Source organism: Labeo rohita, chromosome 20, assembly GCF_022985175.1.
Source record: "Labeo rohita strain BAU-BD-2019 chromosome 20, IGBB_LRoh.1.0, whole genome shotgun sequence".
NCBI lineage: Eukaryota > Metazoa > Chordata > Actinopteri > Cypriniformes > Cyprinidae > Labeo > Labeo rohita.
The window spans coordinates 17,143,508-17,247,143 of NC_066888.1; the positions used below are offsets into that span (position 1 = coordinate 17,143,508).

General features: G+C 35.7%; 3 protein-coding genes across 5 annotated transcripts in view; 2 read left to right on the top strand and 1 right to left on the bottom strand.

Annotated features, from left to right (window-relative positions):
• Positions 1–4,148, top strand: part of foxf2b (forkhead box F2b) — a 24,271-nt gene extending 20,123 nt beyond the window's left edge. For both annotated transcript variants that reach the window (XM_051139269.1, XM_051139270.1), the window contains 2 exons: positions 1,512–2,513; positions 3,338–4,148. In XM_051139269.1, the coding sequence (XP_050995226.1) occupies positions 1,559–2,513; positions 3,338–3,516 (1,134 nt within the window). In that variant the 5' untranslated portion in view covers positions 1,512–1,558 and the 3' untranslated portion in view covers positions 3,517–4,148. The remainder of the gene's footprint in view (positions 1–1,511; positions 2,514–3,337) is intronic.
• A 5,271-nt stretch (positions 4,149–9,419) lies between these two features.
• foxc1b (forkhead box C1b) lies at positions 9,420–11,485 on the top strand. The gene has a single exon (XM_051139268.1). It carries the CDS (start codon positions 9,710–9,712, stop codon positions 11,009–11,011), a length of 1,302 nt encoding a protein of 433 aa, XP_050995225.1. The 5' UTR covers positions 9,420–9,709; the 3' UTR covers positions 11,012–11,485.
• A 5,169-nt stretch (positions 11,486–16,654) lies between these two features.
• gmds (GDP-mannose 4,6-dehydratase) lies at positions 16,655–102,931 on the bottom strand. Of its 2 annotated transcripts, XM_051138858.1 has the most exons (12): positions 102,690–102,931; positions 98,152–98,196; positions 96,671–96,758; positions 96,555–96,575; positions 92,493–92,602; positions 72,723–72,915; positions 72,071–72,175; positions 64,909–65,036; positions 32,045–32,163; positions 31,733–31,829; positions 17,300–17,368; positions 16,655–17,205 (listed from the first exon to the last, which is right to left on the bottom strand). In XM_051138858.1, the coding sequence occupies exons 1-12, from the start codon at positions 102,783–102,785 to the stop codon at positions 17,143–17,145; spliced, it is 1,134 nt and encodes a 377-aa protein (XP_050994815.1). In that variant the 5' UTR covers positions 102,786–102,931; the 3' UTR covers positions 16,655–17,142. The 2 variants fall into 2 exon arrangements, with proteins under 2 accessions (XP_050994815.1, XP_050994816.1); XM_051138859.1 differs by lacking the exon at positions 96,555–96,575 and having other exon boundaries at positions 102,690–102,930.
• Positions 102,932–103,636: the final 705 nt, after the last annotated feature.

The window sequence follows — 103,636 nt, forward strand, 5'->3', positions numbered from 1 at the left end:
ATTAAATAATAATGCGAATTAATAATATGTAAACTAATAAAATGCTAGGAGGATCTCAAAATTCGATTAAAATATTCTTCTAATCGATTATAAGTCGGTCCGTAAAAAGAACAGACAAACCACCATATATATATATATATATATATATATATATATATATGCAATGTAATTTTATTTTGCTCTGTTTGAATAAATGTTCCTTTAACAAAAGCAATAATCCGCATTTCCGCATAACAATAATTAGAATTATGTTAAAAGTAGGCTTACCTTAATCTGTAAATACGTATCAAATGTAAGTAAAATGCATTAGACGTGTTTAAGTTTATATAAATAAATACATATTTATACTGGTCTACGAAGACTGCTGTGACCCTGCTGTGGCGGAAGCTGTCGACGTCCAAATGGCTAATTGGCTTTTTCTTTTGTTAATGAACGCCGGACTCAAGGGATGTGCTGTAGCCCCGGGCCCGTAAGCTGATACGGGAGCGCTGTGTGTGGTATCCAAACCCCTCGACAGAGACAGCCTGCTTCCACTCGAGCCAAAGTCATTCCTCTCTTTCTCTCTCCCTTGTCCATGTCTGCCTCCCGCTGATCACTGTGTCCCTCATTTGATGGTATGGTTTATTTAATTTAGTCCTTCTAGCTTTATTAAGGCCTCTCACGCTCATTACTGACAGCCCTCCAAGTCCATTAGATGAACCCACTCAATTAGAATTCAAGTTGCAAAAGCTAATTTCATAAAGTAAACACTAAGATTAGCCTTCAGCTTACTCGATAAGCTAAGACAACCTATATTAAAAAAAACATAATTCTATTATACCCAACTTTATTCTCATAAAGCGTGCAACACTGACTGACTCATTCGGGCGAAATAGCCAAAGCATATTTTATAAACAAGCCAAAAGAATAAGCAAGCTAAAGCCAAAAAGATGATGATAATGATGAGAGACGCGATGTTTGTGGTCGCACAGTGATAGATTGAGGGTCAGTTGATTTTGGTGGACAGTGCGTGAGGCTCTAGAGAGAGAGAGAGAGAGAAAGAGTTGAGTTTGTAAGGGTCTAGGGGTTCGAGGGGGTGGGTGAGGTGGGAAAGGAGGAGCAATTAGAGGAGAGAAAGCCGGAGAGAGTTATTGAGTGATTGGCTGTCGAGTTTTGTTTAGATGAGGCGCTGCACGGACTCAGTCTTTCCATTTCTTCCTCAAAAAGGGACTACAGCCGCCAGGATCAGAACGGAGCTCGTGGCAGAAAAAGAACCGTTTCAAAACGTTAATAACGACCACGAATACGCACAATACTTGGATATTTTCCGTCACAAAAACCTGGATTTTGATCACAGCGTTAAAGCCATAAAAAGGAAGACCGTTAAGTTCACATAGGATGCTTGGTTAAATTAGCTTAAGTTTTCGTCTGAAGCGTCGTGTTAATTCTCGGTTGTTTTATTGAACCTCGTTATTGGTGATCGAATATCTCAATCTTTGGGTTTTTTTGCTTAAACTTGTTGCTTCTGTCAGCGTCAACGCCTGTCAACCAGTTGTGTTCGTACGTCAGCGCGGGACAGATGACGACTGAGGGCTCCCACGGACCACTGCGGTCGACGCCCCCGATGAGGACCAGTCCAGCGTCCACCGCGCTGCATCCAGGACTGATGAACTCCACAGGTAGTTTGGAGGACCATGGCGCAGTGTCCAAGACTAAAAAGACCAACTCAGGACTGCGACGCCCGGAAAAGCCGCCCTACTCTTACATTGCGCTCATTGTGATGGCAATTCAGAGCGCACCGACGAAGCGACTCACGCTTAGTGAGATTTACCAGTTCTTACAAACACGCTTCCCTTTTTTCCGAGGCTCTTATCAGGGCTGGAAAAACTCTGTTCGGCACAACTTGTCTCTGAATGAATGCTTCATCAAACTACCAAAAGGACTTGGGCGGCCGGGTAAGGGACATTACTGGACCATAGACCCCACCAGTGAGTTTATGTTCGAGGAAGGGTCATTTCGTAGAAGACCACGGGGATTTAGGAGAAAGTGTCAGGCCATGAAACCGATGTACAGAATGATGAACGGTCTGGGATTCGGTTCCGCCATTTTACCTCAGAGCTTCGATTACCAGCCTCCCACCGGCGCACTTGCATGCCATGGCAGTGGCTATAACCTGGACCTGTCTGGTAATGGTTATGAGTCGATAAGCAGCGGGCACCATGGTCACATTTCCCCCAGCTCGAGACATGGCTATATGGCTAGCTGTCCAGTACCCGGGAACGGAGACTATGGCGCGGAGAGTAACACCAGCCCAGTTCCGTCTTCTCCTGCAATAGCGGGCGCGCTTGAGGGTCACTCGCCGTATTCAGAGGGAACAGCACTATGGGCTTCTTCTTCAAATTCGCCATACCTTAAACAGCCGACTACAGTCTCAAGCAGTTCGCCGTCCACAGGGCAGCATCCCGGCATATTCACCTACTCTCTGGAACAGGGTTACATACAGCAAAGTGCGAGAGACAACACAGACATGTCAGGTAAAAGCAAATAACGTACATATAATCTATGAAACATTTAGATGACATTATATTTACTTGGAAACATGTTATATTACGTTGGAAAATCTAAACTAGGCTAGGCCTACATTATTTATAGCTAACATCACGCAGTGTCAAAACTAATATGAAACTCTGAAGCATGATAAAAAACAGAAAGCTCTCAGAATCCGACATTTTGGAAAGTTCAGCGTATTAGGTTTAAGACGACTGTAAACGGTACAAAATGTTTTGAAATGATAGCTGTTTAAATGTATCTTATGCTTTGCAAGCATGGCTCAAACGCGTTGACATCTTTTGCAAATGAAAGATTTATGTAGGCCTACGTTCATCCATGTTTTTGTTTTGTTCGAACAGTTACAAAACAACAAAACGCGCTTATAATACGGTATTATAATACCAGTAAAAATAACAATAATAAGAAGCATTATTATGGTCATCATGATTTGGCTTAAGAACCGTTATATTTTCATCTAAACGTAAATAATTATTTCTAAGAACAAAAATATGTAAAGCTCATAAGCAATTTAAAAAGGCCTAATACATCGAAAAACGTGTTTGTTGAAAAACAATTCGTATGCCAAAAAATAAAATGGTAATAGAAATGTGTTTTGTTACAAAACATTTAAAGACAGCTACTGGAACATTTTACTCTCAAGCGTGGGGTAAAAGCTTGTATATGGGGGTAAAAAAAAATGAATACCCATGTATGAGCTGAAAATTAAATTAAAATAAAACAAAAAAGATTTTTTATGTACTGGTCATTATGTGTATGTATATCTCACTGTGCATATATTTGTCCCCAGTTGGTATATCGCGCTATCCAACACATTCTTCCCCAGTCGGAGAACGGAAAGACTTCATGTTGAATTTTAATGGAATTACTTCTTTCCATCCGTCTGCTGGTGGATATTATCATCACCATCATCATCACCATCACCACCATCAGAGTATGCATCAAGATGTCAAACCTTGCGTGATGTAGTCCGCTTATTGCGGAGCAAGTTGCACAAAGATAAGCACTTGGATAACTGTGAGGTAAAGACAATTAATGAAGGATTAATAATTGTACACTCACAAAATGCTTGGAAATGTATTTCTGAAAACCAGCGAAAAAGCCAATGGCGACCTGAATGGCGAAACAGTTAAACTCATGAAGTCATGGACTTGCCACTTTTCAATAGTTTGAATTAAGCACATATAAGTATATTTCATTTAATCTGTACAGTGCAATGTGATGTGGAAGTTAGCAATAAAACATTTCAATGAAAGCAGTGTGTTTTTGCCTGACCGACAGGCCAAGGCCCTCTATCTATCTATCTATCTATCTATCTATCTATCTATCTATCTATCTATCTATCTATTTATCTATCTAGGCTTATCTTATGTGTGTTTTTATGTTGAATACAAACATCTAGTTTAAAACCCTCCAACATCGTAATAATTGTTGTGAACTGTTGCTGCCTTCCAAAATTTCTGTATCATATTTTCGTAATAGCGTTTATGTAAACAAGCGAACAATATACAATAAGTCAATGACGGTTTTTAACCGAGGTTTGAATATATTTTTTTCACACCGCAGGTTGCGGCAAATTGTCACAGTTTTAATCACATTATTATTATTATTATTATTATTAAAACTTTCAGACCTACATTTTTGGAGTTTCATTAACTGTTTTGTTTCATAATTTCATAAAAACCATATAATAGCCCAGTCTTTTTAATGGCAGATTTCATAGTGACAACATGCTCTCGGTCAAAAAGTCAACTTATCTGTTGGAAGTGTTCAATCCCAATTTTGTTGCCGAAACTGTATACATTTATAGAAATTTACATTTAAAATAATAATAACTATCTTGCCCTGTGAAATATTTACTGGAGTAAAAGGTGTTAAAACCTAGCCTCGGTATTATTCGTGTAAATCGTCAAGAAATGTTCAAATGCGTCAGGAAAAAGATAAAATAAAATATAGCAACATTCTGTAGCAATTATGAGGAAATAAATTTTCATCTTCTGTACTCTACAAATAAAAAAAAATTGTTTACATAATTCAACATGGTTTAATTTAGCCTACCCAGCATTTAAAAAAAATCGCTGGTTTGGCCAACATGATGAATTACAGGTTGTTATTTGAAAACTTTAGGATGTTTTTGGTAAACATTGTAATAACTCTTACATAGCTTTTAAATCAGTTTTTTTCCGTCGCAACGCATCGAACATATTTTATATTTCTAACTTCATTTAAGCTACTTGCAGCACTGCCCTAAAGGGATTTGTCCCGTACTAATAGATAACGAAAGATAAAACCGAAAAAAATGTAGTCTTTTCCCTTGATCTTAAAAAGCAAAAGGACACATATGTCACGGTAAGAATATAAAAAACAAATTCAGCTAATTTCAGAAACTATTCGTGTGATTGTTGGTGGCGCAGGCAGTCGAAGCTTTTAGACGGTCATCTACCGCCATCTATCGGTGACTTAATGTACCTTCACTCGACATCTGTGAAATGGACTCGATGACTGCCAATATTCCTTCTGATTTTATAAACAAAGTGGCATACCTGAGAGAACATTTGGAAAGGGTAACAATGAGACATTTATAGTTACTAATAAACAAGGGTTACACTCACAGCTACATTCATCTACATCAATCGCACCCGTCTTCAAAACACGGTTATCGTCCAAAAAAACACAAAGCCTCATTATTAAAGCATGCCGGAGGTATTTATACAGACTAGTCAAATCACCTGGAAGTGACCATATAAACAATAAAAGAAATAAAAGCAATAATAGAAAGAGGTTCTCAATGCATAATGCACAATATTAAAACCTGGGATAACTATTGTCTGGGCATGACAGCTGATCTAGAGTGCACAATGCAAAAAATTATGAAAAATATGCAGATCTCATTTCAACAATCAAGACATTTCCTTTACAAAACAGAATCAATATTGTATATTAAGCCTATAATTAAAAATAAATAATAATAATGGGATCTAGACTTCGGATGTGAAACATCAGTGGTCACTCACAGAAACCTTTTGGCCTCAGGTGAACTTAAAAGATACTGAAGCATCAACTGGGAAAAAAAATCCAAAACCAGATGCTGAATTCATTTCGTCTGTAGAGTTTCAATCATTCAGTCTCTTTCCTACATCTCATGAAAACTGTGCACCAGATGTGTTTCTGTATATAGTTCACTGCTGATTGACTGTAAAACAAAGACACGTTTAAAGTATTGTAAATGACGTCTTCAATTCTTGCACTGTTCTTGCACTAAAATCCTACGAATCAGCTTTAAGTGTTTTTTCTTGGCGTACCAGTGCATTTCTAGCTGCAGATTTGCATTTCCAAAATTAAAAACAATTAAATACAAATTAAATATTTTATGGAGGTTTTCACTAAGATGTGTTTTATGAACTACTAACAATGTATGCAGAACATTTAATCTGATTTACAAGATAAAATGAGGAAAAGAAACCATAATCTGGGACGTCTTTTACTGGAACAACTAAAACGGTTGATTCAAGAGCAGAATGACTTTCATTAAGGAGATGACTTGCAGCATTATGACTCAAGGCATGTGTTTTAGCTCTAAGAATTGCATATTTTGTTCACTGACTTCACACAAGGCAGAACCTTGTATTGTGGTGATGAACAGAAAAAAAGCTATTTACTACCATAAGCAGTTACTAAAACAGAAATGTATTTACTACTATCACATGGCACCATGCCTCGAATGTTATGAGGCTAAGAAATCGGCATTGTAATACTGTTATATACGATTAAAAGTAGTAAATGTCATAATAATGCTAAAGTAATAATGTGAGCAAAGAAAATCCCTTTATTAAGAGTGTGATTTTTACACTTACAGGTTGCCTTCAGTAATAAAAAAGTGGTGCAAGGGGTCCCCCCAGCGGCCAAACCTAAAAACGTAATAAATAATAATAAATTATTTACATTTATATTTAATTACCATCTTAAATCTCTGGCAAGCAAATGTGCCGTAGCTCAGCAATGAACTCTACTCCAGTCTGTATCACACAACCCGGCAAGTGAAGAAGCAAAAACGCACAATATTTACCTCACACAGCAGCCTATCAAGTCTTAAAGTGACACAACCTATTAAAAGTGGGATGTTCACCGTTCCAGAACTTCCGCCAAACTTAGCCAACAAAAGAAACACGCCCCTTTTTTTAACCATGGTATCTTTACCTGTCAAACAAAAGCAAAGTCAGCTCAGCAACCACCCCTAAGTGATGCATAGCTTTACCAATTTTCATCCTCGCTCTTGGTTCACACTCATTGCTCTCTAGGTCCTGTCGTAGCTTCCGGCTTCCCATATATGGACTGCCCGCTGTGACGGTGAACGCGCAAAATGATTGACAGACAGCGAACGCATCAAAGGCTTTCTGATTGGCTAAAACATAAACTGACTGTCATAGATAGGCGTCATATCTCAAGGCAGTTTTTTTCCAATGATATTCAGGGAATAGGATCGTGTTCCACAACAAAATCGGTTACAGCACCTTTCATAGAAGTTCTCTCTAAGAACTCTAGTTTATACAAAGTTAAGCAGACGTTCCAAAGAACGCGGACGACATCATCTCATGAGGGGCTTCATACACCTCATGCTCATGAATAATGCTACTTCTATGCAGCTGGCGATGGAACATTCCTTTTAGTGCATTAGCTGATTGCATCCCCAGCCCATTCGCTGTAGTTAACCGCATTGTTTGAAGAAGTTAGTGTGTGGTCTTTCCTGTTCGCGTGCAGTCTGACATCTGTGCACCAGTGCAGCGTCCCATGCTACTATTCTTCAAACGCAAAAGGAACACCAGAAATTCATTTCTTAGTGAGAGCTTCATTTGACACCATTAAGCAAACTGCTGGCCTTATCAATTGACCACCAAATTAATATTCACGATATATACACACCATTTGTATCCCACCGTTTATGGATTAAAGCTGTAGGCATGTGACAGTATGTAATGCACATGTTTAACTGCAAGTTATGTAGCCTATATATAGACAGCTGATATGAAATACAACATGAAATATGGGTATAATAAGGTTGCACCGCAAGACTATTTAAAATGAACACGTATGTATAGACTAATGGCCAAATGCCTGTTATTAGAAAACGAATTGCCTAAAATGGGTGCTTGTACAAAATAGCCACAAGGGGGCGATCAAACACCAAAACACACATTTAGCAGGTGAATTTGGCCAGCCAACAACAAACGCGCTCCTCACTTCGCTTATTGCTCCTCACGGCACCATGAATTGGTCTAATTCTTTAGGGTTTAAATTGGCATGAATAAAGCAAGTAAAGGAAAAATACGTCCAAGTAAAAAATATGAGCCAGGACATTGTGAGCATTTTTTTTATTGTAATCGAGTAACAATAAAATTAAGCACAATTATTTTAATTCAAAACAAATAATTAACAGTTTTCCAACTTGAATTTACAGTTACGTTTATTCATTTAATAGTAAGTATCATAAAACGTTTAGTCAATGCAGTTATCTTATTTAGCCTTTTTTGTAAAGATATACAAGTGAATGATGCTTTCTCCGTTTTATCTAATTTGCTACAGTGATATTAATATATATGATGCTAGTATATTTTTTAATTAACTACAATGAACGCAGTCTGTCATAAAAAGTCAAACAACAACAGGAAAAAATAAAATGCCAGTGAATACAAACCGCTTCTTGTTTGTATATTACAATTGTTGTTGTTGATTAAACACGGCATATTAATTATTTATCATGGTGTTTCATTTCTGTATATTGATGTTATTGTTGTCATTGATAACTATGTTTTAGTTAATTTAATGATCGATTTGTTTCTTATATTTTGATTTCATTTAATTTCCTCTTTTTTGCCAAAGAGAGAAACGATTTTACTTTGTTTTCCTATTTTCCTTTATGACTTTTAATTTTTTTTTTTTTTTAATGTGTAAATGCACAAACAAATAAATAGCCTGTTAAATACTTAACAACCCAAAAGCATGTTAAACAGTCATGATCAACAAATATTTTGCCCGTTTCCTTGTCATTAATGTTATCTAACAAAACGCCAATTTTTCTATCAATAGTAGCTCCCTTCATTGTCGTGATGAATAAAAATGTCACAAGCGGTGCGAACTCTCAACGGAAACCTAAAGCTGGGACGATTATTAACCTGTTTTAACACTTCTTAAAAAAAACACTTTTGAAAATTAAAGCAGCACCTAAGTGTAAACGCACTGACACGCACCAACAAAGAGTAAGTGTAAAGCTCAATCTGGTTGGCTTTTAGCACCAAAAAGGACACATTGGTTCATTTACACCGTTTGGTCGGCTCAGATTTTTCTTTGCTCCCAAGCAGTACATTTGTTTCTGCAAAACAAACACCGCTTTACTTTACCCCTCCAGCGCATCTATTAGTGCCAAATGATTGAAATGAATCCTGACACGTGAACGAAAACAGGGAGCTATTCTTGTTCGACTGGCTGGCTGCAAGTCTGTGAAAACACGAGACATCTTTACAGATATTGTAAATGTGTTTTACCTCCTGTTCTTAATATTGGCCATGTACTTTTAAACAAAACATGTCATTTTACACCCTACAGCAGATGTCATCGCTTCTATTTATTTCACGTTTTCTAAGTACCCCGAGGGTGTGTGAATTTTCTCGTTTTCTGTCAACATTTCTACTCTTTCCGTATGTTTGCGTCTCCCTTATCCTTAACTCAAGGGTAGACTATGCTTATACCCACAGGGAAAAAGGTCTTCGGGTACAGTCTTTCCACAAACAGCACTCGAGCGCTTATTGGTCGTGAGATGAGTTTAGGGAGGAGCGCTGAGCTCAGCCAAAAGGCAGAATTGGTAATTCGGTGAAAAAGTCCCTGTGAAGTGACGGGTGCGGGAAGTTCACAGGTTTTCCCTATTCACTGACTTCTCCACGTAAGACATTTGCTTCTCATTCGCCTGCACAGCGAAGCCCTGAAAATCCGCCTGGGAAGAAACTTTGGATGAAAGTTTTGAGACAAGGCACTGAAGAAAAAGATAGAAGAGACGAACCCTGGAATGATTTTTCTTCTCGAACTGAATTAAGACGTCTGCCTAGTTTTTAACCTTTTTTTTTTTGTCTCTGTTCGCCCGCAGCAGGAGAGCGTTGGAGAGAGGGGTACGATGCAGGCGCGCTACCCCGTGTCTAGCCAAAGCCCTCTAGGCGTAGTGCCTTATATCACCGGAGAACAAGGCTTTTATCGAGCCGCGGCCGGAGGTGGATATACCGGTATGCCTGCGCCTATGAGCATGTACTCTCACGCAGCCCACGAGCAGTATCCCGGCGGCATGGCCCGCGCGTATGGGCCGTACGCCCCTGCACAGCAGCCCAAGGACATGGTGAAACCGCCGTACAGCTACATCGCGCTCATCACCATGGCCATCCAGAACTCATCCGACAAAAAGATCACGCTGAATGGGATCTACCAGTTTATCATGGAGCGCTTTCCGTTTTACCGGGACAATAAGCAAGGCTGGCAGAACAGTATACGGCATAACTTGTCGCTCAACGAGTGCTTCGTCAAGGTGCCAAGAGATGATAAGAAGCCAGGTAAGGGCAGCTACTGGACTCTAGACCCGGACTCATATAACATGTTTGAAAACGGCAGCTTCTTGCGACGTAGGCGCCGCTTCAAGAAGAAGGACGTGCTGAGGGAGAGAGAGGAGCGGGACCGGCAGGGCAAAGACAGCCAGGGACAAGCATGCGAGCAAGACGCCCAGCAGCCAGTGAAGCTCCGGGATATAAAGACCGAGAACGGGGCCTGCACGCCCCCGCATGACAGCACTCCACCCCTCAGCACCGTGCCTAAAACCGAGAGTCCAGACAGGAGCGGTGGGAGTGCGTGTAGCGGGAGTCCTCAGTCGCAAACGCCGCAGCAGGCCTTCAGTATGGATACAATCATGACAGGACTTCGGGGGTCCCCGCAGCACGCGGCAGAGCTGCCGGCCTCCCGTGCCGCTCTGCCAGGCTCGGTGTCTCTGACCTACTCGCCATCCCCGCAGCCCGCCCATTACAGTCCACCCTGCGGCCAGCCCGCCACTTATCACTGCAACATGCAAGCGACGAGCCTGTACACAGGGGACCGCGGCCACGGCGATGACACTTTACCGGAATACACAAACACAACAAGCGCCTCCTCTATCTCACACCCCCACCAGAGCTCGAGCCAGGAGAGCCAGCACTTGCAGCAGAACCGACTCGCACCCTGGTACCTCAGTCAGTCCGGAGAGCTGGGACACCTGAGCGCGAGCTATCCAAGCCAGCAGCAGAACTTTCACGCGGTGCGGGAAATGTTCGAGACGCAGCGGATAGCTCTGAACAGCTCTCCGGTGACCGGAAGCAATAGCTGTCAAATGGCTTTCCCGTCCAGTCAGCCACTCTACCGGGCTTCCGGAGCCTTTGTATACGACTGCAGCAAGTTCTGACCAAACGTTTTATGAGTTTCAAAATTGTCTAATATATATTTGTATTATTTGCCATGTGTTTGTAATTTAAGGAAGCTTTTAGGTCAGTGAACTCGGGCTGATATGCGAGTTTGTGTTGGTAAGTAGGATAATTCCGCTGCACATAAACATTTTCTCCCTGCTCGTCCATCAAGATAGATTCAGAGAAAATGTGTTAATTTATTTCATGTAAGAGCAGGTGGACCAACGTTGCAAGGAAATGTCTTAAGTATTTATAATCAATTCAGTATAGAAAGGTAACGAGTGTACAACTGAGTTTCAGTTTTTTCTTATACTTTTTGAAAATATCTAAAGTTACTATTTGTTTAATAAATTGTCGTCTTGTTGGAGTTAAACTCTCGAGTGATTTATCGCTTTCTAATGCCTGTTGAATCCATTATTTACCTAAATGACTGTCAGAGCTTGCTATTGATTAGCGGCCACAAAAAGCAGGGAATTATTCTTGAAAAGTTGCTTAAACATAGCTCGTTGCAAAATATTTGCCAATGATCTTATTTTTCTCTTAAAAATATTTGGCTCTTAATATGGCATTCCATGGACAGGGGGTGGGGGTGGGGGTCAAAGGTTTCAAAACATCTGGAAATTATTATTTTTTCACTTACGCGTGCAAAGAATCCTTAAATTATTCCTAACCTAAAATGCTTTTACTAAGGATAAAAACATCAGCGCAGCAAAACAATGTTTAATAATAACTATTATAAATACATGAAATTTTTTTCAAAAACCAATGTCCGAGTAAATAATAAAAAAAAATAATAATCGAGCACATTATTTGACAGAGCTTTGTCACCGTTTACCTAAATCTAGTAAGCGAGTAATTTTCGTAATTTGTATTACTCAATATAAACATCCTATGTGTTTCTATATGATTTGTTTCTCAACTAATACTTTTAGGAAATAGTTATGTATGTGCTAGAAATATGTTTGTAGTTTTAGTATGATATTTACTGAGGTAAATTTGCAGCCTTGTTTTATTTATGCCATGCTGTTTAGTTGAGCGTTTTTTCTCCGTTCTCTTTTTATACTCTTACAACCGATTGTTGGCACACTGGAGTGAACTAAACTTTTGCAATCTTGCGGAATGTAGACAACAATTGTCTCTGATAGAAGTTTTTTTTATTTATAAACACGTAATAGATTAAAATGCAGATAAACAGCAGATGAAAGAATTGCTGTAGGCCAGACACGTTGAGCCAGCCTGGTAAAATATGGGCTTGATAAATCAAATGAATAATTCTGCCAGAGACTCCAAACAAAAGCATTCTATTCGGTATGTCAGTGCTTTGTTCATTTCTGCGTTGCTTTTTAACATACAGTAAATGTAAAACAACTAGGCCTATGCACGACAATATGTTTTAACTCAGGCTAAAATTTACTTTTCTCAACTCAACATACGGACACAAACCAAATAACGAATTTCCCTGTTTAGTGTAACTCAAATAAGATTGATAATTGTCTAATTTTGATTTGTCTAATACACATTCAGCGATATTTAAATATGCAACTGCGCACAGCGATGTGCCAAACTTCTTGCAATCATCGGCAGCAGAAACTATGGGCCTTGCAGTGCAGCCCTTGTATTTATTTGCTATATAATTGGCCCCATAACTGATGTGGTGTTTTGTGATTATATAAACGATGTGATTAAATACGATTTGTGCATGATTCACGGATACGGCTTGAATAGGCCTCAAGTGTAAATCAAGATAAACAAACGAGAAAGATGGAAAAAGACACAGCAAGAAAGAGAAAGAAAAATGTAAAAAGCCTTACAGCGTTAAGTATCTTTAAGTATCGTAAGGTCAGCTCCAGGCGATTCGACTTTGTATGAAGGGCTTAAGTGGCAAATGCATTACAGGTGCGCGCGGGCAGTGTTAAGGGCTCGTGCCAGTGAAAAGGTGTCTTTGTTGTGATCAGCTGCGTGTTTCAGGGTTGAGTTGCGCGCTGGGGAATATGATACAGCAGAGAGAGCCTTCTGGTATTAACGTGGCACGTTTTAACCAGATGCAGATCTCATAGCTTGCCTGAGAAGTGTGTGTGTTTGTTTGTTTATTTTAAATCGATGTATATCATGCGTGATATCCTGTGTGATAGATTTTACAATTTCCTGATACTTTTTGCGGTCTCTTTAAATTAGATAAATGTGGACAATCTGTCCAGTTCATTTTCAGTACTGTTTTAAGTGCGTTTTTGTGAGGTGCTGCTAATTTATTCTACGCTAATTCAACAGCTTTTTGTTTTGTTAATTCAACAGTTTGTTTATTATAAAAATGATGGTATGTACAAATGTAGATGCATTATTATAACAACAATTTATAACAACAATAATAAAAACAAATCAGTGTATATAAATTAAAAACAATAAAATACAAGCTACACAATTTTAAAATCTATTTATATTCAACACTAATGTAAAAGTGACAAAGCAACAAACTGAACAGAACTTAGGCCTGCTTTACTTCGGCCTAAATCGCATATCATGTGAAAAATTCAGTTAATGAGAACCATATTTGGTAAATGTTAGTAATTAAGTTACAGTATATGAATTAACATCTTATATGTTTTAATCCTCTTTTTTTCTCATAATATGAGCTAAATAAAAGTAGCAATTAACAAGTCCATCAACCGCTTGAAGAAGCGCTCTGCGCCCAATTAAAAAAAAATAAAAAATCTTTTTAGTGTTATACCACATATTAGCTACTTTAAGTGCTACATTAAATATTTTCTTAATACTTTATACATATATCGATAAAAGTTAAATATTTAACAAAAAATAATAAAATAAAGATAAAACCTGGTTAACACATATACATACATCTACTCCTAATTTGTTGCAGCGCATCTGACCAATTGTCTTTAAATATTAAATGTTTAAATCTTAGAAATTAAAAAGCTCATAATTATATATATATATATATATAAATTCTCACGGAGAAAAACGGAATTGCAAATAAAACCTGAGTAAACAATGCCGTGGACTGTGAGAAAGGTCTAGAGGATTATCACGGATTATCTGATTGACTCTGAAAAATAAACAAGAAAAATAGACCAGATTTTACCTTGACAGAGTGGATTTAAGCGAAATTATTTTCTTCTGCGTTGCAAAAATGTCAAAGGGTGAAACCGTAAGACGGATGTGAGTGAAAGTTACTTATCAGTTAAATCCAAATGCCTGAAACTGACAAAGCAAATAATTCCTGCTGATCCCAAAATAATACAGAAACAAATAAACTATACCTATTGTCTTTCTATAGAAAGAAGATAGGATAAATTAACTACATGAAATTCTCCATATTGCTATCATTTTTTAAAAATGTTTAATTATTAAAACCCGTTAATACAGTTCTTTTTACGACTTTTAGAAGCTTTCAAAAGCTGAGAGCGAACCAGTTATAGCAGAAAGGACAATCTGAGATCCGTGCATTTTTAATTAAGAATCGTTTAATATGTTGAGATTACTGACAGTTCCCAGAAAATATAAATAAAGCACTATATTAAATTGTGCGACTTAACAATGTTAGGGCTTTTCATCTCCTTTAAATTTTTATGATACTTTAATTCATTGGTCCAATTGAATTTCACGTTTCCTACTGCTTTTACGGGAACATCAGCAGGGCAGTCAAACAAAATAGCAGAAATTTCCCCGCTCAAGCGTAAAAAATAAATTCGTCGGGATATATAACGTAGTTAGTGGCTGCTCGCGGCCTGTGCACCTGTATGTGGTAGAGCTCAAGACTCAGGCCAGGGGAAAAGTGCTTTTTACGCTTGCGGACCGGCGAGGCACCGTCTGTTTCCAATAAGGCCCGGCTCACACTGGTGCGCTGTTTAAAGCGCTTAAATGGCACTCTACTGGCCGTCTCAAAAACACAAATACACATGCATCAACCGCCCCCGCTATCGCTTGTCTTGTGAGGGTCTCAAATACCCCACTTTCTTTGAATGTCGGTGTCGAATGACCTTCATTTGGCACTTCGGATAGACTAGAATATCCGTGGCTTCTTGAGTCGTTTAAAAGAAACTGATTTTACCGTGTCTCTCTCTCCTCGCTTGAGGACACGTACGCTGACAGAGGTCTCTCGAATCTGTTGTTACTCTGATGAGGACAACCGTGTCACCATTACAAATAAACACGGCGGAGGATTTTCGCACACGGCGAAATGTCTTCACTGTCAGGGTTCAGTGGCCCAGCTGCGCCCGACGTCAGAGGTGATTAAACATGAGCTGCTTTACAAGGCCGAGTTACTGCTCCCTAAGCTGCGCGCGGTGGGCCGTGCTCGAGCATCTGGAATGAAGGACCGCGAGGCCTCGTGGACGCGTTTCTCTCTGAATACAAGAGAGCGGTTGTGCTCGACGCGAGGGGCTCGATGACCGCCAGGCAACCCGCGAAAGCTGGCACGAACCGCTTTCTGACGCATTTCACTGTATATTTAAGTTCTGGGGCAAGAGAGAATGAAACTTAAAGGTTGACAGTTATTTTCAAAATGATGTTTACTGACTCCAACCAAGCAATCTCTAACTTTTACTTACTGAGTCAGCAATATTAGCTAATATTCTAAATTATTTCTGTACCGTGCGTTTTTCTTACCGTAAGAGCGGGAGCGGCCATTTGTAAATTTTATGGCTTTGGCTTCTGGTCTCATCCGCGTCCAGCTATTTTTAGCTGTACAAAACATCTTGTTTTGCTGCTTGATTTTACAAATTGATGTGTCTTATCGTATAATTTTAATGTATTGTCTTAATTATGAGCACACTGGTTTGTAGTACAAAGAGTTTTACCATTTACTGCACGCCGTTTTCTTCTCCTTATTTCCCTTCAACGGCTAATGAACCGGAAGTCTCAACCATCTCAACTAACGCGGATTACTCCCGCGTTACAGAAGAAGGTGGACAGTATGCTTAATTATGGGAAACAAAGTTAAAAAAAACAGTCTAAATAATTTTAGTGTAAAATTACAAATCTACTCAGAGGACCGAATCTTTTATCAACCAGGAGGCGTGCAGTAATAAATACGCGATCCTAAAAACCATAATAAACAACATATAAATCTATACATACTTGTTAAGCTGTACTCCCTCAACAAACATTTTATTGAATATATATATATAAAAGGAATAACATACAGTTTTTGAAACTTATGACATCACAATATTATTTGCAGTTAATCATTTTCATCTATTCTTTCATATTTTAACAGTAACACTTTACAATAAGGTGTCATTTGTTAACATTAGTTAATGTATTAACAAACATGAGCGAACAATGTACAAAAGGTTTATTAATCTTTGTTAATGTTAGTTAATAAAAATACAGTCATTCATTGTTTGTTCATGTTAGTTCACAGTGCATTACCTAAACAACTTGTGATTTTAATAATGCATTCAGTAATGCTGAAATAGCAGTACCTAAATATTGTTCATGTTAACTAATGTAATTAACAAATGTTAACTAATGAACCTTATTGTAAAGTGTTACCATTTTAACAAATGTTCTATAATATTTACCAGTACCAAAGAAATTATATTGTCTAGGACAATGGAGTCAAAACGGTTGAGAACCACAAACAAACACACTTAAATAACTCTTTAAGAATTTAAGCACATTACTGAATTTTACTGAATTTTACTGAATTTTAAAATTCACATTTTGTATTTGCATTTTAAATATCAGGAAACCATTTTTAATGTTCCAACCAATAAATGTCATTAGTCAATTTAAGGAATCACACAATGAAATGAATGAAACTGCAAATAGCTTTAAAAAGCTCTACAAACACTTTAATCCCTTATTTAAACATTTTTTCATGATTATGAATAAAAAATGCATTATAAAAATGGATAAAAATCATTTGGACAGAAAACAAACTAAAAATCCATACACATGAGCTTAAATATTACAATATTAAGGAATGGAGAAAGGCAACACCCGCTACCCTCGTAACTCAGTGAAACCGAGATCAGAAAGCTGAAGCAAGACAGAAAACAACAGACGCAGGAAGACAAAAGCAGCTGAATGCTTCTTCCAGTGATTTCACACACACACAAACACATGACAACCGCCTCTTTGGCATGCGTGGAGATGAAGGCGTGTGGGCTCAGGCATTCGGGTTGTTCCGCATGAGCTCGACGTCCGCGTCCACCATTTCTTTAACAAGCTCCTGTTGGAATACACGCAAACACACACACACCGATTATTTCTCAATCTCCAGTGCACTGGAAGTGAACCGCTTTGATTTTTACAGGAACGCTCACCTCGAATGTCACACGTGGTTTCCAGCCCAGGATCTTAAAGGCTTTGGAACTGTCTCCCTGTAAGAAGTCCTAGAAAAAGACAGAAAGAGAGTGAGACGGAGGGAAAACAATGACGAAGAAAACGCAAAGGGGTGGTTTAGTCCTTCTTTATTAACTGGACCTCCCAACCTGTGCACAGACACACTCTTCTTCACTCTCACACACCCACATATAATCGCCGGCACCACACACACAGGTGTCAAGCGCCGTGTCTCTGGGGGAAGGTGAGGGCCGAGGCAGGCCATCCATCCAGCACCCCCTCTTTTCCAGCCCTCTCTCAGTGCCAGAGTATGATGGATTATGTGACTCTTGTGGCCTAACCCCTTCTGTTCTCCTGCCGGGACGGCAACACTCACACAAACACACGCTCGCGCACACATTTCAAGGTGCTTCTCAGGGTGGCAGTAAAGGGTTTGAGAGTGTCCTCGCTGCTGATCTGATTACACAAAGAGCCAGAACACACAAACACACACACACACACACATTCACAACAGCACTTCTGTGCCTTGACAAATGAGAGCTCTTGTTCCAAAAGCCCATATTTTAATGCTGAACCCTGAGAAGTTACAGTCACTAACTCATGGTTCCATTTTAGCTCCAATTAAATCATTTAAATGACATAACCATATTTTAAAGACTAATTAGTGAAATAGCATTCATTCATCAACATATGAAACAGCATGCAACCATCATAATCAAGATACGTATTAATGCGGCATATTAATCATAATTAGTCTTCACTTTTCTGAAGGCTAAATTAACATCAGCTGCTTTTGTCGCCCATCCAAGTCTTCACATGCAAACAACTGCGGTACTGTGTCCTGACAATGTAAGTATTTGCGAGGAAGGAAAACTAGAAAGGCATTAATTCGATGAAACTGAAGGATTGCGTGTGCATGTGAATCATGCGTTGTGTGCAATAGCTCTTGCTATTAAATAGAAAGTCAGCAAGTCAAGACAAATCAAAGGCACAGTGCAAGTTCACAAGCAGATTTTAGTTTCAAACGCTGGGTGTTTTTGCTTGTTTAAAGAAGGTATCTTTACACGTCAGGGTTTAAGACAGAAGCCGCACCTGCATATATGGTAAATAAAATGGAAATAAATCATAAATAAAAGCGATAGTCATCAACTGGGTGCATTTTTATTGCGTGTAACCGAGCACTTAACGTAAAGGAATTCAGGACTATTAAGGAGACAGACTTTCACAAATATCAAGCAACCTTTGTTAACTTACAGCATGGCTACACATGACATGAAAGACTCGAAAATTACTATATGCACGCGTGCATGTTTCCGTGAGCTTTAATATTTCTTAAGACATGAAGCAGGAAAAAACAGCACGCTCAAGCAATCTGTTGTAAACATGCACGCACAGACAGAGGAATGGTCTTGTTGTAGGACAGCCGAGTCAGAGGTCAAATCCACAAAAGCAATATGAGCAGATCAACAAAAGTGGGGGTCAAACTTTCTTTGATGAACAAATCCCTGGATATTTGTGACCGTATTGTTGGTAAACATGTCCAAATCAGTCTTTACCACATCTGCAATGTATTGTTTTACTTAAATCTAGATTAGTTTTGCGTTTTTTAAAAAATAAATTAAATATATTGTTATACATACACAGGCACACGCAGATATAGAACCAGTCAAAAGTTTTTGAACAGTAAGATTTTTAATGTTTTTTAAGGAAGTCTCTTCTGCTCACCAAGCCTGCATTTATTTGATCCAAAGTACAGCAAAACAGAAATATTTTTACTATTTAACATATATATTTTTTAACATTATAAATGCCTTTATCATCACTTTTTTATTCAATTTAAAGCATCCTTGCTGAATAAAAGTTTTTAAATATTGATAATAATAAAAATATTTGTAATAATAATATCAATAATAATAAATGTTTTTTAATCAGCAAATCAGCATATTAGAATGATTTCTGAAGGATCATGTGACACTAAAGACAGGAGTAATAATGCTAAAAATGTAGCTTTGATCACAAAAAAATGTAACTGTATTAAAATAGAAAACAGTTATATTAAATAGTAAAAATATTTAAAAATTGTACTGTCTTTGCTATACTTTGGATCAATTAAATGCAGGCCTGGTGAGCAGAAGAGACTTTAAAAAAACATTATAGATTCAAAAACGTCAAAAACTTTTGACTGGTAGCGTGTATATATAAGATGCATTAAATTGATCAAAAGTGGCAGCAAATACTTTTTCTATTTCAAATAAATGCAGTTCTTTTGAACTTTCTTATAATCAAAGAATTCTGAAAAAAATTGGCTGCAAAACCTTTCAGCTTCAACACTGATGATAAACAACATTTCCTGAGAACCAGATCAGCATATTAGAATGATTTCTGAAGGGTCATGTGACACAGTAACGACGTTGAAAATTCAGCTTTGCCATCACAAAAATAAACTAGATTTTAAAATATATTCAGAAAGAAAACAGAAATTGTTGTGATATATTACAATCTTACTATTTTAACTATACTGTACTGTATACTTAATCCAATAAATATTGCTTTGGTGATCATAAAGGTCTAAAAACATTTTTAATTTACAATTACGGATGCTAACATTCTTGAATTCTACTGTATATAAAACAGAGATTTTAAGAACAAAAATGAATGTAATCATTTCCATGTGTAAAAGAGACAGAGTACAATGCAGAAAAATCTGAATCATCCCAAGGGAGAACATCTCTATCTCAGATTCTTGTTTCAAGTGTTTAATAAATATTTATAAAATCATGTAAACCCTCTCTAGCTAAGAGACACTGACCCTAAGTGTCTGACACTTTAAATGCATGCGTAGTGAGAGACACAAGAGCAACATCCAACTGCACCCTTGAAAGTACATGGCGAACCAGAACGAGAAATCCACGGCTGTTCGACAGACTTCGCTATGTGCCGTGCAGTTTTGTGTGTGTGAGAGTTGTGTTATTTGGTGCAGGATGTTTAGGAGGGATCAAAGACTCTAATGATTTCCCTTTTCAAACAACAGCCAATCACAGAGCAGAAAAACTACAGAGCGAATCGAAAAGACTAAAAGAGTGCAAAAGTACATCTGAATCTATACAACCTAAAGTGTCAATGTGTTAAAACCAGTCTTGAACGACAAGATCACAGCATGCAAGAATCTGTACGAGTTTCACATACTCAACGGTGTGTTTATTACTGAGGATCCGTGTGTGCTTACATGTGGTATTGGCAGTGTGTTTGTGTGTTTACAAGCCTCAGAGAGCTGTATCTTCTCAAGCAATACAAGAGCAAGCAAAAGTCCTGCCTGCCAGCGTGAACATGATTCACCTCATTCAAACTATCCAGATATCTTTCTATTTTCATCTCCCCTCCTTTTATTGTGCTTTCACTGTGGCTAAGGGAAGATAGAGAACTACACTGTAAAAATGAGAATAATTTTAATGATAAAAACTAAATGCTATGGTAAAAAAAGTGTTAACTGGTTACGGTAAATTCCCTTACTATGTATAGTAAAAGGCTAATAAATCTCACAGGACACTAAAATATTCCCAGACATTCCTAAAATTCCTTGTTTGACAGACACATTTGATGTATTATTGAAATAAGTTATTACATAAGTTTTTCTTATCACCGATGTACATATTTATAAAATATGTTTATTTTGTTACATCTTAAATTGGCACACAGAGCTGGGTAGTGACCAGTTACAGTCAGATTACAGTTACTTTTTTATGGATTACATGATTACATATATATTTATTAAACGACAGGAAATTGTTAATAATTGATTTACTCTAATTTTCCCCCCTCACACACAGAGCTGGGAAGTAACTGATTACATGTAATCTAGATTACATAATCAGATTCCAAAAATTGGGTACTTGTAATTGGATTATATTACTTTTTAAAACACTCAATCAGATTACAGTTACTTTTTTATGGATTACATGATTACTTATTATTTATTAAACGGCAGGAAATTGTTAATAATTAATTGATTTACCCTAATTCTTTTATTTATTTACTTTTCACACAGAGCTGGAAAGTAACTGATTACATGTAATCTAGATTACATAATTAGATTCCAAAAATTGAGCACTCGTAATTGTCTTATATTACATTTTAAGATACTCATAATCAGATATATTATTTTTTATGGATTACATGATTACATATTATTCATAAAATGGCAGTAAATTGTTAATAATTCATTGATTTACCCTAATTCTTTTATTTATTATTATTATTATTATTTTATTATTATTATTATTTTTTTTTTTTCACATAGAGCTGGGAAGTAACTAATTACATGTAATCCAGATTACACAATCAGATTCCAAAAATTGAGTACTTGAAAATTAATTACATTACATTTTAAAATACTCATAATCACATCACAGTTACTTTTTTATAGATTACATGATTACATATTATTTAAAAAACAGCAGTAAATTATTCATAATTTATTGATTCTCTCAAATTTTTTTTTTTTTAATACACAGAGCTGGGAAGTAACTGATTACATGTAAACTAGATTACGTTCTCAGATTCCAAAAATGGAGTACCTTGTAATTAGATTATATTACATTTTAAAATACTCATAATCAGATTACAGTTACTGTTTTAAGGATTACATGATTACACATTATTTATAAAATGGCAGTCAATTAAATTATTCATTCAACAGCAGTAAATTATTCATAATTTATTGATTCTCCCTAATTATTATTCTTTTTTTCTTTTAAGGTTTCCTTTCCAAAAATCCTACTGTGCATCATACCATTTATCTTTAACATATATGTATATTCACAATATAGAATGGCCATGTAAATGTAATAATTTTTGTGATCCATGCTTCTAAATTAGGGATTAGGCAAAAAGTAATCTAAACGTTATCTAAAAAGTAGTCAGTATAAATTACCTAAAATAAGCAACCTACATTATGTTACTAAAATGTACTATTTTTCATTTTTTTAATAAAATTTTTTTATTCTTTTTTATTACAATGAATATTTATTTATTTGATTGATTTTACATATTGGTGGTTGTAGATACAAAACAGATTTTAATACTTCAACAGGTTGGTACTGTAACATTACATCTGTTAATGAAATCATAAATTTCAGGGTTTTTTTTTTTTTAAACAACTAAAGTCAATGGGGTCCAAAACAATACTGGACTGCACTGACTTTCATTGTATGCCATATTCTTTTGCCTTCTTTTGTGTTTCACAGAAGAAAGTCACACGTTTTTAAAACAACATGAGTACATGATGACAGAATTTTCATTTTTGAGTGAACTATCACTTTAACACTACTAGAATTATTACAATGATCTCCTTCACATTTCTAACTGTAATAAAAATAAAACGGCCTTGTCTGGAGTGATCGAGAGTGAGAGAAGAGGAGGAAAAAGAGGACTGAGACAGGAATGACATGGAGAGAAAGGAAAATGATGATAAATTGAAAGCTTGGAGAGACGAGCTGTGTGAAAGTTAAAGAGCGAGAGAGGTGAAAGCGCGAGGGAGAGGGAGCGAGGAATGCGAGGTGTCAGGAGTTCAGCAGTCTGACAGTGTGAGTAAGAGTGCCGAGAGCCAGAGTTAATTACTCAATCAAGATAACGAGCCTGGGACATGCCATTTACAGAGGGCAGCCCACAATTAACCTCCCCTCTCCCACTACACACAGCCGTGAAAGTGCGAACGCGCACACACCCATGAGGTAATTATGACACATGGCACAAACAAACCCAGCACTAGTACACAAGTTAACACTCATTTTAACATTTACACACTGTCAAAAACACCTGCTGGGAAGAAAAAAAAATGATCTACTACAGCACATGATTGTTTTGATCACTCCAAATAAACAGGCTTGTTTACTTAACGCTAAATAGTAAATTGCAAATTTAACTTTTATCGCATCTGATTTCGACCTAGTCTAAAAGGAATATTGCAGGTTTGATGCAAGTTAATAAAAGTCGACAGCACTTGGTAAAATGTTGATTATCACAAAAATAAAATTTGACTTCTTTAAAAAAAAAAAAAAAAAAAAAAAAGGAAAAGTTCAGTGAAGCACTTAAAATGGAAGCGAATGGAGCCAATCTGTAAATGTTAAAATACTAGTACAAGCCAAAAACAAGTGTGTTGACAATTTTAGTATTAAAAATCACTTATTAAAAAGTTTGAAGATTACCATGAAAATGCAATACCTAAAACTCTACAATGGTAAACATTATTTAAACAGATATACAGTTCAAATAATATATGAGCATTAAAATAAAAATTAATTTTACTGCTTTTATAAAATTATAATCATCACATTTCTGGTTTTAAGTCCTTCAAAATTAGCCTTGTTCCTCTTTATTGTAAATGTCTGACTGAATATTGATGTTTTTTAAATTGAGAAATTGAGGAACAAACAGAAATAGTTTTTTGAGGTTTTTCAGAAATTGTTTTTAACCAGAAGCCAGTTGCATAAACTTAGCCTCTATGTTAAGACAGTATCTTAAGAACCAGTCTGACCAACTAATAGTTAGCCAAGAGGTAATCAGTCTTACTTTTTGGATTCAACTTAGACTAATCTACATTTTTATGTAACGGAATTTTAAAAATGATGAACAGTCTTAAAGAAAAAACTAGCTGACTAACTTTTAAGACTAGTCTTAACCTTATATGCAACCGTCCCCTGTCAACTGAGCTTAACTTTTACTGAACCATTTAACTTTTTAGTTTCATAATCAACATCTAGAGATGTAATATCTTCACATTAAGTTACAAAAAAATCCACCTGTTTACTGGGGTTCTTTACACTTGGCTTGGTTTTTAAGTGTTATATTCTCAACTCACTTTCTTTTTTAAAAGCTCTTTCTCTCTCTTTCCCCGCCGTGGGGCCCAGGGTGGTTCCGCTCAGTCAAAGTCCTTCAGGAAATACCAGAGAGTAGGCCAGGGGAGAACGTACACCCCTCTCTCCCTCTTTATTTTTTTAGTTCTGTTCTCTCTCCCCGATGCCTCGACAAAAATGGAACGCGAGACAGAGTAGCACTGTTAAAAAAAAAAAAAAAAAAGTCCCGGGGCACGAGGTAAAAAGTGCCATGTAACGTTATGAAAGTGAGTTAAGCTCTACTGTAAAGTGTGATGGAAATAAGCGTGGATGTATATACGGTCATCATGAGGAAAAGCTGAACGGTAAGAGCGTGGCTTTATTGCAGGTTTGAGTTCAACTTGGCGCCCGGCCAGACTCTTTACAACATCATTCACACTCAACTTTAACAACTCTGACCTATTACACTGCATATCACCGTAAAGCTGTCACAAAGAGCCAGCCTCTCAACCACAGCAACTATAATACCCAGAAAACCCTAAAGACTGCACTACCCATAAAGCATCACGACAGACAACAGAGGCTTAAACTCCGCTTAAGGTGGGGGACCTGCCTTCAACGAGCACATAAATCTAAAAACAGCCAAAAGCATGCAGGTCGCTTGGCCACTGAGCTTAAGGCTGAAATAAAATGGATCTTGCATTCAAATTAAAAGCAAAGCTGCAGGTAAGTGATGATGCAGCTGTGTTTTGCATGCTGGTACTATGACGCTCAACATGGGTCAGATAAGACAGACTCCTGCATTCACAGAGTGAGGGCCTCCATGTGTGTGTGTGAGTGTGTGTGCTGCTCACTACAGGATGCTTTTTATCTCGCTCCTGACCTCTGCCACAGAACAGATAAGATCAGCCCATCCTGATCCTTGGAGTGAAAGGTCAAAGCCATTTTTCATTTCAACAGAAACCAAAAAAAATGCATGCGCTTACATGTTACGTAAACACAGCATTCAGATCTATACATCATAATAGTACACAGGTGTCAATTATACTGTCTGCCTATATCATGTAGTTCAGCTAAACGCTAAAACAACATCACAGTCATAGGTTTCGATTTGCAGGGAAGACACATACTGATCTACCCTAAATGCATTGTAATTTGCTTTGGATAAATGCACTGATGTAAATGTCTGAAGCTGTTTTATAATAGGGCTTCTAATTTGATCAAAAGAAAACACTGGTTGTCTATTCTCTAACACTGAACAATCATAAATTAAATAGTGAAAATCATTATTTTAATTAATACTATAGAAAACAGGAGGAAAGAAAATGAACTGACCATAAATTTGTGATATTATCCTACATAAAACATCTGAATTAAACAAAAACAGCAAACTGGCTGAATGAGAACGCAAATTCACTCTTTGACAGCAGGTGGCGCTTATGGAACAGCGGCAATACAGCGCTTTCTTGGTTACTGCTGTAAACAAAGCAGCTGCTGCACTTTTAAATACTACATTATAACGGAGGTAAGATGAAAAGAAAATATCTAAACTTTTCTAAATCCAGTCAGTTTTCCTCAAAGATATATTCATATACAGTTGAAGTCAAAAGTTTACATATACCTTGCAGAATCTGCTAAATGTCAATTATTTTACCAAAATAAGAGGGATCATACAAAATGCATGTTATTTTTTATTTAGTACTAACCTGAATAAGATATTTCACATAAAAGACGCTTTCATATAGTCCACAAGAGAAAATGGCTGAAAAGAGATTCTGTAGCTTCTGAAGGGAAAATATATGATGTTTAGGCAAAATAAGAAAAGTGTACACATCTTCATTCTGTTCAAAAGTTTTCACCCCGGCTCTTAATGCATCATTTTCTCTTTTGGCGCATCAGTGAGTATTTGAACTACCTGTAATAGTTGCATATGAGTCCCTCAGTTGTCCTCAGTATGAAAAGATGGATCTCAAAATTATACAGTCATTGTTGGAAAGGGTTCAAATACATAAAAATGCTGAAAAACCAAAGAATTTGTGGGACCTGAAGGATTTTATTGAAAAACAGTGGGCAGTTTAACTGTTCAGGGCAAGGGACTCATGAACAACTACCACTAAAAAAAAAAAAAAAAAAAAAAAAAAAAAAAAAACCAGCTGTGGATCATTCAGATAAAAACACAGTATTAAGAATCTGTAAACTTTTGAATGGGTCATTTTTAAAAATGCAACTATTATTTTCTCTTGTGGACTATGTGTAAAAGTCTTTTATGTGGAATATCTTCTTCAAGTCAGTACTAAATAAAAAAAAATAACATGCAGTTTGTATGATCCCTGTAATTTTTGTAAAATAATTAACATTCTGCAGATTCTAAATTCTAGATGTAAACTTTTTACTTCAGCTGAAAACCCCCAGTTCAGTATATTCAGTATATATGTTGTGCAATGTAAACAGTGAGCTTAATCTGTCCTCTTTGGGTCTGTTTTCAGCGTCTCTGGCTTGTGTTAACAGCCGTTTACAGTTAGTTCATTTGTCGAGTTAAAAAATCAGTTGCGTTATTAATAATTCTAAAAGTTTTCCAACCATTAGTCAGAAGTGTACGCAGTTAACAGGGATTCCTCTCAATTGACGATGCTGCGTATGTTGCCTTAGGCACTTGTGTTTTTTTTAAAAAAAAATCCATATCGTTTGCAAACCGCTTTACCGTTTGAAACCGTATATCACCCAGCATTACCACTGTTTTCTTTCATAGTATTATTATTAATTATAACAGCAACAATAATAAAATAACAAAAATAAACAATTTCTAGAGGATTTTCTATTACAGTATTATTTATTAAGAAGAAACAAGAGAAAACCAAGAAAATCAAAAAGTATGTTCTATAATTTCTTATTATTACTATTTTTAATTTCAAAGTACGTATATTATTGCAATTACTGATATTTTTATAATGTCAATGAAGTACTTACAAAAAAGATATCGACTAAGAGTAAGGATGCTGATGTGCATTTTAAGAGCCATTTTCCACTTCAAAAATACACAACATTACCACAAAAGAACACCAGTCTCAAATTTAAGTCTGTGAGAGAGACGTGTGTAATACGTCTTTGAGATTCTGGAGGAAACATGCTGACATATGTACCATATAGTCCTAATCTCTGATAATCCACATAATTCCATCATTATGTTGTGGCAATTCCTCAGGGTCGCCAAGTCTGAGAGTTGATTTGATGAAGCACATACTTGGTGAACTGCAGCCAGTGCAGCTTGTGTGTTTTGTCCATCATCAGCATGCATGCTCACACTTATACTTACTTACTGTACATTACATTTATATTCCTGGCAGACACATCCTCAAAGCATTCATACACATTATGCTACTTATTTTCAATAATCCTTGCTGCATATGCCACCACAGAATACAACGAGACATTCTCAAATCTTGTAAAAATGCAATTTAGTCATCTGAAATTACACCATGTAACAAAATAACCACAGCACGGTTTACCAAAAACAAAAAAACATCTTATTCTGTCACTTTGAGATGTGCACGCAAGTTCACAAGGGCAAGAGATTCATAAAAGGCCAGAGTTACTAAACCATGCGAGTGCTGCAAACTGGCCGTTTGTGGAATTTGTTGCATAAATCAAAGCTTTTTGCTTTCATTATGCCCTCTCTCGTGCTCCTTTCTTTCTCTCTTTCAAAATGAAAAACGAAAAGAAAAAACCATGAGGGTTTCCTGGGGACTGTCTGGAAAATAAAAAGTGAAAAAGAAAAAAAAAAAAAAAAAAAAAAAAAAAAAAAAGCCTTTGGCTAACTTTGGTCCTCCTTCCCCAAAGTGCCTCATAAAAATTGTTTAAATCAGCATCCGAAAAAATGAAATGGATGTGCAAAATCATATTCGCTGAAAGGCAGAGCGGGGACCGCAGGGTTCACGCAGCGGTCTTCAGCGGCGTCTGGGGGCCACATTCATCAGTTCGAGCCTTCACTATTAAACCCCCTCAATCAGCTAAAAGACAGACCGCTCGGTTTTGATGTGTTCATTATTGCACCCAATTCGCTGCGTCCTTGTCTAAGTGCAAATTGGAGAATAAAAGTAAGCGAGAGAGAGAGAAATAAAATAAAGGCCACTATTTACTTAACGGTGCTCTCCTGCTGGAAATCGTAAAAAAGTTACCGAAATTCGCTCTAATATTTCAAGCTTCATTTAAATGGGGGTATTTCAGGCCTTAAAAGGAAGTTAGCGTATTATTTCAATGCTCACACACGGTTTCTTTGTCTGCGAGTAGATGGCGTGTGATGGACAGACAAGGCCAAGCGCATTACCTGCTTTTCTCATTGTGAAGCTAAAGCTACGCATACCTCCTGAAGGAATGTGAGCGAGTGTGTGTCGACTGAAAGAACGCATCCAGGTTGTATTTGCAGCGAAGCCACGGATGAAATCCTCCCCTACGCACACGCATACGCTCGTTATGAGATCTCTAAAGGTTATGCAAATAAAGATGGCCGATTTGAGTTTCATCATTCACTCGCAATTTACGCACATCTAACCACAAGTTACGTGTGGCATGATAGCCATCACTCAGAGGCTTCACATGTTGATTTTGGGAATGATAATAATGCATAGAGCCATTCATCTAACAGCAGTTTTTTTGGGTGTGACAGTTATTTTTAGCGTTAACGTGGGATCTTTCAGCCAGAAGATTTTTATCTGTCAGTAATTATGCTTTCATAAATCATGCAGGTGTAGTACGAATGAAAATAGATTAGCATTGCTCAAAAACACAGCAGTCCGTGTGACGATTGACGATGGTCTCTTTGGATAAACAGGTAGTGTATTCAACCCACTGCTTTCCTATTAATAGGTGTGTGTTTCATCCAGTTACTCCCTGCAGGCGAACAAAGTATGTGTGCTAGTAAACATAATTATGTTTTTGAAACTGAAGTAAGATCATTTTTCTATTCTGTTTCTGCCAGAATAAGTGATTTGATTAATTACAGGCTTCATCCAACAGATTTGAAACAAGTTCACATGTAGCCTGTGGACAATGCATTTGTAAATCCATCGCAAATACACACACTCGCTCATTCATCCTTGCAAGTGACCTGCGTCCCGTACTGACACTCTTACCAACTGAGGAAATGCAGTGATTTACTTTCTATCACAGAGGTTAAAGGTCAAATTCCCATTTCACCTCTGTGTTGATGGATGGCCTGTTCAGTTTAGGCCTTTTAGAGTGTCTTTAAGTATCTTGTGCTCATATTATGTAACAGCATTGTGAGGTCATCAAAACCTGATGCCAAAAATATTTATTAGGTTTATACCCAAGGAACAAATTTCCATCTTTCTGCACTGGTTCTTCTTAATCCTCTGATGTCACTCATCTTCAAACACACACTCGCACATGTTTCTGTCTTACCTTCATGTTATTTTTACTTCTAGCTTCTTGGACACAGCCCTCTGAACCATACACAGCAAACATGTGTCTTAGAGAAAACCTCTGATCTGTCAACAATCCTTTCACGTGTATGTTTTCTTTACAGATTTAGTGTCCTTTCTCATTCCTGAATGACCACCCACCACACACACAGACACAAACTGACATCTACTTTTCAGGTAAAGACGGACATTTTGATCATCTTGCCTAACTGAGAATTTCATAGAAAAAAAAAAATTTTTTTTTTTAAATGGTTGCATTACGCAAATACACTGCTGTCTAAAAGTTTGGGGTGAGCAGGGCTGGGTTTCAGTTTTCAATTTTGATTCACAAGCTTGCAATTCAGTATCAATTATGTTGATATACATCAGGTACAGTACATGGCAAGTTTTCTTAAGAAAAAAAAAACCCTCTCAACTAATGCTGTAAACAGTTTGTACTACATTACTAAAATATTGAACGTTAAAAATAACTAATTTGTATACAAACACTTAAATTACACTCAATGAAGTTACTACTCCAATTTGTTTATTTAATATAAACATTTAAATGATGGCTGTCATAAAAACTTTATTTAAACATATTTATTCAAATATAAACTAAATATTGAAAAACAATAAAAATTATAATGAATGTGTTATAGTGCATATGTGACCCTGGACCACAAAACCAGTCATAAGTAGCATGTGTATATTTGTAGCAATAGCCAACAATACATTGCATGGGTCAAAAATCATTAGGATATTAAGTAAAGATCATGTTCCATGAAGATATTTGTAAATTTCCTACTGTAAATATATCTAAACTTAATTTTTGATTAGTAATATGCATTGCTAAGAACTTCATTTGGACAACCTCAAAGGTGATATTTTCAATATTTAGATTTTCTCGCACCCTCAGATGGCAGATTTTCAACTAGATGTATCTCAGCCAAATATTGTCCTATATATTATTGCTTTTGGATGATGTATAAATCTCAATTTCGAAAAATTGACCCTTATGACTGGTTTTGTGGTCCAGGGCCACATATTTAGCAAAATGTTCATAGAGTTTTTCTAGCTGATTAATATTTTTATTGTCACCAAATGTTTTTTCTAAGGTAAACATGACATGTTGTTTGCAAACGGTTATACTAACATCTTTCCACGGTCAAAACACTGATTAAGCGACTACATGAGACAGGATATTGATTTCATTTGTACTCTTTCTTTTAACATACTTCGGATGTTCATTCATTTTTATTTTGTGCTTAAACTGGTATTAAAGCAGAGGACACGATCAGTTTAGACACTACAGAGATCCGTCACTCTACATTAAACAGCGCCAAGATGGCATTTAATATAAAAATACTGAAATAAAATGAACAGAATTTAAAATCTGTGACTTTGTTGCATATCAAAAGTAACAAAATCAGAAATCTTCTTGCTATTTATTGGATGGGAGGCACGCTATAATGTTCTCTTTATTAATTGAAAGTTAAGTTTTTTTTTGTCTCATGCTCATCAAGGTTGCATTTATTTGATCAAAAACAGTTAAAACAGTAATGTTGTAAAATATTACTACAATTTAAATGAACTTACCTACTTTAATACTTTAAAGTCACATGATCCTTTAGAAATCATTGCTGATTTGGTGCTCAAGTAACATTTCTCATTGTTATTAGTGTTATCACCAATGTTGTTTTGCTTTTTAGCTTTTTAATAGCAGTGTATAAACAAAATAGCATAATTGGCCAACACATTGGATCTGGCTTATCTAGGGACATGTATGTTAAGCGACACATTTTAAGATGCTGTGCCAAGTTAAAAACAAGTTCTTCCAAAAAGTCCCAAGATCCCTTCAATTGAGTTGCGCAACGTCTAGCTGCTTTTGGACAAAAAAAAAAACAAAAAACTATCCTATGTGAACGCCCTCTAATCCTCTCCAAAGACTTGAATGCTGCTGATTTAATGGATTAAAAGTCACAATGAACAAACAGCTGCCAAACAACAAATATTGAAACAAATAGCTGTCTGATAATGCCACTACATAAGCAAGCATATTCTCACCACACACTGTACAGTAGTGTATGATACTACTGGGTAATCTCTCGCCACCTAAGGGCACCTTGGATGATCTGATTTATACTACAAACTTGCAATGACTTACCACTTCAGTTGGCCGGTAGTACTTCGGATCCACCTTAACATGAATCTCTCCCGTCTCCTGACATCGGCCCACCTCCTTCTCATTCTTCCCCTCCCACCTAAATGCGAGAACAAGGGCTTTGAACGCATTCCTTCATCTTATTTGTTTTCCAATTCAGCTGTCAGCATATGAGTTACATATTTACAATATTTATGGTGTGTTTGCGTGTTGTTTTGTGGTCTTGTACAGCATGTTGGCGAATCAACACCAGATGTGCCAGATTAACCAGATGGGCTTAATCTGAGATAGAAGTGTGTGTATGCGTGCTCTCACACAATGGTTTTGCCCACGTGTTTGAAGGCCATCTCCACGAACTCCCGTACGCTGTGTACTTCCCCCGTCGCTATAACAAAATCGATAGGCTCCTCCTGCTGCAACATCAGCCACATCGCCTAAAACAAACAGAAACAACAACAACATCAATATCGTTAATATGAAGCATGTTCCATTTGAGATGTGATTGATGACATCATATCAAGATGCAAATGATTTAATGACCTCATGTAGTATCAAAACAGCTTTATTTTCTCAGGTTCACATCTGAGATCAAGTATCAAGACTCCCCCGCATACACACGACATAGATTCAACGCAGACACATCTGCTCCCAGTAGGATGTGCTTTTATGTGGTTACGATCTTACACACACCCCAACACACAAACACACACGGCCGTCCCCGTCTTGACGTCAAAACTAGGTCTCATGGGATGCCAATTGTGGGAATAAAGCACAGAGTTCCCAAGTCCATACAACCACCACACAACGACACAAATGCACAGACTAAATCTAAACAGTGATCTAGATGAAAGAGACAGTGCTTTTGGAGAAATAAATGGTGAGATACTTAAAACAAGAACGCTTGCCAAGAGGTCAACGGGTGATACTCTTTTGTCTTTTTTCTTTGGCTTTAGCTCCCTCTCTCATACACATTTTCTGACTCTAGGGCTTCAGCGTTTAGCCAGTTGGCCGAAGAATCGCCCCGTTCCCTTGACAGGACTGTGCTCTTTTCTTCCCCTCAGCTTGATGGAGGGATAAAGACCCCATCAGCACGTTTTATACGCTGCAGTGGGAGCGCCGCACTTGGCCGCCCAACTCATTCATATTTCACTCCTGCTGCACTCGCTTAAAAAAACCATCTCAAACGAGATAACAGACAGACAGACAGACAGAAAGAAAGAGAAAACCATAAAATGAAACACTGAGGGAACTCACACAGCACTGTGATGGATACAGTTTTGGATTTTATCACGGCACCAAGTCGAAACAATCAAAACGTATTTTAAACATCTGTAGGTTAATTAAAAATGACTGTTCTACATCACAAACCACTAAACACCCACTGTGAAGGATAAAGATCGTGTTCAGAGCTGTTCTGTTTGATTTAGTCTAGTCTGAAATGTAGAAATTCCCACAACACACACACGCAGACATCCAAAATTAATGTTGAGAACATGTGAGAACATTTAGATATATATATTTTTTTACAAACCAATAAACTGATTTTTGCATTATTTTATTAAGAACAATACATAAACTATTAAACCAGGGGTGTTTTCTACGAGGAGGCAAGTGAGGCTGCGTCTCCTCAAAAAACTGGATGAGTTCATGAATCAGCCTGTGATTTCAAAGCTGAAGTTTTAGCATCATTACTCCAGTCACATGATCCTTCAGAAATCATTCTAGTATTCTGATTTGCTGCTCAAAACATTTATTATTGTTATTATTATTTTGAAGATGTTCGAGCAGAATTTTATCAGGTTTCTTTGATGAATAAAAAATTTGGCAAAACAGCATTTATCTGAATTAGAAATCTTTTGTAACATTATAAATGTCTTCATCATCACTTTCGATCAATTTAAAGCACCCTTGCAAAATAAAAGTAATAATTTCTATAATTTCTTTTCCAAAAAAATAAAATAAAAAAATTATACTGACTCCAAGCAATTGAACGGTATAAATGTATAATATTACAAAAGCTTTTTATTTTAGATAAATGCTGATCTTTGAATCTTTCTATCCAAAGAATCCTAACAAACATACACTTATAAACTGTTTTAAATATTGATAATAATAATAAAAACTGTTTCTCGAACAGCAAATCAGCATATTAGAATGATTTCTAAAGGATTATGTAACCAGAGTGAAGACCAGAGTAATAATGCTCAAATTTGGCCTTGAACACAGGAATAAATTACATTTTAAAATCATTTAAAATGGAAAGCAGTTAATTTAAATAGCAAAAACATTTCAAAATATTACTGCTTTCACTGTATTTTGGATCAAATAAACACAGGCTTGGTGAGCAGACGAGAATTAAAAAAAAAAAAAAAAAAAAAAAAAAAAAACATCTAAAAATCTTACTGCTACAAATCAAAAACTTTTGACTGGTAGTGTATAATTGTTTAAATAAAATACATTGTTTAAATTTAAAGACCTGAATGGTTGCAGGCAAGTGCATCGGACACCTTAAAAAGTAATGTAGAAATGCTCCGGATTTAATCCATACTGCAAGAAGGATTCTGTCTTTGCTTCTTCGTTTTTGTTTTTTTTAATAATTATAAACATATATTTATTTTTGTCCCAATGACAGTTGATTTATTGAACATACTTGTGACAAACAGCTAACAAGTCACGTGTCATTTACAGCTTTCAGAGTCTGTCACAAAAACATGTAAACAACGCACTGCGGTGTTGTTCCTCATATTTTTGTTGAGGAATATTCCGCATATGTGTTGTCACAGAGCTCTGGAGAAGATGAATGTCTGACAGTTCATTTTCCCCTGAGGTAAAAGTTGTTAGTCGCGTCAGATGTTTTCTTTAGAAGACGCAAGTCACTGACATCAAGCTGGGGTCAGACTGCTTACAGTTTGACATAAACCATGCAATGTTGCAATTCCTAATAAAATTACCAGCTAATTCACAAGTCACTTTATTTATACAAAGATTTTACAGGCACTTGGTGTTCTGTCAATGCTAATTCGGGAGTACACACACACACACATATACATATAAAATATCTAATAATGACCATGATTAGGCTAGTAAGAGGACTGTCACAATCAAGAAAGGTCAAAGGTCAAGACAAAGCTTTCTATCTTTGCCAATACAGCTTCGAAATGGTGAAAGAGGTGACAGTGTGTCTATGTGTGAGAGAGAAAGGCTGAAGAGAAAACAAGAAGGACAGACATATGAAACAGAGGTCAAGTGAAGGGAGGAAATGGTCTGCAACATTCTCTGATCTTATTTTAGTCACAGCATTCTTGGATTTTTCAGTCTTTTATTTCTCTCTTTCTCACGAATATACACACTAATGGCAAAGTGAAGCACTGTAACAGATTCATTCCTGAATTCTTCACCATTGTGTCTGGTTTGCCTTAACAGCCATGCTTCTTCAGCAACTTTTTGGATTTGTCAGCAAGGACTTTTGTGAAATGTGAGGTAGCAAATGTATTCAACAGGAAAAATATTCTGAACTGAAACCCGGCTCGTACTGTATCGGTCTTAACATCCCTTGCTTTCCGTCCGTTTCTCTCCATTCCTCCCTCACGCCTCTCTCCAAGGATCATTAGCACTGTGAGAGACAGCTGAGAGGCCTGCAGCACAACTCCCTTCCCCTTCCTTCCTGTTCACACACACTCTCTCCTGGCGTTATGGGAGGGGTCTGAACGCTCTGAGGCTCTCTGGGTATTTCAGCAGCAAATGTACAAGCTTTGTGTATAAAAAAAAGAACAAGCAAGATGCTTTCATTATTTGTGGATACGGTTCGGTACCTCATTACATGTACTTCTGTCCACAATATCATACTCCTAGGCCTCTAAGTCTAGAGCCTAAATAACTTGCTTCCTAGACGATCGTGCCTCTGTTGCGGCCCACGCCTTGTAGCTTGCCACGGAATAGCTTGCCGCCCCATATTAGATCCTTTCTTTCTACAGATGTTTTTAAATCCCATCTTAAAGGAACAGTTTACACAATTGAAATATTTTCAGTAGTTACTTATATTACCAATAAAAACAAAAACTGATCTGCTTAATAAGTTAGGTCAATAATATTAATAGCTTTATTAATAAATGTGATTTTACCTGACTAGCAAAAGTAAAAAATTCAGGTAATTTATTAATACAGTGGCACGCAAAAAGTTCAGGAACCCCTTGCAGAATCTGTGAAAATGTGAATAATTTTAACAAAATAAGAGAGATCATACAAAATGCATGTTATTTTTTTTTTTTTTATTTAGTACTGTCCTGAGTAAGATATTTTTAATAAAAGATATTTACATATAGCCCACAAGACAAAAAAAGCTGAAATTATTAGAACAATCCCCTTCAAAAGTTTTGGAACCCTTGGTTCTTAATACTGTGTGTGGTTACCTGGATGATTATGACTTTTTTTTTTTTGATAGTTGTTTATAAGTCCATTGTTTGTTCTAAACAGTTAAACTGAGCACTGTTCTTCATAAAAAATCCTTCAGGTCCTGCAGATTCTTCAATTTTCCAGCATCTTTTGCATATTTGAACCCTTTCCAGCAGTGACTGTATGATTTTGAGATCCATCTTTTCACACTGAGGACAATTGAGGGACTCAAACACAACTATTAAAAAAAAGGTTCAAACATACACTGATGGTCCAGAAGAAAACACTGTGTATTAAGAGCTGGGGGGTGAAAACTTTTTGAATTTGAAGATCAAGGTGAATTGTACTTAATTTGTCTTTCGGGAAACATGCAAGTATCTTCTGCTGCTTCCAGGGCAGTACTAAATGGAAAAAATAATATTTCAACAAAAGAAAAATTTGGACATCTTCATCCTTTCAAAAGTTTTCACCCCCGGCTTTTAATGCACCGTGTTTCCTTCTGGAGCATCAGTGTGAATGTTTGAACCTTATTTAATAGTTGTGTTTGAGTGCCTCAGTTGTCCTCAGTGTGAAAAGATGGATCTCAAAATCATACAGTCACTGCTGGAAAAGGTTCAAATATGCAAAAGATGCTGGAAAACTGACGAATCTGCAGGACCTGGAGGATTTTTCTGAAAAACAGTGCTCTGCTAACTGTTCAGAGAAACAAAAGACTCATGAACAACCATCACAAAACAAAAAAAACTATCATAGATCATCCACCATCATGATCGTGTATTGTGGACTATATCTTTTATGTAAAATATCTTATCAGGACAGTACTAAATAAAAAAACTACAACATGCATTTTGTATGATCCCTCTTATTTTGTTAAAACTATTCACATTTTCTCAAATTCTGCAAGGGGTTCCCACACTTTTGCATGCATTTTTTAAATTATAAGTCTGCTTTAAAGGAACAGTTCACCCTAAATGTCTTTTTTTGTCGGCATGTCATTCCAAACCTGTGGAACGTAAAAAAGATATTTTAAAGAAGCTTGAAGCTTTTGCCCATACAATGAAAGTCAATGAGGTCCAAAACAACTCAACTGACTTTTACAGAGAGACTCCCCCCCAAAAAATATCTGTTTTTTGTGTTCCACAGAAGAAAGAAGGTCATGCACGCTTGTTCAGTCCACCGCCAGGGCTTAGGTCACTTCCCTTCAACGCTGGTCTAACACATAAATTACCATCTGATCCAAGACCTGCGCGTAGATCGGTAAACACATGAATACATCTGTCTAACTCATCACTTTAAAGCTCAGTGGAAGGGTCACAGAGGTAGAGCAAAATGTGAGGTTCAAGGGCAGTTTCGTTCTCTAGTGGATCAAGGTGTCTCTGAGCCTTCCAAAAATGACATGTACGCCAGTTTGTTTTGAATCTGTGTCAGTGTTCCTCCAGCCATCCGTCCATGCAAGCAAACATAAACTTGGATGAGAGAGAAGGTGAAAAGAGAAAACAAAGGATTAATTGTGATGACATCCTCGTCTCGGCTTCAATGGCTCTTTTGTTTTTATGCATCTGGGCGTGTGGGACTATATTTCCCCGCAGGCGCTTTTGAATGAAGTATCTTGAAATATTCAAATCATCTTAAGTTTTGGAATGGTAAATTATGACAAATGCAATCACTGGTCATGTGACTGTACGCGTCCAATCACAATTATCTAACAAATTTACATTACCTGGGTGGCTGATTTTTCCAAGAGGAAATGTGATGAACGTTTATATAATTACACTAACAGTCAAAAGTCTGCACACGCCTACACAGTCTTCATTATTAGCGTTTTTTCATACTTCAGAACAAAAAAAAAAAAAAAAAGATGGAAACTATGATACAGCACTAACTGAAGTATGGCAATTATGTAGTAAAACCAATTATAATTTTCATCTTCTTCAAAGTAGCTATCCTGTCTGTAAATGTCATGCATTTAAAAAATGTGTTTTGTACAGGAAATCAACATAGGCAATTGTTAAAATGAAAACTAAGCCTTTAGACTGCTTAGAAGTGTGTACATTGGACTGTTAGTGTATAAAAATGTATACATGCTTTTAATAGTCATAATTAAGCTGAAAAAAAAGGTAAAACTACTTTACTAATGCATTATTAAAATCACAAGTTGTGTTTGTTAACATCAGTAAATACACTGTGAACTAACATTAACAATGATGACTGTATTTTTAGTAACTAATATATGAATAGTGTAATAAATGTATTGTTCATTGTTCATGTTAGTTAATACATTAATTTTAACAAATGACGCCTTTTTGTAAAGTGTTACAAAAAATGTACAATACGAGGTTAAGTGAAAGGTAAACTAATACGTTAAATACAAAGTAGAGCTGTAAAGTAAAATAATGAACTAAAAACATTAAACAACATTTAATACAAAGTTCATAAAACTTTAGTTTTATTAACCTTGTTATATTATTCACAGGAAAAAATTTTAATGTATCTTAAAAAACAAACAAACAAAAAACACAAATTTCCTTCATATATGACGTAACCTTTTGGCTATTTACATTTGTTTTAAGTTTGTTACTCTGCGATAAACAAACCTGCAGTTCTCCCTGCAACACTGAATCCAATTCAACCAAACACGCATTTACGATTACAACACAAAAAAGTACAAAAAAAAAAAGTGCCCACACACTCTAGTTCACTTCATGCCATGCAAAGAATTCCTCACATTAGAACTGTACAAGTCTTTCAGGTAGATCTTGCCCTGTAATAATACAACTATTCATAACTATTCACCGGGAAGGATACACACACACACACACACACATAGCCTGGAACTGACTCTATAGCTCCAGGAGTCATTGGTTTAGAAGGGTGCCTGTTTTTAAAAGCCTATTTTTATTTTTGGAGCTGCTGAAAGTTTAAATACTCCCCTCTACCCACCACAACACACACAGACACAGTCTTTTTTTTGTATGGAGCACAGAAGTACTCTGTTTAAGGCAGGTGGTTTGAATTAGGCAGAGACAGGCTGTCATATGGTGACACTTGCTCACACACACACACATACATACACTGAAGGAGAAAGAGAGTGAGAGTGTGAAAGAGCAGACAAAGAGAGTGAGTTAGCACTGACCACTAAATGACTGAGTGAGAGAGACAACGAGAGTGTGTTTTTGACCGCGGATCACCTGGTTACTTCATTAATGCTATTTTAAATGGACTTTTCCACACAGCTCACATTACTAGTGCCGGCCAATACAAATGCACAACACTGATGCACTGAGTTCACCATTACACATGTCAAAAAACATGGCATGGTTCGAGTCAGACCATCTGAGCTGATGCACGGTTTGATGGTCCGTATTAGAACGTCTCCTAAAATGGCATTTCCCAAATATCTGCTTACTTTTTAATTATTAATAATTATTATAACATTTTTTCATTGTTGAAAACGGTCTATTTTATATTAAACATTTTTTTTTAATTATTTAAAATATTATTTTTTTCTATTTTAATTAACATTATTATTATATTTTATAATAAACATTTTAGATCTTTTTATTTTTCTATTGGACATCTTTTCAAATAAATGCTTACTATTTAATTAAAAATGAACCTTTTTATAGTAAAAATCATTTCTATAAATTCTACTTTATATTTGTCATCCTTCCAAGTACGTGCTTAAGTATGTCTTGAGATGCATGTTGGGAATCCCTGTTCTATAGTAGATTTGAGTGGTACTCTTTTCATTACCATTGAAGCTGAAGAGCCAGACTGTAGATCGTCATATCGATCATGAAAATGACTGACCAGTAGAGACAGGAAGAAACTATAATTTAATCTGATCGAAGATAAAAAACGGTTACAGATGCAGTTTATTGACTGGAACTCATATGCATCCAGACAGAGAAACGTGTGTGCGTGTGTGCGCGTGTGTTTGTGTGAGAGAGAAAGAGAAAGAGAGAGCAGTCAAGATGGTTATCAGGGCCGTTTAGCCCCTCGTTGAGAGCAGATTGGTTACAAATTGGAAAATGAGGAACAGGTGTGTGAGCGGGGACACACACTCCCATACACATCTATTAGCAGTGCACACAACTTCTGTGACCACAGAAATTCTGCAAGCGGGAAAGCAGAGGAGTTCAACATTGCCTTCTATAAATGTTCGCAATAAACACAGATGCGACGTCACGCACACACACACACACACACACACACACACACACACTCACTCACTCACACACACACACACCTCTCTCTGTTCTTCTGCTGTCTGTTTCACAGGTGGCTTCATTTTGTGTGGTCATATAAAAGTGAAAGGTCAAGCTGTAACACTGTCGGGAATTTTCTCACACATTAAGACTCTTTTAATTGTAGTTGTGTGTGTGCGAGACAGATAGAATGAACATTTATGTGGCCAAGACTTCTGCCCAATGAACGCTGCGTGTGTGAGAATGTGTGTGAGACAGAGTGATGACAGTTGTATTTGTGGAGGCATGCCGTGTTGGCGAATCTTACTGCTGATGCTTTCCCCAGGTGAGTTTTTACTGCCTGGAGTACAATGAACAAAGAGAGGTGTGTGTGTGTGCATCAGTTCTTTTCTTGCCTGTCTTAGCACCGTCACAAAGACAGACAGAAGGATTTGCCTTCACTCGGTCAGAGGTGCAGAAGGTCTCTGTAAATGTGGATTAAAAAAAGCAGTAAAGCAAAAGATGTAAAATCTAATATGAACAAAAAAACAAATTTCACATCAGAGAGGAAAAGAACAAAAAGTCAGAATAACAGGTAGGTTAGGATCAACTAGATTAACTAGCTGTCCATTAAGTAACTAGTCAATTAATCAAAGATTTCTAAAATGTAAAATTTCTTTAAACTGCTTAAAATGGGAATTTAGAGATGCATCTCATAGAAAATGTTATCGTACTGAAACCGTTCAAAAATTACTAATTTACCACCTTCAACATCAAATTTCATGATAATTATTGTCAGATTAAATTTTTATTTTGCTCATCTGGTCAGAATGCTATAGAAGCCCGTTTCCGCCACTGAATAAAAAAGAAAAAGGTCATTTTCTCACAATTCTGACTTTTTTTCTTGGAACTGCGTGATACAAACTCACAATTCTAAAAAATGAAGTCAGATTTGCAAGATATAAACTTGCAGTTCTGACTTTTTTCTCAAAAATGCACGATACAAACTTGCAGTTTCAAGTTATAAAGTCAGTATTGCGTGATGTAAACCCGTAATTGCGAAAAACCTTAGAATTGCGAGATTCGCAATTCTGAGAAAGTTAGAATTGTTAGATATAAACTCACATTTGCAAGAAAAAAAGTCAGAATTGTGAGATACAAATTCGCACTTGCGAGAAAAATGTCTGAATTGCAAGTTTATAATCTTGCAATTCTGACTTTATAATTTGCAATTGCGTGTCAGAATATAAAATTGAAATTGACTTTTTTTTTCCTCAGAATTGAGTGATATAAATTTCAAATAAGTCAGTATGGTGTAATATAAACTTGCAATAGCGAGAAACAAACTCAGAAAAAGTCAGAATTGTGAGACACGAAAAGTCAGAATTGCAAGTTTATATCTGATTTTATAACGTGCAATTGCGTGTTTATATCATAATTTTGAGAAATTAAGTCAGAATGGCAAGATATAAAATTGAAATTCAGATATTTTTCTCAGAATTGCATAATATAAATTTGCAGGTACAAGTCAGTATGGCATGATATAAACTCACAATAGCGAGAAATACATTCGTAATTCTGAGAAATAAATTTGCAAGAAAAATGAAACAATTGCGAGTAAAAATCAGAATTGCTAGTTTACATCTCACACTTCTGACTTTATAACTTGTTTATACCATTTAATTATGAGAAATTAAGTCAGAATTGCAAGATATAAAATTGAAATTCACAATAGCGAGAAATAAACTCGCAATTCTGAGAAATAAATTTGAATAATAAAATTGCGAGAAGAAAGTCAGAATTGTGAGATACAAACTCGCATTTGCAAGAAAAAGTCGCAATTGTGAGTAAACATCTCAATTCTGAAAAAAAAAAAAATCAGAGTTACCTTTTTTAATTCTTTTATGCCGTGACAGAAAAAGACTTAGACTCTTTGTGGGGGTTTTTTTCTATAAAGGCTATATTATGGATTTCTTAAATTTTTGTGACCAGTTTTAATACACTATAATATTTTCTCATTCATGGTTACACCTTACATTGATTAAACAGTATAGTGTATTTTAACATGTCACAAAACATGCCACAAACCTGACCACGGTCATGTATTATAATACATAAACCTAATAGAAAAAGTATAACCAGGAATATATAAGTACTATAATACATTATATTGTTGGGTAGTTATTTACAAGCATATACCAAGAATATCTTTATCTTCATCATAGAAAGAGTTACCAAATGTTGATATTATGAATCATTAAGCTTTCTTTTAGACGTAACATTCACTAAGGGAAAAAAGTAAACAATAACAAAGATAAAAAAGATCGTAATGCATCATCTATTTGCACATTTTCCTTACATTTTTGTAATTTTTGCCTTACAAGATAAAACGTCCTCCTATCTAGTGCTATCAGTGAAGCTAGATTCAATCCAACTGATCTGATGATTATTATAACGTGGGAGTTTGTATAATGAATCGGTGAATTTGCAAGCTGACGCGTGTCTTTACCAGGTTAAATGAATGTGCGGCAATGAGTGTGTGGCCATTAAACTCTGTAATCTTTTTAAAAGGCACAATTAAACTGTTCACCTAAACATACACGTACAGACAGTATAATCATCTTACTTCGCCAACAATCAGGCTTAAACAAACATCGGCACACATCCACAAGTCCGAACCTCTAATCTGCAGATTAGCAGCGATATTCACAACACAAAGGAAGCCCTCTAAGGGAAACAAGAGGAGGAGAGAATGAAAGGTGTTGGTTTCAGGTGTTTATGCAGGTAGAGAGGAAGCCAGTTCCTGACGAATGTTTGAAACCGACTCGTAAGAGAGGCCAAAACACGTCACCAACCAATAAACTGTCAAATTCCTTGTCTGAAGAATAAGGAAGAGAGGACAAAAGCCTCGTCAGTGGTTTGCGCTTGGCCCGAGGTGCTGGCAGCGGTGGAGGTATGTACAGAATGTGCTGTTTTGATAACTGTTAAAGATCAGTGCTGCCTGAACCCTCGGAAACCTGTTTGTTTAATTCGGCTTTAATATCTTCAGCGGTTCTATACTAGATCTGATTTCATTTGAGCAGGATGGGTGGAGTTAGACACCTGATCTGGGATGGTTTAACCTCTTGTCAGTCTTTTTCAAATATACAGCTTAAAACCTAATTAAAACCTTATTAGTCTGGGAAAAAACGGTGCAACTAAAATAAGGTGTGCGCGCATAAGTACGGCTGCTCCTCTGGACTCCTGCAGACTCCAATGAAATTGGAGAACTAAAAAGAAACAAAACAAACCGTAAGAAAGAGCTCTTCTCTGGAGGTGTTTTCGTAAAATATGCTGACAATTCCCAGGGTCACCCAGACCACCTCTGAGATCGTCATGTGTGTATTAAAAAGTGTTTAAGAGCGACAGTGAAATTCGTGGTGTGTTTATGTGAATGTAGCGGCTTAGTGCATGTGTGTTTGGGCACCACAAAAACATAGTTCACTCTAATTTATAATTGTGTCAGATTCAGCATTTTTAAAAAGTCTTAAATTTTGACAGACATTAATGAAACGTGTGCATTTGTGTGGGTTTGATGGCATCTAACCATTTAGACAAAATGGACATCATCAAAGAGAATCGCCTGTTAACCATTACCACGGATGATAATCAGTGTCAAACACACAGTTTTACAAAACACCTCAAGGTTATTCCTCAAAATGTGTGTGTGTGTAGAGAATAAACTAGAAATATGAAAAAGTGTTTAGTGATACAGAATTTTTTTTAAATGCAGTAGATGATTTGCTTTTTGTATTATGGTCAAAAACTAAAAGGATATTAATTTTGCCAGTCGGACCGTGTAAAATCATGCTTTAAAATGAAATCAGGCATCAAAACCTTATAATTTTAAAATAAGGTAAATATAAAACTTTTACTGTTTCGGACGTAATAATAATAGTAAAACTGTGATGCTAATAATAATAATGATTGAAACTAGATACGGATATAGTGTGGACCCTTAATGAACACCCGTTTGTGAGAATGTGAATGTATGTGAACTATGAGCTTGTGTTTCAGGAATGCTGGGTAAAATTTGACTCTCCACTTTTATATTGCTGTTGGTCATGGAAAGCTGGGATTCAGTTATTCTATATTCCCTGTGCGTGCATATGTGGATGTGTATCTCAGAAGCTCATGTATAGCTAATAAAACTCAATATTCATTCGCAATGTAAAAGAAATGATTTTATCTTCGCTTTTGTTGAAAACATTTCTAAAGTCAACAGGTAATACCACAAGACACATGTTTATTTAAAAAGGCTGCCAGAAAAGTACAAACTACAAGAAATGTTCAGCTTTGGTTTGAAAAACTGATTCGAAAATAGTTGCTAATGCCAAATAACCATTAAAATTCCTAAAGAGAGGAAGTTTGGTCAGGGCTGAAAGTTTGTTGCCGAAATGTTCTGACATTGTGAAGTCATTTAAAACTCACATTCCTGCCTAGGCAAACCTCCATCCCAACAATCTGAACACACAGAAAGGAAATACCATATCTACCAACACAAACACACACCACTCTCTAGTCACCTAGTGAGACGTCAACAAGCACATTCAATGAAACATCCAACCTCGTGAACGTACGGCGACATACGTGCGCGCAAAAGCACACAGGCTTCAGTTAGAAATATATGAAGTTATAATGAAATACATTTTTTTCATATTGGATTTGAAGGCCCTGAAATCAGAATCATATGTTGCAATTTCAGCGAGACAGACCGTGATATGTTCAACCTGTAGGGAGGTGTGTGTGAGTCAGTAGTCAGACAGTGTGTGTGTGTGAGTGTGTGTGTGTGTGTGGAGGGTAGGAGGAGAAATACCAGACGGTACGCATAGTAGAAGCTATAGATCACAAGCGTGATGGTGTGTGTGATTCTTCAACACCTGTACTGCATAAATTCTAAGCTACGGCAGCAGTACAACACAATTCTAATAACATGGAGCGAGAGTCAGCTACTGTAAAGATTATAACAAGACCCAGCTGTGTGTGTGTGTGTATGTGTGTATATAGCGTGTTCAGGCTTCCTGCACACCCCACATGGTTTGTGTGATCAGGATTTGATTGTGTTTGGCTGTGTGAGCCTGAAATGAGGCAAATGACTTTTTGATTAAACACTGAAAAAAAAAAAAAGGCCATAGAACATAATGAACAGAGCCGTTATAGAGAAACTTATGATGATAATGATAACAAACATGAAGTTGGGATGCAATAAATCCACAAAACATGTGGATTTTCTGCAATAAAAAGTCCAAATTGTATATTTGCAAACAATGTTGACAATTAAATAACAAATAAAATATTTGCAAATTTTCTCAAAGATCACAAGACAAAAATGGATAGTAGGGGAGAGTGGGGAAAAATCGGGGGGTTATCGCCCTCTTCATCTAGAAAACTATGCATATTTTGTGTCATATGATACATATTTAAAAAGTGGCCATCATATACAGCTGCCTGTGCCTGTTGCACAATAAATATTCTACATGGCAGGTAAAAATAATTTTCTCTCAATACAAATGTAATCAGGTCTAAAAATGTATACCATATACATCATATAAATGTTTTAACTAAAGATTAGCCATGACTTTTTTCCCCCAAAATGGGAGCTGTGGGGTAAAGTGTGTCAGATGCAGTGGCTCAAGTAATATTTCTACTGAGCTTTGACTCCAAACGCAGGAAATACTATTAAAAATACTATTACTAATAATAAACATTATTACAAACTGTTAAAAGGTTTCAATATATCAAAAACATGTTATAAGCTTTCTTCAAATTTAAGTCGAGAGCAGACATCCTGAACTATGATTAGGTATGCAAGTTTTGCCTCTTCCTTCTTCTTGTCGAGAGAACAACTTAAGTGAAATGTGGCTTACCTTACCCCACTCCCCCATAGCTCATATACACACACACACACACACACACACAGCATAGATATCTAGATAACACATTCACACAAACACTCACACTCTTGTTCTAAATTACCTCTCCTCCTTTTAAAAGCCAGCACTTCCTGTAGAGACAGGAAGCACTCACTCAGTCAAGCAGCCAGTCTCTACTGATTTCCTGAGATTTAAACAGAGGAACCATTCAGGCCATTTACACAAATGTTAGCATTCTCTCACTCCCTCGGTCCTTCTCTCTATCACACACAATTTTATACAATAATGAAGTGTATTGGCGTGACAAAACTCCTGTCAAATAGTGATTCAATAACAACTTTATCTTCATCCTGAAGAGGGACACATTAGTCAACATCCCAACAAACCCACAAAAAAACAACATTCTATTTCCCTCATGTCATATCTGATAATGTCCAGATTACGTATGTGTATGAGAGCATTCATATCGCATGAACCTATTTTTTTGGCAGTTCAAATATAATATGATATGACGTTAAATCAATGTGGCAAAGATTATGAGAAAGAAATACAGAGTGTGGTTGACTGTAAAGCTACAAACTATCAAAATGTTTAATTGTGAAATAAAACAGGGGTTCTTTAACCTGCTCTGTGGGTGAATTTACAAGTAATTGAGGATCCTGCCACCCACCGAAATGCACACCCACGCCCCCACACCCACCGGTCAGGTTTAATGGGCAGAGCAGTGTTTGACCTTTCACCCCTAAACCCTAAAGCAGAAACTTTGACCATTAAACAGTCCCTCCAAGCCTATTATCCAATCAAACGCATCAGCGCGCACATCTGGATACTGCATGAGTGTGTGTGTGTGTGTGTGTGTGCGCGAGTGTGTAACATAAGAGTGTAGAGATGATTAATGCAGGGGGTGCATGGCAGACTGCAGTGTCATTAAGATGTTTAAACGTGACATAAAAAAGTGCTTTAGTTTCACTAGCTCGACCAGACCCCTCAAACCACTGTGCATCACAGCCAGTGTGTGGTTCAACTGTTTTTCCATTCAGTGTCTGCGTGCGCACGCTTGCACTGGTGAATATAAAAAAAAAAAGAGAAAAATATATGAAATTATCCAATTATACAAGGGAAAAAAAAAAAAAAAACTGACAAAAAGACAGACGGTCAGACAGGCAGAAAGATAAAACGACAGACTGATATAGACAGATAGCTAGATAGATGATAGATGAAAGAATAGCAATAGTTATACAGACAGATAGAACAATGACAAATGGACAGACAGACAATAGAGTCAGGCACATAGACAGAAAGATAAAAGGAGAGTTATATAGACAGACGGATAGAAAGATAAGATGAATGGATAGACAGACAGACAGACAGACAGACAGACAGATGGATGACAGATAAACAGGAAGGTTTATAGACAAACAGACAGATCTATAAACAAACAGACAGATCTATAGACAGACAGACAAAAAGATAGAGACAAAAGGATAGTTATATAGACAGACAGACAGACAGACAGACAAAAAGATAGAGACAAAAGGATAGTTATACAGACAGACAGATAAAAAGACAGATAAATGGACAGACAAACAGACAAACAGAAAGATCTATAGACAGAGATCTACAGATAGACAGACAGATAGATAGATTGATAGATACACAGACAGACAAATAGATAGAGACAAAAGGATAGTTATACAGACAGGCAGATAGCAAGATAAACGCATGGACAGAGACAGACATGCAGACAGAAAGATCTATAGACAGACATGTCTATAGACAGACAGACTGACAGATCTATAGACAGACAGACAGACAGACAAAAAGATAGAGAAAAGGATAGTTATACAGACAGACAGATAGCAAGATAAACACATGGACAAACAGACAGATAAACAGACAAACAGACAGATAGATACAAAAAGACAGAGACAAAAGGATAGTTATACAGACAGACAGACAGACAGACAGACAGACAGATAGATCGACAAAAAGATAGAGACAAAAGGATAGTTATACAGACAGACAGACAGATAAAAAGACAGATGAATAGACAGATAGACAGACAGACAAACAGAAAGATCTATAGACAGAGATCTACAGACAGACAGACAGACAGACAGATACACAGACAGACAAATAGATAGAGACAAAAGGATGGTTATGCAGATAGCAAGATAAACGCATGGACAGAGACAGACATGCAGACAGACACAGATCTATAGACAGACAGACAGATAGACAGATCGATAGATAGATAGGCAGACAGACAGACAGATAGACACAGATCTGTAGACAGACAGACAGACAGACAGACAGACCGATAGATAGATAGACAGACAGACAGACAGATAGACAGACAGACAGACAGACACAGATCTATAGACACAGACAGACAGACAGACAGACAAAAAGATAGAGACAAAAGGATAGTTATACAGACAGACAGATAGCAAGATAAACACATGGACAGACAGACAGACAGACACAGATCTATAGACACAGACAGACAGACAGACAGACAGACAGATAGATAGGCAGACAGACAGACAGACAGACAGACAAAAAGATAGAGACAAAAGGATAGTTATACAGACAGACAGATAGCAAGATAAACATATGGACAGACAGACAGACAGACAGATCTATAGACACAGACAGACAGACAGACAGACAGACAGATAGATAGATAGGCAGACAGACAGACAGACAAAAAGATAGAGACAAAAGGATAGTTATACAGACAGACAGACAGACAGACAGCAAGATAAACACATGGACAGCTGGACAGACAGACAGACACAGATCTATAGACACAGACAGACAGACAGACAGACAGACAGACAGACAGATAGATAGATAGATAGATAGATAGATAGATAGATAGATAGGCAGACAGACAGAAAGACAAAAAGATAGAGACAAAAGGCTAGTTATACAGACAGACAGATAGCAAGATAAACACATGGCCAGACAGACAGACAGACAGAGATCTATAGACAGACAGATAGATAGATAGACAGACAGATAGATAGGCAGAAAGACATACATATAGATACACAGATAGATAGATAAAAAGATAGAGATACAAGGATATTTATACAGACAGATAGAAAGATAGACAAATAGACAGACAGACTGATAGACAAACAGAAAGATCTATAGACAGACATATAGATAGAGAGACAGACAGACAGACGGACGGAAAGACAGACAGATAGATAGATAGAGAGACAGACAGACAGACAAAAGTATAGACAACCTGATAGAAAAACAGACAAATGAACAAAGAGGAATTCATAGAGAAATAGACAGTTCATCCACTCGTCCATTGTCCATTCGTCTATCTTTCAAACAGCTAGGGTAGAGCGATAGACAGACAGACAGACAGACAGACAGACAGACAGACAGACAGATGTTTAGAGTGTGGAGGTTCAGGAGTCTGTGTGGAGCTCAGAGTGGGTCGTGTTTCTCCGGGTAGGGCCGTATTTGTTATTTCTATTATTTAAGACAAATGTAAAAGGCAAGAGACAAACAGTGGTGCACCTGTGAAATGTGGCCCCAGGGAAACACATGGCTCTTCAACTATTTCCTGGCCCTAAGGGAGGGGCAAAGCAGAACCAGATGAGGAGGTGACTGGATCGGCCAGGTCAGATCGGGTTGGATAAGGACGTATGTGTGTGAATGTGTGTTTGTGTGTATGCACATATAGTCAGACTATCGTGTTCACTTCCCAAGCAACTCCACAAGGACTATTGAACCCAGACGTGCAACAAACTCCCAACAATCTACACGCACACACAAAGGTGACGAAAGATGACAGGGTCCTGAAAGCATCATTTAAAACATGTCAGTTGAGTGTGTGAGATGCTCCATTAGATACAGAAGGTGAGAAGGTAAGAAAACTCATTAAGTCACTTATCACCTCCTTACATACACACACGGGCACTCAAACGATGGCCAGTTACATTAGCCTGTGATCACCGAAAGGATGCTTTTGAATTCTCGAGGCGGGCACACTGACAGACATATAGCAGAGCATGATATTACCCACATGTCTAAATACATTTGCGCACAAACACGTTTACACGCACACACAAACGCAAATACACACGGCACAGCATGCCGAGACTCCACAAGTCTCCCTCCTCCTACATGACACTATAGTTTGATGGCCGCCTGTGTCCGTCACACCATCAGATTTTTGGATAAATAGCTACCGTGGTCACGTATTGCTATGGAAACTCTATTCTTCGCTAAAACCGGCGCCTGTCATCACACAGATTACCACAGCTGACTGATGACCCAACAGCAGACTGTGTAAATGTGGACAGCACACACATACTCTCAACGGAGAAAGTTGAGCTCTCCTGTTTCGGTGAGTGTGGGCTGATCGGCGGGAGCTACTACAGGATTTATTACATTCTACATTTGTTCACCAGATTATAGAAATCACACACATACACACATGCACACAGCTCTGGCGAACACACATACATGCTTGTTTTGGTATTTCCTTTCTTATTATATATATATATGTGTATGTGTATATATATATATATATATATATATATACACATATACAACATTATATACAGTGTATAATAATAATACAATAAATACATATTTTATATATAAATTTTTATATATATGATATTATATACAGTATATAATAATTTAACACGTGTGTGTGTATATATATAATTATAATTATATTACATAATTATATTTATTTATTTATTATATTATTATATACTGTATATAATGTCATATAATATATATTTTATATATAATATGTAATGTATTATATATTGTATTATGTAAATGATTTTATTTATATAATATAATATATTTATTTTATTACAATAGTCAATTATATAATATATAATATGTAATAATGTAATATATTTTATATACAATATATTGTTATATTATATACACATGATTATTGTATTATTATATACTGTAAATAATGTCATAATAAATATTTCTTATATATAATTTGTAATATATAATTTTATATCTTATATTGTATTATGTATTATGATTATATATATATATATATATATATATATATATATATATATATACACATATATACATATATATACACACACACACACAGATACACACATATATATGAAATTATAATATAATATAATATAATATAATATATAAAAGATATAAATGAATAAAGACATGAAAAATACAATGTAATAATAACGTAATAATACAACTAATATATATACTGGCAAAACTGCATTAGATTTAAGTAAACATAATAAGTAACTTTGTGAAGTATTTTTACAATTTAAAACAATGGTTTAATATTTTCATATATGATAAAATGTAATTTATTGATGTGATGACAAAGCTGAATTTTTAGCAGCCATTACAGTCTTCAGTGCCACATGATCTTTTATCATTCTAATATTATTGATATTAATATCTTTATGAAAACCATAATGCATTTTTTTCAGGATACTTTGATAATTAGACAGTTCAATAGAAGAGGATTTATCTGAAAGAGAAAACATTTTGAATATTTAAAAACAGTATAAATGTTATTACTATCACTTTTGAACAATTTAATGCATCCTTGCAGACTTAAAATATTAAGACTTCACCTACTAATTTCACATACTATTTTCAAAATGTAGTATGTAGTATACAGTACATATAAACTCACGAGCCTATATATTCTCAACAGACAGAGAAGTCAAGAGCTCAGGACACACACAGTGTGTTTTTTCAGTGTTTCCGAAATGATGTGTTACAGTGCTACACTGTTCTCTGCATACAGATGCCAAACAGTCTCTTTCTCTTGACCACAGACACACACAGAATCTCTCTCCTGTGTCACTTGTTCCCCCAGTCTTTTTAAAGCAAAATTCAGCAAGAGTGACTGTGTGTATGTGTGTCCATGTGACATATGCTGCCCTAACAACCGTTGTTTTTACTGGCAAACCCCAACATTACAAAAGAAAAGGGCCTGTGCGTAGTTATAATTTTCCACCCAATAATGTACGGCATAAATGGTCTTTCCTGCTTATTAATAATTCATGACAGATATAAAAAAGAGTGTGTGTGCATGTGTGACAGTGGATAAATAAATCATGAAACAGGTGTGACAGATACAGAAACAACTGTCAGCTTTACAGGACAAAACCAAAGACAGAAGCAAAAAAAAAAAAGAGAGAGAAAGAGTCAGAAAGCGAGAGAGAGAGAGAGAGAGAGAGAGAGAGAGAGAGAGAGAAAGCAAATATGAATTATTTATGAGTGGAATAACGTGACAGATGTGGGATATTTTCATTTCCAGTAAGTAAATGCAACTCGCAAACACACACACATTTACACACCAGAACTTTGCATCACTTCAAACGGTGCGGTCTGGACTTCCTCTCACGCTCTAATGGACAAACAAGGTCTGTCTTGAGTCTCGAGTCTCGAATCTCGAGAGTCACACACAAACACACACTCACACCTGCACTGCTGTGGGACTCGATTTATTTAAACATGTTTTGTCATTTTAAAATCTAATTTCCTTGACAATGATAGAGGAACATAGTATGAACATGATGGTAGGCTCTGATTTCCGTGATGCAGAAAACGCAGACGGAATCGTGGAATCCAGTCATAAAAATGGAATTTACTGTATAACGCAGAATGTCAAGGAATTTGCCAAATTTTGGATGAATAAATCAAAAGCAGGTCAGTACAATCAATCAAAACACGATATGGACTAGTGTAGTTGAAAATTAAGCTGCAAAAAATTATTTAAATATGAATCCTGCATGTTCTGCATGTTTCTGTGTAAATGAATAGTGCAGATGCGTGGTTTCGTTTACTACACACATACTAAAGCGCACATGCCGTCTCAAAATATGAGTAAATGAACACATGAACAATCTCTAGAATTGCTGTTTGGTTTAACTTGAAGAAAATATGACAAATATATTACTTAATGTAGGCCTAATAATTGTACTACTATCAATAATAAAATTGTTATTAAAACACATTTTTTAGGGTGTATTTACCAGAATTTATTTACCCGAAAAATACAACACAACACAGCATTTCTAAAAAAAAAAAAGAAAGAAAGAAAGAAAGAAAAGAATAAATTAATTTATCATAAAACCAGTTAATTAGAGAAAATTTCATGAAAACATTAAAATGAAAAACACAGAAGTTACTAATAAATAAAATAAAACTACATTACAGAAAAAAATAATAAATTCATAGGGCCTTAATGTAATTTTTGTTAAACTTTTAATAAATTGTTGTTCAATTGTGTACATTTCATGATTTCAATTAATCAGATGTTTGATTAAAAATGTTTTGATTTAACCATTAAAACAAAGTCTAGAAAAATTTAAATTGAATCCAGAGAAATTAAAAAAAAAAAAAGAAGAAGAAAAGAAAAGAAAAAGAATTTCTGGAAATTAATGCATTTAAGGGCCTTAAAAATTTATTTTTTGCTAAACTCTTAATAAAATGCTGTTAAATTGTGTAAGTTTCATGATTTCAATTAATCACTCATGCTTTTTGATTACCTTTTTTTAAATTTAACCATTAAAACAGAGTCTAGAAAAATTTCAATGGAATCCAGAAAAAAAAAGAAAAAAAAAAACCCCTGCATTTCAGGGGGGAGAAAATACATTTCAAAGGGCCTTAAAAATATTTTTTGATATACTTTTAATAAATTGGTGTTAAATTGAGTAAGTTTTATGATTTCAATTCATTAGTCATGCTTTTTGATTAACATTTTTTTTTATTTAAAAAATTTAAGAATTTCAGGGAAAAAAAATAAAACGTATTTCACAGGGCCTTAAAAATGTAATTTTTGTTACATTTTAAATAACTTGCTGTTAAATTGTGTTAGTTGTGTAAGAATCCAGAAAAATTAAAAAACAAAAAAAACAAAATGAAATTACCCTAACCAGAAAACCACAATTGCTTACTTTATAAATATGAAGAAATAATTTTTTTTAAAAGGATAGTTCACACACATAAAAAAAAAAATAAATAAAAAAATGTCATTTACTCACCATCTTTCATGCCAAACCACTATGACTTTGTGTTTCTGTTCATACAGTGAAAGTCTAAAGCAACAACATTAGGCGCCACTGAAATTCACTGCACGGACAAAAAAAAAAAAACACCATGGCATTTTTAAAAATATCTTCTTCTGTGTTCCACAGAAGAGAGAGGGTCATACAGGTCTGAAATGACGACAATGTTAATTTTTGGATAAAGCAGCCCTGTAGTCACAGTAGTGTGTATTATTATTAAAATCTGTCTTTATACCGACAACTGTGTAACTTTGTTTAACAGTGAACAGAAAGCAAACACACAGAAACTTTAACACAGCTTTTTTGTGAAGATTAACGTTGCGGTAACGTTGTGTTACGGTTAGACCCGGCTGTGTGGAAAACTGGTGTACTAACATGGAGGAAAGTGGGAAAATGTGGGCTGTCGCAAACCATGGCACACAGTCATGAATGGCACAACACGCACACACCCCTCGTTACTTTCTGTGGTGAGTCAACAGAGGGTTAGATTTACTTATTTGGTCTCGATGTTGCAAAAGACAAAAACTCGGGCGCTTAATATAGAAGCTGTCAGGGGAAATATGTGACTCCACTGAATGATGGAGTGTGAATAAATATGCATGTGTATGTGTGTACGTTTGTGAGTGTCTCCACTGTAATGACAGACTTTGGCTGCTGACTACGCAAGAGAAGAATGAAATGGACACAAAATGGAGCGACATAGGAGGTCTGTAACTCAGTGAGAAAAGACAAGGTGAGAGGTGACCGAGGGGTCAGCCAGGTCTGGGATCGAGAGCGTGTGGGTGTGACTCCACGCTAAGAGAAAACAGACGTTAGCTGAGGGAGCCTGATATTACAGCGGCATTACGGACGTGGTGAGTCTTCATATCTATTCCAGAGAATGAACAGACCGCAGACCATTAGGCTGGATTCATCCCTGGAGCCATTAATTCAAACAGAAACGGTGCGTGTGTGCAAAAGAAGAAAGAGAGACGCGAGTTTTGTTCCAAAACCTAGTGAGCTGTCTCTCTGCCCGCTGCCTACGTAGGCAGCATTCTAACTGTAATGGAACCTCAGAAATGACCGATTTGGAACGCTCTGCACAGGCAGAAGGGTAGTACACAAATAGCACTCCATATGGGACACTACACTATAATTAAGAGTTTACTGTTAGCATGTTGCTAAGCTAATTGTGAAATAGATAAGCATAATGATAAACAACATACAAATATTGCATTTGAAATTTCACTTAGATTTGACCCTTTTTTATTGTATACACACTAATATTCACCAGTCTGGGGTCATTAAGATTTCATTTTTTTAAAGAAATTTTATTTAGCTAATCAAAAAGTGTGAGTAAACACATTTATAATTGTTACAAGAGATTTTTATTTCAAATAAATTCTGTTCTGATAACCTTCTATTAAAATAATACTGACAAATAATGCATTATGGTCTCCACAAACATCCATAGTGAAACATAAATATACCAAAATGTATTACAAAAAAAAAAAAAAAAATGAATCCCAAGTATACTACAAATACATTTACATGTTATGTACTTAATAAAAACACCCTGCAATTGTGGTATACTTAAAGTCTGCTAAATTGGAACAACTAATTTTGTACTTCATACACTTTAACAGAAGTAGTGCTGAATTCCAACTAAAGCTATACTTAAGTATATTTGATTGTGCTAAAGTGGAACTATTGCAAGTAGGTTTTAGGTACAGTTTAAATAATATCTGTCTTAAAATGCAAAATATTTAATGAGCATATAATCCTTATCAATAGTGACATTAAAACATATTTTAGACTTAAAATTAAGAAATGTGCATTGCGCACAAGTAGTACTCCAAATAAAGTTTAAAGAATTTTTATATCTGTAAGTCTGGAGTGATATGTCAGTAAATATGTTAATAGACTTCAACTATACTTAGTATAAAATAAATGCATTTTAAATCTATTACTTTTTTATTAGGGATATTAAGCAGCACAACAGTTTTCATCTGTGCATAAGAAACATTTCTTAAGCACTAAATCAGCATATTAGAATGATTTCTGAAGGATCATATGACATTGAAGACTGGAGTAATGGCTGCTGAATTTTCAGCAAATTCAGCTTTGCCATCACAGCAATAAATTACCCTAGTAAAATGTGATAGATTACAGAATAGAAAATGCATTTATTTTATACCAAGTATTTATTTTTCATTAAGGTACATTTTAAAATAAATTAAAATGTATTTTTGATCAAAGAAATGCAGTATTGGTGAACATTAAAAAAAAAAAAAAAAAAAAAAAAAAAAAAAAAACTTACCCCAAAGTTTAATTTATTTTTTAACTGAACTAGTCGCAATTAAAAAAAAAAAAATACTGACATGCTCATGCCAAAAAAAAGTTAATTTAGTTATGTTTTTCACATTAATGTTTAAAGGAAAAAGCACTAAAGTCTAATACAGATGAAAGCCACCCTAGTGAAAAATAAATATACTAAAATGTATTTTAAATACATTTATTTTATGCTAAGCATTCTACAAATACATTTACATATTTGTACTGAAGAAAAATATCCTGCAAGTGTACTTTTAGTAAACTAAACTGGTATATTTAAAATTTTGTAATTAATTAACTTCAATTTCAAAAAAGTATTCTCATAGCTTCATAACATTACGGTTGAACCACTGATGTCACATGGACTATTTTAACGATGTCCTTACTACTTTTCTGACATAGTAGTTGTGTTGCTGTTTATGCAGGGTCAGAAATCTGTTGAATTTCATTAAAAAACCCTTTATTTGTGTTCCGAAGATAAACAAACGTCTTAAGGGTTTGGCACCAGCTTAGAATTTGAGCAAAATGAATTATCTTAGGAGGAATCAGGTTTAAGAATCCGACCTTTTGTAACAGGCTTCGAGTCAGGAACATGCCTAAAATGCCTTAAAATGCTGCTTCCGTAGTCAGCTCACCAGGGTTTGGAACAAAGCCACAAAAAGATAAAAACACCCTGATAGTCTGAATGCATATGAGCAGCAGAAAGCCAGAGAGAAAAGCTTCTTAACTCGCTGTATTGGCATGTTCGTTTTCTGTACTGCACTGCCAAAGCGCAGGCATGATAACAGAACAATGTGATAAAATTCATCTCTTTCATCCACTTTCTAAGATTCTCCTCCACTCAATAATTCTTTTCCTCCCTTTCTTATCTCCCCTCTCCCTCTCTCTCTCCTTCATATCTTCAGCTCGGCGAGAGGCTGAAAGTTGAGGATTCTGGTTACAGAGGGCATGTGAAGAGAGGGGAGAAAAAAGGGAGAGAATGAAATGAGAGCATCTGCTTTCATCCTCAACACAGCGGGGAAGAGCTCAGCCATGTCAATCACACAGACAGCCAGCTGCCACACACACACACAAGCACAGATGCACAAACACACACATGCACGTCTCACAGTGGAATAAACCCACATTTATCATCACAAACCCACTGTCTCACACACATCGAGGAGTCTAATAGTCGCTCGCAAACACGTATGTCCTCGTCTCAGCGCAGAGAGCTTTACACAAGTTCAGGAATGCCCTGTGTTAAATGCTCTGCTAAATCAACCTTAAAATCAGCCCTTTCCCTAGATCACCTTACATATTGTGGGTGTGTGTGCGTGTGTGTATCTGTGTGTTAGCAGGTTTTAAAGCTTGTAGTCCAAGTTCTCCCACATGAAATGAGGGAATGAACGCGCACGCACACATACACACACAAACACACATTAAGGTGGTCTCAGCTTGCAGCTGTGTTTATTTATTCTGCTGGATGCTGGCCACTGGAGTTTAAGGCCCCCACCTCCTACCCCCACCCCCCAAAAAAAAAAAAAAAAAAAAAAAAAAAAACCTCACAAAACCAGCCACTTCTTACCAAACACCCCTCAGAGCACCAAATCCTACTGACCCCTACAATACCCGCCACCTATCACGAAACCTACCCAACTATAGACAGCATTTGCTATTGGATTTTGGTTTTACTACTTTTTAATAATTAAACTAAACTATGTTTATTCTGATAATAATACAAATAATATGAAAAAACTATTATTAATTGTACTGTATACATATTTTCAACATTTATTATTACAGTAAAACTGATATGTATAACTACACATTTTTATAGTAACTGGACAGTTTTAATTTGACTTATATTACTAAGTTATTTAACAACATAGTAATGGTTGATTCAGACATTACAACTTATGAGAATAACAGTTCTTTAGTCAAAAAGCCAGTGAATAATTGATCTGGTTCAGTGAGGAAACAAAGCGATCAATTCAAACAAGACTGACGCCTGTGTTGAATTTTTTTCTGACTCATATGAGTAGTAACTACATATACTAATTATAGATTATGCATAAGAACTGCCATTCACAAGTTTAGGATAAGTACGTTTTTTAATGTTTTTAAAAGAAGACCCTTATGCTCAAAGTTTCATTTATTTAATCAAAAATACAGAAAAAAGTAATATAAAATATTATTGTGATTTAAAATAAGTTTTATATTTTAGTATACGTTAAAATTTTCATCAGCTATTACTCCAGTCTTCAGTGTCACACAATCCTTCAGAAATCATTTTAATATGCTGATTTATTATGAATGTTGGACACAGTTGTGCTGCTTAATATTTTTTTTGGAACCTGTAAAACTTTTTTTCAGGATTCTTTGATGAATAAAAAGTTCAAAAGAACAGCATTTATTGAAAACAGACATCTTCTCTAACAACGTAAGTCTTTATTATCAATCACTTTTTAATCAAGTTAGCATATTCTTACTGAATAAAAGTATTAATTTCTTTCAAACAAACAAAAAATTAAAAAAAAGAAAGAAAAAATTTACTGACTCCAAACTTTAAAAGGCAGTCGATATTGTTAGAAAAGATTTCTATTTTAAATAAATGTTATTTTTTTTAACATATTATTCAATGAATCCTGAAAAATGTTTCACAGGTTCCAGAAAAATAATTACAATATTAAGCAGCACAACTGTTTCCAACACTGATTATAAATCAGCATATTAGAATGATTTCTGAAGGATCATGTGACATTGAAGACAAGTAATGCTGCTGAAAATTCAGCTTTGCATCACAGAAATAAATGCTAATTTAAAGTATATTACAATAGAAAACCACTATTATAAACTGCAATAATATTTCACAATATTACAGTTTTTTTCTGTATTTTTAATCAAATAAATGCAGCCTTGATGAGCCGAAAAGCCTTCTTTAAAAAACATTACAAATCTTACTGATCTGATCTGATAACAAAAAGTTTAAAGTTTGAAGTTAGTAAGTGCCTTATGCTCAAAAAACTGCATTTATTTGAATAAAAAATACAGTAAAATGGTATTACTGTGAAATAGTACTACAATTTACAAAAACCTGTTTTCACTGTCACTTTTGTCAATGTAAGCCTTATATTTGCATGTGTATACGGTGTTGTCTAGGTAAACCCTACATTGTGAGCACCAAATGTTCACATTTTTTGGGTTCCCATGAGGAAGACAGCTTATAAAATCACACTAAATAATTTTTTGAAAATGTAAAAAATCATGTTTTCCTCAGCTTTCAGGGTAGGTATAGGGGATAGAATTTACTGTTGGAAAATCCCCATAAAACAAGAAAACCCGAAGAGTGTGTGTATTGCAAAATGAGAATATCCTATTGGTCAAAAGGTTCCAGCTGGTTTCCCAGTCTCTTCTGAAAACAATCTTTTTGGAAAATCCTATGTAGCCTTCACACAAAACATTATAGCCATGAAATAAGAGTCTCTCTGAGTGATGGGTCATTGCAGGTACAGTTGGTCACGAGCTAATGAGTGATTTAATTGGCCGGCGGGTTCTCATAAAGACCAACATGAGTCTCTCCAAGCTCTCTTTAGTACACGATTGGTCGGCGGTGCGGATGGATGCGTGAGGTGAGAACGAGGACAAAATCATTTTGTTGCTGGAGAAACAAAGCGATCTGAGGTGAAATCATCTAAAAAATAACAAAAACACCAGCAACCTCTAAGACCCCGCCGAGAGTTTCGCGCTATCAGCTCAGCCTGTGTGTTTTGACAGGAATCTTTGAACTTCACTTCATTTGCGCCCTGATTTTATGTATGTTTTTAGTGGAGGCCTGAAAGTCTGAATTCCATAAAACTATAAAGCTTCAAGTTTCAAACAGCTTATTAAGTCATACAAACAGCGAACCAATTAAAACTGTGCACGGGTTCAAGAGTTTACACAAACATACAGTGTAGATCTCCCACTGCTTCGACATGGAGTCATATCTGTACGCTTACACTAAAAAGCACAGACATGCATAGAAAAGTCTTTGATCTCAGATTAACTACTGTTCAAAATGAGTTATTAATGTTTTTGAAAGAAGTCTTTTATGCTCAGCAAACATTTATTTGATCAAAAATACAGCTAAAATAGTAATACAAAGAAATAATATTACAATTTAAAATAACTGTATTCTCTTTTAGATAGCAAACCTGAATTTTTAGTACCCATTACTCCTGTCTTCAATGTCACATGATCCTTCAGAAAGCATTCTAACATTGATTGGTGCCTTTACTGTCACTTTTGTTCAATTTAATGCATTATTGCTAAATAAAGCCATTTATTAATTTAAAAAAAATCATACTGAACCCAAATTTTTGAGCAGTACTGCACACACAAGTTAAAACTATACACAAGTTAAAACAGTTATAGTGACTGATGGCGCTTGACATGTTCAACAAACGTGTATTGCAACAAACTGTTGCTTTCAAACACGTCTCTCACTAAGGATTTCACACAGACTCGAATAGCGTGTGGAGGAATTGCCGACTTGAGGCCTTCAAGAGGTGCAGGACTGAGATCAACAGTGCGAACAAAAGATGACTGACATATTGTCTGTCTAGAAAAATGTAAACCTATGAATCTGACAAAGGGATTTTTACATTTTTGTACTTTGCCTGGAGGTAAAATACATGGAGTAGAATTCACAGACTGTTTCTGTAGCGAACCGCACTGATCTACTCCATCGCCACACACACGCACGACTCTCACAAATATACACACGCTCACAGCTTTGGTCCCATTTCCCGAAATCTGCCCCAGTCCTGAGCCACATAAACCTGGCTGCATGATTCAGCCGCCTGGAATACCAGCGTTCCCACAGGAAACCTGGAGCAGCTCACACATGCAGCAACACACACACACAAACCTAAAGCTCCCACTCTGGCAAAAACCTAAAGGAACACAGGTCTCTCTAATCCAGGATAAACACGACAGCACGGCTGTGCACTCAGAGGGCAATTACAAGCAAATTGAAAAGAAAGTGCAAGGTCAAAATACACATTACATATGGCAGACCAAACTGAACGTATAGCTATAAATAGTTGCTGTATTAGTTGTAAATGAGAACAGAACTTCATACTCAGGCAAACTGATGAACAAATGTATTTAAACAGCAGGAAGTCTTTGCCAGCCGTGCATACTAAATATATATTTAAATGTAATTTATTACTGTGATAGCTACAATGAATTTTCAGCAGCCATTACTCAAGTCTTCAGTGTCGTGTCATCCTTCAGAAATCATTCTGATATGATTGAGAAACATTTATTTCCACGATGGAGTTGCTTTGGGATCCTTGGTGGGCTTGATTTATTATGCAAACTTAATTTTAGATGACAACGGCATAAACAGACCGCAATAGCGGAAGTGCAGTTGCAAACTGCTACTCCACTAGAGAGAAATAATCATTTGTCACTAGGTTGTTGATGATTTCATGCACTGTCACTCTCATTCTGGATTTCAGTTCATCAGGAACTTTGGGATCTTCATCAGAGCCAGCTGACTGACACATTTGATGAGCATGACATTTATGGAGCTATAACATGTGACCAATGCATCCCTTACTTAAAGAATAGCAACAGAAGACACCAGAATTGATGTACACTTTGTATCTGTCCTTACCACAAATAGTAACGCTTGTAAAAACTAATAACTAAGAATGCAGACACACTATTAAACAGGAATGCATATTGCATAAACAGTAACAACAAAATAAACGGAGACCAAGAAAGGAATTATGCAATCCAGCAGCCTCAATGCAATGAATTCTCACAAGCAAGCCTTGTCTAAACTATGCTTTTTTAAGTAGGGCAAGTCAACAAAACAAAACACTACCTCATATTCTGAATCATCGCTGTGTTGCACTATTGCAGTGAATACAAAATATGCACACTGTCTGGAGAATTTTATGGATATTTTAAGGATTTAGCATATATTTAAACCAATATTTAAATATATGTACTAAGATGTTTTATTCATCTACATAAAGATGTGAAAATGTATATATATAAAATATGTTTGTGTGGGTTTTTTTTAAGGAGAAGTTCACTTCCAGAACAAAAAAGTACAGATATTTTACTCACCCTGTTGTCATCCAAGATGTTCATGTCTTTCTTTCTTCAGTCTTAAGAAATTATGTGTTTTGAGGAAAACATTTCAGGAGTTTTCTAATGTGGACTTCAATGGTGCCCACAAGTTTGAACATCCAAAATGCAGTTTAAATGCAGCTTCAAAGGGCTCGAAACAATGCCAACCTTATCTAGTGAAACGATTGGTTATTTTTTTAAATAAAAAAAATATTTCTACTTTTTAACCTCAAACGCTTGTCTAGTCTAGGTCTGCCTGAACTCTGTTTTTTCCGGATCAAGACAGTTAGGGTATGTTGAAACCATCTCATTTTCTCCTCCAGCTTCAAAATCGTCCTACATTGCTGTTTTACCTTTTTTTGTAAAGGGTGTTTGATCTTCTTTGCATGTTCACTTTGCAAACACTGGGTTGGTACTTCTGCAGCGATGTAGGATGATTTTGAAGTTGGAGGAGAAAATGAGATGGGAGTTTTTCGACATGCCCTAACTGTCTTGAACTGGAAAAAACAGAGTTTAGGCAGACCTAGACTAGACGAGCAGGTTAAAAAGTATATAAATTGTAATTTTCTTCTTTTTTTTTTTTTTTTTTTTTTTTTAGAAAATAACCAATCGTTTCGCTAGATAAGACCCTTCTTCCTCGGCTGGGCTCGTTTAGAGCCCTTTAAAGTGGCATTTAAACTGCATTTTGGAAGTTCAAACTCAGGGGCACCATTGAAATCCATATTATGGAGAAAAATCCTGAAATGTTTTCCTCAAATCATTACTTTTTTACGACTGAAGAAAGAAAGACATAAACATCTTGGATGACAAGGGGGTGAATACATTATCTGTAAAGTGTGTTCTGGAAATGAACTTGATTTAAATGATGGCCTCATCTGCAACTAATTTTGAATTAGTATGTTGATCATTAATATTAAGTAAAAATAATTAATTACATTAAACTAAAAGATGGATGACAGATGTTGGGGGCCTGACATTTCAAAAACAAAATACAAATTTCAATGTAGCGCATACACAAGCCACTTTCCCATTACCCTTCAAACTGCACAAACTGAATTGGAAATATGGCCAATGGAAACTTTTTAAAACTAAATAACTAATAAAAACTCCTATATATTGCAACACAGTTTTTACACTTGCATGAGGTGTTTTTTTGCAAAAAAGGAAGTTTTTGCAAAACTGAAAATGAAACCAGCAGGAAACTATTTTTTCGCATTTACAGGTCAAATAGTGTACATAAAAGTCCATGATCATTCTTTAATGTACTTTAACCTCCAAGAAACTCCTTACATGTGGCTGCTCTCAAGTATAAAGGGCTTTTCCTTGCCTTTAATGTTGGATAAAAAATTTCAGTCGCACAACATTGTTTAATAGAAACACTGTCATTTCATAATCCTTTTTTTTAATCAACATTCATAAAATAACCGCAAGCGCTTTGTGCAAATCTGTAATGGTAACCCGGCTACTCATACAGACAATAGCTGCATTTCCATTACCCTTCAAACTGCACAAATTGAAATGGCGAATTGAAAATACGCCCAATGGAAACACGTAAATTTCACTTAAGCTTGCATGAGGTAATTTTTCAGCCAATTTGAAAAAGCAGTATTTCACAAAACTGCAATGAAAATCATTCTTTAATGTACTATAACCTCCAAGAAACACCTACATAAACGCTCTCAATTACAAGGGGCTTTCCTTATCATTAATGCTTGGACAACCCCTTATTTACACTGCACACGTTTGCGGCACACTACGGCTCTGACACATCCACTGGAGCTGATCGTGGACGGCTACTCTAGTCAGTGCTTGTGTTTATACCAGCCACGCCGCAGCATGTTTCAAAAACGTCCCAGAAGCGGCTCTCCAAACCTGCCTCTCCTTCTAAAAATAATGGCTAGTGTGGTGGTTGAAATACGCGTAAATCTACCAACATTCGTCGCCATGACTTATAGCGAGTACAAACAATTAAGCTATAGTCTCATAGCATCATTTAATGGAAACAGTCATTTTGCAATAGTTTTTCGACATTTATAAAATACTACAAAAGTTTTGCACAAATCTGTAATGGAAACCAGGCTACTCATATAGACAATGTGGCAATGGTTTGGTACACAACATACCATGGAAGAAAATAATGTGAAATATGTATGTCGTCAACACAACTGAAGACCGAATGTGTGAGTGCGTTCAAGTACCTCCACATAATCTTTGGCATGGCCCCAGTCTCGCTTGGAGTCCAGATTGCCCAGGCTGAAGCACTTCAACTGCCCAAGATGGATCTTCGCCACAGAGCGACTGATCTTCCTAGTGACAAAATTCGAACCTGAAAAAACATGTATACACAGATTAGTACGAAGCATTCATTCTGCCCTGTCAGTCTTTTTTTCACTCTCATTTTTTGTCTTTTATTCTTTTCTTGTACCTGTCCATTTCATTCATTTTTGATCCCACCCCCCCAATACACATGTCAGTGCAAATTTGCACGTTTCGGCCAAAGCGAATTGAGAACTATGGCCGTCAATCTGTCCTTCGCATACACACAGGCAGAAACACACACTGACAGTTACACACAGGGATAAAATCAGACTCTTGTCTAGTCACTGGACCACCCCAGAGAATGTGTAAGCCCGTCCAAAGTCCTACTGAGCTGCCAGACACACACGCACACACACACATGCTTCATCTGTGGGAAACCTTGGACGCTCTCATGTCCTGCTGGGTTGCGCTATAGCTTGAATCAGACAGAGGTGGGAGTTCTAGACGAAAACCTCCACCGCCTATAATATCAGGCCCGGGTCAGAGCAGGAACACACTTAATTTAAGTGTATAAGTGAACGACGACTATTACGCTCTTGACTTGGGCTGAAGCCTGCATGTGTGTGTGATTTTGGCCGTAAAAGCTTTCTGGAGAGAATCAGCAATGCCGGGAAGATCATGCCCTGTAATTGCAAAACAAAAGCCAACTACAAAATTGGGACGGTCTTAAACCTTTCTAAAAAAGTTTTTTTTTTGCTTGCACAGTTAGGCTAAATTTCTACTTATTCTTCTGCTATTGTTTTCCACATCTTTAATGAATTTATAATTTCATGCTTAGATTTATCATAGTAAATGTATCGAATATACAATTGCTGTAAGGTTTAATATTTAGTTCCCATAGCTAAAACAGATGGTCAAGGGTTCGATTCGCAAGAAATACATGAACTGATGACTTGTCTGTAAGTCACTTTGAATAAAACCGTCTGCCAAATGTATAACAGTAAATTTATTTGAAAATTATTTAAACACATTTATAAGCATTCCCATAACTCAAACAGTAGATCATGCCCAAAACACACATTTGCAAATGATTCCAGGAAATGCATGAACTGATAAAATGTATACTTGAAATGCAGTACAAGCCATTTTTGGAATAAAAGCACCTGTCAAATGCACAAATGTTTTTTAAAAACATTCAAACAGTAGACCAAAGGTTGGATTCTCAGAGAATGCATTAACTGATTAAATAAAACTACACTGAACGCAATACAAGTCGCTTTGGATAAAATATAAGTCGTGTTGGATTTGCCAAATGCATAAAAGTGTACATTTTAAAAATATTATTAGTTATTAATGCTCTTTCACACATACGCATTCCATTTTAATCAAATGTTAAGATGTCTTTACCAAAATCAGCAATGAAGATGTCGAAACATAAAAAAAGAAAGATATACTGTAGCTGATCCAAAACAATGGCCCTGGGCCAGCAGGTCATCTTTATTGCTGAGACCTGATCTGCAATGTAACCTGAAATTTAAAAAAATCATAAGTGGACAGACTCATTCCACTTACAGGATGTCCGTCACGGGCCCCCCGTGCGCAGGCTTGCTGCTATCACAAAGGGCTCTTTCTAATCCGTGCTAAACGCAGCTCATGACCAGGTGCGTGAGCTTGGCACGAGAAGAACGGTTTAAAATACCACACTGTAAACAGCCGGGTCAATCCGTCGTCACAGACAAACCACAGGGGGGGACCCGAGGATCTGATTTCTGTTCAGTCTTTTGAAAAAAAAAGAGGGGGAAAACAGTAAATCGAAGCCGATTGACCAAACCGTGGTCAACAATAATGGGCCGGCTATGCGTCTGTGCGCAAGTGTGTTTAAAAGTCCAAGACAGGCCATTTCCGCACACCGGCTCCTGTTTCCAGTCGGAGTGTAATTAGGCCGTCTCTTAGCACACGGTGGGAAGCCATGACGAGGAGCAGAGTCGCAGGGAGTCAACCGCAGCTCGCTCTCATCAAGTCTAAAACAACCCAGTTTAGGGCTGGTTTAGACCGTGATTATGCGGACGGGATCGCGGCAAAGCCTTGAAACAGACGGCAGACCTGCAGGTGTGCGTGTTGGCAGAGGAAGGTGCCCGGGCGCTGTCAATGCACATTTTGAGAGTAATGAGCGAGGGTAACGCTGAGTATCTAGGCAAAATTTCTAATGGATGGAAAGACGCCCTGCCAAACCAGGTGGAAATAAAGTGCAGTCAAGATGTCTGGTCTATCAGTCACTGACACTCAGATATTTCCAGCACGTGAAAAAAAAAAACGAATGTCGGTACAAGGCCCCGTTCCTGTTTCTTGACACATGTCTGAACACACATTCATGCAGATGTACACGCAACTTTCGGATTGCCACGTCCATTTAAACGAATGACAAAAACACACAGCAGCACCCTGCTCTCTTTCAGAACTGGCAAAGCTGCGGTGTCAAACCAAAAAACAGTAAAAACGCTCAATAATATGGTTGGCCCGCTGACCCGGAGGCCGTTGTGAGTTTAGGACCAGCTGACTAAACTGTCACTGTCCTGTTGGGTCAGTGCTATCTTACTTTTTATTTGTAAGCACGTATATGCATTATTATGCCTTGGAAGCTTAAACTTTGTTTATCTTACCGTTATTATTGCAAATTTTCTTTGGAAAGACTCAAATGTCATAGAAAAATAAATAAAGCTTAAAAAATGTACGCTTGATTAAAAAAAAAAAAAAAAAAAAAAAAAAAAATTAAGAAAAGTAAAAAACTATGAATTTAAAATATATAATTTTATTCTAACATATAATATAATATATAATTATATTATATTCTAATACAGTTATTTTCTATAATATATTATACACATTTTTTATAATAAAAAAAACTACCTATAATTTGTCAGGTGTGTAAGGTTTAGTTACATAAGACAAAAATTATAAAACAAATGTTAAAACTATTAAAAAAGAATAAAGTTTAAACAATTACTACTGATGAAAAAATACTTCTATTTTTGAAAAATGCATATTTAAAAAATAATAACATTTAGAAATGTCAAAAATTATATATATAAAATACATAATAATATATAATATACTATTCTATAATATTCTTATTTTCTATAACATACCGTACATTTTTATTTATACATTTAAAAAAAAAAAAAAAAAAAAAAAAAAAACTTAAACCTCACATACCTGACAAATCATCAGTAGTTACATGACAAAAAAAATTACAATAAATGTTAAAAGTATTCAAAAAGAAATTTAATTTTGAAAAATTTATATTTAAAAAAAAAAAAAAATATATATATATATATATATATATATATATATATATATATATATATATATATATAAACTTTATTAAAAAATAATAAAGTTTAAACAATTACTACTAATGAAAAAATAATTCTATTTTTTAAAAAAATATATATAAAATTTATACTATTCCGAAACGTCAAAAATTATGAATGTAAAATATATAATTCTATTCTATATAACATAATATAACTATATTCTACTTTAATATATCAATTATTTTTTATAATATATTGAAGATATTTTATATATTAATAAAAAAACACATTAAACCTCACACACCTGACAAATCATAGGTAGTTAAATAAGATATGATAAAATAAAAGTTAACACTTTACAATAAGGTGTCTTGGTAAAATTAGTTAATGTATTAACTAACATGAACAAACAATGAACAATACATTTATTACAATATTTATTCATCTTTGTTAATGTTAACTAATGTAGTTAACAAACGTTAACTAATGAACCTTATTGTAAAGTGTTACTGTTAAAACTTTATTAAAAAAGAATAAATAAAGCTTAAGTAATGAAAAGTACAATAAAATGCTTAAGTAGTGAGCAGAAGGGTTTTGCCTTAAAATATTTTTATAAAATAAAATGTATAGTATAAAATGAGAAAATCAAGTAGCAATGGCTCAACCATCAGGAAAAAAAAAAAACCTTATTGCTGAGCCTCAAGTAACCAACCATGTCAGCTTTTGGGAGCGCATGTGGGAGTGTGAGTCGGAGATATCAAGAGTGAGAAGCAGAAAGCAAGAGAGATACAAAGTGAAGAGTGATGTTTAATTTGAGACATTAAAGGAGCATCTCATTCACTTCCATTCTTTGTTGCCGTGACGACATGACAACACAAACACAGGTGTGTGAGGCGGGTAGACGAGGAGTGAAAGAGCAAAACATCTCATGGCACATCCAGCAGCGCGTACATGTGCGTGTATGTGTCTGCGATAGGTAAAAGGTCCATCGACACCTTCATACAGGTGCAGCCCTTCTCACCTGGAGAGGTTTAACTTCTTAAAACGCTTGTCTTTCAACAGGAAAGAGGGAACGTGAGCGAACAAAAAGACGAGAGATGAGCGTGTAATGGAGGAGCCCTCAGATGTCATCTGATTGACTGGCACGACCGTTTCTCTCATCCAACCACACACTGTTATTACACATACGGACCTGAATAGGTGTCAAAGTGTAACTGCTTTCACATGCGCACACACCCTAGACGTCTCTGTGGCGGATTTGTAACAGATTATTTTACTCTTCTCATATTTCGTAAACTCTTTCAGAGCGAGTTTGTTTATTGGTGAAAGTGGACACCGGCTAAAATTCCGAAGTGAATTCCAAACCAGATTAACTCATCATCGCCGGCCCGCCCAATGAGGGGAGGCTACCGCTGAGATCGGGCAGGAAATGAAGTTGGCTTTTTTTTCACACTATCCTATCCATCGCCCTCTCCCTGTCTAGATATCTCTAACCCTCCTCCAGCCCTGTACTCCCTCTTCGACATATACGTACACGCTTGGACCGTCTAGTTGGATGTGTTTGTGTCACCGGTTTCAAAATCCACGCCAAAACTGCTAGCGGATAACATCATCGCTCTTCCTGTGCTCTGAGGTTGTGGGTGGGGGCACAGAATAACACTCTTGTTGTTCAGAAGATGTCATGATTGCTCACTTTACCAAATGTTGTGTCATGATACTCCCCCGTAAACCAATCACAATGGGTTTTGGCCACAAATACAACATTCTCCCTGGACTCTTGCATCACATCCTTTGCAGTGCTGTTGTTGTATAAACTACTGAGCCATCCTGACGTCTAGATAAGTCGGATTCTGTCGGAATGAGAAATTAAATTAAACTATTTCTAATCACGTGACATCACAAAACTGTCACTCCCATTACAATCGCTGAAAATATCTACACTTCAAGCGTTTATAATGGAAGCGATCTAGTTACTGTGTCACGCCACACTTGCAACGTAAACATTTCTGTTGTGCCAAGATTGCCATCAAGGCACTGACAGTCTGTTCGTGGCATATTCACGCTCCTTTGGATTTTAAATTTGTTTCCTTAAAATACATACACTGCCATTCAAAGGCTTTGGGATTAGTACAATTTTTAAAGGTTTTTTTTAAACAATGTTTCTTATGCTCATCAAGGCTGCATTTATTTGATCAAAAAAGTCAAATTGTGAAATATTATTTCAATATAAATAACTGTTTTCTATGTGAAAAGATTTTAAAATGTAATTTATTCCTGTGATGTAAAGCTAAATTTTCAGCATCATTACTCCATTCTTTAGTGTCACATGATCCATCAGAAATCTTTTTAATTATGCTGATTTATTATCAATGTTGTGCTTAACATTTTGTTGGAACCTGTGATACTTTTTACAGATTCTTTAATAAATAAGAAGTTCAAAAGAACAGCATTTATTTAGAACAGAAATCTTTTGTAAAAACGTAAACTACCTTTTAAATTTTGTGGTCAGTAAATTTTTATTCTTTTTTTTTTTAAAGATATTAATAATTTTATTTAGCAAGGATGTGTTAAACTGATAAAAAGTGATAGCAAAAAACTTACATTGTTAGAAAAGATTTCTATTTTGAATAAATGCTGTTGTTTTTAACTTTTTATTCATTAAAGAATACTGAAAAAACAATCAAAGGTTTCAGAAAATACATTAATCAGCACAACTGCTTCCAGTATTGATAATAAAAGTAATGAATCAGCATATTAGAAAGATTTCTGAAGGATCATGTAACATAGAAAAACATTATTTTAAACTGTAATATTTTTTCTGTTTTTTCTGTATTTTAGATCAAGTAAATGCAACCTTGATGAGCACAAGACTTTTGAACGGCAGTGTATGTGTAGCGAGCATTACGTTACATTGAAACAGTGTTTTGCATTATGCCGAAAAGTTTGGGGTCAGTAACATTTTCTTTCAAAAGAAACTGATACTTTTATCATGACAGCAAAGACACTGCTACAAGACTCACAACTGATAAAAATAATAAATGTTTCTTGAGCACCAAATCAGCATATTAGAATGATTTCTGAAGGAGAAGACTGGAGTAAACAGCTGCTGTAAATTCAGCTTTAGCATCACAGGAATAAATGACATTTTAAAATATATTAAAATTTGAAAGCAGTTATTTTAAACATTTTAGTATATTAAAGTTTTTACTGTATTTTTGATCAAATGCAGCCTTGGTAAGCATAAGAGACTTCTTTCAAAAACACATAAAATCTTACTGGTCCTAAACTTTTGAATGGGGTAGGGTTTAAGAAATAGTTCAGCCAAAAATGAAAATCCTTTTAAATAAAATTTGGGTGTCATACATTAAACATGAGGGTGAGTAAATGATGACAGAACTTAGATTTTTGGGTGAACCTGTAAAAACTGGAAGCATTTAAGGTTTATAAATACCTCTGTATGCAAGATTTATATTTTTAAACTCCCACTGTACATTACTCTTATTTTGTTATGGAAATTAAAAAAGCAGGCTGAGTTGTTAAAACTGACCAGAACTTATGCCTGTTTTGATGAATGGGGTGATAGAAACTATGAGGTCTAACACATAGCAGTGGCTGTTGGTTACTGCACATTTTTCAAAACCAAATGAAAATGAAACCACATCAGGCGTACTTTTACCAGAAAGTGGCCCCCAAGCGAAGTAATCTCAGTATCCCTATACTAGAAGAACCAAACAAACCAAGAAAAAAAAAAAAGTTTTTTTCATTTTGTGTTTGGAGTGTGTCTGACCTCTTCTAGGACTCTCATGATTGAACAAGATCCCATTCACAGCAAAGAGGTTATAGGCTTCCCTGAAGTTTACAACAATCCAGTATGCATAGAGCTTAGCAGCACCTATGGAAAAAAAAAAAAAAAGAAGATTTATTTATTTGTGACCATGGATCACAAAACCAGTCATAAGGGTCAATTTTTCAAAATTGAGATTTATACATCATATGAAAGTCGAATAAATAAGCTTTCCATTGATGTATGGTCTGTTAGGATAGGACAATATTTGGTTGAGATACAACAATTTGAAAATCTGGAATCTGAGGGTGCAAAAAAAAAAAAAAAAATCTAAATATTGAGAAAATCGCATTTAAAGCTGTCCAAATAAAGTTCTTAACATTGCATATTACTAATCAAAAATTAAGTTTTCATATATTTACAGTAGTGATTTTACAAAATATCTTCATGGAACATGATTTTTACTTAATTTCCTAATGATTTTTGCCATAAAAGAAAAATCAAAAATTTTGACCCATATAATGTATTTTTGGCTATTGCTACAAATATATCCCAGCGACTTAAGACTGGTTTTGTGGTCCAGGGTCACATTTATTATTAACGCAACAATGTAAAAACAAAGACACAGCATGTTTTCAGATGAGTGCGTGCTGACCATAAGGGGATCGTGGGTAAAATGGTGTGGTCTCCTTCTGGGGAATTTCCTGTACTTTCCCGTAGAGCTCGCTGGTGGAGGCCTGGTAGAAGCGGACGGTCTCAGTTAAACCGCAGGTCTTCACTGCATCCAGCAGCCGAAGGGTCCCCACCCCGTCAACATCTGCGGTGTACTCAGCTAGGTCAAAGGAGATCTGACAAACACAAGGCATTTATGCGTAAGAGTTAAATGCAAAAGTATACAAGTAAATGGCTAAATGCAATTCAGTCTTATGACATAACTCAATAACATAAGCCAAGAAGTTGCCAACATAAACATAATTTAAGGAAATATGAAAACAAGTAACTGTCTGGTAATAAAACTCAGTGCAAAAACCCTCTAAGCTGAGAGAGGGAAATTTTTTTTTGGTTGATATCAAGTGTCTTTGTTTGCATAGAGCTGCATGCTCTGCTGTTACTGGAAAACACACAGAGCATCAAACCATTTGTCTTCTAGCTCATGTAAACTGGGTCAGACAACTAAATGTTGTATATGCATATAATATGGAAGCAATCAAAAACACAACGCCACAATATTATCAAACAAACCATTATCTGTTTTTTTAGGGCTGCCCCCTAATAGTCGACTAACCGTTAGTCGACGAGAAAGGTCTTGGTCGACCAAAATTTATTAGTCGCTTAGTCGCAGAAAAACAGGAAGTGGCGAAGTCACACGATCCGTGACAGGCAGATTGTTAACGGCTGGTCTATGTGGTAATATAACACATCGAGCAGGACATCCATCGACCTCAAATATGGCTTTTCATCTGAAAGATGTATGTAGTATCAACTTGGTCACAATGGCTGCTCAACCCTAATGTTAAACTAGAAAAATGTGCGCTATTCAAGTGTCTATGTGGAGTGTGGAAGCTAAACAGTAGTGCGCTCTCTGCAAGACAGATATAGGCGCCAGTGCAGTCACTTAAAACACTCTGTCATTTTTCGTTATACAGATAAGTGTAATACATCTTTTGAATCTGTAGACTCTACGTTTACAATGAAACATGGCGCTTTTGTAAAATAAATAAGCAAACAGAACGCGCTTTCTGCCATCTTGGACTCTGAACTTGAGCATGAAACGTCGAAACTCTGTGTATACTTGCCTTGCAGGCAGGAAAAATTTATCTATAGAGAGTGAAATGTCTGCTTTCAAATGAACCAATTCAAATAGAAAACAAATATTCTCATATCACATAATCCATATGAAACGTGCATACAGGCATATCACCACTGCGGAGATGAAGAGTCAGTGTCGTCAACTCTTAAGCCAAAAACAAAGAAAACGCTAGTTAATCAATAAATTATTAAAACATTAAAGTAATCTCCTTGCTGTTTTTCCCAGACACATTTTTAATTATTATATCTGCCAGTGCGCTGTGGCAAGCTTTTTTTTTGCATGCACTTTAGCGCTTATTAGGCTATGTAGGCAATTAAAAGCTTATTATGATTTATATGGTTTACTCACAAATGTGCGACTAATATTCGACTAATGCTTAAAATGAATGACTACTAGTTGACCAGAAAATTCTCTAGTTTTATATTACAGGGTATTTCAAACTATTTTACAAACAAAACTGACCATCAACTGAAAATCAGAATCTTAAAGGATATTGTTAGCTGATCACTGAAAAGATTTGACTTAAAGGGATAGTTCACCCAAAAATGAGAATTCTGTCATTAATTACTCATCCTCATGTCGTTCCAAACCCGTAAGACCTTCATTCATCTTCAGAACACAAATGAAGATATTTTTGTTGAAATACATAAGCTTCCTGGCCCTGCATAGACAGCAATGCAACTGACATGTTCAAGACCCAGAAAGGTAGAGACGAGTAGAAACTGTTAAATAAAGTTGGTATTTTTGTTTTCTTTGTGCACAAGAAGTATTCTCGTAGCTTCATAACATTACGTTTTAACTTCTCATGTTGTATGTATATTTTTAACAATGTCCTTGCTACCTTTCTGGGCCATATAGTAGTGACGTTGCGGTCTATGCAGGGTCAGAAGCTCTCTGATTTAATTAAAATTATCTGAAATTCTGTTCTGAAGATTAACGAAGTTCTTACAGGTTTGGAACAACATCAAGGTGAGTAATAAATGACAGTATGTTCATTTTTGGGTGAACTAACCTTTTAAAAGAACAATTTGATCACAAATCAGTCACGGTTTTCTCTCATGAATGCAGGACAGAGAACAAACATTGATGTCAAGCAAGATTTTCAGTGAAAAATTATATTAATTTCAGCCTGTTCCTGGCACAATGTATGACTTTAGAAGATTAATTTAGCACTCAGACTTGTATGATCTTCTATGATACTTTTGTGCCTTTGCATCCTTTTGAAAACTTTAAAGTAATAGTATTTATATGCCGAGAAGCAACTAGTGGATCGTCAAAATTTCTCTTTTGTGCTCCATGAAAGAAAGAAACTCGTATGAAATGAAGGTGATTTAGTTAAATGAACATTTATTTTTGCATGAACTTTGACATTGCAAATAGTTTGAGGTGCTACACCATCTGACTAAATAATTGCACCGTGTTTTTAAATGAAAAGATCTGCTTTAATTTAACGAGTTCAGACATACTCAATTCCCAAACACAAGCGAGCCGGGGAATCCCTGACTGAAACTGAGATGTTAAAGATAGGGAGAGAAAGCAAGAAACAGAAAGACAGACAGGAACTGAGCAGGAGAAAGAGAGGGAGAGTATAACTCATCTAACCTGTTCCTCAAATTTGACATGCGCTTCTCAGAATCGCACCTACACGTTTTTTCCATCGAGACAAACCCTCAGCAACAGGCATGCTCTGAACTAGTCCCAAAAAAACCCTAGTGCGCATCTGTAACCACACCTCAAAGAGAAAACAAAAGCGACTGACAGCTAATTATCGTGAGACTGAAACGATATTTAAGCATCTTCACAACGCAAATTCGCATCACTTTCAAAATAATCCTTATAATGCGGCAACGGATTGACTTTAGTTGTGTTGCTTGGCGCTCATCCAATAGCTATCATTACCGTTGCTGGGATAATTAGCTTTAAGTTTTTTGGACTGTGCAAACATGCTCTTAAAATACGAGCCAAAACATTCAATCATACCAGTTAGAACTAAGAGAGACATGTTTCTGTCAGGTACAAGTAGATTTATGTCTTCAGATTGTGCGGAGCGCTTTCACGGCATCTTGCCACGCCGCAAGCAATTTTCATTTCTCGGGCATTGTTGTCTCCAAACAAACAGCCAGGACACGGATTTCAAATGTCATAAATATGCCAAAATAGTGCTATTAGAGCAACAGCGATACCGTAATTTGCTCGTTCCAGCTGTTACTAGTAGCAGTAGCCATTGCGCTGATGCACGTAAGTGCGCTAAAAACTCCAAATCGCTCTCTCCATGCATTCGCAGGCTAAGAAAAGACGTGGAAATTACAGGGATTTTGTTGTTTATGTAAGTGCGGCCACATTTTACACGTTATCCGATGTGAGCGGGAGACTCGTCGAAAATTGTGCTGCAGAAGCAATTTCTTCGTGTCTCCACAGCAACTTGGAACTGTCAGGGGGGCAGGATTTATGTCTGACATCGGGAAAGTCCCCGTGGCCCAGGGCGACTCGTGCACATGCGAACACCCTTTCTCTCTCAGCTCTACCTAATGGAGCTGGCCTCCTCTGTCGATACTACTCCTACACTCCTCACGGCTTCGGCACGTCAGGATTGGAATTCATCAGCTAATTAAATCTATGCTTGAGATGACACCAACTTCCCTCGCTCTTCTGCCTGCTCAACCAGACACGCTCACCTCATCATTCACTCCTTCCCTCAAACATAAACACACATGTAAACATGGCAACAGCCTGGATCATTATGGGCTGCGGTTGGGGTTGCCCCAGGCGTAACTTGTCTGTAGCAATCGCAGAGCTCAAACAAGCTTGAGTGTGTGAGAGCGAGGGAGGGAGGGGAGAAACCATGACTGCGAATAATTAGGGAATCATTTAGCCTGTTACAGATGTTCTTAAACTGTCTCCATCCTTGTAAAAACAAAGCTCTATTTTTACCACATCTTATGTTTCCAGAAGACAGCGTTTCTCAACCTTTTTCGTCTCATATAGCCCCACAGCTCCATCAGTAGGGCTCAGGAACCCCCTTTACTGACTCCAAACTAGAGATCTTTATTTTAGTTAATACACTGAATTCATCTTAATTAAAAAATAAAAAAATAAATTTGGTTAAATGAATAATTCATAGAAAACTAAAAGACTAATTTAAAATAATAATTTAAAAATGATATGGTGTGGAGATTTGGTGTGGAGTAGCTCGACTGGCCTGGTCTAGACCTGAACCCCTTTTAAAAATGTCTGGGATGAACTGGAAGAGCAGGCTAGACCCCATCACCAGTCATTTCTGCCTGACCTCACTGATGCTTATTGTCTTGTTGAACATTTAATTTCAAAAGCACTGAAAAAAAAACTCTGCCACGATAGTCTTCCATTAAATTTTGGAATAGAGCTGGTTGGTCTGACCAAAAATCTGGATTTAGAGGGTTTCATGGTTTATCATGTTTTTTCCCTGACTGTGCCTTTATACAAATCAGAATGCATGAAACCACTGCATTTTAATCACGATTCAAACAAACATGCTACATGTAGCATGAGCAGTTTTTTGATGTAAATTAGATTTGAAAAAAATTGAAGCAAAAACAAAATGATCTGACCTTAGTTTTGTGAAATTATGCTACATAAAACATCTGCAAGAAACAAAAACAACAATCGGGCTAAATGCATATTCACGCATATTCACTTTCTGACAGCAGGTGGTGCTTATGGAACAGCAGCGACACAGTGGTTCCTTGGTTACCGCTGTAAACAAAGCAGCGCTGTGCTTTTAATACAACATTAATATGCATTATACGGAGTTAAAGGGTTATTTACTCACTCTACAGGCATCCTAGGTGTATATGACTTCCTTCTTTCAGACGAATCCAATCGGTGTTCTATTAAAAATTATCCAGGAATTTCCAAGCTCTATCATGGCAATGGGTGGGTGTTTCGCTTCATCAGTCCAAAACAAGTCCAATAAAGTGCATCCATCCATTAAAAAAGTGCCTCACACGGCTCCGGGGGTGAATAAAGGCCTCCATGTGTTTTTGTAAGAAAAATATCCATATCTAAAATGTAATAATCACTTGAATCTAGCTTGTGCTAACAGTTGTTCATGGAAGCAGCTCCAGGCAGACGATGTAGGACATTTGAGTTGCGTGTGCGTTGATGAGTCTCGTGAAAACCAACATTTGTTTACAGAAGCAAAGGAAGCGAAATGTTCTTACTTTAGCAAAGGAAAACCAGTCTCCTCTTGGTATATATTGAAATCCTTTGACATTTTCTTTACAAATCCTTGTTTTGTACTTCTAATTCGTGACCGTTGTTTTGTTTTGGTTTCTCCACAATGCGTTTACATTCGTCACATCTGAACGGTGCATGCGCAACACCGACATCTTACATCATCCGCCTGGAGCTGCCTCCGTGTACAACTGTTAGCGAAAGCTAGATAAAGTGATTATTATGTTTTAGATATGGATATCTTTCTCACAAAAACACATTGATTTGCTATAGGAGGCATTTATTCACCCCCCCCACAAGCCATGTGAGGCACTTTTTATTTTGGATAGATGCACTTTATTGGACTTGTTTTGGACTGATGAAGAGAAACACCTGCCTATGTCGTGCTAAAGCTTGGAAGAGCCAGGACATTTTTTAATATAACTCCAATTGCATTTGTTTGAAAGAAGGAAGTCATATACACCTAGGATGCCTGGAGGATGAGTAAATAATGTGCTAATTTTCATTTTTGGGTAACCTAACCTTTTAAAGTGAAAAGAAAATACCATCTAAATTTTTCTGAAGACAGTCAGTTTCCCTCAGTAATATACTCATATAAATCCCCACCCGCAATTGAGCATTTAAGATTTTCTTCCAACACTTTGTGCAGGGTAAAAGTGAGTTTTCTCGGCCTCCTGCAGTATTTTCTCCTCTTTGCATTCATCTTCAGCATCTCTGGCTTTGCCGTTTTAACCGCCAGTTTATTTGCCCAGTTAAAGAATTAAGTTAATAGTTCTAAAAATGATCCAACTATTAGTCAAAAGTGTATGCTACAGTGTCTTCACTACAGTGTCTACATTCCATACTGTGCGAGTAATTAGAACGGTTTACCATTTGAACCATATATCGGCCAGCACTATTTTGGAACCTAGCTGTTGGATTTGTTACCGTCCAGACAGCAGAGCTTCAGTGAGGTCAGATGCTGAAGTTGGGTGATGTGGTCTGGCTAACAGTCGGCATCAAAATGTATCCCAAAGGCGTTCAGGTCTGGGCTTTGTGCAAACACTTCTAAAGTGACTAGTATAGTGCAATCCATCTAATCCGGCCACACGTTTTTCATCATGCTTTTTCATTTGCTCGAGAACAGCGCAGTCACACACAAGGTTCTGTTCAGCTCCTGACAGTTGACAGTTAACCTTGTGCTGACAGCAACCAACAACTACCACATGTGAGTGGTCTCTGACTCAACCAACTCTCTGACACACACAGCACGTGTGTCATTGCAGTTGACAGGTGCTGTCATTTAGGATCTCGAAAGAATGAGGTGAGCTATTGTATCTGAACATCGAATAAGCCTACACACATGCTAAACACTGCTGAAACACTGACAATGCACAAACTGATATGCCAGGATCTGCATCACTGAGCATCCGCCTCAGTTTTGTTAAAAGCAATGAGTACAATATGTTTCAGATTAACACAAAAATATCAAATATGGGTGCTTGACCTGCTTGTTTATTTTGAGACAAGATGATGAATGCTTCCAAGCTATAAATAGCTGTAATTATATACTCTGGTGTCTAGTAGGTCTCTCTGCAGACCAAATTCATTACCATATAATTTTTTTTGCTAAATGTGTGTTGTCATTATATACCAACCTGTCTAAAACAATCCAGCTCACAATCTCAGACTGACTGTCACTTGTCCAATTGGCGACACTGCTCAGCCATTCATTTGGACTTTGAGTAATACTGAACATTGCTGAAGCAAATTCTGAATTTAATATGTAATTTTATTTAGCTGGCTAACACAGATGAGCGACAGAAGAGGATAATGACTTGTCTTGAAACAGCAAATAAAAATGATTACAAAGCACTCTGAAATGCTTGATTCTGATTGGTCTGATTTATGCATAATTATCACAAAACTGACTGGTGTCCAAGGCATCCAATTTCCTACATATCTGTAAAAGTCTGAATAACAAAACACTCAAAAATAATAAAGTTCCTACTCAAATCTGTATTTAATGTTCATTTGTTTTGGCAAGTACACTCTTAAAAATAAAGGTTCTTTATACCACAGAAGAACCATTTTTGGTTCCACAAACAACCATTCAGTCAAAGGTTCTTTAAAGAACCATCTCTTTCCTACCTTTTTATAATCTGAAGAACCTTCTTTCGCCACAAAAAACCTTTTTGCATTGTGAAGTACCTTTATTTTTAAGAGTGTAGATGTGTAATAAATACAGTAAAATTAAATAAAAATAAAGAAAAAAAATAAAATAAAATAAAATGAAATAAATAAAAATGTATCAGAGACAAGTGTTTCTAAAAATAACCTGCTTTTATTCTGCAAACGGCTATTCTCCACTCAAAAATAATAAAGTTCCTACTCTAATCTGTATTTAACGTTCATTTATTTTGGCAAGTACACTCTTAAAAATTTAAGTTCTTTAAAAGGTTCTTCACAGCGATGCCATAGAAGAACCATTTTTGGTTCCACAAAGAACCATTCAGTCAAAGGTTCTTTAAAGCACCGTGTCTTTCCTACCTTTTTGTAGTCTGAAGAACCTTCTTTCGCCACAAAGAACCTTTTTGCATTGTGAAGCACCTTTATTTTTAAGAGTGTAGATGTGTTATAAGAAATAAAATAAAATAAAAAGCAAAATGTGGTGGGGCCTGTGAAAATATTGGCAGGGCAGCACATATTGAAACTGCTTGCCTGACTAGGAAAAAATATACTTATTGTTGAGCCCTACTTGTATATCTCAGACTTACAGAGAACAGATATAAAGGTCACGCAGACAAGTGGCACCAGCGTTGACTACAGAGACTGCAATGATTTGCACAACCGAAAAAGGAACCAGAGAAGTTTCTGCTATAGATGAGAAAGCAAACATGGAGATTTTTCCATCAATTTACAAGAAACAAAAGATGGAAATACAAACGTTGAGGCTTAATAACATTTCTCTGTATAAGATGATAACTGGCGGCGTATGTTTTTGAACTTTTCTCTTGCATGCTACTTTACATTCATCATAATCTTAAACATCATTAATCATTTTTAGAGTTTACTTTGGACTCACACAGTATGATACTGCTGAATATTTCCTCATCCTAGTCCCAGTCACTTGAGCCAACATCTCTGGTAATGCTATGATTCAAACTACTTATTTTTATTCTTTCATTCCTTACTTCTGTTCAACAGCTTTGCCAAGACCATTATCCGATGTAATGGCAATAATACTACTACTAATAAATAACAATATAAATGATAATAGTAATAATAATCATACACAAGTATATACTAAATGTTTCTCTTGACTAATGTTAACTCCCTTAGGGCAGGGCATGAGACAGGAATGTGTCCGTTTACACCGCACAAAGGATGAATTGTTCATTGCAATACCTGCTTTTATTCTGTAAACGGCTATTTTCCACCTCTCAATCAAGCGTTGAGTGCTTGTGCTAGTGAATTCACAAAGACGTGCATATTATTCAGACATATCATGTCAGTCCCATTCCTTCAAAAAATTTTAATAAGTTCGGCGTTGATAAGTCAACCCACAAATCTCCCAGAGACAAGGTGTACCAAACGACACATCTTCCTTGTGCTACTTTGTCTAATGTGGAGCAATCAAGGCTTACGTGAGGCTAGAGATGTTAAAACTGCAGCGTTTTTTTTTGACAAGTTTATTGCTGTTTAAATCCATGGATTAATGCCGTCACTGGCAAGTGGCAACATTAAGCGCGTCAAGCAAAGATGGCATTTTTCTTAGGTCGGTTCTTTTCAAAATTGAGTGATTCATACCCAAGTAAGAGTATCAGCACAATTGTGTTGCCATTCACAAACTATGCAAAGTGTCATACCACAGTCTATTGCATGTTAAAACCGGCCAATTCAGTATGCAGACATACTAATAATCAGTGGGAAATTCATTAAGGGCCAGTCACACTATACTTTTTGTGCCATTGACCTTCATTCATACGCATGCAAACACGGAAGAGCGGAAACACAAACTCATGCAAAGTTGTTTTTCATTTTGCTACGTTCTAAAGTTTAAACTTAGCGAAATTTGACTGGCGAATTTGCAGATTGATACATCACAGCATGACCTCAGATAAATTAAAGGAACATAAATTTAAAGGTGACATAATGAAAATCTGACTTTTTTGTTTAAGTGCTATAATCAGGTCCCCGGTCCATCTAACAACCTAGGAAATATGAAAAAGGACAACCCAGTAACTTTGTTTTGGTAAGCCCTTCTCTGCAAGCACGTGAAAAAAACGATGACGCGGTAAGGGGATCTTAATATAATATTGCCGACCTTTAATCTGCACATTTCCACCCACCGTGCCGTCATTTTGTCTTCGTAAGCGACCCCGGTGTACCAGTTCCAACGCCATGGCAAAAGTTCAAGAAAAGCATGCTTACTGTTCTGTCATTGGCTGCACAGACGAGCAGTGAAAACACTAGTTAGAGTCCCAGCCTCAGATTAGACAAGAGAGCAGTGGATTTATTGATTTATTTACTGTATATTACACTTCTGCCACACAGATCTAATATAAACGTGATTTCTTTCCCAGCTGTTTACCTTCACAAACATAGCTGACTGCTTTTGTAACTCCTGTGTGTTATTAACATAAACTTGTGTAAATCTGACAGTTTAAGCACAATAAGACATGAAAGAGAACTTAGTTTAGTACTCGCATGCCGTGTGACAGCCTGTATCAGAGGTTTAAACTAATATAGTTTAAAATGCATGATTTCAGCATGACAGACATGATAATCAAAATCAAACAGGTGTTTTTTTGGCAGAGTATCCGAGGTAGGAGCTGTAAAGGCACAGCTCTATTCTGGAAAAGGGGGCGGGGAGCAGCAGCTCATTTGCATTTAAAGAAAACAGCCTGTTTTTGCTTTCACTCAAAATAGGCATTTTCAAAATGATATGATAAATGATCTGTGGGGTATTTTGAGCTGAAATTTCAGAGACACATTCTGGGGACACCTGAGACTTATTACATATTGCAAAGAAGGGGCATAATAAGTCTCCTTTAAAACTGCAGCGGTGCAGGAAAGTGGAGTAGATTGCATGTTTGCGCATTTTTGATGTATTATTATTTGTTACCTGTTGAATTTTAAGTTTTCAAAAAGAGCTGCAGAGCGTGACCTCATATTACGACCACAGTGTACAAAGATATTTCACATGCTCAAAGTCTAGTAGGAGGGCTTTAAACATAAATAATATAAAATGAATACAAACAAATAAATAACTGAATATAAAAATAAACAGCAGGGCTCGACAATAAGGAGTACCCGATGGCCCGGGGCCAGCGTAAAAGACGCTCGGGACAGTTGAGGAACATGTCACTGGCCCGATCGGGCCACTGCCGCGTCGTCACGACAGTGTATCATTTTCACCTGTTTTTAACCTTGATAATTTAAAATTTTAAGCGATCACAGAGAGACGCGTATCTGACAGACAAATAGCATACAAAAGTATTAGCTTTGTAGCTTTAACAGTGATCAATACATATTTAATTTGTACAGTGGAGACAGATGCACCGATCGACCGAACATATTTAAACCGATCTTTTTTTTCCGGGCTTGCAAACGAACTGCACGCATGTGTGTGGAAATATTACGAACTCTTTAGACATCCGTTAACAGAGGCCGGACACGCTAACGACAAACGCAAAGAGAAAAAAAATACTGTAGCAGACAGACCAAGATCACGGTGCACAATGCGCCAAATACTGGAAATACTGAATGTATCTGTGAGGGCAACTGACTATTTTAAGAAAAGTGTACATGGCGTTTTCTTTTTTTATTTGCCCATGTATTTAAAGTAGCGCTCATAAGCACGGTGCTGCTTTGTTTACAGCGGTAACCATAGAAACGTAATATCGCTCTTATTCCATAAGCGCCACCTGCTGGATAAGACTGAGTTTGCGTTATTTAGTCTGTCTGCTGTTTCTCCCTAAAGCATCTTTTCATTTTTAATAAAATATTTATAATAATTTAAAAAAAAATTTGAACAATGTTTGGACTTTAGTTAGGCTAGTAGGTTTAGGTGTGGTATCGAAATGTAAACTTTTGGTGTCATATAAGCTTATTTATTAAAATAAAATATAACATAAGTCAAAAACAATGATAACAGCAAATATTGAATGTTTTTGTGGTAGGGCCAGTGAAAATTTTGACCTGGCAAGTAGAAAAATCCTTAGCGTTGAGCCCTGAACAAATAACAATATAAAAATGCATAAATAAATAAATAAATAAATAAAAAAATAAATAAACTAAAATAAAAATGAATTCAAAAAAGTAAAAAAAAATGAAATAAAGAAATATAAAAAGCAAAGAAATGAAGGAAGGAAGGAAGAAAGAGGGCCACTAGCATTATAATATAATAGAACAGAATAGAATAGAATATAAACTATAAATAATTATTATTATTCTACTGATGAAAGAAAGGAAAAAAGAAAGATGTCCCATTAATTATAATATATTATAATTAGCATAATAATAATAATAATAATAATAATAATAATAAAATTATTAATTAAATATGTAAGGAAAAACTGACAACAGGCCATTGAATTTTTAGGTGGTGATGTGGCCATGACATGAAGTGGAGCAGTTTTGGTTCTTTTGCTGTAAGGACCTTTGAAATAACTGAATACAATGCAAACTTAGAACATTCGTCAGTCAATCAGATTCAAGCATTCAACAGCCATGTAGTATAAAATATAATACATTGTAAATATCTAAATATTTATATAAATTTATTTATTTATTTTTTTTAAACTAAAGAATTAATTAAATACTTTGGTAATACTTTACAATACGGTTCCTTAGTTAACATTAGTTAACATGAACTAAGAATGAACAATACTTCTACAGCATTTATTATCCTGTTAATTTCAACATTCACTACTGCAATATTAAAATTAAAAGTTGTGCTTATTAACATTAGTTAATGCACTGTGAACTAGCATTAACATTGAACTACTGTATTTTCATCAACCAATATTAACAAATATTAATAAATACAGTAATAAATTTATTGTTAATTGTTTGTTCATGTTAATTAAAACATTAACGTTAACTAACAGAACCTTATTGTAAAGTGTTAACAATTGTTTAGTTTTCTAAAATTGTTTTTAGTTTAAAAATTTAATCATTTAAAAAAAACAAACAAAAATGATTAAATATCATACGTCTTTTCAACCACTTCCAGTGTCTGAATGAGCATGTTATACAACATGTTTTCCACACAAGCAAACATGTTTAAAATGCATCTCCATTCCCACCCTAAAATGAGTGACAGAGATGGCAGCGCAGAGATTTTTATCTCTCATAATTAATCTCTTGCTTCATAGGTGCTGTCATTTAGATAAATCAAAATCATGTTTTTAACGTGATGTAACGCCACTGAATAAAGGCCTGTTTGTTGGCGGTGACGTCAGCCGTTGCAGGTGACAAGACTGGAATGATTTACACAAGCAATTAATTGTAAGTATCTGTGTGAAAGCGAGAGAGCCTGCGTCTTCCAGACACCCAATTAGCTAACAAGGCTCAGTGTTCCACAAAGTCTCCTACATTGCCACCACAACCTTACTAAAAAATTCTGCCGTCATTAGCGGAAAGTAGTTTTGTGCTACACTTCACGAAAGTTGACTTATCTTTCAACATGTCACTCAATCCTGCATTTGCGTGTTTACTTTGTCACATCCGTCTACAAACATACACACAATGCCAAAGTCTTCCCAAGACAACACTTAAATTACATCAAACACGTTCGCAAGCGAACACAAAACATGATACAGGCTGCAACGTTCCAGTCCAGCAACTGTATATTAGCTACAGATCTGTGCTAATCCAAATGCAAACACAAAGCTTATGCCAATCACACCCTACTGTACATCACACTATGAGCAAACCGATTCTGCCGGTGCTAAGAGATAGCTGTGCAAACACAAAAACACATTCACAAACAGACTTTGTTAAAATAGAAAAGGCTTGGAGGTGACAGTAAGGTCAACACAGAACAATACTAGCCTAAATACCACAGATGTTACTTTGTGTTCTCAGTTTCTTAATTAAATCTGAACTACTTTAACATTAAACAAAAAAAGAAGTCAAAGAAATTCAGAAAGAAATTAAATTAAGCATCAAGCTCTTTTAATCAAATAGGGTACATTAATTTATAAACATTTTCATTCACTTTGCAACCCTGTGTGTGTCAGTGTGTTACTTGGCTCTCAATCTCAGCCTAAAAAAGTGGCACTTCTACTCAGTTTATCATGTGATCTAAGTTTGATGTGGTCCAACGTGACTAATTGTAGTGTGCTATCCCACAAGGCAGCTCCATTTGTGGTTATTTGATAATAACCGCAAGGTTTAAACTTGTACAAACATCAACATGTAAAGTACACTGTGCTCTTTTTGTAGTAAAGCCTTGATCGCACGCTGACATTGAACCGACATTATGGCTTACAGCTTTTCTTTCACGCTGAAGACTAGGTCCTGACATGACAGTCGGAACAGCGCGCATTCACATGTAAATAGACGCCTTTATCTCTTCATTGTGTCTGCACACAGACCTCCTGAAGCTGGTATATCCCACCTGAATAATTCAGTGTTTGTATTATTGTTATCACCTTATAGTTAATGCTGTTCTGCATGTCTAACAGGTGCTGCCCTGCAAGTTTTCCATTTTAATATTATTCATTTTTAAATTAATTATTAGATTTAAAGTTATTAATCAGGAACATAAAACAGAATCATTAGCGTAGATATACACTACTGCTCAAAGGTTTGAGGTCAGTAAGACTGTTTTAATGTTTTTGAAAGAAGTCTCATACTCGGCAAGGCTATTTTTATTCGATCAAAAATACAGTAAAAACTGAATTATTACTACAATTTAAAAGAACTCTTTTCTATCTGAATATATTTTAAAATGTAATTTATTCCTGTTGGAAAGCTGAAACAGCAGTCATTACTCCAGTCTTCAGTGTTAAATTATCCTTCGGAAATCATTTTTTAATATTTGATGTTCATAATAATAATGTTTCATCAATGATGAAAACAGTTACGATGTTATTAATATCTTTGAATAGAAACCCCAAATAACAGCATATATTTAAAATATTTTTTGTTACATTATAAATGTCTTTGTCACTTTAAAGCATTCTTGTTTAATTTTTTTTTTATTATTAATTGAAAATAATACTTAAACTTTTACTTAACACATTATATACCATACTTTATAAGTTTGTACTGAATACTGTGTGCATCTACACCGCCATAATTTTTCTTTACATTTAAATAATACATTCTGCACAAATTTTATTACAACATTAAATACAAAAAAAATAAAAATAAAAAAAAATAAAATAAATATATATATATATATATATATATTTATTTATTTATTTATTTATTTTAGGGCTGTCAAAGAATTAATTGCAATTAATCGCATACTAAATAAAAGTTTCAGTTTGCCTAATATATGTGTGTGTGTACTGTGGGTAATTATTATGTATATTTAAATACACACAAATTAATGTATATATTTAAGAAAAATATGTTATTAATGTACAAAATAGTTTTATTTATATATAATATAAAATCATAATAAATACATATAATTGTAAATTGTAAACAATTCTTAAATGTATACATGAATGTGACTGTATTTATATATAAATAATAATTACACACAGTACACACATATTAGGCAAACCCAAACTTATATATATATATATATATATATATATATATATATATATATATATATATATATATATATATATATATATATATATATATATATATATATATATATACTGTGATAATGTGAGAATTGTAAAAGGTGTCTGAATAAATTTTGTTTTGTATGTATGTGTGTGTGTATGTATGTATGTATGTGTGTGTGTATATACACACACACACACACACACAAAACAAAATTTATTCAGACACCTTTTACAATTCTCACATTATCAGTTTATTTTGCTATAGTTTAGAAAATTGTAATAAAATATGACAAGGACTCAAGAGTTAAACTGTGTCAGAACTAATTCATCTTGATAATGTCAGATAACTATAGTTTAGAAAATTGTAATAAAATATGACAAGGACTCAAGAGTTAAACTGTGTCAGAACTAATTCATCTTGATAATGTCAGATAACTTTGATAAAAAGGTATGTAATGGGTAGTATGACAACATTAACAACTATCAATACTATGTTGACCAATTACCAAGCAATGCTTAATTTTGTTCAGTCTGTGCTGTAAAAAGTTCGCATTCGCAATTAAAGAAAAACACTTAAGCAAAACATGGTCAGGTCAAAGTGTCTGAATAATTTTTGGTCCCAAAGTTTTAATCAGTTTTACTGGTAGTCCACTGTATGAAATTTTTTTTGGGTATAATATGTCAGTTTACTGTATTTGGCTGTCCTCATTTACATAAATGAACTATATCTGGTGTTTGAATAATTTTTTGTTAAATTTTTTTGTATATATCTGAATACCCCGTGCCTTTATTTTAACTCAATCACAGTTCATTACAGTCTTTATGCTTTTTGTCCTTCTGCCATCCACCCTTCTGATTTAAAAAAACCTATAAACAAGACTATAAAGACTCACAGACAAAGAGAGAATGTGCGTGGAGGAAAAAAAGCACATTACTTTCTTCCTGAGACATTCCTTTAAGCATAAACGAATATCCTACAGAAACCGCCAAGCGGCACTCTCAAGCAAAATAGCACTTTGCTGACCCCTGTGTGTAAAAACTGGAAACCAAGCGCGCGTGTGTGTATGTGTTTTCTCTGCCACTCTTTCCGCCATATCCAAACAAAGTGCGGTGAGTAAAAAATGTAAACTACAATCAGAGAGTAGCAGTGATCTACCATTTCATTACTGCGGGCACTGATTGAAACGCCTATCTTTAATGAACACTCCCGGCTAGCGCGCACGCTTACAAGCCTAAACTGATGGTGTAATTAAATCAAGCTTGTTTATTTTTCCACATAGCAATCCTGATTGCGGTTGTCGTAGTATGACAGCAATCTTTAAATATGAACTACTCTCCCTCAGTCTTATGTCTGTGCTTAAAGTACTTTTTATTCTTTATGTTGAGGAGCCACAGCGGTACAAAATTCATTGTGACAGCGAGCATCCTGCTGTTATCTGTCAGCACAGCAGATGATCCTCCTGATGGGACACCCAGAACACCTCCCATTCAGTATAATGGATGCCTGTCTGTTGGCCAGTGTTTCTCAGTGAGTTTCCACCTGAATTATTTAGTTCCATATTACGGCAGCTGCTGTATTTAACTGCACGTTTTTCAGCCCGCAGGTGCAGTCTGGATCTTTCCATCCTACTGACTTACAAACCAACCATTGAGGCTCATGAATCATTTTAGACAAACAGCAGCTCTAAAAACGTATTTGAACAGTTAAGCCATATTTAAAAATGTATGAATGCATTTGCATTACACAAAAACATATAAAACCATGTTACATTTGTTTTAAAGGAATATAGCACAAAAACACTTATGGTAAATTCATCCATGAAAACAGACCCAAAAAACTGTTATTACTTGAAAAGCACCATTTGTTTGCAAATGTGACAGACATTTTAAAGGGATAGTTCACCTAAAAATGAAAATTCTGTCATTAATTACTCACCCTCATGTTGTTTCAAACCCGTAAGACCTTCCTTCATCTTTAGAACACAACTTAAGATATTTTTGATGAAACCTGAGAGCTTTCAGACCCCACAACTGAAACGTTCAAGGCTCAGAAATGTACTAAGGACATTGTTAAAATGGTTATAAGGGCAAATCCAGCATTATGGATGTGACATTTTGCTAGGGCTGGCAAACGATTAATCGTATACAAAATAAAAGTTTGACTTTGCCTAATATATGTGTGTGTACTGTGTGTAATTATTCATATAAATACACACAAATGAATGTATATGGTTAAGAAATATGTTATTTATGTACAAAATATTTTTATTTATATATAATATAAATTCTATAAAAATAATAATAAATACATATACTTGTAAATATTTCTTAAATATAGAAATGAATGTGCTTGTATTTTTATATATACATAATAATTACACACAGCACACACACATATTAGGCAAACTCAAACGTTTATTTTGTATGCGATTAATCGCGATTAATCGTTTGCCAGCCCTACATTTTTTGCATTACGGATGTGACATATAAATGTTTAGAGAATGTATGTGTTAACAATATAGCGAACCATCTATTTATATTTTAATAAACCCTTGTTGAGTTTAAACATCAGAAAAATATCAGTCTATGCATGAGTTTTCTATATTAAAAAAGGGATGTGACCAAAAGGACACTGTTTTTGAGAGACTACGTACTTCGTAGAATTTCTGTCAATTAAAATGCAAACCAGAGGCAATAATATCCAAAAAACAGAAGCGATGACTTTTCACAGAACATATAATTGTCACTTTTTTTAATATCTATTTATGAGGAATATGTACTGTTATGGATGTGACAAGCCTGAAAACAGCACTTTCCAAACTATGGAAAAATCAAGCACTAAAAATAAAAATAAAATGCTTTAAAAACTTTAAGACCTCACATGGCTATTTGAACCACCAAATGTTGACATCTGTGCTATCAGTATAGTAAAAACCTTTGGTAAAAACTTTATTTTTTCATGGTAAGGTTGACATTTGCATGGAATTACCCATAATAGAAATTGTTAAATAAAGTCATTATTTTCCTTTACTTTGCGCACAAAAATATTCTCATAGCTTCAAAACATTAAGGTTGAACCACTGATGTCACATGAACTATTTTAACGATGTCCTTACTACCTTTCTGGGCCTTGAACGTGTTAGTTGTGTTGCTATCAGGTCATAAAGCTCTCCGATTTCATCAAAAATATCTTAATTTGTGTTCCGAAGATGAACGAAGGTCTTACGGGTTTGGAATGACATGAGGGTGAGTAATTAATGACAGAATTTGCATTTTTGGTTGAACTATCCCTATGACTTGAGTGTCTAAAAGTATTCCAATACCTCTAAAGCCACTGTAGTTATCAAACACAAGCGGTATTATTGTGTAAGAATAATTTTTGTGTAAAATGATTGTGTAAAAATAACTTTAGGGGCTGTTCACACAAAAGCACATTTGTGTTAAAAGAAGGATCTAACAAAAAGAGTGCTGTATCATGTGCGATACACCAGCAAAAACATGTCAGTCAAAAACACATTCTGTGTGAAACTTTCTGACTGAGCCTGACAACAGGAAATCAATTCTGACTCTATTCACTTTCTTAATAAAATGTGCCTGCTCTTATTATGGATGATTCATCAGTTCATGTTGTTCTATAAGAGTTTCCATGATCTCTCATCAAATGTAGTAACTTTTTCTGCCTCCAAAATTACTTGCATTTTTCTTATGTAACGAAAGCCACATGAGTGGGGTAAAATAATATTAACCAACAATATAATCGACTGTCTGTTAGAATCCAATCAAATCCCAACTTCTGTTTCATTTGGAAGCACACCACATAAGGAAGATAAATGGTTTGCGAAAGAAGTTTACCCAACAAAATGAAACTTCACTCATCATTTTTTCACTCTCATGTTGTACCAAAGCCGCATGACTTTACAGAAGATGCGGAGTAAACGATGACAGAATTTATTTTTTGGAAGAACAAATCTTTTAATTCCTGCTAAGTATGAATGTCCCTAAGCGTTTGTTTTTTATAGTGTTTTAGTTGTTTTCTTGTTAAAAACTACTGCAGAAACATGACATTGCCTTTTCTCTCCGATACCCAGTTTACACAGAACACATTTAATTGGTTTTTCCTGTGACTGAACTCGTGAGTAGCTGAAGGAAATAATGTCAACGGTAATGGTTCATTCCTATCCCTCCGATTATCTCGTCTCTATGTTACTTTTGATCTTTTTATTCCGTCATCTTCCTCTCTCCCTTCCTCTCCCTCACTTTAACTGCCGTTTGTGCTCGCTTCCCATAAATTACCCTGTGGAGCACCCACACAGAAGTTCACACACACCATGATGGCCAACTCTCTGACTAACATCCCCCTGACCTCATCCCAGATGACTAGACATTAGGGGTGTGGGTAAAGGAACAGAGAGTGAAAGAAAGTCCTCTGTATTTGGTTAAGATTTTTTTTTTTCCAAAGTATTACTTGGATGGGGTCATTTGTTCACCTCACAGACACTGAGAAAGAAACCAAAGTCATTATGAAACAGTTTGCGTGTGTGTGTGTGTGCGTGTGTGTCTGTCCAGCAGTAGAGTTTGAGAGTCAACAGACAAAGAGCATTTGTGTGATTGAGAAATATAGAGAAAGTAAAAGCTAGATGATGTGAAAATGAGAATGTTTTACCTTGACATGACTCTGTGCTCCAAGGTTGTATATTTCAGTGGGTTTGACTTCATTGATAATCTTTACCAAGCACGTGCTGTCAGTCAAGTCTCCATAGTGCAACTTCATGTCTGAGGCACAGAATAAAAGATTGAATTTCATTCCCTTTTAAATTTGACAAAGAAATGTCTCTACTGGAAATGTCTACTGGAAAGTTTTAGAAAAAAAAAAAAAAAGTCCTCCACATAGCTCAAGTTTAAAGATTGTCACTTGCACTGTGTCCTAACCAGATGCGCAACAAGCAAATTGTCGGTCCACACCAGGCGCGACAAAATCGATCAAATATTACAGCCGACCCAGAAATGTGTGTGTACGCTCCCAATAAAAAGGTACGTTTATAATCTAATTCACAACTGTGACCCTGATCCACTAAACCAGTCATAAGGGTCTGTTTTTGGAAATTGAGATGTATACATCATAATATAATCACTGAATAAATAAGATTTCCATTGATGTATGGTTTGTTGGGATAGGACAATATTTGGCTGAGACTATTTGAAAATCTGGAATCTGAGGGTGCAAAGAAATCTAAATATTGAGAAAATCACCTTTAAAATTATTAGAGGTCGACCGATATTGGATTTTACAGATACCGATAACTAGGTTGGACCACACTGGCCGATACCGATTAACTGACCAATAGCTTTTAAAATGGATACTGAACAAAAAATAAATACTGCTCTACTATTTAAAAATAAATAAATAAATAGCCTACTGAACCATACTTTGTAAATGAATAAAATATTAATATTAATTATACATTGACCATTACAGTTAGTTCATTGTTCATTAATGTTAACAAAAGTAACTAATTTTTTTTTTAAATACATCAGTAAATGCTGAAATGAACACACTCTAACAAGGAACAATACTTCTTTTCTACAGCTTTTATCAATCTTATTGTTACAAATGGACTCATATCGTAAAGTGCTACCATTACATCAACAATCAAGCTAAATATGGCCATCTTTAAATATCTACACAAAGACCACAGTACCGAAATTGCATACATATGGATACTGTGTACTTTCACAATTTCACTGCTTCAATTCTAGAACATTTGTCGTTATCTAATCAAAATATAAAAATATGTTAGTCACACAACGGGCAAAAACGCATCTACAAAAACTCGAAGCCATCCGGTATCACACACACTGGTCGTGTCACGTTCAATTTAAGACTTTATTTGATCATCAAACGGGCAAAGGTATACTGCTGTCTTTTCTCCACTAATGCAGCATCTAGTCAACAAATTGACTTAGTATCGCTTAGTAATGACATGAAAACATGCACTACAGTATACTGTACACACAATTCATTAATACTGTCAATAAATGTGGTATTTTTTAGAAATACCACATTTACTGGAAAATGGAAAATGAAACCATATCCGTGCTGACTGGCCTGGATCGGCACGGAATGGAATGGTTAAGCAAAGAGAACGGTTCGGCCCGATAGTGGAAAAGCGGCTTAGAAGTCTATAGGGACTTTGCCGTATAATGATGACCTTCTCAGCCACTCCAGCAATGGACCCAACCTGGAAAAAAAATATCGATATGGATTTTTGCTGATAACCCGATAGTTCCACCAATCAACTATCGGTGCCGATTAATCGGCAAAACCGATACATCGGTCGACCTCTAACAATTATCCAAACGAAGTTCTTAGCAATGCATAATACTAATCAAGAATTGTGTTTTGATATATTTACTGTAGGAAATTTTCAAAATATCTTCATGGAACATGATCTTTACTTAATATCCTTATGATTTTTGCCGATAATGTTGACTATACAATGTATTGTTAGCTATTGCTACAAATATAGCTGTGCGACTTACGTTGCGTTTTGTGTTCCGGGGTCACAAATATTAAGCGATTTTAACATTTTTAAAAGTACATAGTGAGTAACTTATACCATCTTTGTTATGGAAAACACTTTTTGTTTTACAGTTTTAAGGTAAAAGTTTGGTTCAATTTATTTTTAAAATCTGATGTAAACTATCTATTGTTGCTTTCAGTATGGCTATAAAGGTCACATATGACTATAAACTCACATTAAACACTTTTAACATTGAATAAAGTAGCTGAGATTATTATTCTCATTTAGTTTTTATGTTGTCGTTCCATCCGTGACGTCGCAGAAAATAGAAAATGTTTCTAAAATAAAATCCCCTGTCGCAGCTGGTTTGAACAAAAACTCAGATTCACATGGAAAAGATACCTTTCATTGCATGTCGCTGTGTCGCATTGCATCTGGTTAGGACATCTGGTTAGGAAACCAGACCCAATACAAAAAGAGGTCATATCCAGTTCTAGAAAATTGTTTACAGAGGATAAAAAAGGCTGCCCATCACCAGATCGACTGTAGAGAAATAAGCTATAGTCTGTTTCTAGTTTTTTGCGCAAGACTTTGAATTATTTAATTTTGCTTTCAAAACCAGACACAGACTGAAAGACCTATTTGGATGGCAAATGTTTTAGACAGAGGGACTTTATAACAATGACGTGTCAATTTTCTTTTCCCACCATGCAGGACAAAAATCCTGGTCAAATTAAATTTGGTCATTTTATATGGATGAATCAGTTTATATAGATGAATTGGGACTAAAATTTCTATCACACTGGCTTATTATCAGGCACAAAGGAAGCTTGATTCCAAAAACAAACTATCTTTACTGTACACTACCAGTCAAAAGTTTTTAATATTTTTAATGTTTGTTTGTTTTTAAGTACGTCTCTTCTGCTCACCAAGCACCAAGTTTATCTGATCTGAATTACACCATAAACAGTAAAATTTGAAAATAGTTTTACTAATAAAACTGTTTTCTATCTGAATATATTTTAAAACGTAATTTATTCCTGTGATCAAAGCTGAAATTTCAGCATCAATACTCCAGTCTTTAGTGTCACATGATTCTTCAGAAATTATTGTAATATGGTGATTTGCTGTTCAAGAAACATTTATTATTATTATTATTATTATTATTATTATCGATATTTAAAACAGTTGAGTCTATTTTTTCAGCAATCTTTGATGAGTAGAAAGACCCAAAGATCAGCATTTATCTGAAATAATAAGCTTTTGTAACATTATACACTATACCATTCAAAAACTTGGAGTCAGTATAATTGGGGGGGGGGGGGATTATAGAAATTAATACTTTTATTTAGCAAGGATGCTATTGATCAAAAGATATTGATGATAAAGTCATTTATAATGTTACAAAAGATTTTTATTTCAGATAAATGCTTTTCTACTGAACTTTCTATTTATCAAAATTCAAAAATTCTACTCAGCTGTTTTCAGGATAATAATAATAACAATAAATGTGTTTTGAGCAGCAAATCAGAATATTAGAATGATTTCTGAAGGATCATGTGACTGGAGTATGATGCTAAAAATTCAGCTTTGAAATCACAGGAATGAATTACATTTTAAAATGTTTTCAAATAGTAAACAGTTATTTTAAACAGTAAAAATATTTTAGAATTTTACTGTTTTTGTTGTACTTCGAATTAAATAAAATGCAGGCTTGGTGAACAGAAGAGACTTCGTTAAAAAAAAAAAAAAAAAAACATTAAAAATCTTACTGTTCAAAAACTTTTGACTGATAGTGTATGTAATACAGCAGTCACCTCTGAACCTGTGAAATGTTTTGCATGTGCATTTTCCTATTGCAGGGCATTTTTTGTCACACTTTTGTCACTCCCATAAATGGGCAAACTTCTGTTTGTATAGAACAGGATTAAACTCTTAAAAGACGAGTGACAACCATATTTAGCTGCATTGTGTATGTGTCATTCCCTATATGAATAAAAATAGAAACTTCTTTGTCTCCCCCATGATTAACTGCAGTCCAAACGCATGAGTTTTATTGCAAAGGAGCCATACCAATGATTTTCTCAGACTTCACCCAAATGAAATAATTACCGTCCAAATAGTGCTTAAGAATGTTTAGACTGCAACCATAAAGAGAAAATACTTTAAACAAGTAAAATAAAAATACTCAATGAACAACTTACAAGACTTATTGGATCCAATGCCTAGTGATATTTTACACAGGTTAGAAGACATTTATGCATTTACAAATGTAATAAAACATGCATATTGTAGTCAGGTGTGTAAATGTGAAACTCACTTCCTTCAGTGTGTGTTTGAGGGTTATGATAAAGGTGCTCAATCCGGCCCGTGTTAAAAGAACTGGACCTGCGGAGGACACCATGAACCTGTCCAAAGCCACAAACAGTTCAAGTTTTTAGTATACATGATTTTAAACAGATTTTATGTTCAGCAGCATTTAAAGTTTTGGGGTCATTAAGACTTTTATTAATAGATTAATACTTTTATTTAGCAAGCATACATTAAAGTATATCAAATGTGACAGTACTGATATTTATACTTTTAAAAAAATCTTTTAAAAAAAGCACTTTTAAACACTAATGAGAAAGTAGTCTCTTCTGCTCACCAAGCCTGCATTTATTTGATCACAAGTACAGAAAAAACAGTAACATTTTGAAATATTTTTACCTTTTAAAATAACTTAAAAATTTAATTTATTCCTGTGAATGTTTAGCATCATTACTCCAGTCACATGATCCTTCAGAAATCATTCTAATGTTCTGAAGAGTTCAGATGCAAAACCAGCTAAACCCATCTGACGTCTTTCTTTAAAAAATGGATTTTTATCAGGCTCGGATGTATAGGTTTCTATGTAAGTACCGGTACTTCTGATTGGGCTGAGGCTGGTATTTTAGCGAGTTTGAAGAAAAAGTATTTGACGGACGTATAATATGTGTCGAGAGCATTCACTCAGTATCATTATCTCATTTTTGACCGAGATGGCTTTTAGCTGGTTTTGCATCTGAACTCTTCCTTTATTATTACTATTATTTGGAAAATATCTGAGTAGAATTTTTTTAGGTTTCTTTGACGAATAGAAAGTTTATTTCATTTATCTGAAATAGAAATCTTTTGTAATATTCTAAATGTCTTTATCACTTTTGATCAATTTAAAGCATCCTTACTAATTAAAAGTATCCATTTCTATAATTTCTTCCTCCCCCTCCAAAAAAACAGTTACTATAATGTTGTATAATGTTACAAAAGCTTTTTATTTCAGATAAATGTTAATCTTTGTATGTTTCAATTCATTAAAGAATCCTGAAAATAAATGCACTCAACTGTTTTAAATAATAATAATAAATGTTTCTTAAACAGCAAATCAGCATATTAGAACGATTTCTGAAGGATCGTGTGACACTGAAGACGGGAGTAATGATGCTGAAAATTTAGCTTTGATCACATGAATAAAACACATTTTTAAATATATTCAAAATAAAAGCAGTTATTTTAAATAGAAAAAATATTTAACAATATTACTGCTTTTGCTCAAATAAATGCAGGCTTGGTGAGCAGAAGAGACTTCTTTAAAAAGCATAAAAAAACTTGTGTACAGAGTACCATTAAATGAGATGCAACCCATTTAAATTTGAATCTTATGAAAATATGAGTTTTATATTTGATTATTAACAGTCAGACAGATAATTGCATCAGATAAATGTGGGAATGATTTCTGACGGCTTTGTAGGAAGTCTTTTAGGGTAACATTGGCTTACCCACCTCATAGCCTTTAGCCAGCAGAAACTCAGCCAGGTAGGACCCATCCTGAAACCACACAGAGGCAGAATTATTTTGGGTTTTGAGAAACACACACACACATTTACGGCAAGCATTACCCAAGAGAGTAAGCAACACAATGACCATTTCTTTCTGAATTTCATGAGCCAGACCACAGCGAATACACGCCTACATTATACAAATACGCATTTTCGCACACGTACTCACATGCGCTTGTGTCGAAACTCACCCTTGTGTCTTTTAAAAGCTGTATGACTTTCTTTCTTTCATACAACCCAACTGTTTTTACCCCAATGAACCTCAATGTATGGACAAAAACAGATCATCTTTTTGAGGGTGAGGGTGAGATGACAGAATTGTCATTTTTGGCTGAGAACTAAAAATCCTCTCACTAAAAAGAGCTCCACATATAGCCTAAAAAGAAAACAGTCGACAAGATGGCCAGCAAATAAGTATGGAGTCCCTACGGGCTACAACACACAACGTAAGTCAGTGTAATACAAGCTTACTGAATCATCCGAATGCATCACACATACAGACAAAAGAGTATTAATCGTACAAACAAGGCCATCATGTCAGTCACTGAAAGTCTGGCAGCTCAGTTTAAGCCGCTGAATCCACCTGACTGTCAAAAAGTGACGCGGCCGTACCCTAAAGACACGTTTTAACCTAAAACATACGTAACTGGAGTCTCTTTCATTCTTATTCTCATCTCCTTCTCGTTCTCCCTTTTTCCCCTCTCATACTTCCCGACCGCACATTCTAGAACTTTGGAACATTCCGCCCCGGCTATGGCATTCCGCCCCCTACTTCCTGCTGGGGTGATATAGGCACAGTCCCAAAGACCTTTGGGAAAAAATGAGAAGCTCCAGCAGCCGCGTATGCGCCTGTATACAAGTGTATATATGTCCTCAGAGGAAAAGATGTGCTTAAAGATACATTTCCGTTTCCTTTTCACACCGTTCGCTGGCCATTTGCATACAAACCGTTCAACGTCTGACCACCTGAGGCTCTCTGTGTGTGTGTGACACAACCAGTGCCAACTGCAGCGCGGACTCATAACCCTGATAAAAAAGCAGCTTATCGTCACGCCAAGACTGTTGGGAAACGTTGCCTGTTTCCCGCAGATTACGTTCATAGACAGGAAACCTAGATGGACATGACATTCCAACCAGTCTGTGCATACGCAAACACCGGCCTACCTTGTAAGCCACCGATCGCTTACTGTCTGAATTTGAAATCAAATAAATCACTTTTTAATTCTTACTCATTTCTTGTTCTGAGTCAAGCCACATGTGCGAAACATCTCAGAAATGCTGGCTAATTTGGAAAAACCTTCCACTGCAATCACCATTACCCTTACGCACCACATAAAGATAAATCTATAGGCCTTTAGACCTCTGCACGAGACACAGGCTGATTGCTAATGGCAAACTGTGGATGCATTTATGCTGAGAAAACCAGAATGGTGAAGGAAAGAATGAAAGCTAATCAAATAAGCCCACTTAACTTTCCCAACCAAAAACAGTCCGTGTGTCTGTCTCTTTCTGTCTGTCTGTGACGTATCATCTCTGTTTGTATACGTAGGGAGTGTCGATTTGTCTGTGTGAAAATGGGACCCATACATTTGCCCCTGACCACAGTAAAACAGTCTTTCTCTGTTTACCGCATCAAAGCACAAATCCAAACAAACGGCTATGTGTTCCTTTATGAGCCACAAGTGGGCGCAACAATTTTGACATAATTAACAGCGGACATCAACAAAAAGACACAATTAAAGCGTTTTTACTGTTCAATCTGGTTATGTCAACTGCAAATAAAGCAATACACGGTAAAGTGTGTCCAGTAAGGGTTTTTCTGGTGACAGACATATGCCAAATTAAAATCTAAAAATTTTAAACTGCTCCAATATAACTGAGGATGCACTGAATAACTTTACGTCAGTGTTTTTATTAATACTTCATTCATATCTGTCGTTAATAAAAGATTTTACTCACCAAAAATGACATGTGTGATATTTTTTGTCATTAACTTTGTTCGTTATACATTTAAATCAATTTTGACCGTTACCTCAAGAGCCAGCTTGTGATGTTCAGTCAACTAATTTAAATAACCTTCACTTTCTAGACACATATAAGCAGTTTTAGAAGTGTTTACAACCTTACTATACTAATGAGCTTATTAAGAATAGCCATGGTAATAACAACAACAAATGTAATAATATAATATATATTTCTACACCTCCGTTAAAAAAAGTATTTGACGTTGCTGTTGCTTACGTCATCACGTTTTCAGCTGATTGGTCCCTTAGTGAAAGCACTCAGGTAAAAACAGGATCAATTTGCAAACATGATAAATGTATAAAACTTCAACAATAACTGGGAAAGTTTTATAATCTGATGTTTAACGCAGTCTAAATTGTGTTCAGACTAAAAACTAACAATAACAACTTATATTATTTCTATGTGTTGCATAGTAAGCGTCTGCCAAGAATGTGCATGTAAATATCGTCTGGACGATTTTTGTAATTCGACCGCCCTCTGCTGTTCATCAAGCAAACTGCATCTTGGTTTTTCACTTTAGTGTAGTCGAATTAGGCTTGCGCTCTGGCCACGTTAAAGCTTTTATCATGACACCAACCAGGAACTTCCTCTTTCAGTCTGAGAATGCTAAACATTCAAGTTTCTCAATAACGTTCCAAGAAGACTGTAAACGTTACAAACCGGTCTTTCCAGTTAATTAAACGAGTTAAATAACTATTATCGTCGTGCATACCGCACCTGACATTTAATATTGCACATTAATCGACGTCAGCGATGACGTTCTGACTAAAATGAATGTATTTTTAGAAAATAAAAAATATTGACTTTGCGTTGACCTCACTGACAACATAAATCGGATAAAGTGTAACAAAATCCTCTTTAAAAATGACCCACAGGTTTACGTGTATGTGTATCATCTTATGCACACCAACACACAATTTATTATTATTATTATTATTAATATTATTTAAAGGAAAGTTTGTTTCAAATCCAGTGAGTTATACACCTGCCAACATCACAACATCTCAAAATTAAAGGCAAGGCACTTTCAAGTTTCCTAACAAGGATCTAGAAAACTTCTGAGTGTATTTGCATGAATAATAATGTCTAATAGAGTGCCATTGTGGCATTATACTGTGGAAGATCCTCTGTACACACGATTTTAAACAGATATTTACACAAGCTGACATTTCCTCAGACTGTATATATAATTTTTATTTCATTAGAGTGTTTGTAATATATATATATATATAGATATAGATATAGATAGATAGATATAGATATAAAAGAAAATAATAATAATAATAATAATGCAAGACACTGTAGTAGTTAATATGCATAAATAATGTTAAACACAATGTTAAAATATAATTAGTTTAATCAATAAACTTAACTGCTTGCCTCATTAAATATTGAAGTGCTTTGTCACAGAAACTTTTACGTGATGCATTCTTTCAGTTTGAGGAAAAATCTTAATGTCAAATTGTGGTGTAAAACGCTTTAATTAGAGAATATACTATTTTATTATGATCCAAATAGTATGTTTGGGACAAAATGGGACAAAACGGGACAAACATTCAGCTATATAGGATGCACAAAGGCAAGGCAACCCCGTTATTTGAATAGACGAAATAAATGTACAAAGTGAAACCTAGGAACCAGATCACCAGGTGTCACACTCTGCATGTCCAGATTCACCCATGCACAAGTGCTCTAAACCTGCAAATGACTGATAAAACATTTCACAACGGACTAGAAAGTTAAGTCCTTTTATCTTCTAGCTATTCTGGACTTTCTTTAACCAGCAAATTTGGAAAACAACAACACCCAATCTGCTTATTATGCTCGGTAAACTTCTAAAGATCAAATATGTGTCACATCACATTTGTCTCCTGTTACATAGTTCATTGTGATTCACAATAAAAAGGGCCCGGGTGGGGCTACATAAGCTACAGCCAACAATTAAAAAGCTGGGATGAGGCTCCTTTTGGTTCACAACAGCTGAAAATTTAGCTTGACATATGCAAATGGTCACAAACACATTGACAATCCAGACATGTTCGAGTATACAGTGGAACAAAACAGTGGAGTACATTTAGACAAACGTGCATCCTGTTCATTAGCACTACACATAGTATATGCACCTTGTACTTTAAGCTCAGTTGTCAGTTATAAGTCCGAAAATGACCATGTGCGATAATGATGATAGTTTCTATCTTTAAAAAATGGAATAATAAAACTCTGTCATCATTTACACACCCACATGTTAAGGTTTGACAGCCTCGGTCACTATTCACGTCATCTTTGCTTCCCGTAGACTGAATGGTGACTGATGCTGTCATTTTGCTTTGTTTTCAACATAACATAGAAAGTCATACGCGTTTGAAACTGCACAAAGGTGAGTAAATATGACAGACTTTTGATTTCTAGGTGAACATACTATCGCGTCGTATATATTGAGGTGATACTTCACGTTACCTGACCGGTTATGCCTGTAATGATGGCTACTTTTCTCTTCGTCTTGCCGCCTCCGTTCACATCACCACTGGCCGCAGCCGCTGCACTTTGAGCCATCGTCTGGAGCTGGTTTCGGCTCGGAGTGTGTCTGTGTGGTTTGGTGTCACTGTGCGCGGTCGTTTATTATAAACGGATGCAAACATCCGAAACTCCAGCTGCTTGAGCGACACATCAGAAACCTGCACTCGGCAGCCAATCACAGAGCAGAGCGCCAGTGACGTACGCACCACAGAACAAAGATGAGAGAAATCCTGTTGGCTTTGGGTGTCACAGCGCCTACTAAAGGAAACGAAGTTTAGGAGGAATTAAATATACCATTTTATAATTTCTGTTATTATTATTGCAAATCTAATAATAATAATAGTTATATATTTATAATTTACATTTATTTTGTATATTATATTATTACGCCTAAATTACTGCTGAAAAAACGGCTTCAACTGGGATTGTGTAAATGTACATTACTAGTTTTTAAAATGTTTTTTTAAAGAAGTCTCTTCTGCTCACCAAGCTTGCATTTATTTGATTCAAAGTACAGCAAAACAGTACATTTTTTAAACATTTTTACTATTTAAAATAACTGCTTTCTATTTGAATATATTTTAAAATGTAATTTATTCATGTGATTTCAAAGCTGAATTTTTAACATCATTACTCCAGTCACACAATTTTTCAGAAATATTCTTTGGATCTTTATATCATCAAAGAATCCTGAACAAAAATGTACTCTACTTTTTAAAATATTTATAATATAATTAAAATGTTTCTTGAACAGCAAATCTGCATATCAGAATGATTTCTGAACGATCATGTGACACTAAAGGCTGAAGTAATGATGCTGAAATTTTGAAATATATTAATATAGAAAACTGTTTTTGCTTACTTTGAATAAAATAAATGCAGGCTTG

Bases quoted from the DNA above. Each gene is read 5' to 3' on its own strand.
- gmds (XM_051138858.1), bottom strand. From the start codon at position 102,785: ATGGCTCAAAGTGCAGCGGCTGCGGCCAGTGGTGATGTGAACGGAGGC. The intron at 92,603-96,554 runs GTAAGTTGTTCA...TCTGTGCCTCAG, and splicing joins CATTGGATCCAATAAGTCTT to ACATGAAGTTGCACTATGGA. The intron at 65,037-72,070 runs GTCAGACACACT...ATGTTTTTTCAG, and splicing joins TCATGAGAGTCCTAGAAGAG to GTTCGAATTTTGTCACTAGG.
- foxc1b (XM_051139268.1), top strand. From the start codon at position 9,710: ATGCAGGCGCGCTACCCCGTGTCTAGCCAAAGCCCTCTAGGCGTAGTG.